Source organism: Strix uralensis, chromosome 2 (genome assembly GCF_047716275.1).
Source record: "Strix uralensis isolate ZFMK-TIS-50842 chromosome 2, bStrUra1, whole genome shotgun sequence".
Classification (NCBI taxonomy): Eukaryota; Metazoa; Chordata; class Aves; order Strigiformes; family Strigidae; genus Strix; species Strix uralensis.
Window position 1 is genome coordinate 135,251,615 of NC_133973.1, and position 144,179 is coordinate 135,395,793.

General features: G+C 43.3%; 2 protein-coding genes and 1 long non-coding RNA gene across 6 annotated transcripts; 1 reads left to right on the forward strand and 2 right to left on the reverse strand.

Moving 5' to 3' along the window:
- Positions 1 to 571: 571 nt before the first annotated feature.
- On the reverse strand, positions 572 to 59,504 carry ACER3 (alkaline ceramidase 3). 2 transcript variants are annotated; one of them, XM_074860463.1, is made up of 11 exons: positions 59,369 to 59,504; positions 39,345 to 39,455; positions 31,388 to 31,440; positions 27,185 to 27,237; positions 24,911 to 24,992; positions 23,726 to 23,761; positions 15,741 to 15,799; positions 12,335 to 12,436; positions 9,520 to 9,624; positions 7,772 to 7,817; positions 572 to 7,543 (listed from the first exon to the last, which is right to left on the reverse strand). In XM_074860463.1, exons 1-11 carry the CDS (start codon positions 59,469 to 59,471, stop codon positions 7,490 to 7,492), a joined length of 804 nt encoding a protein of 267 aa, XP_074716564.1. In that variant the 5' UTR covers positions 59,472 to 59,504; the 3' UTR covers positions 572 to 7,489. The 2 variants fall into 2 exon arrangements, with proteins under 2 accessions (XP_074716564.1, XP_074716565.1); XM_074860464.1 differs by lacking the exon at positions 59,369 to 59,504 and adding an exon at positions 45,005 to 45,877.
- Positions 59,505 to 59,643: 139 nt separating this feature from the next.
- LOC141940290 (uncharacterized) lies at positions 59,644 to 61,115 on the forward strand. The gene is made up of 3 exons (XR_012627940.1): positions 59,644 to 59,737; positions 59,952 to 60,015; positions 60,734 to 61,115. It is a non-coding gene; the product is annotated as an uncharacterized LOC141940290 (long non-coding RNA).
- Positions 61,116 to 108,558: 47,443 nt separating this feature from the next.
- TSKU (tsukushi, small leucine rich proteoglycan) lies at positions 108,559 to 125,547 on the reverse strand. 3 transcript variants are annotated; one of them, XM_074861078.1, is made up of 3 exons: positions 125,418 to 125,547; positions 122,826 to 122,907; positions 108,559 to 109,624 (listed from the first exon to the last, which is right to left on the reverse strand). In XM_074861078.1, the coding sequence occupies exon 3, from the start codon at positions 109,615 to 109,617 to the stop codon at positions 108,559 to 108,561; it is 1,059 nt and encodes a 352-aa protein (XP_074717179.1). In that variant the 5' UTR covers positions 109,618 to 109,624; positions 122,826 to 122,907; positions 125,418 to 125,547. The 3 variants fall into 3 exon arrangements, with proteins under 3 accessions (XP_074717179.1, XP_074717180.1, XP_074717178.1); XM_074861079.1 differs by lacking the exon at positions 125,418 to 125,547 and adding an exon at positions 124,603 to 124,654; XM_074861077.1 differs by lacking the exon at positions 125,418 to 125,547 and adding an exon at positions 123,544 to 124,334.
- Positions 125,548 to 144,179: the final 18,632 nt, after the last annotated feature.

Below are 144,179 nucleotides of genomic sequence, written 5' to 3' on the forward strand. Positions count from 1 at the left end.
CTGCCCTGCAGCGATTATCCTTCTCTCTCACTGAAAGAAACTGGAAGAGGATGAGGCAAAGGATGTGCAAACTGCATGCTCCAAGCTGACGGCACGTTCACTCGACTCCTGCCTTTTCCTCTCCCACCCGTGTCAAGCACCTGAATTCCCTTCTAACTGGTGTGTACTGGGAAAGGCCTCTGAAGGTGAGAAGATCCTGCACTATACCTCCAAGCAAGGTCCAGTGCTCAAAGGGCCCAAGCACAAAGCAGTAAAGACTGGGGAACCCCAGAGCCTTGCACTGGAGATCAAAATGAATGCAATCACATCTCCCTTCATTTTAAAACGTTTGTGTGTTTGCTGGATGGCTGCAGGCGAGAAGCCAAGATGACCAAGCTCTGTGCTCCTACCACGGGGGCTCAGACTGTCATAGCTGTGGGCAGGCAGCTTCCCCACCAGTGCAGGTCACACAAATCCTGCTGTTCTACATGTGCACCCACCAGCCAAGACTTACAACCCCAACTACTCAATAGCATCAAGACGAACTGGCCAGCCCTGCGCAACACAAAAGCCAAGAAACACCTGGGAAAAGTTGTATTTAAAACAAAATTCTTTAATAATTTGAACTATAAAGACACAAATTAGTGCTTGAATGCAGCATGAATAACAAATGAAATACATTAAATATTTCAAAGCTACTGTGCTTTTCAAAACAAGGTATGCTGATACATATAAGCCTAATGTTAGTTACCAGCTGGTTTGGTACAAAGAATCAGTTCAGTATATCAAAATTGTCAATAAACATTGCTCAATGCAGCTGAATTTTACAAGTCAACTGCTATTCTTCTGTCACAGTGTCATTATCTACCTGCAACAATATACTGAATTTCAGGAAAAAAAGCCCACGTTAGAACTAATAGTGTCAATGTCAGAAAGTTTGGTCACGTAACACGCGGGGTATTTCATGTCCATTACAGGTGGACAGATGTTATCTGCTAAGACAGTAAACATCATCAGTGCATTAAGCTGAGTTCAACAGTCAACATCAAAGAGTCAACATCAATTTGGAAGATCAAGAGAAAAATCGGTTCGTGTTCAGCCTAAGGAGTAACTACTGCTTATGCTGCTTGAAACTCTTCTAAAATCCAGCGAGCAATAGGATACACAACCAAAATTCTTCTGCAACAAATGACCAAGGCTTCAATTTAGAAAACATTTTGGTACAGGACTTGCTATGAGCATGTGTGAAAGCTCACTCTATTCAACATTGGCTTTGGAGAAACATACATATGTTCCAGAGCTCTGGGGGTAGAAAGGTGAATCTGAGATTGTGCTTACAGCTATTCCTGTGGACAAATAATCAAAAGACCCTTTATCTTTGCATTTTTAAAATCTCAACAATCTGCTCTACCATCAGGCAGATGCAACTTGTGCGAAGTATGTGCAAAAAAAAGTCTCAGGCACTGGTTTAGGGTCTTTCATTATCTGGATTCTGAACTTGGTGGTTCTTAAATCTGCAATTAGATGCTTAATCAAATCTAAACACTTTCAAAAGTAATAAGGGAGAGTCCTGAAGTAAAGTAAGAGGTTCAGGCATCAACCCTGACCCCAAAATTGTACATATGAATCCCCATATCCCCAGTCTTGTTTGGAACATCTGTCTGGGAGCTCCAGTAACGGGGCTCTGCATAAATTGCTTGCTTGACTGCTGCGCCCTCACACTGCCTGGCACTGAACTACACACACTCAAATAAACAGCTGTGGGGCGAAATCCCTCAACCAGCTTTCAAAATCTGAAAAGATGCAACAGCATCAAGGACGTGGGGTAGTCAGGCTCAAGTATGAGCCACGCAGAGGCAGCCACATACTGGATAATTATATTTCTGGAAAGTGACTAAAAAGAGTGCTGTGACTTCTGCAGTAGGAGGATTTTTAACAAAAAACAAACTGATGCCCCCCATCTACCAAGGACCTTGCCTTACAGACCCCAGTAGAAAACACAGCCTCAGCTTTCAGAAAAGACTTGTGACAGAGAGATCAGGCACTTGGCAGTCATAGGCAGTCGTGAGCGAGAAACGTCAAAGAAATCCAAACCCAATCTTAACAGTTATACAGCATGTTCTCTGTAGTTACATTATGGACTCTCAAACAAAGCTGGCAGAGGACGTTCCAGATGGGTAAGAAATGTGTTCATTCATGTACAAAACAATCTGTGTCACGTTCCATCCTCATAAAAAACCAGCTGAACAATCTACAATGAACTGAATGTAACAGAGTCTACGCCACTTCTATGGCAAAGAGTGAAGAGTCAGCAGGGAAAGTTAAATGTATAAATAGCAAAACATTCAAGCTTGTTACATAAGTATCTAAAGTGCAGTTATCAGGAGGGTGGTTGACCTAATACTATGGGATTCTGTGCTTAGTCTTTTGTTATTCTCTTTCCATGTAATATTTCTTAATCTCCTTCTGGCCTTCACTTCTCACGGGTAATAAAGACTCCATCATTTATCCCTCTTCATACTAAAGTCTCACAGTTAAACAGTACTTTGCAGTTACAGCCTCCCACCACCTACTTACACAGCTGTACTGGGTCTGGCTGATCCGGAATTAGTTTTCCCCTCTCTCAGCCCTCATGGTGCTGTGTTTCATGTTGGGCGCTGGCAGGGTGTTGATAGCACACTGGTGGTGTGGCTACTGCTGAGTGGTGCTTACACAGCACCAAGGATCTTTCTGACATTTTTCCCCCCACAGTGGGACGGGGTGGCCAAGATCTTGGGAGGGGACACAACCAGGACAGCTGACCCCAACTGACCAAAGGGATATTCCAGACCATCTGACATCTGCTCAGTATAAAGCTGGGAGAAAGGAGGAAGGGGGTGGGGTCACCCTTGGTCCTCCGAGGCAACCACTACGTGTATGGGAGCCCTGCTTCCTGAGAAGGCCCGACATCGCCTGTTCATGGGAAGTAGAGAATAAATCCGTTTTCTTTTTTTTGCTTCTGTGCGCAGACCTTTGCTTATATTAAAACTGCTTTTGTTTTACCCACAAGGGTTGGGGTTTTTTTCCCTATCTTATCTTCTTTCCCCTCTTTGCCTTGTTGAGAAAAAAAAGGGAAAGGGGGGGAAGTGATAGAGCGACTTGGTGGGTACCTGGCATTTAGCCAAGGTCAAACCACACAACAGTGTAAATGGGATTTCTTTAAAGTAAACCAACTGTTTTACCTGAATATGTTAATTTAAATTATGGGGCACACATTCTGCCAAAATTAAGGTGTGTTCCTGGATTCTGAGGTCTACTGAAGAAAACAGCAGTGCTGCTTTGTTAGACCTTGTCTTCCACTGAGAAGTAGTATATTGAATTGTTTCACCACCTGCTATCAAATGCCAAAAATATATCCACAGAAACAGGTTTTTTTTTTTTAAAAAAAACAGTATTTGCAAGCTAAACAAGGTGGTAATGACTGTGAGAAACAGTCTGATACAGGGAGGATTTTCTGTTGCTAAGAGTTTCACATGGAGGAGTTAGCTGAAAACCTCATTCTGTTGTTCTAAATCAGGTGTTGGAAACAAATGCACTACAGCCACAAGAATCAACTGCATTTCAAATCATACAACTTCCCTTCAGCCAAACAAGACAGCACATTATTTGATGAAAAGAGAATTAGAACTAATTATAAAACTATTTTCCATCCCATCTCTTCCAAAATCATGTAAAACAAGCTATACTGTTTGCAACTTAGCTTTAAATGTAATTTAACTGCCAAAAAGGTTTCACTTCAGCTGTCTGAATTTAAGTCCTATCTCTTTCTAAAGCAGCTGGACTTCTGCACGCAGATGAACACCAGACTGAGCACAACCTAAAAGTGACAGAGACCAAACAAGTCAGGATGTTTACAGACAGTGAACAGAGTCAGCCACGGATCAGTACAATACTGTTGCCAACCTCAGGGGCTGCACGGTCCAGGTGAGGCTGCTCTACCTTCTGCACATTCAGGCAGGTATAATTAAGGGCACAGGTATTGTACATGACAGAGGTAGATAGGCAAGTGATAGACTGCATATTCCAATTGTGACTACGGGGTAGTCTTCCAAACACTTGCAAGTAGCACACCTTTCCTGTGCTAAAAGAAAAAAGCAGTAGAATAAAGTCCGGAGATGACTAATACTGCTAGCCAACAACACTGCCTTCAAAACATGGGTGAGATTCCTCCAGATGGCAGATTTGTTTATCATGTCCTGTCTTCATTTCTGGATAATGCATGTCTTGAGCTGTATCCAGAAAATCTAGATTCCTGGCATAAGGTATGGTGTTGGTCCATACTGGGAGAGTAATATTGAGGTTTTTCTCTTATTTCCAAGGAAGAATTTTTCAACTCAGTCTGCAGAACTACTTGCTGCTGATCTGCGTCAAGCCGATGGCTGCAAGGTGGCAGATTCCCCGGTTCTTCATGGATGTTAAAGAATAATAGTTCATTGCTATCGAGTCATCCAACACATCCTGTAGGATTCATATTAAATGACACACCTGCTACTTCCATAATTCCCTTTAAAGTAGCTGCTGTCTGAATCCTGCTTGAAAAATAGGATCAAAGATGATCCACCTTGTAAGATGTAGTGCAAGAAAAGTTTGGGATACGCTGCTCTAAGGTTTGTAGAAAAAAAAAAAAATCAGCATGTTACACAAGTGATATAAATAAAAAGCAATTTAACAGACATTTAACACATTACAGGAATACGTATGTATGTCTTTCCAGGCACTGGAAAAGGCAGTCTGAATTTCAGTGGCATGCAGTTAAAACTGGCTTGCCATTTGCAATATCACTCACAAGACAAGGCAGTCAAACCAAAGCACCCACAATTTCAGATTATTTATGCTTAGAAGGATATACACTTAAATTACATTCTTCAGGGTCTAACATAACCTGAAAGGCTGCTGTAAGGGTGGTAGAGGTGTGCATGTTTTGGTCACCCCTGGACTAAAGGAAGAAGCCAATTTGTATAATTTTTTTTAAGATAAAAACATCAGTGACAAATGATATATGAATGAAAAGCTAACAGCAGCATAACATTAAAACAAGAGCTTTTCCAACTTTGCTTTTTAAATCCTGACAGTTTAATTCAACAAGATCTGAAAAAAAAAATATTTACTAGCTGCAAATGTGTAGAAGAATCCACAAATTTCTTTAGAATATACCATTGTAGAGATGCCTTATCAATAAAAAAAGCGGCTTTTCAGCACATTCTGGTTCCTGCAATTACAGGGAAACCAAACAGAGCCCCCAGATCCTCCAGTAACAAAATGAAGGCCACTAAAATAAAGGTTTTGTTCATCATCTTAAAAATAATACCATACCTAGCAGATGGCACAGGTGACTGCTGACATGTCTCGTTGCTGCACTGCTCCTATTAAGGGACTCTCTTCCTAACTTATGAAAACACGTAAACATACTAAATAAGAAAATCAGACACAGTGTGCAGAAGCATGCTTGAGAGAGCCTGGAGGTGAATAGGCAGGCACTTATTTTTAAGCTACATTTTTAAAACAGTTCTGAAATCTCTTTACAAAAAAATATGCCTTCTGGATAAAGACACTTGATACAAGACTGCATTTTCCTACCTCTATGCTAGTTATTCAAATCTCTTTCAGCCTGAAGATCACACGAATTTCCCAACATAGATGCTGACCTTGTCTATGGAACTGGAATCTACTGACAACAAATTTGTTCTGAAATTACCATTCAGGAGTCTTTACAGTCGTTTACAGGTTGAAATGCACTGCTGTCAGCACGTGCTTAAACCTCACTGAAGTCACTCAAGGTTAAGTATCTTTTTCTAGCCCCAAGTTTGGGTCTATTTTATCCCAAGAGTGAGTCAGTCAGTCACATAACTAAAGCCACGAATTTATTTGGAGATTCACATCAGTAGGAGTGCTACTGATGGACACAAGATGCAGCTAAGCTTCAAACAGGGAAAAAAGACATTAAAGGGAGGAGACCGTTTTAGTCAGTGCTGATTATACAATAGCCAGGACTTTGTGATCTGGGAGACAGCTTTATAGCTATGCTACGGTGCCTTGCTGCTGTGGACATGTTTCAAATCAATACAGAACAGGATTTCCAACCAGCCTGAACATTCTCCTTTTTTCCTTCATGGCAAGAAGGACAAGTCCCTCAGAGCATCAAAAGCAGACAAAAATTGCATAGCATGGCAGCTAGGAGGCCCAGAGACAGACTCCGTTAGTTGCCCCAAGATCTGAAGAGTCAAAACCACAGCCTCCAATATGAGGTATATTTTGAAAAACTGTTAGTTCGATGTTTGCTTTATGATTACTTATTAACTTTCATCAGCTGGGTAGATAAAGATTGCAGAAACCAGAGGGCTTTTCCCCCTCATTAATCCCAAAGTTTGGTTTTGAAAAAGTAGTCAACTTCCCAGAGTAACCGTGTGATGGACAGATTAAGAGCAATCAAAGTGCTGCCAATTATATTTTGGGGTATCCTCAACATCAATCTTGTTCTTTGCTCTTTCTTCAATATTTCTGAATAGCAAGATGCTTCCGAAAGTCAGACCAATATTTAAGACTTGTAAAATAAGGGTAAGAGATTAATTCAAAGCTGAACTAGCACACATCTAAGGTGTCTGTCAATCTGTAGTATGAATGGGACATGGGGAGAAAAAAGTAGGGATAGAAAAGGGAGGCATATAAATAATGATTATAAAAAATAAAAAAGTGTTTCTTGTGTTTACGCAGTCACCCTGCAGTCTCCCGATGGATCCTGGCCAAACAAAGTAGGAATTCAGTTTCCACACACAAACAAGAACCCCTGTCTTCACCATCTTAAGTGTCTTCTGCCGCTCACACCCTGGAACATCCTCCATGATGTACCTCAGTTGGACTAAAGAGAAAATGGAAGCTCGGCACAAAATGAACTAAATGGCACAGGTATCCCAACCGTTTTGCTTAAAATATAAATTGCAAAGGAGGCTGTGGAAAAGCAAGATAGAATAAAGTCCTAAATAAATCATTACGTACTTCACTACTTGTATAAAAGTGCAAGATGAAAGTAGTTCAGGTTAAGCATTCAGTTCACTATAGGCCACACAAATGCTTAGCTCGGCCATCAATGGCCTCTTTTTGTCATTCAGTTACTAATATTAAACCACAGAAAGAACAACAACTGAATGAAAAACGTATGCAATCCACTTCAAAAATGGTTAGTTTTCTGTGACCAGCACGAAATATTAGCTCAGTATCATCAGCTATACAATATATACATAAAAATATTGTGTCTTAATCTTTATTTTAACAACTTAGAATAAACTGTACTAAACATTTCCCTAGCGTGCCAACTCTTTGCTCTGTTCTGGCCGGTTGGCATAGTAACACAGAGAAGTCCTTTTATAGCAATGGTACTTGAACTGATCATAGTTTTGACACTTCAGCCATAGTAACTGTTGAATCGCTTTATTCAAACAGGCTAGGTGATCGCATGGGACTGCCTAGGTCTCAGTCAAAGTTTCTTGGGCGGCTCCACAAGAAGAACAGGCCATATTCCAAAAACAAACTGTCAAAAGAAAAACAGGAAGAGGGGAAAGATTTCCTGGAATATTATGTTTCTTGGAACAGAAACCAAACACTGTTAAGCATCATTTCAACTGCGTTTCTTGGTTGTAAATACAAATCAAAAGATAGTACCCTAACAGGCCTAACCAGTGAGCCCCAATGCAAGTTCAAAGCGCGAGATATCCGAATGCTGCAGTGCATTAACGGACACAAAATATTGCTGGCTTACCTTCACCTTTGGCCTGTGTTTCAAGAAAAGTGTCCTTGTATATAAACTGAAGAAAAGGAAAAAATTGTGCTTAGAATTTCACGTATAATACAGCATATAAAATAATAATGATGTACTAATCCCAGTTTTATTTTCCAACTAGAAAAGAATTGCTTCTGTGATTCTAGAATTACTCATTCTGCCTAGATTTACACAAAATAGGAGACACTAACCTACAGTAAATCTGTCCTAGACTATGATTAGCAAACTAATCTGATCCTATCACTTATGTGGGGAGAAAGAGAGAAACCCAAAGAAGCAAATTCTCTCTCCACTGTGGAAAAGACTAAACAGGGACTAAAGCCTGTAATTTTGGAAGGATGAAATTAAATTAGTGTACCACAAAATACAGCAGATGTTAAGGGGGGGTAGGGAAGCAGCATAGCTTGATTCTGTATCTCATTTTTGTTCTTATACACACTTTCCCCTCAGTAGATGTTTTCCTGTGTATGATCCCACTTTTTTAAACAGACATAGGTGGTGCCACTTCGTGGCTGAGAAACACTAGGGAAACCACTGCAGGGAAAGCATGTAGTTCATTGGGGTAGGACAGACAAATTAGTCATCTGCACATTCCCCAAGGGCTAGAGGATGAAAACCCAAATTATTTTCTCTGTGCAGCATGCTGGAAAAACCTTGCCTATGCTATCCAAAATGTCTGCATCAGCTTGCTTTCTGTAAAGAATTTTCTTCAAAAGATTATCTCAAGCTGTTTAGGGCAGCAGATAACCTGTCAGCCAAAATGGAGCAGCTGTTTTCCACACACCCTGACATATATTATATGTATGCATATATCTACATGTAGATACATATCCAAATATACATGAATATCTGTACATATATACATAAATCTATATATAAAAAAGTTATCGGAATAGATACTGGAAATGTACTTATTTTCCTTGCATTTTCCTTTTACTAGCTATTTTAACATCTGCCAAAAGGAGAATACTGCATTAGATGTACAAAAACTGATATGTAATCAAGTTTTCTCAACTACATAGAATCTATCTGTTAAACGTTCTCTTATGGTTAAGTGCTAAGACTTTATTTCATTACATAATGAACAAACTACAGAAATTCTTCAGATTCCAGCTTAAATTCTGTTTTTGTTTCTGGTTCCACTAGATGGTGGTATAGAGCAAAAACAGAGACAAAAATCTGCTGGCTGCAGACTTGCTAACTTAGGCTCTCATTTAAGTCTCCTTCTAAAACTAACACCCTGCATATCTTAGAACAGCTCTGCTCCAACCACTTCAGCCATCACCCCTCTGCTCCGTAGCATGATGCCTGTTAGTTTTCAGGAGTGACAGTGCCTATCGAAAAGATTAGTTATGCTTCTAAAATTAAACATGTTTAAGTACTTCAGGATTGCTGGTTAAGAACAGAAAGGTATTAAGAGTTTACGTTTTGAATTAATATACTGTCAAATAGTTTTGCAGTTTAACTGCTACGGGGTTCCCATTTCTGATTTCCATTTTCCTGAAGAACCACAACTATTTAAAGATTAACAATTACATTTTGCAGAACAAAAATTACTTTTAGATAGTTTTTAGACCAGTCACAAAGAGGAAAGAAAAACTCCCACCAGTTTAGTAAGAAGTAATTTTCCTGCTCTTCTGGACAATTCAACATTTTTAAGTAAATCTGAACATGGGAAAACTCCTAAGACTGCTTTATGAACGTCCAGTTTAGAAAACATTTCCTACCTTAGCAGGATATGAAGGTAAGAGCCCAGGCCTGTGAGGATATGCCACCATGCATGAAACTGTGTCACAGCTCCCACAACAGGAGGCATTTTCTCTCGTAGTGCTCTGTAAGAAAGAAACACCATGCAATGGTTTGGGGTTTTTTTTTTTTCAAGCTAAGCAATCTCAAATGGCAGTGCTTGATTGTCAGATCACACATTACTGTTTCCGTATCTCAGGCATGTCCTTCACGAGTGAAGCTTTATGTAGTCAGGCTTTCAGCAGGTGAGGAACAGCAGTTATACCTTATACTGGCAGCACAGAAAGATATTTAACAAACTTTCTTACACACTTAAAGAAAGCACACACTTCTTCAGTGATCACTTCTTGAGTGATCCAGTTTCAAATTTTACTTCTGGATTCAAATTTCAGGGAATACATTTATGGCATCCCACAGTCCCAAATGAGTTCTACCATTCTGCTCCCTAAAACCCTGTGAACTACTGTCCAGCGGATGAAATGCTGAGTTTAAGGTCTGAGAGAGGAAATGGGATCCATCAGATATTACCACTTTATATTTGGCAATGACTCCACCTATTCTCCAGCTCCATGGAAGCTTAGCTTGCCTTTCTCTGTTGTACTCCAAAACAGGGACAAAATGGCTGTTTAGTGAGGAAGCAATGAAAACAGAAGGTGTGAAAATACTCCATGAAAATGCTTTGTATTTTGCATGGTCATGGGGTGAGAGTTACTTGGGAAGAGGCTAAGGGATGGAGATAGAGAAAGAAAGGGAAGGAACTACGTTGGCCCCATTTCCCCTGCTCACTAGGCCTCTGCAGATAACGCTTATTTTGGTTGATGGTGGAACAAATGTTTGCATCTGCCTGTCTTCTTTTTTGACTTTCCTTTCACATTCAGTCAAAACAAAAAAGGGAAACAATGACTGAAGGTATTAAGGAAGAAAAATTGCACCTTCTCTAATACTGATTTACTCCTTGATGTTATACTGATCAGTCCCCCTGACTAAATGCTAATCCCTGAGCTACTGCTTAGTTTCCAGAGCTCTTCAGTCACAAATATGAACACAGAACTTTGATTCAGTCAGCCTGGGCATGACATAGTAAGAACACACATACGGACTGTCACCCCAGCACAGCCTCTGAGCCTTTGGATGGCAGGAAATCTCAAAGCTCAAGTTTGAAAGTGCATGGATCCAACCAGGGAAGTTGAATGCTATAGATTATTTTTTTTTAAATAAACTCCAGATTGAATGAAATACGGAAAAGCAAAACCTGAAGCAAAATCCAATTCTGAACATTAAAACCAAAAAGAGCTGGTAGGTGGATGATTCACAAGTTAGATCTTTAGAGAACAAAAAATTACAAGGAACTGGAATGTATTTTCTCCAAAGGTTCAAGTTATAATACCACCTAGAGAAATGTAAGGCTCTGCAGACATCTGGTTAAAGCTAATAAACAAGCGTATTTATTTTTTTCCAGCACCATAACCAAACAAGTATTACAGGAAACATGGTAAGGTCTTTTTCCTCTTATAAAATGAGGATGGAAAAAAACACTTCAGCAGCTGGTGTAATCTTTGTCTAGGAACAAGTTCAAAAGCCCCACGGACCTGCAGCAGCTCAGCAGGCTTGGTGAATTGTGGGTTATGATCTCACCAGTGATGTGATGCAGCTGCAAAAAATCAACCCTGATGCCAATATTTGCAAAGTCACTGTATACCCAACCCACTTGTGTTGGCAAATAACTTTTCTATCCCATCTGTATCAAGTGTTTCTAGGGACAAGGCACCATGTATTATATTCAGTACACCTATATTTTTTTTAAAAAGTTTCAAGAGAACTAGTGCAGGGACTAGAGAGCCAAAAGAGACAGATGGAAACCACCAGACTTTTTTTTACAGGACACTGATCTGACCCTGACAAAGCAACCCACTAGGGCAATTCTGTACACACCACAAATTCAGCGGCATAACAGTGTATCAGATAGTCCAGAACGGATTTTCTGGGTGCTGGCATCAACCTTTCCATCTTCTCCAGCTTGTGGTGAAACACAAGCATCACGACAAAGTGAAAGAAAGGTGCCATGATGCAGCTGTCCAGTTCCAGAGGAACACACGTCAAGAGAACAACGTGTTGGACAGGTTTTCTTGCAGACAGGATATCTAGCCACACGACAAGATGGTGGGCTCCTACAAGCTTTGTCTAGAGGCCTTTTTTACCCCATTTGGCAATATGCTACACAGAGAGGAAGTCATTCCTGGCCTCCTCTGCAAGTGCTAAGCCAGAAGACCTCAGACTAATAATGACAGCCAAGCACGACATATTGGCTCACTTCTTTCTGAGACACTCAAACAGCTATTGTTTATTGGTGACAGATATCTTGCAATAGATATTTCTTTAACCTGCAGAACTACTGTTTTTGATATTTTCCTGGGAAACAGCAAGAGCAGAAACCAAAAAAAAATAGCAGGATAAAAAACTCATTCAGATGAAATCAACTGTGAATAGCAGGCTTTAGTCAGCCACAGATCCTCAAAATTACTTCAGTGACATTAGTTTCTCTCAATTTAAATTGAAGTTAAAGAGGAATATCAATTATTTAAAAAAATAAATCTATTCATGGAAAAAAAAGTTAAAATAAAACCTGTTGACTGCTGAATCTATAGTCATGACCAAACTGGATAATACCCTCAAGAATGTTCTGTAGGCAGCGTACTGCACATACCATGAGATGGACTTGAATATACACCACAGAAAATACAAAGCTTTATGCTAAAAGACTATTAAGAGCTATCTGGACAAAGTGAAAAAACTCACCTCAATTTATCACAGAAAATGTTGTCCACATTCCAGAGAAAAAATCCCATTAAAAATACAGTTAAAGATGTATAGCCTAGACCTCTGAGCCATGGGTATACCCTAGAGAGAGAGAGAAATAATGCAAAATTTAGTTCAAGATGCTTTAACGGCAGCTTGTAACATACATAAATACTATTACATAGAAATAAACTGCCGCCTTTTTCCCAAAAGGAAAAATATCAACTTCAAGTCTCACCTATTTAAGTATTGCATTTTACCTCCCTGCCCCCCTCCCTGAATTCACATTCTCCAAGACCAGTCTTTTAAATGTTTTACTTCTATATTTCTAATTGTTCCCCTAAATACTGCTCTCTCCTAATGCGACAAGTGGGAAAACTGAAGTTGGCTAAAAGGTACTAATTCTTCAGTCCCATATATAATCTTTCAGTTAAAAAATAGCCACATTACAAATTAGGACTCTCCCAAAAGAAAAGGCTCTTTTCCAATACATAACAACCCTATACTAGGGCACTTGTTTAAATAAGGTCTTTCAAAATGACTGTAGTCTTCTGTGAACATAGACCACCATGACCAACAACTAACCAAATGAGTGGTTTTAGAAAACAGTAATTTCATGTTGTATTTTATCTTTGAGTGCTACTGGGGATGGAAAAACATCAATTTTGAGAGAAAAACAAGTCCTCTTTCCAGTATGGGAAACACAATGAAGAATCAGATGCAAGAAAGGGCATCATTAATAAATGTACCCTCACCATCTGCATTCAGGTTGGCCCACAGAATTGTAAACTTCTTACATGGAAGTTGGTAGCGTTTGCTCCTTTCCCACTAATAAGACAAGTCCAAAAGCAAACCTAATTCCAACCCTAAAAGGCTGCCATGAAATACTGCTCCAGTTATTTTTAAGCAGTATGAATGCACAGTTTAGATTCTCGGTTAAAACGCATTCCTGAGCTGCTGCTTCTCCACTGCGTTACACACAGCGCGTGTTTCAGAGCTGTGAGCACTGGCAACCAAAATGTGCAAAACACAACATGTAGAGCTTCTGCCACGGGGCAAGCTAACCAGATACAAGTTGTACGTGTTCACAAGTGTACTGCCAATATAAATGAGCAAAATTATTATTTGTTTAGTCTAATAAATGCATGGAGCACCATGTGGTACATGGCAGAGTCTACACTGTAATATTCCCAACTCAGTGCTCTAGAGACATAAGCAAGCCCAGGACATGAAAGAGCGCTAAATGGTATGTTATACATGCTGGTAATTAGGTAATTATAGCTAGAATTGTTCAGGGAATAAATGGTGGTGTTTTGTGAAGGAAAGAGAGAGAGGCTGGCATCACTTATTAATGGGGAACATGCTTTGTGAACAGAGAACAACATTTGCCAAGTTGTAATCTTGGGAAGGAAGCAGACCCAAGAAAGAGATTAGAAGTGTGAGGTAAACAGGCAGGAACAGCAACAAATGATGAGGACAGGAGGAGGCAGCAGCCTGGAAGGCATAACATGCTGTTCTTTGAGATTTTTACTCTAAGCTCAGAGTCACTTCAAGCCCTGAACCAAGAAATATGAATGATAGGAAGCTAATATATATTTAAAAAGTAAGAAACAAAACAAGCAGAAATTGGGGTCGATACGTAAGTTGAAGCACGCTTGGACAAGTGTTAGAACTATCAATGGAAAGACAGGAATACGTTTTAGCAACGCAGAGAAAGTAAATCCAAAAGTTGTACTTGCGGATGACTTTTAGAGAAAAGAAAGGGTACCTTCAGGTTGGCACAGCTTCTCTAGCAGAACTAATTTAAAATTAGTAGCAGTTTAGTTAAAATTTAGAAATAGTTTAAACCTACTTCTCTCCCCATCCCAACTTTCAAACCGGTTTGCATAATATAACCAAAGGGAGAAGGAAGCAAGTCTTTGGAGGGCCATGTTGCAATGAAGCAATCTAGCTAATTAGGAAAATACACTCCAAACCTCTAAAACTGATGCAAAAAGGTAGGTGGAACTTCAGAGACAGACTTTGCTGGAGGAAAACAATGAATGATTCCCTGGGAGGGAGGATAGTGGTGTTATTGATAATGACAGAAGACAGTGAAATGCTTCAGAAATCATGAGAATGCACAAGTGTGTGGAAACTGCAGAACTGGAAAGATAGAAGGCCCAAGGGTTTGTCTACACAGAGAGAAAGAAATTTAATTTAAGTGACTAGAACTGTGCTAAATCCTTGTATAAGAATAAAACTAGAATGGCTTGAGCTTGATTCAACTTAGTTTCCCTTGAAAGTGAATTAAGGTAATAGCACTACAGAGCTCTAGGTTAGGATTAAAATTTCCATGTTCATGCATTTGAAGAATGCCTTTAAACTGATGATTGTTTCTAAAGCTGCAAGCAACACGCTATCAGTTTTAAGTTATTCTTGCTTAATAAAAGTCTCTGAATATTTACACTTGGTCTGTGGGGATTTCTTGGGGAAAGTCAAACCGAATTAATTGAAATTGCAACTGGAAGGCGATTCAGTGAATCTACTTTAAATTCACACCTTTTGCTAAATTCTTCTTTGTGTTCCTAAACAGATACGTGTGTAACTCAAAACAAAGTTTAACAAAAAGCACATTTAGAATGAAGACAGTAGAGAGAAATCAGTAATTTTCAGGGGCAATCCCCAAACACCGAGAACACCAATTATTCATAGGGGAGAGATGGGAAGCAGCAGCCAAGCCCCTGAGAGCTAAAGGTATGTGTTTACTCCCATACTGATTCAATTCCTTTTTCTTCACTTTTACCCATCAAGTCTGTGCTCTGGTGATTCTAATGCTTCTCAGTGTCTCCTAACACTTCTAATACCCTTTTGTTTGGTTTAGTTTATATTTCAATTTCCATAATGTATACCTAACTTTACCCAGACAAAACTGTAAGGAAAACTATCATTTAGCCTTCTGTGTCATTATCTTTTACATTTGAATTTTAGACACTTGAGCATGGAAGAGGAAAGGAAAATATTAACCGATGGTTCAGCTCTGCAGTCTTACTCTCACCTCTCTCCAGGTATCAGCACCAGAATTTGGACACTGGCAACAGATTTCACATGTCACCCAGCAATATGAAGACAGAAACTCCGTTCCACTTGAAGTCCCAGGCTAACAACTGAAGCCACTAGCAGAACACCTGGCAGTGAAAACTGATCATAGGTGTAGAAATCTCCATTTTGTTTAATGTTATCCCAGCGGCTTCAAAAAAATGCAAGGAGATGAGCCATTCCTTTTCAGCCAAGCAGAGCAGAGCAGCTAGCATTAGGCACCTAGTTAAACAAATCTTGCCATTGCCAATTTCCCACATTAAGCCTACCAAAAATAGATGCAAATGCCAAGTTATATCTTATAATGCTGAACTAAATGGTTACTTACCATAATACTATATAAACAGATCGTAGAACTATAATGGAAACTAGTGTTCCATACATGACCTGGAAATAAAACCAGATAAAATTCAGCAGTTGGATTCAAAATACTTTATAAAACACAACAGGAGTGAAAGATGTTTGAAGCCTCTGTTGATTTTTATTTTTCATCTCAGGAAAATAGTATCCACTCTAACTTTCTCTCCGGGAAGTCTTCTATAAAAATTTCAAATAAAAATATGATTATAAATCATGCCCTTTATGCAATTACAGGAAAAGTCAGTTGTGCAAAACCGGTTTCACTTTTTTGAATTAGAAAGCAAACACTAGATGGCACTCAGCATCCTAAAATCAAAATGGTAACTAACTCCTATCTCTTCTGTATCTGTGCATTTTAGGCCAGGATTGTGTAAGCATCTGCTAAAAACATTTTGGAAAGTTATACTTCCTTCACTGATATTTGATTAATATTTTTACCTGAAAGCAAACACCTGCACTGTGCTCACACGGAGCACCAGTATGGAAGAAGCTTTCCAGGAAGCATTTAAAACCAGCTGTTACACCTTGTTGGGATTCAATCTAATTATACAGTGGGAAGGCTACACGCTCTGAAAAGATCCATGAGCAAAATCTGGCTCACTGTAGGCTTGATGAATTTGAATGTAATCGCCTGACTTATATAAAAAGTCAAAGTAATCATTTATTTTCTGCCTCGTGATCTTTAAATCACTCCCTTTTTTTATTCACAAGCTTAGGATCCACACAACACCATCTCCAAGACGTACAGACTAAAGAGGAGAAGAAATGTGGTCAGTCATGCCTGAAAAGTGATGCAGAAGCCACTGCAGCAGGGAGGCTTTTCAAACACTGGTAATGTTAAATTGCTCTCCATGCTTTTTATTCTGAACACTGTTCTCCTCCTGCCAAAAGGCAGTTTGTTCCAAGCAGTTGTGCCTTGCACTTTGCCTCTCTCCAGTGGCCTACAAGCCCCTTGCTATTCTTCTCTTCCTTGTTCACCGACTTTCCTTTCTCATTTTGCTTTTAGTTAACTCCAGTCTAACGCTGCCTTGTTTTACATGAAACAGCAAAATGATAAACCTTTGCTGCCTATTTTTAAAAGCCACTAAACTCAGAGGTGTGTTTACAAACCCATGTCCTTACCATGCTCCACTGACCTCCTCATACCTTTCCTTCTTTTAGACTACATTGTCGAGGCAAAGACTACCTCTTACTCTGCTGTAACCAGGGCATTCAGCTATTACTAACCTGCAAGCATATGCATGTGTCTACTCATCTGACATAAAATAGACTGCTATAATGCAAAGTGAAACCTACCTTTCAAAAGTCCATAAAGGCAAATTTTCAAACTCCTTTTACCTTTAGTATGAGGTTAATAGCACACACCATATTATCAGTGCATATATACAGAACAAGACAGACAACAGAGCCCTTATGTTTGACAACAGGTAAAACTAAGCTCCAATATTGACTATGCAAAGTCATTCAGCAGAGCAGCTCTTTATTTGCATTCAGAGTGAGATCAAATAACTTCAGTAACTGAACTACGACTGCTGTGTTTTCTGCTCTGTAGAGCTAAACAAAGCAAAACTATTTGAAAGGCTAATTGGTTCTGGCTTGTACTTTATACAAAACCCTTGCTCGGGTACAGCACATAAACCGTGGAAAAAAAAACCCAAAACAACAAAACCTGCTAGACAGAGCCCAAATATCAAGTGCTTGTCAGTCCCAAGGTAAAGGTAGAAAGGGAAAAGAGAAAGGTGCTACATGCTGGTACAATCCTTCATCGCTGACATTTGGCCAAAAAATACCCCATCATATAACAAATACAGACTAAATTTAAAAGTTAAATGCCATTTTACTTCATCAGTCTCATTTAAAACAGCCTATTTAGTTTTCCTAATCAAATTCAATAATTTATTCTAAGAGAGGGATGGCACAGAGGAAGAAACTCATAGAAAGGCTCTTCTGGAATCCAAATCACAGTTTGATACCCTTTCCTTACTGATCTCCTTCCTACAATTTCCATTGCTAAAATGCTCTTCTGCAGCACAGACACAGGAAAAACCTACCCATGAAGAGAAATTTCCATTATACTTGTTAAGGGTGTGACCACCTTCATGCTTTTATCTAATTTGTTCTTGGGTTCTTTGTAGAAGGAGATAAATAGTGTCAGACTATGCCTAGAGAAACATGGCTTAATAGGCAGCCCAACGTCCAGGTAAAACACAGGCTAAAAGTGCTATTTTTTGCAGCAGCTGCTAAAAGCTGGAAAGACCAAAAACTAAGAAAAGCTTTCTTTCTAGAGCCTCCGGCTTAGTATCTCCTAGTGAGTTGCTTAATGGCTTGCAGAAGAGGACAGTCTTAATGGAGGTAAAAAGGAAAAAAATAAAAAGAACCTTGCAGTGACTGAAGAAAAATATGCCCACAGTTGACACTTCAATTTCTTGCCTTTTCCGCTCCCCCACACAAACAGGTTGTTAGCAGTAAAACACATTCGTGTTTAAAAGCCTGTGAAAGATTGGCACAACAAACTGTTCTGCCTTGCACGCTCCAGTCCTCCTCTCCACACGGAAGGCAAGCACCGAGGAGGTGTTGCTGTGATATGCAGAGACTGTAGCTGCACGTCTCGCTACAGCTGTTTCTTACTAGAGGCCTATAAACCAAGCTACACAACTTAGTTTATACTTCAGGGAGCAATGCTTACTTTTACTCCTTTACCACCCATGGATTTACTATTTGCACCATGCCAAAAATTTGTTAGGGATTATCCGTCCACCCAAAGGAGGATAAAGTACAAAATAAACCAAAAAAAAAAAAAAAAAATATACCTTATTCAAGTTGACTCAAGTTTTTCAGTTCCTGTAGCTCCCTTTGTTCTTCTTTAACACATTGTTCAAGTGACAGATGAAAACCCAAGCAAGTTTTGTGCTATTTTGTCTCACAGTGCCTTTGAATCGTAAGCCAAAGAACACCCTTGCCTTACAATTGAAACAAAAGGAAACAGCAGAATCTCATCATCTTTTGTTATCACTAGACAGTTCCCTCTTTGCTGTTTAAGATGCAAATAAAGCTCCATGTTTCAGCTTTGAAGCCTGTATCATTGCAATGGGGGAAAAACCTGAACTCTTATTAATACACAGTGGATTACCTGATAAGAAGGCCAAATATGAAGAACATCCTTCTAATTCACAAATGGGAATAGGCATTTCAGGGCTGTGTTTGGCAGCATTTTTGATGTGGAGGCAATTAAGCACATCATATAGATTCACTTCCTATGCAAGTCAGAGGCAAGGCTGGTACTCCACTCTGGGGGGAGCATACAAAACTGATTCTTCACCTACCCTTCTAGTACAGAAAGCAGCAATAGCCTGTTATTTCCACTTCTCCATTTCCTCTGCTCCTGGCCTTCTGCCCATCCTTGGTTAATAAAAGTCAATTTATCAGCCTCAAATATTAGTGTACACATTGGGAACCGCACGGAGAGATTTTGGGTTCTTGGCAACCACTGCTTATCTATTAATATACCAACCAGCTATCAGAAGATAGTTAGCCTAAGTACTTGAAGCTGGAAACTGTATTTGCAATTTACAACAGAGAAAACCAACTTCTACATGTTCTTGGATTTCTGGAAAAGAAATCTGAGCAGAGAGAAAAAGGAAGGACAATCCGCATGATGACACTGAAACACAGAGTAACTCAGCATAGCTATGGCTGTTTAGTACTACATGCTGCCTTGACAGCTCCTGAAAGAACTAATTCAGATTCAGTTGGTTTGGTCCTGTTTAGATGCACGTATGTGATGGCAAAGTGACACAAAAGTCACTGCTGCGGCCTGGCACTGAGCAGCAATCCAGAGCTTCTGGGATACTGCAGCAGTAAACTGAGCTTCCCCTTCAATGACCCACAGAGCTGATCCTTTGGAGAGTCTGAACGTCCTTCCACATTCCGTAAGCTATTGTGCAGGTAGAAGTACTACCCAGAATGAAAGCTGTACTCGCTTTCTGGAAGACATCCCCAAACAAGCTGTGTACCGGAGTGAAATGTCACTCAAATTAGTTTTATATGTGGTCTTCAGCAGGACAATGCCCAAGGAGAAAAAGCTCTGTGGTGAAGAGATCCCCTGAAAAGGTCATTTTTAACAGACTGCTTGGCAACCTGAGCATGTAGAAAGCGAGAACACGTTCCACTAAAAGGCACAATATACTAAGCCTACAAGTAACTGTTGCCTTAGCAGCAGGAGGGACCCTGGAGAGGTGTAGGACACCAAGTGGGTCCACACAGATTCCCCAGAATGGGGAGTCCTGTAAGTTTGAACAGATTGTGTCCTGACATAACATATTCTTCATGCAGTTTCAGGCTCCCATATGTACTTCTACATACACATTTCATCGTGATTTCACTTCCTTTGCATTTGTATATTTAAAACACCTGTGGAGAACAATTTTATTAATTTTTTCATTGAGGTAAATGAAACACCTTTTTCTGCCACACTCACATTCTCCCTCTTACCCAAAGTCACCTTAATTGGTAAATCTAATACTTATGTTTTACTTGTATCACTGTTGCAGAAAATTCATGGGTCATATCATTACGCTGTGATCAGCGAACACAACCATGCACTCCCTCCTTCCCTCCGGTGACCTACGCACAGTTTAGAACAAGAATAGTTGGTATTTGCCCATTACTGCATGATCTTCCATTCTGAATCATTTGTCATGCTACTCCTCAAGGTCTCCCACTTATCTCTTCACCTCCTCCTCTGTACTCAGCAATACCTCTGAACATCACAAATATCATCAGTACATGACTCTGTTTTTCCTGCTACAGGTCGTTAAATAAAACCAGTCCCACTACTGATCTTGAGAAAGTCCAGACTGAGACTGCCTTTCATCATCTCCTTTAGTCATTTTCCACCAGTCACTCACTCCCTTATCCTATTTGCAATTCTCATATTGATCTACTTCTCCAGCTTGCTTAGTTTCTCATGGGACACCGTAACAACACTTCTGGAATGTCTATACACAAGACATTTTTTAAATCACATTTTCTAACGTAGAAGAAACAGCTATTTAATCTAGTTTTCTATTTACCTTTTAATTATTTGTTTGCTCAAAATTTGCTTCAAACTCTTGCAGCAGATGACTATGCAAATAAAACAGGTTTTTAGATCATTATTCACATAACTTGGCCCACTAGCTGAATGAGGTTTTTGATCACTACAACTATATAGCCAGCATGTGGTATGTATCAGGTAAACAAATTAGGATGGAATAGAATGCTTTGTAGGTGCCAGCTTTCCAGGCCATATAATATTAGAAAGAAGACTACTTGTAAGTCTTAAGTCTAAAAGTTTAACTGTCAGGGTAATTTCTTCTGCTTTCAGGGCTGTCTTATATTTGTGGGTCTGTGGATCACTCCACACCAGCAGCTAGTCTTCCCCCACTCCTCTCCTTCTATAAGCACAAATACACATGTGGTAAAGAGGGATGAGCATCTAATCTGATCTAAAGCTAATTCTAAGTAGAGTTTTAACCTGTTGCATTCCCCAGTCAAATTCACATCAGAGAGTAAATTTGTGTGCCAGCTGGAAAAGAGGGGAGAGCCACATCTGTTTTCTTTGACAATGATGCTGGCTTAAAAACAACTAGGAAACTGGGATACAGGGTTGTTTAGCACCACAGAAATTAGGTAATAATAGTGCTGTAGCCTGAGAGATTTTGACATAAACAAGACAATACATGCTTGTAAAGGCCACCACTATCTTTCATTTAATTGATGAGGTGGCAAAAAATACCAGATCAGTTGTCAGGCAGGGAAGTGGTTTCTTCCTCCCAATGATGTGCAGCCTCCAACTACCAAAACGTGCATCTCATCCCTCCTACGGTTAAAGCACCAAGACCCTTAAAGATCTGCAATATGTGGATGGAGAAAAGTAAGTTGGTCTCTGTTGCCACTGTGCCATGAATAACAAACTGAAATCCCCTTTATGCCCTGCTGGCAGTGAGCAATTTATGAGCCTAAGTTGGGAAGGAAAAGTTGAAAGTAATTCACTGAAAAATGAGGCTTGGATCCTGGCTACTAAATAGAATAGGATCCTTTTCCATTCTTATTGCTCTCTTTTCAGGGAAAAAAAACCACACTGAAACAATGAACCATATAAAGCTGTCCATGTAGTTATTCTCCTTTTTGCAAGGCTGACAAATGATGATGATCACAGACAAATACCTAGAGGAATCAAACGCTGCTTTATGTCCTTGACGCTGCTTTCCAATACAGTTAAGGGACTGAGACTGTGATTTAAACTATGATTGCATGAGCATATTTAACTTTACTTCAAGTCTATGAGACCCATTCAGTTGGAAAATACTTACTGAAACTATATTGAGATATTTTTTTTTTTTGTGCACTCTAAAATAAAGGACAAGTATTATGAAAATAACCTTGCTTAGCTGTGCAGTCAGAGAAATGTTTCCTCTGGATTTACAACATATTTGGCAAAGATTGTGAAAAAATGAGTGCAGTACTTGAACATTTGGAATTTGGCCATAACTGTATGTTCTCCATAAAAATCAATTTGGAAAGAGTTGTTGTAAAAAGTCCAGCACTTTTATGGGCCTAAATCTTTCCTACATTGATTCCTCATGTATAAATTATAACAGGGAATTCATATTCTGAACCTAAAAGAAACCAGATGCAAAAAATTAAAGGTCTGGGGTGACGGTTTAAAATTTCCCTATTTCCCTGTTTTGCAATAAGTCATAATATCTTTCATCTTACTTAGCATTTGTGACATGAGACAATACCTATGGCAATGCATCTAACTGGAATATAGTGAAGGTGTAATGTATTTATTGCAATAAATGTAGATTGAGTAGATCATTGATTAAAGAAATAAAAGTCCAGTATCAGTAGTAAATCCTGCCACTGTTGTTAACTAAATTACTTTGTCACTTCATTCAAAACCAGTTATAACCGGCTCAGTAAAAGCATCCGCAATTTCTGCTTTCACCCTAGCCAGCATCTTCCTGCTAGAAAGGTAAGTAGGGGAAAAAAAGAAAGGATTTAATTAAGATTATCGAAAAAAACCCCTGCAAGTTTCTCTTTTTATCTACAGGTAGAGTAACAATTCATGTTTCTAGGAGAGATTATCTGGAGCAGCTGGGAATTTATTTTATTCATCAGCGCTTCACTAATCCACCAACAGGAATCACGTATCATTTTTACAACTGCTGATGCAGCAGGCGCATTTTGACAAGCGATGGCACTACCAATTTCAGAAATTAAGGCTTTAAAGCCCCATCCTGCAAAGCGTTCAGTGCTTTTGCTTGGCAATTTTTCAGCTGTTATCCCTAATCAGAAAATCCTAAATGAGGGAAAACTCCTCATGGCATACATAAACGAGCATGATTTGTAACCTCCTAAGGAACCTGTACCAGATATGCCACTAAGCCTGTAAGACCATAACAACCAGTCTGCTACATAACTCTAGAAGACATTCTGTGTTTAAATTCAGCTTGAACTTGCACAAAGTAAAACTGAGTAGTTAAAAAAACCCAAACTAATATGTTAAAGTGGAGAGAAGAACATAGTGCTAAGTCACCCAAGCCACGTTACGATGTCAGGTCACAGTTTCACAGCAGCTGCTAATGGAAAGAAGCAGACAAGGACTCATTAAACCACATACACACACACCTTAGCCCACAGCCAATGTCACCTTGTTACACTTGCCACTGACGAAAACCACGTGAAATATTAGATCAAATGCTAAAACACAACATGCATTAAACCATTCTAGTTTTTCAAGTCACCAAGTAAGAGGCTGGCAACGTGACATGCAGCAACACTGCTTAAAGAAAAAGGCAAATTGTGCTTGCCTTCCATCTTCCTTTCAGCTATAAAATCCTGTAAAACACTCCACTAAAACAGCATACTTTAAAACAAGATTAGCTTCTCCAACAGAGCAAGATTTACCTGATGGAACACAGGCTCTTTCAAATTTAAGTAAACCTGGAAAGATAAAAAAAAAAAAAAAGAGATAATTTGCAACAGAGAACAATTATAACATTATTCATCTAAATATTGCCAAGACTTGTTCTGTTAGAATCAAGACACAGGTGCCTATCCACGCACCATTAAAATTGATTAAACACCTGAAGTTTCCTCTGGCAAAACCTGAGGTTTTTAACTGTGGAATTATTTTAAATTAAGAAGCACGAATAGAGACTTTAACATCTAAAATATCCCCATTTAACGGAGTTGCAACACATACAAAACCAATTAAGATGCAGAAATTACCAGACACATTCTCAATAAGCATTGCAAGAAGAAAATGTACTCTGATTTGCTATTATTAATGTTTTTGACAATGCATTAACATTTCAATTCATTTTACAAAAAAATAGTAGTTCTTCCTATTGTTAATGCAGTTCATTTAATTTCTGCTTTTGAAGAGAGAAGGGCACTAGACCTCAGACATAACATGCCACAAGTGTAAAAAATTTTAGGAAGTACAGAAGAGAACAGGCAAGTATTTTGAAGGTAGACAACAACCTATAATACTTTTTTTTTTTTTTAAGAAATGGTTATCAATACAAACAATCAAGGAGATTCCATCTGTGGTTGACAGCCAGCACAAAACTAATTTTATTCATAAAGGGGGCACACTGCACTGAGAAAGGGAATCCAGTTAGCCAAGACACAGTTAAAATTCTTCTGATTTTTTTAACAGCAAAGTTCCGTTCTTATTCTGGCTGTTGCTTTACAATACCAGTAAATATCCTGGACTGTGTATAACGGTTCACTTTTTGCAGTCTATTGAACAGGCTTATTCTCATTTCTGTAGATGAATTAAAGTGAGGGAAGATGAGGAATGCAGCTTGTCCAAGGTCTCATAACAAGTCAACAGTGACTGTTTTTCTCACATTCCTACTCCAGCAACTGGATTACTGCTTTTCTTCTTCATTTATTCTATACAGTTGTTTAGATATAAAGGTTTCAGGGTTCTCTGGTCAGGACATAATTTTCCCAACAAAAGAGTAATTTGTCCTTCCTGACTGGAAGTGAGAGAGATTCAGTACTGCCTGTGTAACGTTCCTTTATTGGCAGGAAAACTGTCAACTTACAAGTGAAAATGCCGTATTAGAAAAAGGTACTTACTATGCTGACTACGAAGCTGTATGTTATTAACAGGAAAAGCAGTGGATAATTGACTGTGTTCTTGTACTTGAAACATTCATACCTGGAACAGAACATAAAGGAGAGCAATAACATTCATCACTTACCATATAAAGGATGCATTTTTCAAGGTATATTATCACAAAATTTGTGAGAAAATAGATTCAAATGAGTTTCAGGCCCTTCAAGAAATTGTAGCTGCTCCAATAAAGATGTGTCATTTTATTGGTAAAAGTGTGAATTTTTATATTAAATGGTTTTTTTAAAAAATCTAGTACAAAAAAGCCCCCTAAGCTCATGCATACACAAAAGATAACCCAACCAGTGGAAAGAGTTTGGGAAGCAGAAGCACTTTCAGAAGGTGCTTAAGGGGTGATAATGGATGGCAAATAAGAAATGAGTTTAAAATTCAATACAGCTGCCAAAAAATATTACATCTGTGAGCTAAACACAGCATGGGAAACGGACTGCCTTACAAAACAGTGAACTCTAGAGATCTGTTAAAATGCAGATTGTTTATGGCTTTACAACAGTCACAGTGCAGTAAATTTGCTAGACTGGGTACTGGTAGAAGTGGAAGGTAAAAACAGCTAATTGCTCCCAGTATGTAAAGCAACTAATTAAAATCAGTTTCACAATCTCTACACTACACTTCAGTCACAGTTGTGATGGAATTACACACACACATCCCAGACCGTATCTCTAGCAGAAAAAAAGGACCAAAAAAACCCCAAAAAAATGAACTTTAACAAGCACAAAATCATCAGGGCTAGAGGAAGTTGTCTATATAACTCCAAGTTACATCTGCCTAGTTTATTTGTTTATAAACTTTTGGAAACAGACACCATTATGGATGAATAAAAGGAAATGAAGAAAAACCAGGTAGGAATATCTGGGAAAAAAAACCCCAAAACCTACAAGACAGCACGATGTGCTACATTGCAAAATGGCTTGCCAAAGTAATTACACAGAGTCAGTAGGGCTGACTGATGCATAAGGGAATGTCCTGTGCAGAACCACCCCACCACCTACCTTCAAGAAAACCAAAACGATTATTAAAGGCCTCCTAAACTAAACATTAGCTCATTCTTCAGAACATTTTAATTACCACCAAACATACACACAAAGAATCTTATTAGAGCTATAAATGCAGTAACAGACTTCAGTGCTTTTGAAGATAATTGAGTAACCATTGCACAAAATAAGCATGATTATTTGTTCAAACAGATTTTTTACAGCCACTTCTCATCTTTTTCCCCAATCACATTCAGATCAGACAAAATAAATGCAAAGGCAATTTCAAGGAGATAGGGAGCTACAATGGAAATATTTCCACTAACAGAGGCATTATGATTCTGCTCCTGAGTTTGCACAAATCGTTCTACTGTATGAATCACAAACTGATGGTTATTTCCACAGATGGGGGTTTAGCCCCATAGCATCCCATCTCCATTGCAAGTTACCAGTAATCTTCACCAAACATTATTCCAATTTTCAACAGCTGAATATTTGATATGTTCAGAACTAAAAAGACATTTTTTTTGTCTTTTTCTCTACAACAAGTTGATTTATCATTTGGATTTTCCGAGTGACAGAACAAATCATGTTAAATCCAGGCCTTGCAGCAACAGGCAAGAAAAAGCCAACTTACGGTATCTTTACAGTCACCAAGTGCTACATTGCTCCTGAAATTAAACGGGAGAAAACATCCTGGCATGGCATTAAGCTGTCATGCATCTTCCAAGACACTCTCCACAAAATGTGCTCTCAACTCTTCATAAAACCTTTTCTTTAATTTTCCAGATGAGTGGAAAAGCAGGTTTAACCAGAAATCTGAAATTTGCATTTGGAGTCAGACTACATCATAGAAATACAGCTCAAATAAATTACAATGTTGATAATTTGTAGGAATTACTGAAGTTGATTTTATTATGTCTGCTGTTTACATACCAAGTAACACTGAGCTCTGGTTGCATACTACACAAAGTCTTTGACAAGGTGGTTTTTTTTTTTTTTCCTGTTAAAAAAACCACTGGTAAAACGTCTCTAAATTAGCAAAAACTAGGACTAAAGCCAGCCTGGTGCTCTGATGGCCAAGTCATAATGTTGTACTGCTGGCAAAACTGAGATCTCACTGAAATCATTAGAAGCTTCAGCATCAGCCTCACTATACAGTAGATTGGGCTTCACAGAGTCTACATTTCCAAAGTTAATATTTCATAAATATTCAGAAAAAAACATTTAACAAATACTTACAGGCAGTAGACAAACACACAACAACTGTATATCATTGGCAGTTCATCCAACAGCTACAAAAAGCAGAGACATCAAAACATGAAAACTACTTTTAACTCACACACTTGTCTAAGTTAATTAAGGAGAGATAAATCTTAAGAAAACAGGAGTTTTTAAGTCATTTGGATATCCACCTTCTTGACTGTACTTTACTCAGCAGTGTCAAATCCTATTAAACTACTGAAAGCTTGCTGTGTTAATAAGCTTATTGCTCTGAATCTTTTGACTATTACGTTTCATAAAAAGCCCACGCCTTCAAAGAATCATGCCATTTTCACTGTTCATACCTCTTTGAACATTTGTAAGAATTATTTTTTAAACTCAGATTGAGTAAGACCACCCCGTCTATGGACTGCTCAATACAGTCTGTACAAACTTCACAGAAAACCTGAAATAAATTTTTTCCATAACATAAAATAGAACTTTAGCCCATTGGAAGTACCTTGCAATGTGCTTGCATGTTTACCTCTTAATTTTGAAAATTTCTTACATTGTTTTAATTCAGAGACAGGTCTTTTTGGTTTGTGTGTTGGGTTCTTGTTTGTTTTTTTTTCCCAAATTATGACTGCCATATAATGTTTTATTGTCTTAAGTCATTTTTATACTTTGGGAGAAGACTGGCGTATTACAACTAAAACAGTTACTTCTCCAGGAACCTGCCACCTTAGTGGAGATGGAATTAAAATAGTAATCACATGAGAGGTGATTTCTCAAGAACAGGTACGCTCAAAATTGCCATTTATTTATCATTAGAGGGGTAAAAAAAAATAAATCATAGCATCATTTTCTTCTAAAACTTTTCTCAAAGAACATTAAGAAATTCCTGCTCATAAATATATAGTTAAACTTACCTCCTCTTATGAAGGACTGAAAATCACGAAAATGCAAAAGCATACAAATGGATCAATGAAGATCCACTAACTCTGATTTCTAATATGTTAAGCAAACATTAATAGTTGGGCATCTTAGAATTGTTACACCAGGTTTGACTCCTTCCTAGGAAAAACAAGAACTGGATGCAAACAAGATTTTCATCTTTTTTACGTCATCACTCTGAAAGTTGTTGATGGCCTTGCCTGGACAGAGATTACCTTCCTACTACTGATACAGGATACTTAACAAGTTCACAACCATGTTTTTCTGAATAATGAGACACATTAAGAGCAATATCAGTTTACACAAACCCTTTTATAAAGCCAGCTTGATTCTGCTTGGTTTGGGAGATTTTTTTTAACTGCGTGGGCAAAAACTTTCTTTTATTTTTGAAATTTCATGTCGGAAAAAAACAGTGATCTAGTTTTTTACAGAAGGAGAGATGTATTATCCTGAGTGTGAACTATTTAGCTTTTCGTCACAGAAACTTCAGGAAATGTTTTGCAATATTGCTAAACAGATCTACGGAGTAGCTGCCACTGACAAGGCAGGTCTTGCTTCTTCACCCACACTCCCACCAATTCTCCCAAGTCAGGCAGTCATGCTCGTCTGGACCACAGTGTGCCAGTACCAAAAGCTGACTCAGCACACAACTAACCCTGCAGAAAAAAGTTTAAATCCCTGAATCCATGCATTATAGAGTCAGGGACCACAACAGGTAGCACACAGAAAGTATCAGGAACATAGATGGCAGCTGGAGGTAACAGCTGTGTTAGGTGGCACCTGGCCACCACATTAGTTTATCTTTGCTGTGATGCCTTAGAGAGGAAAAAACCAGAAGCAATAGCTGAATTCAGTTTTATACTAATAGTTATTATAAATTCAGTGATATGCTTTACCAAGTGTGATAGGAATTAGCTGCAGGATTAATTCATGCAGCTCTAAGAGTGTGAGTCATTTAAGGCCTCATAAAAGAAAAAGGGGGGAAAAAGAATAAGAAATATAATACAGCAAATTTTTTCAGATTTGGACAGCTGATTACACTCTGTGCTGGCAGCATTTCAGGAACACAGTGGTAACATCCAAGAGCCTCTCAAAAGATCCAAGTTAGAATTTGATTGCAGAAGACAACGGCATGTGTATCCAAAGGAATTAACGCTTCCAGAAATACTGTCAAGAGCATGTCTGAACATGCCTGAACAATGAAGAAACATGGATAGAAGGAAACTTGGTGAGCTGATTTTGCTGGTTAAATAAGCATTTTGGATTCTTGAGGAATGCACACAAGCAGATTCCCATAAAAATAAGAGGGGAAAAAAAGAGGTGATTGCTTCAGAAGTATTCTGACTAACTGCCTTCAGGAACAGAAGCTTTCATATTTCTCCTAATTAAGCAATTTGAATTGACCATCTATAGTATTAAGATTGTGAAACAAATGTAAAAAAAAAAAAAAAAATAAATCTCTTCCAACAGCTATCAATGCTTACTTTTAATCCTAACAACAGACAAAGTGAATGAGGAAAGATTATTTACTGGTTTCCTCTATGGTGATTCGTGAGCTAGCAATCAAGAGTAATTATGGGCCACTTGTGGATTTCACTTGGCTGCCAAAATAATAAGCGTACTTTCTCTGCCTCACACGAAGCCCTTTACACCAGTTGGAAAGATGATGCAAGACATTCCTGCTCCCCTCTCATCTGCTTCCGCCCACCCTTTACTTACCACAGTTCACAGGCCCCTTAGTTGTTCTGATGCAACACCAGAACTACAGGGTAAGTAGCAACAAAGTGACTTGGATTAAAATAGCCTCTACACACGCAAAAAAAAAAAACAAACCAAACCAAAAAACCCCCACCACACATAAGAATGTTTTAACCCTGGATCCCTTTAATGATCTGGGTTTCAGAGTGGCCTTGCTAACCTCTGCATCCATGTAAGAAAGAACTGGCAGGGTTAGGAACAAGCAGCTGAGGGAAGAGAGATGAAAAGGTGGAAATTCAAGGCAGTTTCACCACTTAAGAGAATATAGATAAATCATACCTCAGTCTGGGAGTGGTGAAATGGATCTAGAAACTGCCTTTTTCATGCCAAGAAAAGCACCAGATATATTTACGTGGTGGCAACAGTATGCTCCATACAGGCTGACAGTCTCCAGCACATGCCAGAGATATAAACCAGAGCATTACAGAGACAAATATCACTACAGATGGTAATTCAGTTCCAGTTTAAGACACGTAACTTTGGGTGTCCACATATGCAGTGCCTCAGGTCCCATTATGATCAGCATTAATCCAGGATTCAATTCAGTTGCCACCACATAGGCACCTAATGCCATCTGAGACACTCTGTCATCTCCAATACACCCACCTAAGTCTGGCAGATGTGACAGGGGGTCTAAGAGACCTGCACCTTTGTGGGATGACAGCTGGAGGCCAGACAGAACACTCACAGGGTCTAAGATGACACTAAACACCTATATTTAGACAAACGAATATTATTCAAGTTAAGACTGCCACTGGAGTCTGCAGAATGATTCAGCCCAGCTCTAAACTCCACTGACGTAACTGTATTTCCGTTGACTACGGTGGGAGCAGACTGCCAGCACGTACTTTTAAACACAGGTTTTTTAAGCTGAACTGAATCTCACTTCACCCTGACTTAGATTCAAAGATTAATTTCCTTAATCTTCTCAGACCTAAAACAGGACAACAGGACAAGACTCCTTGTGTCCCTTTAGAAAACAGGAAACATCAGGACCAAATCCTTAGGCCCAGTGATCTATTACAGAATGCCTTCTACTTGAGAATAAGAGAGAAGAAGACTCAATTATTGCTACTCAGAAGATAATGACTTCAGCATTAATGCTACAAGTACATCTAGATAAATAGAAATCGTAATAGAAAACCTTAAGATAAAAAAAGGATACGATAAATAACAGTAACTCTAGCCTATACTGCTTGCTATTAATCCAAAGCTGTACAAATTTCAGAATAGCAACTCAGGTAAAAAGATAGCATGATTTCCCAAAGGATAGAGTGTCTTCCACCAACATCAGCAATTGATTATAGCTCTTAGTTTAGATGCAAGTGTATATTCCTGTATATCTATCAGTGGAAAATATCTAAAGAAACAAGACCTGCGCTCCTCTCTTGTTGAGAGCATGAGTCACGTACAATGATACCGAAGGCAGATTAACTCACGTTATATGTTTCATCTAGTCAAGAAATAGCAATATGACTGTATAGTGAGATACACACATAAAATGATTCACAGCTGCTTATCAATACTCACCTGCATTTCATACTTCAGGGTCATGTGGAAGCACCAAGATCCCAATCCCACAGCTGAAAACAAATCAAAACTATGGTTAGCATAGAAGTCTACAAGCAAAACTTTCAGGTATATTATCTTAAATGCATGAACTTTACTGGGAAAAAAAATTAGAACATCAGCATCCCATTTCAGGGACAAAACCCCAATTTTCCACAGCCACCTACTTAAAACTTTAGTCACCAGTGATGTCCTTGAATTTGTGTTTTTTTTTTGGGGTGGGTGTCCTCTTTCTCTCCTCTCAATACTGTCTCCTATGAACTGCTGTAATCTTAATGAGATGAGGAGCAGAGGGAACCCAAAATGAATGGAACATTATCATTCTATTTCTCTTTTTAAGTACATTAACTACATCCGTCTCAATCCTTTAATGCAAAGCATCATTCAACTGCTAGTACTCCTGAAAGCCTGAGATATTTCTGCTTATTGTCCAGTTTTAAAAGGTAAATTTTACGAGGAGCTTTTTGTCAGCTCTAGAAGCAGAAACGAATTGCTACTAGAACTCAGAACTAGAAATTCAGGGTAAACAAAATGCAGCAGTATGGATTTGTTCTGTGAAACGAGATCACCATTTCCAAGTCTTCTTCTTGGAAGCTCATCCTTCTATGTAACGATTTTTATTTATTTGAAATATTTTATTTTTAAACTCTGAATTTACTTCTGAAATTAATTTGAGATACATACTTTGCCTACACACAGCTTTTTCAGTCAGACAAGGACAATGTTTCTTGGAAGTTAGATTTCACTGTTTAGAGCAAAACTGGTGGAGTATTTAACGTATCACTCGTTACTTTGAAATGTTATCAGTTAAACACTCTCATTAAGCACCAGCTCATTTTTATTTTGCAAGAACTAGAACATTAATGCGATGTCTTGTCTTCCTTCAAGAAATTACGCTTAACATCAGACTCTAGTTTCAGAGAAAGCAAAGTGATTTGAAGTCAAGCCTTGATCACTGGGTAGTGCTGCTGTGCTTTGCAGCAAGAGCATAATGTTCCCTACATCATCTAGATTTCACTGATGGATAAACAGACCCCTATCTAACAAACTGTGCATTTCGTAAAGGATTCCCAAGACAATTGACAGACATATCTGGAGATGTTTCTTTAGATGCTATTAGACTAAAATTGTGATTATGTACATTCAATGAAATGAAATACCTAACTTTACTGAAACATAAAACTGTAATACAGCTACATTTAAAAACTTATTGCTGAATACTTTAATGTCATTAATTCTCTGGAAAAATTTAGCATGGCTGTCTACCAGAATATAAACAACCATATGCACTTCTGAAAGTTCCGATTAAATTGGTTTGCTTCTGAAAAATCTTTCCAAACAATAAGCAACAACTGTTTTTCACCTTCATTGAGATTTTAATGAGAAATTCTCATAGCCATTTTTCGATATATACAGAATATATTACAACTACTGTTCACTCTGAAGAAAAAAAACCCATTAAAATCATCATTAAAACAGCACCATCTATTATCCTGGCTGTCACAGTGACTTCAGTATCTTCATGACACAAAGTCTTAAAATTTGTAACAAGTATAATTTTCAAATATGGGTAAAAACATTGCGTAAGAAATTCCAACCTATTTTAAATTAACAAAATATGTTGTTGTTGGGGTTTTTTGTTAAAGTTATTGGTGTCAATAAATCTCAACAATCATCTACTGAACTCCTCCCCTTCCTCCTGTGTAATTAGAAGCAGTTATTTCTAGATTATTTTTCCTTTCCAGTCTTTGAAAAAATCAAGAATGCTGCAGATATTAGTGTTTCAGGTCATTAATCCCAGAGCTACAATGCACTTCCAAAAATAATTTAAAAACCCTCTTGCTTCTGTGTAATGATCACACTTGAAGATTCTATGATTATGAGATTTTACTATGTGTTGGAGAATGATGCTTTACCTATATTGCGTAGCAATAAAATACTTATCTGAAACAAGAAAAGTTTACAAATCAAAACCTCTACTAGAAATGGCTGTAATACTGCTTGCTGCAATCTTGACAGAGCTCACGAACATGGTCAAGTCTGCCTGGTACTTAAGTGCATTCAGCAGATAACCCAGAATGTTACATGAGTAGAAATTATATGACTAGATTATTCATCAGATGACACTCCCTCTCCTCTCAAGACTGCACAAACATTTCCTCAAACACTATTACAGCAACTATGCACAATAGCAACTTTCTGAAGAGAGGGTTTAGGTGAAGACTAAAGAATGAAACAGAATTCTTTACATAACCCATTTATACCTGTTCATTGCAGAGGCATAACTTAAAAAGGTATGTTTTACATTGCAGCAGGATAACTTAAAAACGTTTTACATCTAGACATGGAATGAGCCAAGAACCAAGTTTCTCATTTGCTACCTCTGGCATACGTTATAGTTTAACGCAGAATTGTGCAAAAAGCTTCATGAATCTCTTCAAAAAGAAGGATGGAAAGTGCACTAAAAGATGATGAAGTGAACTGCAGAAGCTGAAGCGTGTGTCATTCTGCTTCACTAACATCACCGTATAACGGGTAAACTTCAGCAGAAGGGAATAAATACCTAATACTGCCCTCAGTGAGTCAAGAACTGTGCTAGTCAGAGTTGCTGTCTTGTGGCCTAATGCTGGGTTAAGTGTTTGGTGCTGAGAACATTGCAGAGTAAAAAGAGGAAACACCTATCACATGCCAAGGACTACAAGGAAATCTTTATTTCCTCTGTCATGCCCAGAGCACATTACCTTTTTGTCACACAAAGTCTAACTTGTAAATTTACAAGGGGCTTGACATGTGTTTGTCTCCAGTAAATAGTGGTTTAATACTTAAGCTCAAATGTCTTCACATGTAGCTTCTACCTGTGGTTCTACATGAATGCAGGTATCTTTAGGTATACTCCTCATCACATAACTTCAGGATCAAGACATTTCTAAGGAATATTTACTTCACAAAAATCATCACTGCAATGAGATGTTCCATCAGCTTTGTACTTTTCAAAACACGAGTGAACACAATCACTGCAATTACACTGATCTTCAATAGAAGCAACTTTCCCATACAGCCATTGACAAACTGAGCAATAGATTTGCTCCTTATCTTGTAAGCAGGGGTTACAGTTTTCATTTTAGGCCTTTCCTTTGGCAAAGGACCTTAACTCACTAAAAGCTGTGTATTGGTTGGGAAGTTTTAACACCATCTGAAGCAATACCATTTCTTCTCTAACTACTGTAACTCACTTTTCATAGTACAAGTCACTCAGCATTTTTACACCAACAAACCTCTCAAGTTACAAGGGATATACATAAATTATGTATTAAGCACAGAATACACATTAAGTCTCAATATTATAGGATCAGAATAGCACTTAAAAAGACTGGAAATGCAAAGTCAGGTTAGCTGCTATATATAGAGTAACACAGTCTTTTTTGTCCTGCAGCAAACACAATGTATGGTAACAGCTAGTTGATAAAATAGCTGTGTTAGTGATGACCTAAAAGCAATGCATCTGCAAACTTTACTTCATACACAGTTATTTCACTGTGCTTCAACACCATCAAAGACTTCAGGGTAATATCCATGCTAGAAATAATCTGACATTACACATGAGATCCAGCTCCATATATGAACCATATAAACTCTCAGGATTTGAACCCCAAGGGGACACAAATACTCCCCATGCATCTTTCAATAGTTTTAGGAAGAATCAGAAGTATTCCATAATCAGTAATCATTCATTTTGATACAAGACTATCCAACAGCATTCAAAAGTCTTATGATAAGCCTAAAGCCTTTATAGAAAAAGCAGTTTATTAGGATTTCATAGATGTGGTTTGAATTTAAATTATACAGGCACTGTATGAAAACACTCTCCAGATGCAAACACCTTTATTTAGGTATCTACACATGAACTAGGTGTCAGAGCTTCCACAAAAGAGAATGGCATTATAACGAGTAATTCAGCTGGCCAAATAAGGGGATATTTTAGGATGAGCCAAATGATTCTTTACTGACTGCAGTGAAAGGCAGACCCCTCTGCACAGGTAGACACATATGTTTAGGTGTTTGAATCTGGAGCTGAATTCCAGCTATGGTTTCTTACAATGATAGACCTGAACCAAACAACAACGTACGAGAAGACAGTAAACAGTCCAAGGATGAAACAAGATGAAAAAGGGGAATTAAATGAACAATTTTTATTGAATTATTTTGTTTTGTAATGGTTTCCCTCTACAGCATAAGAGACAGGAGAGACCTTGGTGACTCCAAGGGTACCGCTCTACAAGTAACCTCGAGCATGGCTGGAACTGTTCCCAGACGTTGTAATGAACCGTCTGCGCTAGTGAATAGTTAGAACAGTCTGCGGCGTGAACCTGTCCTGCTCCAACCAGCACCTTCCCTGAGCAGCTCCCAGGCACAGCCCAGCAGCCAGAAGAGTCCAGGGCCCATGCCCAGCTGGGAATCTGTATGTGGTCACCTTGTTTTGGAGGCTAAAATGAACAGACATGGGCTGTTCCACGCTACTTGGCTTCAGCACTCAGGAATGTTCCTGAGCATATTTGATTTACTAACGTCGACACGGCCTAAGCACCTTCTCTATGGCTGTTAGGTAAGAATAAGGGAATTAACTTTGACTGAAGGGCTTCTAACAACTATTTTCACAGATACAGAGTTTCACTGGAAATGAAGTTTAGTTAAGTTGTTTATGAGGTCCTATGGCTATGTCTTAGAACTCTTTGCACCCTTTTCTTCCTCCGCTTTGGCACAGCTTGAATGACTGAGCCCTATTAAACAGTCCAGAGAAATAAAAAACAGAATAATCCTTCCAAATTTCAAGTAAAGCATCTAATAAGTCTAATAAATCTAATAACATCCATTGAGTGCTTTTTCTCATCTTCTTGGGTCCAAAAGACTTACACTCTCTTTTTTTATTTTTTTTAAAATCAAGAGCCTTCTAGAATATGAACCATTTGGGAATCACAGTTTCCCAGGATGCATAAGGAAATGACATATGGTAGAACCTGCTACATTACCACAGCATCATAAAGAGCCATCCAAAACCATCTGCTTATTCTTTCAGATAGCGAGAGTCTGATGATTTGTTCCACCTAATTCATGAGATGCAACATGTTAAGTAACTGCTTAAGATTATTCTTCATAATTTATAGGTTGATTAAATAGCTCTCTAAAGCTTAAAAATTGTATCCGGTTCCTACTAAGTTCATTGACAACGTGCCCTTTGAGCTGAAAGGCAGCAGAATAAGAGCTGAGAACAGTGTGCTGTATCTCAAAGAACTTGCTGAAAAGTGCAACTCAGTCTCAGCACCAGAATGAACAAGAAATTTATTTGAACAGTTATTTAGAAATCCCCCTTCTTGTCCTGCCAACTTTGGATCTTAGCAGGTATGTGAAATGAACAGTGCTTCCCTAATTCAAAATGCATTTGGTTCAAAGAGGAAATAAATGTCAGCAAAAGAAATTGTGGGGTATAAAGTGAAGCACTGAACACAGCATGGTAAAACACAAAGGAACTGACAATCACCTAAATGTCTGGAAGCACCCAAAAGAAACAGCTGATTTGGACCAAAAAACGTCTAGAAACAACACTGCTTATGTTCTCAAATGCTAAGAGATTTAATTTTAATGTCCGCTTTGACAGCTGTCTTTTAACTTCTTGTAAAATCTCAGTAATGATTCAAAGTTGTTAAAACCTAACTAAAATGCCCTCCCTTCCACCCCCAACTTCATAGCAGAATTGGTAAAGAATTTCTACCTTAACAAAACAACCCTTAGATACGACCAGCTAGTTAGAAGCTCTGCTATATGGTCTTTAATGAAGTATGGTGCCTGAAGCGAAATCAGAAGTTTGTGTTAAATTTGCTATTCCTTTACAGACTAAATCTATACTTGTTTGTTACAAATTAAGTACGCAGAGTGAAATCTGTCAATAAATAAAATTACTGTAAGGGAAAGAGTTCTCTCTGGTACTTTCTTACAAAAAGAAATTTCAATCCACTTACTCTATCTCCACTTCATTATGCTTCTCATGCAGTCACATGCACAGAAAGAGTGCCAACGTTCCTGGCACGTTTCAACTATATTTAAAACTTTGTTTATCTTCTCATTTGCTGCGTTTATTGTGTAGCAGAATAAATGTTAAGACGTTTGTGATTCCAAACCACCCTGTTCCTGTTTTTCACTGAGGAGCTATAAAGCCACCTATACTCCTTCACATCTTTCAACTGCTGTAAAACAGTTCAGCGTTATGAATACTGAAGCAGAAACAAAACAGAAGAGAAATGTTTTTGGGAGTGACCTTTAATGTTAGGTTCCAACGTAAGAGATAAAAATCAAGCCATGCAAGAATTTATCACTTCAGACAGGAGTCAAAGGCATCCCAGTCACAGATGAGCAGAGCCCAGCTGGAACTCAGGACTGCCCTCCAGCATTGGCGGCAAACACCCAGGCTGAGCTCTCCTTCACGAACAGCAAGAACAGTCTAAAACTGCAGTCCATGGTATTTATTGTGATCAAAGGCAGTTTGGGGTTTTTTTGGTTAAACGTTGTATATGAGAAATGCCCACTCAGGGCAGTCTTGGTGTGACAGCCTGACGTTCTGGTCAGATAGTGGCACACTTTGTCCATCATGAAGCGTCACTGACAGAGGTAGCCACAAGTTATGGTGAACATAACAAGTTACGGAGTCTCAAACATGGAGTTTTACTTTTTTTTTAGTTTAGAAAAAAATGGCAGTATAGGATATTTTGATCCAAGAACATGCAAAGAGTCAGCTTCAGGAAACACACACTCTTTCTTTCCCTTTTTAAAAGGAAACCCTGACCTTCAGGAATTCCTTCCGCCAAACTATTTTATACTGAGACAAAAACGAAACTTAAAACCACAAAAAGCCTATAAATGCCTATTTGGGAAGTGTTCAGACAACATTCAAAGCTGTACCTTGTTGCTGCTTATCTTTCACACATATCAGCAAAGCTGACATAACTGAAATACCACGAAGTTGTACTTAATGTATATTACGGTTTAATTGGATTCAAGAATACGTTTAGCATATGGACATGTGGTTTTCAACAATGTTTGTCCAAATACTTAAGTTTGCCAATCTTAAAAGTAACATCTACAGTAAACCAATCTCATACCCTGAGATGACTGGGATAGATAGCCTCCACAGAGAGAGGAGCTATAGCAAACATAGAAATCTTGTGAAACACAAATTCTGCGAAATCTACTGCCCAACTGCAGACCCAACTGCCAAAACTGAACCATCCTCAAATATCATCTTTTCTCATAAGGAACACGACTTCTAGTTGCATAATTCAGGTTTTAAAGGAAGTTGGTTCTTTGCTGGATTTTGCTGTTTTAGAAAAAACAGATGGCCCTTCAGTTCACCTATGTATGAATATTCCATTGTTCTTCCACCCTTGCAGAACTTCCAGATACAATGGCAGTTAGGTTGTTGGGTGGTATATGCCAAAGACGAACTGAAAACAAATTCAAACTCATGAAAGAATGCTTTTCCAGTTCCTTCAAGATCTTGGCCATTTCTTGTATTACTGTTTCATACAAATGTCACAAAAATATTAATATAGTGTGAAACTGTTTGAAAGTAGGACACGTAACACATTTTCTGTAAATCATCCAAGAAGGACACAATATGCACTGAGCAGGACTTAAAGCCAGAAAAAGATCACTTTAAAAATCTCATAAAGTTATTTAGTGAATTCTAACTTCATGTGCATCCAACAAATACCAGTTTTCTGTAAATACTAACAAGTATAGCAAATTGAGGTTTATGTTTCACACACACAGTATTTGGATTTAAGTACTTAGTTTATTAATATCTGGATATTCATTGCACATCTGACCTCTCTTTATAATGAAAGAGCAAATTAAGTTTTACACATACCTGCAAGACAAAAATATGCAGCTAAATACCGTTTTTCAAGGCCATCTTTATAGGTCTGAATCGCACCATAGATTGGAGGTAGAATGAAAATCAGGTTACTCACTGTGTTCCCTGTGGGACAGAAACAAAAAGCAGAGATTTAGAATTGGGTACTATGCACTTTAAATAAATAAAGCTCCGTTCATGCATTAAAGACAGGTTCAGTAGTTTTCATTCTGAAAGCTACACCCTTTTGGAAGTTGTCTTCTGCTTTTACACATAATACAAAGGTAAATTTTGGTACAAAGCAGTTAACTACTTGAAGGCTAAGAACATTTTAACTCTTGTCTTTTCCACATATGTGGATAGTAATATAATACTAATTTAACTAAAAGGTTTGACTTAGATAGTGCTTACTTTCTTGGCAGTAGGCAGAAAAACAGGGTTACCCTGACTGCACAGCTCATGAATTAAAACCCGATTCCTTAAGCAGATACAAGCCCCAAATAGTTCAAGCCTGATATTTTAAGAGAGGTGTTTGGTTTTTTCTTTTCTTAAACCTATTCTTGGAACTCTCTCCTCTGCACTCCCTTCAGATACTTTAAGGTGACTCGTTCCCAAATGAAACCAGTTCGACCTTTGCTACTAGTGTGCTACTCACTGCGCACACACAGACCAAGCCGGATGGGATGCTACATCACAGATCACGGCGTAAAACCAAAGACTGTAAGAGGGTACGATAAGGAATAGCAAAAAGTCAGAAGCCACTACTGATCGGCGTGATAGGCAACTGTCAAAGCTTATCAAGAGCCTGAACTTCAGCAAGACACCACTGCTCTCCATCCCCTGCTGCGGTTGGGATGCAACGCAAAGAAATGACACGTGTTGCAGAGATCGGAGAAAGCAAGAACAAGCCAAGAGCCCAGCTCTGATACCAGAGGCCATGACAACTCTTCCAGCACTGGGGAAGATGGAGGAACCTATTTTTTTTTTTTTTATTAAGACTACTCTCCCAGTCTGATTTAGATGTTTTTTTCAAACTGTCCTGGCCTATGCAAAAGTACAATGAAATACTGAGAAGTTTAAAGGGAAAGTACCATAAGGAAATGGTACATTTCTCAGCAGAAGGGACGCAGATTCAGCTTTTTAGCCTAACCACAAATCATAATTTTGAGAATAAAGATTATGTAATGGGAATAAAATGACACACAATTTGGGAAAAAGAGCAAATCTATTAAAAAAGGCAGAATGTTGCTTACATAAATTAAACCACACACTTTCACACACCATCAGTTAGTTAAATGTATATAAAATTGAAAGTCCAATTTCCAAATATCTCAATGAAAAATACAATGTATGAGGCTATGGAGCGGCCAAAATCACTCTAGTTCTAGCTTTTTTATTCAGCAGAAAAATCTCAGAAGAGTTTCACTTTCTAAAACAATGAACAAGAGCGAGCAGGATATGTCTGAATCACTCCCCTAATTCAAGCACCTATTTTTCAGGAGTTTTACTTCCCAAGATCCATCCCAAAGAAAAGTAAAAACTACCAAACTATGATCATACAACCCCAAAGTATTACAGCACCTCTGGGAACAGAAATCCATATTTATAGGTTTACAGAAAGTTCAAACCCGAATGGAAGAAAGGTTATTTCAGAACGCATGAAGCACAAGTATACCTAGTTATCTTTAAGAAGTTAACTTAACCTACTAACAAAGTAGATTCAAATCTCAGTTTCAGACATTCTTCTCAACCAGATAAAAACTGCATCTGATTTGAGACCTTCTTTAAATCACTTATTGATTTAACATCATCTGCACAACCACGAATTTCACCAAGTTATAACAAGCAAAACAGAGATGTGCCAGAGATCTTACTCCTGTAGTCAGCTCTGTAGTAAGTTCCTCCACGTAAAAGCTTAGCTGAAATCAAAACAGCTCTGCAGAGACATACAAATTCATACCAATATAAAAGGCCTTTTTCATGCTTAAATTCTTTGGGGAATCATTAACCTTTTACCGCATTCCCTCAGCATTGCAACAGGCAGTGATTCACTTTCAGTGGAGACCAGGTTTGGAAGAAATCCACTAAAACTCAGTATTGTGTGGTACACTGACCACGTCCTCCCACAAATCATGCAAAGATGTCATCCAGCCTCAAAAAGTAGAGTAAAGGCTATGTAGTCTGGATAGTGAATCTTCTGCTTTCTAAAGCAGTTCTTAATGATGCCCAGTTTCAAGAGAAGTTATTAGGCATTATATAAATATCACTGTTCAAGGTCATGTCGTTATGAAACTGTCAAAAATCTGGCAAAAATTCAAATATGAAAATGCTGAACAAAAGAGATACCATGATGTTTATCCGCAACTGGGAAGGCACGTGACTTCAGAAGAGAGTTGCAGTAGGGTAAGAGACTTCAGATGGATGTAAGAATGTAGAAAACAGATTCTTCTGTAGGAAAGAGAAGGTTTCAACGCTTCCTGTAAAGCTATAATTATGTTAAATTATGGAAAATTTACGAGTGTTTAATCTAGGACCATCTTGCTGAGAGAGGAAATACCGTAGACCTAATCTAGCTGTAAATTCCTGCCACTCCTTCTCTGCACTTTTTGGCCCATATTATTCAGAACATTTATAGCATGGATTAAGCAAGCCTATTTGCAAAACATACTTATTGAAAGTTGTGCAGATTTTTTAAAAAGGGAAATGGGGGTGGGGAAACAATGAAGTCCTCTGGTGTTCTGCTAGCAAAATTACTTCTTTCAAGAACAAAAACTACAAGGCCTCTTTCAAACCCAAGGTCCCTAGGAGTGCGTATTTCATAAAAGTCTAGCCAGTCTTTACAGGATTATCCTCACATAGAACAGCTTATAAATTCATTAAAAGGGATTTTTACTAATTCCATCAAAAAACGGCAGTGGGATATGCACAGAGATTAGCAAACAATACCGAGAAAGAAGGAAAAGGTGACACAACTACAGACCCATAACTCTAAAGTTAATTAACTTTTTTCCTATTTTCAACTTCACTATCTATTTCCTTCAAAACTTGTTTCACTTCCTTTTTTGTTAAACTGTCAGGAAACCTAATATTTTTCTTTTTCACTATTTTTTTTTTAAAAAAAAAAGGAAAAAAATGCAGCAGATCTCCTTGGGACAAAACAGGGATTGGAGAACTTGCAACTAAGGCATGAGGCAGAAGGTATGCAAAATAATTAAAGAAGAGATTATTGGTTATGCCTGTAAGAAATACAGCATATCAGAAATTAGATGAATGCACATGGATGGACGTGGATTTAACTCTGTACAGTATGCTTATATTTCAATACTGGATTCCTTGAATACTGGTCCACAGAATGATCTCATTTTTCCTTAGTGACCAAAGACTGCTTTCTCAGCACTTCATCATCAGAAGGTCTGTCAACAGAAAGGCAGACTAGATTATCGGAGGAGGAAATGAATGAACTCAGGGACTGAAATGACAGGAACGGGATTAAATATGATGGCCAAGAACATGCCTTTCAATGCGAATATGAATCCTTATTCTAAATGTAGGATTAATCCACCTGAAGAGGCAGATGAGTGACTGACCATAAGCCACCACTGTAGGCACCAAATTCCCTAAATTTATTTCCAGTAGAGGCAGGGAAAAACAGTAATGTCTTCATGCAAGCCAACGGTAGAACACACTGCTCTCTAGTTATCGATACAAGAAAAGAGAAAGCCCATCAGGTGCAGAGAAGCATCACTTGGGAGCGATGAACAGGAGCTTACATCAGAAGGGACGAAAACTGCTTAGCTCACTTAGCCTAACAGAACAACAGCTGGATGGAATAAAACTGCGCTCTGTAAATATACCATGGGTAAATGCCAAGGACGAAAGGGAGCGATGTGAACTAAAGGATAATACTGACCCTTAATAAATGCGGGCTAGAATTAACAGGAAAGCTTCCCACTGAAGAGGAGATATTTACAGCTGCTTCCCAACAGGAATGGGCAGCACGATGAACCCACCTGCTTTCAGGGTGAAGCTCAGTAAACTCAAGAACCAGATTACACAATGTGGTGGCCTACCACAGTAGTAAAACAGGTTATGTCCACAAAGATTAAAAAGATACTAGGTAAAGTGCTAAATTAATGTCTGATCATGATAAATGTAGACTGTGTGACTGACCTTACAAATTTTCATAGAAGTCTTCAAGCCTGTTTAAATGCAAACCATTGTTTCAAAATACTGTTTTATTCATTGAGAGAATGCCATATGGGTACCAGAACAAAATCAAATTTATGCAAAACATCATTTCAACAGGCCTCTGTCTACAGGAAGGACAGCTGTATGAGTGTTAAACCACATCTGCACCCTGTTCTACAAATACAACAGCAAAACCAACAAGTCTTTTTTACGATGCATGTGCAGAGTCATCTTCAAGTCCTAAAAAAATATGCGTATTATCATAAATGCACAAAGATCTGTACAATGGCTGACAACCTCAAAGACAAAAACTCAAAGAGTATTGAAATAGTATTTACAGGCAAACATGGGCACAATATACTGCTTGCTGTTACACAGACAGCGTGGTACAGTTACAGAGTACACAAATTTGAAGGGCCTTACTTTCATAAAGTTTCCATTTCCCCAAATATATAGTTGTTCGCTGATAGTTGTGCATTATTAGAGGGTTTACCAAATTTAAAGAAATTGTGAAGCAATGCAAGTCAGGCACATTTGAAAGCATGGCCATCTACCATTAGGTACCCTCTCTTTTAAAGAAAGATTTTTCTCTTGGAAGGATCTCTAGGGATATGAAATGAAAGATGAACATACACAGAGAATAACAGCAAAAAAAAGTCATAAAAAGAGTAGTCCTGTAGCCCAGCAGCACCAGATAAGGTGAAACAATGAAAGACAAAAAGGTGTTTGGAAATTAGATTTGAACTGGAGTAGTACATAGCCTAACGGCTTAAAGACTGAAGAAGAATCTAGAGTACTTCCTTATAAGAAAATTATTCAGACCTAATACAGGAGTCCTTGCTAAGATACAAGTACTTCATAGCTCACCTATCACAGCATTGTAAGTATCAACAGAGGAATTAATTTGAATAAAATCCAACAAGTTTCCATATAGTATATGCTATATATTATCAGTTGATAATAACTAAGCTGGAACCCAGAGGAGGTTTGTATCGCTGACGTTTCAAAATACAGGCATTTCATGATTGTTCAGAAGACCCAACTACACAGAATCAGCTGTTTTGGCCACTAACTTCAATCTTGTGCTGTTTTCGCTTACAGCTTATCACCAGGAGGGCAGTATAGCAATTAGATTTTCACTTCCACCAGCCATTTTTAATATCTTCCACTTCAAAGTCTACAATAACTGTGCTTCAGAATGTCAGGAAATGAAAACTTCTGTCTCCATTTGATATTTCAGAAGGACCTCAAGGGGAGAAAACAGAGTCATCCCGACGGGAATTTTGCCAATATGTAATTACTAAACTCCTTACTTGCTAATGTGCATGAAGGATCAATATAAACTTCCTGTTATTCAGTGAAACAACAACACAGTATTACTCCAAGCTGGAGCACAGGACCAACGCTGACTTAAAAAATAAAAATAAAAAATGGTGGCAGGCGGTGTTGAAAGTGTTTATTTTTAAGCAACAAGATCCATTTCTTACCTCCTGTAATTCTCCTTTCCAGATACCAAGCAAGCCTTGATTTTGTTTACCTGGACATTAACTGAAGTTGCAACTTCAGCAATTCAGCTACAACTCGTATTAGCCACTACATTTCTAATAAAAAAAAAAAAAGGGAAAAATACTGAAGGAAACAAACAGTGAAGCAATTACTGAACTGTATAAGCTACATTATGAAAGCTTCCTGAAGAACTATAAAAATGGGTAGATAAATAACACTTCAAGCTAATGGGTTATTAGAGGGACTATTAGATCTCCCTAGGTATTTAAAATAAAATCAGAAATCTAAAGAGCAGGTTCATATAGACCATAGCAATGATAAAATTAAAAAGGTAGATAAAACACCGTAGAAAAATGTGCTAAAGTGAGTACATTACAAAGGAATGCTGCATTAATCTAGCTCTGTATAGATGTTGGCATACTATTATGAGAAAAACTAAGGGACAAATGAGAGAGAGGGGTCAGATATAGCAACCAGGAGTACTAAAAAGGAAAAGAAAGATCTTAAAAAAAAAAAACAAAAAAAAACACAACAAAAAAAACCAGCTACCTAAATCTTAGCCAGGCAGCAGCTACAAGAAAACAACATGCAATCCAACAGATTTACATGGGGGAAGGACTGAAAAAAAATATTTGTATTACTAAAGAAGAGCATTCTGATTAGCACTAACAGACTGAAAGAAGGAAAAGGGAAGTTTAGGTAGAACATCTAGAAGTCAAGTTTATTTGGCAGCAGCAACATCTCCCAAAAGAAGCCACAAATCCTGGAACAATTTCAAAGAAGAGACAACAGGCTGCAAGATATATGAAGAAAACAATCCACCACGGGCAAAGAAAGGAAGCAAAGGAGCCAGGAAGAGAGCCTCCCCCTCAACACAGATGCATACCACTAGTGTGAGCACACTGCGCTTCACTCACACGCGTCTCAGCCCCGGCCACAACAGAGCGCAGCTCCCAGTAAGGCAAAGTGCTGGGACAAGGCCAAAAAAACTAAAGGCAGCATTGCTGCTGCAGAGCTGGTGGCCACCTGGGAGGTTTGAGTATTTAAAGTCAGCGTGCTGGGTAGTGCTTCTACATCTTATAGGCTGCTTCTCCCATGCCGGGCCTTCATTTTTCCAGGATATGGAAATGTACGCTGGTACCATTCTAAAGAGGTAAACCATTTCAGTGATTTACTGGATTGGGGAGGGGTAATGAGGTAATTTTAGAAAAAAATAAATTAATTATTAACGATACAATTTTATTTTTATTCCCAGTGCTCATTTATGAGCAGTTCCAACATGCTATGTCAAGTCATACGTTCCGATTTATGGCCCTACACGCTTCATATTCCAGCTGCAGAATTCATTCCCTTGGCATTCATCATACTAGTTCAGCTAATATTTTTGTAGATGTTTTTACTCCGATTACAGTATTTCATGTTACATTTGTGTTCTTCAAAACAATCAAAAGGTAATTAGAGTAAAGCTCTTGACACTCCTAACAAAGTGCACACACAAGAAAGCTCAGTTCAAACCTGTAAAGTGTGGGTGTATTTTCTAATGCACAAGCCTCTCTTTGGTATGCACGTCTTACAAAAGCACTTATTAAACTGCTTCTGAATTGCCCTAGGTTACAATTAAGCTATCCTTTCTTTACCCTCACCTCTCTGCAAAGTGCTTTGCTACTGTGTAGTAAAGACACTAGAAAATTAGAACCTAACAGGGGACTGTACTAACACTGACCTTACTTCTTAAGTATATAATACTAAAAATAAATGAGTGAAAGCTAATACTACACAAGTCCAAATTTTAAAGTTCCACGTGTTTCTTCGTAAGAAACTGATAGCCTTGCGATCCCAGAAATCCAACAATTGTGTTCATAATGCAGATTTAAACTTAGATGGTGAAACATTCATTGCTGGACTAAGAAGTTTTTGCTCATCCCCCTCAAATCTAGAACATATTTGTTACCTATTTAGTCTCCATTACTGCAGTGTCTGAGCAACCCCAGTCTTCTGTGTACTTATCCTCAATATCCCTGCAAGAGGAGTACAGGCTAGACGAGGGTGCCTGAGCCACAAAGAAACCTGCATAAAACTGAAGCCAGGACTTTCAAACACCAAACTTCCTCTAGACACTAGACCATCCTTACCTGCCACAATAAAAATGAACAACTTCACCAGAACACCTCTCCTAAACAAAGCTTCAAAGTAGAAAGTACATCAGAGTAAGAACTCAGTACTTTCCAGAAACAATGTTTCTGTTACCAGTACTTAAGTTTAGCTTAATGGAGTTGTCGTCCTCCTCCTCCTGGAATTCTTAAAGGCTATCACAAATTAAGAAAAAATGTCTAAAGATCCAGAACTTGGATTGATGGTTTTTTTTGAGGAAGGATGACTGATTTTTTTTTTTTTTTTTTTTTTTTTTTAGAGGGATCTGTCTTGAAGTCTTTCATGAGTGAAGTCTGAGATCTACATGAGATGCTGTTCCTCAGAAGAGGGCTAATAGGGCAGATTACAAAATGTGGAGGACCAACTATGCAGTTTAACAGATAATTATGAAAGCAATTGCAAGGAAAAATATTCTGAAGTGACAGGCCAGAATAAAGGTAGCTACATCAACAGCTAAATCAAACAGACATATTCTTCACTTTTGAAGCCAGTTTTGCTAATTATCTTACTGTGGTTCTAACTATGCCTATCACACCTATGCCTGTCACAAGTGCAGGGCATTCTGAAGCATTAATAAATGGTCTTGGGGTTTTGAAGGGACCATTACACAAAAAATAACAGTATTAAAGGATGTAACAAAAGTGTTAGAATCTATCCTTGGCCATTTCTTGAGATTGCAGGAAACAGCGTGGACAAATATGACGATACACAGCTCCTTTACAGAAATTTATTCCTAATCCAAGATACCCGCAACTAACTGGACTATAAGGAATAAACTTTCATTACAATTAGCTGATACACCATCCTGTCATATTTTAATGTTGCTTTCCAAGAGTTTGGGAAGCCTCATGGAAAAGAAAGCATCAATTCCCTGATAAATGTGCACCTAAGATGATAGCAAGCAGACCAATTACTTTGAAGTACACCTGGAAGGATTTTGCAAGTAAATTTCAAGCGAAAACAGTTGACACAGGCAGATCATTTGAAATACCAATCTAGAAAGCTCACTAAAAGCAAGTGCTTACAGCTGGAAAATGCAATCAAAGTCTAAAGAGATTAGGATGAGATGATGTAAAGTTAGAATATTACATGCAATAAACTTGTTGCTGAAGGGCAGATTTGCTTCTGTTGTAGCCTTTACTGGAAAACAAAATAAAACATATTTTAAATGTTATTTTAAACAGGTTGATGATGTCAGACTGGAAGAAACAACTGAGATGGGAAGCTTACTTGTCAGCTACTGCTAAAACTAAGCAGTGACCAATAGAATGTCAGAGTGATCAGCCATTTAATTTTCATCATACTTAACTCCTTTCAACCTTTCTTCTTCTAGATTCGTGTCAGCACCCTGGCCAACTCCTTGAAGCTTAAGGGTCTGTCCAGAGCAGAAAGCACAGCTTTTGGCAGCTGCCAGTTTTGAGCTACCAGAGTATACCCAGCCCAGCATCTGCCACTCCTCACCACAAATAAAGATATCAACTTGAGGCACAGTAAGCTGTGGGTATTACCTCAGAGCTCTGGTAGAACCCTCCCAGGCACTGTGCTGTGAGACAGGAGAGCTGTGCATTAGGAGAGCCCAACATGCTCACTGGATGGCAGCTGGCAGAGAATAATGCACACCAGTGCTCTTTTCCAGATATTTGCAGTGTTAGTTTGAAGTAGCCTTTCTTCAAAATTCAAATCCTCTTGTTTTCCTCCCTTTCTTGCTATCAGTGTGGATTTCCCTGGGTGTCCAGCACGACTGAAGTCTCTCCTACTAATGACTCATGCCATTCTTTCCCATTTTGCCCTACTTGGATGGCAGGAAATTAAAAGTGAGATGCTATGTGACAAATGTAAAACAGAACATGTGGGACTAATGAAACTAGTCAGCAGCCACAGCCTGATTCAGATACACGGCAACCATTCAAATACTAATTGGTGACATTCCCTCCCTTATCAGCAGTACTAATAGAAAATCCCATCTGTTACTATCTTTTTTGCAGGACTGCTTTACAGGAAAAATTCTAAGGCTACCTGGAACACGTGATAAAAGAAAGGCACCTGATCTCAGAAGTGACTCAGACTCTTCTTCTTCACTCCTAAATACCCCACTTTATCTCTTTTATGTAGGCACTTCTTTGCTCTAAAGTCTTCATAACTTTTTCCAGTTAATATGACAACCTCCATCAAGAACTTTCAGCAGTGCCCAATTAATTCACTAACCCAAGACTCAAAGGTTGTCACTCCTGGTCCAAAATTTCTAACTCCAACTCTATTCTTTAGTCACTGTCCAATTGTCATTTCAAGATAACTTTCTTGTTCTTGCTTGAAAAAGGAAAAGAAAAAAAAAAAGGTAGTTGCTGATCCACCCACAAACCTTGGCAAAAGCTTCTTATCTAGAGGGAAAATGAAGCTTCTTCTCCACAAAGACAGTAAGATCAAAGTCCAGATCTTATATATCTCACAATCTAAACCAAATACAGGAAGAGATATACAACACATTGAAGGTTCGAGCTTTAAATGCTGTCTTTTTGTTATGTATGTAACTTAATATAGTATCTACACAGTAACAGTTAATAAGGTGGGTGGCAAGCATTCAGGCAGAAGTTAGTTTTACTGAATAATGATATGAAAGAGTTGAAAACCGTACAAAAAATCAACCAGGTTCCCAGCACAAATGGTGGCCCAAAGACTGGCAGAGGAAACTTTCAGAGGACAAATTTGAGACAAGTGTGGAAAAAGTACCATAAAGCAGAAAAAAAAGTTAATAAAAAAGCCATGTGGAAATCAGCATGGAAGAGTTTAAAGGCGGGGGGGGGGGGGGCGGGAATCTAAGAGCTTGGAAGGGAATGTGTTTAAGAAAAGGAAATGTCTTTAAAATATTTCTCTGTAGCCTATACAACAGAGAAAGAAGGAAAGGACAAGAAAAATGAAATTCTGATGGACTCAAGAGTTTTAACATTTGAGTACTGTGCTGAAGACTATATTCTGAAGGGCCTCACAGGAAGATAAAACTTGGGCCTCGAAAGATTTAGCAGCCAGCAAACCCCAAACCTCCAAGTGAAAAGCAACTGTGATATCACAGATCACAAAGCCATAGCAGTTTGTTTAAGTGAACGAAAACAACATCTGCTGTATGATTTCACTACCATGTTGCACTTCTCTGCTGCTTCCCAAGGCATCTACACAATTCAATTGAGCTGATTCTTATTAGAGGCTGCACTCACCAGCTCAAAATAGGCTCAAGCCATACAAACTGGCAACGCTCAACTGGTTTTCACTCTGTTACTTGTAAAGAAAGCCATGAACTTCCACACTACTGCTGCTAGCTGGAGCTCTATGGAGATGGCATTAATCTGTAGCCATTTGCAGAAGCTAGACCTGCAGATACAGGGCGCTAAGTGCATTGCCAATCTTCTTTCTAAATTTATTTTTTCAATTTAGTACCAGAAAGAAAAATGTTTTGCTTCTTCAGTTTTCCAGGCTGTTTACTCATGCACTGATCAGCACGTTGCACACAGTTAGTTCTCTCTGCTTATATAGGTCATTTCCACAATTGTGAAAAGGACTTGAAAAAATAAGAAAAACCTGAAGGAAGACAAAAACATAAAGGCATCAGTTTTCATTCATGAGCAAAATATCACCTGGAGCACCTCTGAGTTTATATACTTTGTATTTTTTTTTCGTTAAGTCTACAAGACTTGAAACCTGAAAAAAAAAAATCTGTATCCTGTGGGAGGAACGAAGGGAATCTCTGTAGAAATACCCCTGTAGCTCTCCTGCTGCTGCTGTCTGGGGCCAGTGCTAGACCTGGCAGTCTCTGGCAGGAGGACAGCACTGGAAACTCCCTCCAAGAGCAATCAAGTCTATAACAAGAGTCACACAAACATACCATTTCTTAGACAGCAAACTGTGAGTACTTGTAGAGGAAAAATACACCCATTTTACCTAGAAGAAATGTGCAATTCCACTCTGTGACAATAAAATCAGTTCTCTGGGTCATTTTAGCTCTCTGTTATTGGTGACTCATTTGATTTCAGAGAAAGCCAGATATGCAGACCCTATTTCTCAAAGACATGTAAGTAATTTTTCAGGTATCCCTGAGTTTCCTCATTGTAAGGTAAAAACACCCATTAGAAGCAATCACAGTAGCTGCTTTCCAGTTGGAAGGCAGGTCTCTGCCTGAACAAATGGTGCTGACCAGGGAAGATGAAGAAAACCTGATGAACAAATGACAGAAATACTTTGTCCCAAGATTGTCAGTGTCCAGACTATTTTTAATGTTCAACTATGCTACGCAGCTCTACCAGACTTCTCTGATCTAATACTGCATCTGATTCCTAGATGCTGGATCTTGTCCAAATGAAAATCCTTATCCAATTGGAATTAGCAATTACTAAAAATCCAGCCTACGGGGTAGTAGCATCTTGAGCTTCCGCTCCAAATAATGAGCTCATTAAAACACTGTATAAATCAGAGACCTTCCAGGGTCATGTTTTATGACGATACAGTTGAAATCCTACTAGTTGGAATTCATACAAAACATACTCTGGTGTCCTGTGCCATACACCCATGACTCACAGAAAAGCAGATGTGAAGGAAGAAACTGAGGGAGAGGCACAGCTAGTATGAGTTATGTACACTGTCCTGGCTTCGCTCACATCGTGCTGTTAGGTAGAGGCAGATGTTCAGCTCACCTCCAATACGACGTCTTTTTCTAATTCTGCTTGTCTGCTTTCCTGCCTAAAGACCACCAAGCCTTGCCTTCTCCTCAAACCTAAAAGTCAAGTCTCAAACTAACATCCTGAACCTTTCTCCAGCTGAACCAGCCCACACTACTGTCCCCTTCTCCAGCTCCTCTGGTTAGAGAGGAGTATCAGGACAACAATGGCTGGACTAGGCTGCAAGGGAAAATACCCTCTTGCTCACAAAGCTAGCTGGAGATCCTTTAAGAGACACACACTCTGCACACATCATTGCAGGGTTACTCCAAGGACACTGGATTTGGAAAACAAGTCCAAAGGAACCAAGGAATAATGCAAAACCAAATAAAATAAAGCCCCAGGACACAGCTGGGAAACAGATATGTTGCTGGACACTAATCTCAATTTTGAAATAAAGTTTGGAATTTCCCTCAGGAAAGCCCTGCAACGTGGAGGGCAGGTTGAGTCACCAGTTGCTGGAAAGGCAGAGAACTGGAGAGGAACCTCGTGAGGCTGGGAGGGGGCACAAAGGGTGCATTGCCCTGCCGGGATTGACAGAGAGGGCTACTTCTGCCTCCCAAACCCCACACATACTGAACTATGTATCCTATCAGAGGTCACTGCACCTTACTGTAAGGGAAATAATGACCCTGCATATCCTGACTGCACCGATTGCTCAGAAAATGTCTGTTTTTCTGTCACTGATCACAGTGCATACGCAGCGTATTTCTTCAAGGAAATTCATTTGTAAAAACAGATAGAAAAAAAATATCCTGGTCAGACAGTTCAGGTTTTTGAGTTAGCACAAAAACCTCAAGTATTTTACAGCTGTATTTTCAAGTGCACAAAAGGGTCTGTGCCTGAAACCTTAAATGTAAACAGTGCCCAGCAAAATCACTGAGACTCTACCCAGAGTTTGCCTATATGGGAATATTCAGATCAATTAACAGTAAAAGACTGACAGTAAAGCAGTGCTGCTCTGTTTTTTTTTTTTTTTTTTTGAGTTGTAACATTCTCTAGAAACTTCTCTCTTCCTGACACCCTCCTTCCTTCTTTGTAGTACTTCCACAACCACAGAATAACCAAGAACCTTTAATTCATGCAGCAGCTCACCTTCTCTGCTAATGACTAAAAAATGGCTGTAATTAATGAGGCTTGTGTAAAGAGCCCCATGCCTAGAAAACTCCAATCAAAGGTAGGTATCTTCTCCCTAATAACCACTTATAAGTGGGTTCCCTTCTAGCATTATAAATTTCATTTTTTGATACATATTTTGAAATAAAAGAATTCTGTGCATTTTCTTAATCTTTTAAGATCCATGAACATTTCTGTGTTCCTCTTTAAGCTTTTGAGATAGTCAGAGAAACAGTCAAGTGTGTTAGCACTTGCATGTTGCAAGATAAAACGACCATATACTGCTGAGCTGTTGGGACTGGAGACAACTCCCAGAGTTCCTTTGAACATTTTTGCAGTGATTATTAAATCTTTCTTTTGTTTAAAAAACATCTTCCCCACTGATCTGTGAAAGGCTCCAGCAAATATGGGAAATGCATTACACAGATAGCAGTTACACACACAGACAAAAAGACACAAGCCCCCAACTAAAGACATTTTTCTCTTTCAATTATGACAACAGCTTTTTTATCTGTGACTAAAGGCTCATTTAAAGGCATTTAAATGTCAGCAGTGTTTCTTTACCATAATTTATTTTACATTAATCTTTGTATTTCTAGCTACAAGTATGTATTCTGCAAACTCATATCATGCAGTTCATAAACCTGTCTGCCCTAGTTTGCACATAAGCAAAATTAAATCGTACAAATGCCATTGCTCTGTTACCATTTGGAGTGGCAGATGTCCAATTGCCAGCTGTACAAGTACTGAATATGAAGCAGTAATTATAGAGTAATAAAATGCTTTGTTAAACCATATTTAAGAATTTTATTGTCACTTAATAACTACACAAGTATTAGTAGATAAACACACATGTGGTCCGTTACCACAGCGTCCATCAAGTTTTAAGCATATCCATAAAGTGAGCGATAAATGAGAACTGTTGGTTGGACAAATGTAGAGTTTCCAAAAGTCTTTGAGCCTCTCTTTCAATGAAAGCTCTTGGGAAAAATGGAAAATTAAGCTGTGATGAGATGAAAGGTAGAGTTGCACCATGGATTCGAAAGTGGCAGAGACACAAACAAAAAAAAAGGAAGAATTAAAGTAAGTTATTAATTGTGGCAAAAGGCATTAAAACAGTGCTGCAAGATTATCTTCAGGCTTAAGTCAAGTATATATATTTACAAACTGGGAAGGGAAATAAATTAATGCTACAGTATGTGCCACTGACTCAAAATCACTCACAATCATTAAAGAAGTAAGAAAGCATGAAAGCAGAGACCATCCGTTTGGCTTATGAGTCTACCTCCACTATATTATTCTTTGAAGGAAGGAACCCCTCTTTCAACTTCTTTTTGTTTGCAGCCCAGAAAGGGAGCTAGAAGTGTTTTCTTAAAAAGCATCCCGCAGCTGAGCACTGTTCTGTACACTCCACTTGACTTTGTAGCCACCATCAATAAGTTTAATATTCCCTTTACCTTTCCATGGTATTGCCCCCCTAACTTGACGGAGCTCCCTCAAGGAGCCTGATAAATTTGAAGAGGAAACTTGTGATGTGGCTTCCTGCAATTAGGTCATTAAAGTTACACACTCAAATCCCTTTCAGTCTTAAAGTCTGTGACATCCTCTTCTCTCAAATCACACTTGAGAACTGATCTGTGTCATGATGTCTTTAAATGATTCAGCTGCAGCCAGGCAGTTGGGCTGATCACACCCAGTTAATCCTGATGATTTTTCTTTCACCTGCCACTTTATTATTGAAAGAACAGAGTTCTTGAAGCCAGACAGAGTTGGCTTTATTTTATAATAAACTCACATGGGTAGCGCCTAGCCCAACAGTCTCTGGCTGCTTTCCAAAGCCTCTGGCAAAAGAGGCAAAATACAGCAGGATGCCCAAGAGGAACAGGTGACTACGTATGTGGCAGTTGAAAGTCAATATTAATGACATTATTCTAACTTTAAGTAAATTTTGCAAGTTGTTAAGTTCTAAAGTAATGATCCCAATGCAAAGCAGAGATCTGTGTATCTTTGACAGCTGTCTTCTTTAAGCAAAGCTTAAAAAAAATCCCAGTATTTTTGTGTCACTGTTCACAACGCAGAGAATGCTCGGATGGCAGTCTACATGTTAATGAGATCTCTCACATCTAACATCACAGGTAACAGTCATCTCAATCTCTAATCTCTCGTCTGAAGCAAAAATAGGAAAGATTTAAAGAGCAGCAGAAGTGGCTAGAAACATGGGCAGATTCTCATGATCAGCTGGTTTATTTTCTCACGAAGGCTCCCATAAGGAAAGCAGTTACAAATATTTGTTTACCAGTTCTCCAATGAAAACAAAAAGCAATGGATTTAACTCTGATAATAATAAAAAAATATAATCTTTTCTTATCTGAAGATAGTAGAACGTACTGAGACAGGACCAGAAGCCAAGAAAGAAACGATTTCACCAGTTCCTTGAGAAGCCCAAAGCTATATTCCAGATGCTTGCTGCTGTAAATGCCAACATAAGGATATACTATCTCAAAAGCAGTCATGTGGTAAATGATGCATATTACTCATGGACAATGATAGCTCAAGGCAATATTTCATATACCTGGAAACATCACTTTAGATTGATCCAAACTCAAACACAGCACTGAGTTGATAACAACAACAAATTTGCCCCCACAGTTCTCCTGACTGAGAATTATAAGCCTTTGGGTACCACACAGGGCTCCTTTGAATTTAAAAGATTTGTTTAAATTGATACTACTCTCCGTATTTTCAATGAAGGAGATTTATGCAGATTAGTTATATTCACTCCTCATATTCCACAAGACAAACCCTTCGCACAGGGATGACAGGGAACGCAAGGCGGGCAAGGCATTTGTCATAGAGACATTCACATCAAAACAGACCCCCAAAACTAAACACTATGTGGGCTAAACTGGCCTGAAACATCAACCCTGCTAAAATAAGGAGTAAACTGTAAAATTTAAGCACTTAGTGTTAAAGAACAGCACTTACATTTGACCTTGTTCTGTTTGCTTGGGTGGGAGAATGCTGGTTTTTTCCTTCTTTATTATTATTTTGCTTAAGTTGGTGTACAAAGGCTTGGGTAATTCAGCACACAAGCACTGGGAGCTGGGAAAGATTAGTTAAAAAAAAAAAAAATAGCATCTCTACTGCTTGCTCTCTAGCACACAGGAGTCAGTCCAAAACTCCTGAGAAACCCTGAAGAAGGAATTACTACGCCATACAATAGATTTGATCAGAGAGGGATCTAAGAGTCATTTTAAGGCTTAACATAGTTAAGCTGGAAAAATAATTCTTTACAACTGGTTTTCCATTTCAATTGGTTTAATATTCTACAGAAGGATGTAGAGCAGTTAGTCATCCACCTCCACAAGGGAGGAAAACTGACTAGGTACAGACTCAGAAAGGCAAGAAAAAGCATTTTTCATTATTAAAAAAATGAATCTTTGAATACAGGTCATTGTGTTTGGGGTACATCAAGAGTATGCAAATATGAAGTGCTACAGAAACACCTTACCTCACCTTCACTTCTCTGAATACATACAACTGATTAGCTGCCATCATTTACACCAGTTCTTTAAGAAGTGAATGGCAAAGAACTGCATGTAGGCTTCTGGAACACAATGCAGCAAGTTGTACTAAAATTAGCATATTAAAAACAAATTGCTAAACGGCACAAAGCCGTAATTTGCACAACAAGCTTTCAGGTTGGCTTTTCAGCCCACAACCGAAGGAAAACATAGTATTTGATTTGGACCTGCAGTATCCTTCAAGCTTCAGGCCTCCAATAGTTTCTTATAAATGATTTATAACAAACATTTAATGGAAATTTTTTAAATACCATCAGCTTAACTGCATGGTACCAAGACAGTGAGACATCAGAAACTGATTTTCACTGTTCTTGTAAGGTAAAAAAGTAATAAAGGCTGGGCATGAGTTTTAAAAACAGCATCAAGCAACATCAAAAATGACCACAATGAGAACTCAGAGAGATGAGAAAAAAATTTTTGTACTTTCTGGTCCATTTGCTCTCTGAATTTGAATTTTTGATAGAGTAAGAAGGCCATAAAGGCACAGCAACTGCCAGAAGACCACTGGGCCACACAGACCCCGAATATACCCTCAGCTCTTCTGCTAAAGCAACTAGATTTCACGGTACCGTTTCTCTGACCTTCCAAAGTAATTTGCTTCACATTAAGTATTTTAGAGAAAGTTGGGAAAGACCCCTTAGTTGTTTTATGAAAGATACACTGCCAACCAACTTTTGCTGGCTAAGATTTAAATGCAGTGGGTTCATATCATTAAAAAAAAAAAAAATATTTCCTCTGACCCTGAAAGTGCAGTTAGAGAATTATTGCTAAAGAAAATCTAAACCATCGTGAAATCTCTACTGAAATTATCTACTGTTAAACTAACCCTAAAATAAAGTGGACTTATTTATTGTTTTGCTTTTTAAAGCTGGACCATTTAAATGCTTTAATTTACAGCACAGGCCTTATACACATTTTTTTCAGTGCAACTGACAAACTGTGGTCCCAAACACCAAAACTGGAAGGAGGGACCAGACCTTCTATAATTAGCAGCTTTTTCTTCAGCACACACCCCTTTCCATCCCACCATTAATCTCATCCTCATCTTCCTTCTCCTGCATAATCTAGAAGCAGATGACAAGCATCAGTTCACAAGGCCAACAATGCGGGGATTATTTCAAAAATTTACATGCTAGTCAAATTTATTTTTACATTGGTGAAGTAACAGAGCTTCCTCTTCCCTATGAGGATTATCTCACTAATTACTTTTCACCATGAGGAAAACACAAAAATACATACTCTGAAAAAGTCTCATTCTATTTAAAAACTAAGTTTGCCTCGTTTTAACAGTATTTAATTTTCTTTCCTCTTCAGCCGGCCTGCCTCTTCTCAGCCATAAATCCACACACCAACTTCCTTTTTCCTCTGAGTTTCTATGCCACCGATGCTACTGTTATTCAGACCCTGTACTCCTTCCCATTCCCACACTCTGAAAACTCTTTCACAACTATTCATTTTGGTCCTTCGCTCATGTCAGTGTTTGTAATCAAGAGTCACAGTCTGGCATGGACACCCAGAACCTTCCACCTCCTGCATGCCAAGCTCTTCCAAAGAGCTGCTGAAGCATCCCAGCTATGTGAAAGGCCTCCTCAGATTGCTCACTTCGAGCACTTCAGGGTAGGTGAGCCTGTTCACTTTAGTAATACTTTCCTAGGGTCTTAACACTTCAAAAGCAGCCACCTACCTTATGTGTGAAAGCTTTCTATAGGACAGGGCATCTGTCAGGTAGCAGCACATAACTGCAACTACTACACCCTTTAAAGTGACTGCCTAGGATACAAAAATATTTCATTTTTCAGCAAAACATTGGTGACAGAGGGCTTGATCCTTTACCAGCTACCCAAATATACTCCTTTCTCAAGCACCCGCTGGATGACTCTGGAGTCAAAGCACCTTCTTCTTTCCCTAAAATGTGCTTGAATATATCCAAATTCCCAACTGCCTCTGAAAAACAGAGTTTTGAGGTCAAAACAACAGCCTGTTCTCTTACCATTGCTCTGAGCTATCCTAAAAGACCACCACCTGCAACAGAGCAACTCTTCAAACAGAACTAACTCCCACCACCTGCAACAGAGCAAGCTGATGACGGTCAAGACCCACCAAAAACCAGCTGGGCAAAGGTGTCTCTCCTGGATGAAGACGTCTCTTCCGTACAATACCTTCTCCCTCCCTGCTTTCCCTGAACAGTTCTGCTTGGTTTGACCGGCTGTGGCTGGGCAGATGCTCCCCATCTCCTTTGACAGGGAGCAGAGCTGCAGACCTGTGCAGCTTTCCAGCATAGCACCCCGAACACGATTTCAGTGAAAACTCTCCTCTTCAGTCACCCACGTAGAGCCACACAACCACCCCTGCCCCAGTTCCAAGCCCCCTGAGACCCACCACATCCCATCACCCCCTCGATGCCTCCTCAGGCCCCCGGACACCCTCCTCCTGCCCTACCATCACTTCGGACACAGGCCGAAGGGACAAACTTGGGATGGCCCGGGGCCAAACAACACGCTGGGGCACGGGGAGAGAGGGGGCTACACCACCCCCTCCTCAAGACAGGATCCGGGCGGGAAGGGGACAGGAAAACACCCATTTCCACCCGCCGGCGCTGGCTGAGGGGCAGCTGCCCCGTTACGTCGCCATTTGCCCCCCCTCAGGAAAGAGGGGCTATGGAGCAGGGGGGGATTTCCCTGCCGTGGGGCCTAGTCAGTGGGGTGAGGGCACGAAAGGCTGGGGCGGGGGTGACTGAGGCGGCGGCGGCGGCGGCTGGGACGCGGCCCCCGGGGCCGGAGCGGCCACTCACAGAACTCGGCGATGTAGTAGGAGACGGCGTAGTTCTCCTCGCACCACTCCAAGGTGGAGGTCGGCAGGCCCCAGTAACCCTCCCGGTCAGCGGCCGGAGCCATCGCGGCGCCCGCTTCACGCCAGAACGGAGCAAGGGGAAGGAGGCGGAGGGAGAAGGAAGAACGCCGAGCGCGGTGGCAGCAGGCGGGGAGCGGTGCTGGGCCCGCCCGGCCTGGGGAGGAGCCGCCGCGGAGGGAGCGGGGCCGGAGGGGGGGGAGGCCGCCGGTTGCTATGGCGACGGGCTGCGGCCTGCGGGCGCGGGAAGGCCGCATCGGGCGGCTTCGCGCTCGTCTGAGGGGGGAAACTTGAAGGGGAGAAAAATGTTGAGGTGAAAAAGGCGGATTTAGGGAAAATCCGTGGGGACAGGCCGGCTGGGAGAACAAAGGGCCGGCGCGACGCCCCTGCGGAGGGGAGGCAGGGCGGGCACCCTCACGGCCTCGCTGCGGCCGCTCTCTTCTCACCCGCTTTTCGGGTAAAATAACGCTGCTCCAGGTCGGTTTGGGAGCACTGAGGTGGTTTCCCCTCTCTGTTTTTCCTTGTAGGCTGAGGGGAGGTTTTGTAACGCGAGCGAAGCAGCGCACTGGCTTCATGTTTTTAAATGAAGAGGCAAGTATTTCTCGTACTCGTGGGCTGGGAGGAGGAAGGAGGTTTTTTTATAGCACTGCCTACTACACGGGGGTTTTCTCTCATCTGATGCCTTATTTAGTTTCCTCTGTGCTTACTACGCGTACTATACTTACACCCATAATATGCAAAGTGCTTTTCAAGCGGAGTTAGTATCCAAAGGCAAGTAGAGTCTAAAAATGGAAGGACTTGAAACACATGGGAAAAGAATAAAATGCACAAGTAAAGGCCTAAAAATATCGTGTGGTTTTTATATTTCAGAAAAAGGTCCAAAGACTTACGAGAAGCTTTGGGCAGACCTTGAGGGCTGTACACAGTGGTTATACACTGCTGGTCAGCAGAATGGATTATACCTGCATATAAACACACAAACTTCTTTTTCCCCATCTTGTTTCTCCTCACCTCCCCTTCTGTAAGCTAAAAAACTACGATCTAAACACGGACCTTTCCTAGTGTAAATGCTTATGTTTCATAATGTATACATCTGTCGTGAAGAATAACCTGCCTTCTGTAGTTCAGCTTGTATATAATGGCTTTCAGCATCAGGTAGAGATGTATTCAGTGTTTTTCATAATGACATAAAGCCTTCAAAGCAAAATTGATTTTAGTGATGGCCATGATAAAATATTTAGATTGTCAAAACATCGTCAAATTCACTGGGCATTTTTTTATGAGGACCTGTCTTTTTGGTTTTTTTCAGATACAGATTATTCTTCCCAGATTTGGATTTTCAAGATTGAGGTCTGGAAGAGTACCAAACTGATGTGGAAGCACAAAACTGGTTGTAAACAATGAGGAGGATTCTAGCCTGCTTGAGGCACTTTAGCTTTTTGGAGTTTTGAAGGTTCAGGTTATATAGTAGGGAAGTTTGTAGGGCTCTGATCTATCTTTGTTATGGTTAACCATTTTAAGATTAAAAGTTCTTAACAAATAATTCAAAGTTTGAAATTGCAGTAGCTCAGAAAATAAAGAAATAACTGTCCCATTTGCACACCAGGAGCACAAAATGGGAACAATATGAAGAAACAAGGAATTTGTGTAATATTCAATTACATTTGGCTTTAAATAAACGATTAAAAATATTGATGCTTGTTTCTATTCTCATCACAGGCATGCTGGATGTGAGAATATTTGTAACCATAATAGAAACAGAAGTCAGACATGAAGCTGGCTTTAAAGTTGGGAAAAATAAGTGAATGAAAGATTGTATGGGGTAGATAATAACAACAATGTGGGTTGTTACTCATTCTGGGTTTTTTCTAGATAGAAAGACAAGCAGAAATGTATAGCTAGCCCTTAATTTGAATCATTGAGGAATTTTTATTTATTTGGCACGTTTCTGTAGTATTCTCCATCACAATATGCATTTATTTCTGACTTATTCTGTGGTTTGGTTCTCTGCTTTTGAACTCTGGCAAACCTTTCAGTCATTGCAGCAGGATTGTATTGAAGAGCCAGCCACAAACCATTATAATACACACTTTTTTTTCCTAAAACTGTTTTGTTAAAGGTAAATTCATCTTCCACAAAACCAACTTTGACCATTTCCGTGGTTACAATAACGCAGGTTAAAAGCAGTACTTTTCCTCTCTAACCTTGAGCTATGCTTTGTAGTGTACATTACTGCACTGGGTATAATGTGACAGCCTGGAGTTATTTGCATCTGAATGTGGTCGATCTGACTAGACAGTCAAACCTACCTATGTTCAGGTGTTGGATTTTCTTTGATCTGTACAACCTACGACCTATGGAGGGAATGTCTTGTTTCTGAAATAACAAGTAAAGGAACAAACATAAGAGCTCCTGAAATGCTTATTTTCAGTATTACTAAAAATGTACTTGACATGCAAAGGGCGTAATGGAGTCCTGTGGCCTATGGTTGCCTGTGGCAAAGGATCTTCTTTCCAGACAGTTTTGTGTTGCCCTGAAACCTCACGGCTTAACTGATCAGTTCAGTCAATTGAGTCACGTCAGTTAACAGCACTAGAGGGATATGTGCTGTAAATTTAGGATGTGGATCCAATAGTTTTTCGCTTGGGAAATGGGAAAGGGCTGCTTTTCAAAAATAGCATGCGTTCAGCTGTTTCTCTTTGTGATCTGTAAAATTCAGGGAATGAGACCTGAAGAAAAACATTTTTCTATATCCCTGCTCTGTGCAAACACTTTATGGCGCCTTGTGCTGCTCATTGTTTAATTTCTGCATAAAATGAGACCTAACAAACAGATTGATTAGAACTTATTATGGCTATGTTGGAGAAGATTGTACATATTCCCTCTCATTGGTATATGCATGACAAGCAGGAGATAAAATTGGAAAATCTTGAAGATGTTTTCACTACTTGGTCCTATTAATGTTAAAATAAAGGTATCAGTCACATAAATAAAGCTGAATTTTGTGCTACAAATGGCCTGTTCAAATTTTAGGTTAATTATGAACCTGTGCTCTTCTAGGATCTTATTTTATTGGGTCATAGTGTATCCAGCATCTTAGGTGTGGAATCCTGAGTCAGGGTTCTCAGCTCGAGAGTCTCACATCTCATGGTAACGTCGGTTTCCAAATAGTGCAGCTCAAAATGTCATTATTGGCAGCTTTCTGCTAATTGTCTAGTCTGTACTGGTTACAGAAAAAGGTCATTAACACCTCTAGATCCTGCAAGCCTGATCCTGTGTAACATGTAATTTATCCCATTGATTTATATGCAAATAGCATGAGTAAGATGCTAAAAGCAGGATTATAAGAGCCTGAATCAGACTCTTTGTAAAGTGCCTTGAAGTTTAAGGGCTCTTTATGAGCACTGTTGTTGGGATGATGATAATTATGCCTGAAGTAGTATCACAGAAATTTATTGGCACCTGAATGCGTGAAAAAGAGAAGTTGTTTCCTATCGTGAAGAAGGATCTGATCCAAGAAACTTCAGCAGACTTTAGCAGAACTGATTTCCTATTCATAGCTAGGTAAAGCAGAAATGTCTGCGCTGAAATTAAATGGGAGTCATGCATTCATAAAGCATCATCAAAGGGACTCAAGTCCTAGAGCCATATAAATATTCATAAACTCGCCAGCGTAATGTGACTGTTCTTAGTCATATTTTCAAGGCTACTGTATGCATTTTGGCAAACGGCTGTGGTCGTGAATGACAGCATCACAGTTTTCAGCTCTCTGGATGCTGTGAGCATCCAGCACTGAAGGGCTCAGGTATGAATACAACATCCTGAACAGTGCTGTAACGGGTTGATGAAAACAAACAGGGGCTGCTGGGTGCAGGTATTTAGGAAAGGAGCACGACCTGCCGAGGAGAGGATGTTCCCTCATGCAGAGGATGGTTCAGTCCTATATCCAATCCTCAAAGCATATTTTAGGGAGGCATTTTTCTTCATCCTTTTTCTAGCACAAGCCTATCTGATCGGGTCTATCAAGATGTATCCCAAAACCTTTCAAATCAAATGCTGAGGCAGGTGATACCATCCACAGCAGGTCCCATTTTACCAAAATCAGGATGTTTGCTTTCTTGTACAGGTGGATTAAGCTGAAGCTTATCTGCACCCAGTAGTTACTACCCTGAAAGCAGACAGCATGTGTAGGTGTCTCCAAGCACTGGCAGCTTTCAACCCATTGTATTAGCATGAAATAAAATTAATGTCAGTTTGCATTAATTTGCAGGGCTGAAATTGGTACGGGAGGAGATAAACCTGCTGTTCAGCCATTCCCGAGGGAGAAGCAGTTGACACTGGGAAAAGTATAGAAGGAGAGCTTGGTTTAGTAACTTTTGCAGTCATCTGATCTTATTTCACCCTTATATGTGAATCAGAGCCCTTATCAGCTGCAAAATGTCTATGGTAGATGTTCACCAGTTTAAGTTGAAATATCAAATGAAAATCTATCATGGGAGGGAGACTTTCCAAAAGCACAAGTGGCATGTGCCTCAATCTCATCGACTTTCAAAGGAATCTGGGAATCGGTCTGCCTTTGTGCTTTGAAATTCTTCTCATGCTTTCAAAAAGCAAAAGCAAATGCTGTAACAATTCATTGTTTACACTTGTAAACAGCTTTCTCTTTAGGAAAAATATAGCAAGCTGTCTTTTTCTGCCTGCTAACTTATGTACACAGAACTCAATATGAAGAGACTTACGTGAACTTTATAGCAATATTTAAGTGTGTTAATCTCAATTTGGATCTTGCCTTAAAGGCTCAGTTCACTTCCTTAAACACTGGCATCTTGTGTCATTTGAGATTCCTCCAGAGCAGCAGCTGAAGGCCAGGCAGGATGCCTTCCCTAGATCTTCCCTAGATCCTGTGTCATACCCCATATGGCTCTCAGCTGCTCTGTGTCCAGGAGCACTAAATGTCTTATGTTTTAGCAACTGAATTGAGCTTAGGTGTCTGGCTTTTTGGGCTGGATGAAGTTGGGTGAGGTCATGAATCCCAACTCCTTACTCTCTTCTGAAAAGCACTCCACTCTGGTTTGAGGTCAGTGAAGCTCCTGTTTTCTGTACCCACAGTGTCCGTGGAAGGTACATACCTAATTGACTCTTGGACTTGCTTTGACCTCAGTTGGCTGGAATTGAGGCATTTATGGGAAGCAGCCTTGCTTCTGGATATTATACCACTCATTAGAGTCACCTATCCTTAGGACATAAGCTCCCTATATGAAATCTGGGAGAAAAGATATACCAGAGGACGAGAGCCACAAAACAGCACTTGAACAGGCAGCACTGAGTCCATTTGAGACTCAAAAAAACGGCAGTAGCCCTTTTCACATGGTGAAAATGGGAGCAGTGCTCTGCTCTTTCTGTTCCTATCCTGGCTCCCTCTGCATGAATGGAGCTGAGAAAGGGTTTGGAGGAGAGCACATCGCTGGTTCTCTCTTACAACCAGCTCCTTTTGGGGAATAGAAGGGAGGGCACTGGCAGCTTGCAGCTTAAATAAGAATCTGTACGTAGTATTATGATATTGCTGTGGCACAGAGGAAAGGCAGTTGTTGTACAACAAGCATATTTTCAGCCCCGCAGGAAATATTTTGAAGTCTCCATGTTTTGACTTGACAGTGTCCAAAGCCATTGGGTGAATTACGCAGGACTCTCCTGGTAATAGCAGCTACCTTGCACATACAGGTGGCCATAAATAGCAAGCTTTTAGGTGTCAACATCAGTCTGCTAACCTGTTCAGCTAAAGCTCCTCAAGCTGGGGCCCCCTCCCATCTGCATTCATGCTGCTAAAGTTTCTGGCACCACTGATTTCAAGTGCCAACTCTTGGTCTGTATCCATCCTTCCCACTCATACCATTTTGGGTGTATGAACAGATGGAGACTGGGCAAAGACTGATCAGTGACCACCTACAGCAGGAATGGAAGTCCCGATGATATAAGGGTGACTTAAGGCGAATTTTGAAGGCAAAATACTGTGAAGAAGCAAGAAACTGTCTGGAAGACAGGCTAATCTGAAGTCTGTGAGGGATAAGGACTGAAGCTTTTTTACCCCAAAACCCCAGTGGGAATGGATTTAGAGGAATTAGCTATTGCCAGTGTCTCACCCTTTTCTTATAACTTTCAGTTTAGGGAAGAAAGCACCCACAAACCATTCCTTCACTGTATCTTGCATAATGAATCAATTAGTGTCTGAACCTGGAAGGCAATATATCCCACTTCGTGCTCTATAAAACCCTTGCCCATCCAATTGTGCCTTGCTTGGCACTTGGTCTCATGGATAGGGAAACCAATTTCCTCATATTGCTGCTCGTGGAAACCTCTGCAACTGAAGTGCTAAGGCTTGGACAACAGGCCCAAGCCAGAGTTGACCTATAGATGAATCCTGTATATTTTATAAATGATAACCAATGTGCTAGTAGGTATTGTGCTAGGTTATAACAAACCACCTATGCTGATGTAAAAAAGTGCTCAAGTGTTGAAGTATTGAAGCCTGAACAACATGCCCCGAGCCGAAGCTGCTCACTTAGCATGTAGTCATTAACAAAGTATGTGTGCTCACAGTGAAAGATGCAGCTTAGACAGAGTATAATCAGTAGTGAGGATGAAATGCTCAGAGAATGTGTCCAACTCTCCTTGCTCAGCCTTGTTCAAGGCTGAGAACCCAAGTATTTGGCCTTGTTAGAAACTCCCGTGGTCTCCCCCCCGAGCCCTGGCCAGGCTTTGGGTGGAATCCAACAGGAGAATGAAACCAGGTATTTTCCGCTCAAAACAAAGGTGTCAGTTATTCTGACTTGCTGATTTTTAGTATATGAGGCTGGACCCGCTTGCAGCGACTTTGGAAGCCTCACCTACGGGTGGACGTACCCCGTAGGACTCCCCACTTGCCGGGAAAGGCTCTCCAAATCCTCGCTGCAACTGGGGCTCCCCAGTGTCTGCAGATCTGGATGATGGTAACGGGTGCAAGTGGTGATGTATCCTTAATCACTATTCTCTCATGTAGTAATGATTTAATGCATTACCCTGTATTTTCCTATTTGTTTGCTTTAAGTGCATTATTCTGTCTTTTCTTACTGCATGTTTTCTGTATTACTCTGTTACATTATTTAGTTATCACTAGTAAAATACGCCTGCTCTTTTCACTCTGGTGTCCAAGTTTAATTGGTATCCTTAATCAGCAAAACAGCAACGAAAGGGGAAAACCACTGGGAGAAAGCAGAAAGTCTCAGTGGTAAGCAGATACAGATATATCAAAATGTCAAATGTTAAAAGAATTTTTTAAAAATTGAACACTTGAAATATCTTCAGCTGCACTGCACCTACAGTGGGGAAGGCAGCTGCTATTCTATTCCTTGATCTCTGGGAAAATGGCATATTTACCCCAAGCATATGCAAATTTTTCTACTTAGCCTGGATATGAAGCACATTCTGCTCATGTAAGAAACCATTGTTATATTTCTCTCATTTACTGCAGGAAGGAGGAGGAGAGGAAAGAGATCAAGTCGTTATTTACTTGGCAAAAATCCTTTGTTACTTTTTCTGGATATCAGTTAATTACCAGTGAGCTAATCAACTTACACCTCAGCCAAACTCTTCTCTTTAATAAGTCATTAATAAAGGAGACTACTCAGACAGTTCAAATTGACTTTATTAGCATAGCTTGGATATTTCAGACCTATGAACTAAAAGGGGGATCAAGGGAAACACAAGGAAATACAGTAATACATTTCCACTTGAAACTTTCTTCTGGGGTGACTTGTGTCCCATGGTCATTCCCACAGTAAATGTTTGATGATCAGCCTCATTAGGAGAGCTTATTACTAGACAGGGAAAAAAAGAAGTTTTCTGGAGCTTTTGCACCACTGACCCCACTTTCTTGGTGGCATCAACTCCTGAGAAGCGAGTCACTTCAGCTTGTATTGTGGAAAGTCATTGCTTTAGCCACCTTGGTGAGGCCCTCATGCTTCATGTATTTATATGAAAGACAGTTGGCTTCTGGGCATGGAAGAGTCCAGGTGTTTGACGCACCAAACTTCATACATCTGTCATAGTGTTGTGGTTTAACCCCAGCAGCAACTAAGGACCACGCAGCTCGCTCACTCCTCCCCGCTCCCAGTGGGATGGGGAGGAGAATTGAAAGAAATGTAAAAGTCATGGGTAGAGATAAGAACGTCTTAATAACTAAACTAAAATAAAATAATAACAATAATAAAATATAATAATAGTAATTAAAAGGAATATAATTTAAAAATAAATAAATAAAACCCAAGAAAAGACAAGTGATGCACAATGCAATTGCTTATCACCCACTGACCGGTGCCCCCAGCCAACTCCCCCCAGTTTATACACTGAGCACGACGTCCTATGGTATGGAATATCCCTTTGGCTAGTTCGGGTCAGCTCTCCTGGCCATGCTCCTTCCCAGCTTCTTGTGCACCTCCTTGCTGGCAGAGCATGGGAAACTGAAAAATCTTTAACTTGGGATAAGCGCTACTTAGCAACAACTAAAACATCAGTGTGTTATCAACATTATTCTCACACTAAATGCAAAACGCAGCACTATACCAGCTACTAGGAAGAAAATTAACTCTATCCTAGCCAAAACCAGGACACATACCAAAACTGACACACTTTTCTGAAAAGTTTCATCCAGAAGTGTGACATAATTTTTTTTAATTACAATGTGAATTACCTAATTACAACATATGAAGCTAAATCATGCGCATGAATCACATTCTGAATTCTGTCTGTGTTAAGGCATTATGCCTGCAGTGGTAAGCCAATGTGATATAATACTGACTTACAGTCTCAGGCAGCTTCTCTCTGTAGCGAGTGCTAAGCATGGCAACTGTGGGCAGTCTGAATCACTCAGTGGTTTTCTGAGTTCAAATGCCATAGTAGGTGTGACCTAAAAGTTATGGAACACTAATATAAAGTTTAAACTTGACCCAATATGCTTAGCACAAACCCTAGAGCACTGTCTGTGAATGCTGCATGATTTCTGTGATCCATATTAATAGCTTTGTAGCTTTCTGGTAGAACTTGGGAGTGTGACTGTCTCAGGGAAGGGATACAGTGGCTCCCTTGTAGGCTAGACTTCAAAAACCAAGTCGAGGTTTATGAGCTGCTTTTGGCTGGGATAGAGTTCATTTTCTTCATAGTAGCTAATATGGGGCTGTGTTTTGGATTTGTGCTGAAAACAGGGATGTATTTGTTACTGCTAAACAGTGCTCACACAGAGTCAAGGCCTTTTCTGCTCCACACCCCACCCCACCCCTGAGCAGGCTGGGGTGCACAAGGAGTTGGGAGGGGACACAGCCAGGACAGCTGACCCCAACTGACCACAGGGATATCCCAGACCATATGGTGTCATGCTCAGCATATAAAACTGGGGAAGAAGAAGGAAGGCGGGGACATTCAGAGTGATGGCATTTGTCTTCCCAAGTCACTGTTATGCATGATGGAGCCCTGCTTTCCTGGAGATGGCTGAGCACCTGCCTGCCGATGGGAAGTGGTGAATGATTTCCTTGTTTTGCTTTGCTCGTGCGGCTTTGCTTTACCTATTAAACTGTCTTTATCTCAACCTATGAGTTTTCTCACTTTTACTCTTCCAATTCTTTCCCCCATCCCACCAGGGGGGAGTGAGCAAGTGGCTGTGTGGGGTTTAGTTGTGAGCTGGGGTTAAACCATGACAGTTTATCACCTGTAAAATAAGAAAAGAGTCTATAGAATAAGCGCTGCTGGTCCCAGGGCTGGTTTTCCTCTGGGACTGTCGCTGAACAAGGCTGAGGAACTATACTATCTAGGACTGAATTGTCTGCATACCCAAACCATGTGCCCTATTCATGAACAGGTATGACTGACATAGGTTAGGGGACTGCTGATGCTTGTATTCCTCATTTCTACCCACTGCTTCCATTGCCAGAGACTCTGCGCTATTCACATGACCATCTCCATTTTTGAAGCCAACGCTCTCTGAAGGTTTTGGAGGCTGGACTGCTAATCTCTTGACAAGCAAGTGTATTTCTTGACAGTGTGATTGGTGTTGGCCCATCGCCCTTAATGGCTTGGCCCTCTGACAGCTGGCAGTGATTTTCTGACGACTGGAGCCCCAGTCACATGCCCCCTGACAGCAGCAGAATAATATTCTCATGCCTGCGATAATGGCAAATGCATTTGGAAAGCTCATGAATAAAATTCCCTTCTCTGTCTCTTTTTATAACTCTGACATGCTTTTCTGTTGCCCAGTTTCTCCTCGTTCTTTTTTTTTTTACCCGCCCCCCCCCCCCCCCACCCCCCCCCCCCATTTCTCTCACTCTATTCCTTGTGTTATCGGAATGGCAGAGACAGACACTTCTAATTTCTTCCCTGCTCAAGACTCAATGCTCTTTCTTTTGGTCTTTGAGCAATATTCCCCAGATATTGTTGGCAGGAGGCTGAGTCCTGTGTGAAACTGCCATGCAGAGCCCCTCTTATTTTGCTTCTAACAATGCCAGTTCCGTCTTCCATCGCCCTTGCTTGCCAGCGTTGATATTTATTTTCAAAACATGTCTTTGACTCTTGTGTTTTCTCAGGAAAGGTTTGGGCTTGGTTCCACAAGCCTGACATACCTCCTAATTCAAAGTGCAGAGAGGAACCTTGGGTACAGGGAGGCAGGGGGAAGGGGGAGCCGCGGTGTAAAAACGGATTTTTATTTTTCCTTAGTGCATGGAAAGTATGGTTTTCCCTCGGCTGAGCAGGAGGAGGTGGCTGGGGCTTATAGCTCATGGTTGGACTCGATGATCCCAAGGGTCTTTTCCAACCTGAATGATTCTGTGATTCTGTGAAGCAGAGAATCTTAGGGGAACTTACTTATTATCCCAGAGAAACTGGTCATAGGAAGAAGGGATTGCTGCCAGCATGTGAGAAACCTCTTGTTTCAGCAATCTGGGATGAAGGTTAATGTCTAATTCTCTAGTGGTTCTGGTGAAATAGGAAGATAGATTATCTTGCTGTTTGCAACACCCCTCTCAAAAAGATAGTGCGTCACTAAATGAACAGTCCTACTTCTTTTTCAAAGGTGGGACACCACCACACAAACCAAACAGGTACTGTTGTGCATAACAACACCCCACCTCAGCCACCCCACCTATTCCATGATACCTGGTTCACGATTGCATTGGTTTAGCTGTGGTGAGGGGTGCTCGATGAGTCTGGCTCCAAGGCTCACGCTGTTCCTGAGCTGTGCTTGCTCTCTGAAAAGAGGACTCAGACTCATAAGTCTTGTAGTGTGGGCACTTTGCTGGCTCTGAGCCTGTCTCCAGCAGAAGTTCAAAACTTCCATGCCGTGTTTAGGAATAGCTGAGCTGAGAAAACCGCTCCCTTGCCAGTTCCCGTGTCCTCTGGGTAATGTGAACAAGAACTGGGACCTGCATGACTGCACCCAACGTGGGCTCTGGTCTTCCTTTCACAGCTGTGCCCCAGGCTGTGCACACATATGTGAAGAAGATGGGCATCAGCCTGGTCCTGAAAATGGGATTAAACCCAACAGTCTTTGGGTCTATTTAGGACAAGAGCAATGAATGTGGAGACAAAAACCTTGGGTATTCCTAAATCTTGTTGCAATGGAGATCCGCAGCCGGAGCATGAAACTCTTTTAGCTCACAAAATTAGGTCAGAAATAGCTGGTTTAGGTGTTAGCAGAATAGTTTGGGTGTGCAGCCACTGTAAGGGAGAGGGACACGAGGCTCCTGCATTGAATGAGCTGTTCTGGGCTCAGCTGTGATTTCTCTTCATCTTTCTGCTGCTTAGTAGGGGCACTAGTTCCTACTGCCTTGTGCTTGTGAGGGAGGAAAGTAGGACAGATTTATGTCCCATCTAAGTCTAGGTCAGCCCTGGGAGCACTTCCATGCACAGCAGGACCTCTTTTCCTGGGGTTCCCAAGAACCAGCAAGCTGCTGTAGCCTGAGCTCTCCCAAAGGCAATAATATGGTTTTTGGAAGTGTCTGGGGGAAATCCAGGAGAACAGCTTCTTTTGGAGGCAAGGAAATCGCTGCAGCTACCTGTTCAGCCAAGTGACTCCATGGAGCTCCCATCATTGTTCTCAGGAGCGTAGTTAGGATGAGCTTAATGGGCATTTGTGAAATACTCTCTTGAGCACTTACTGGTGGCCCAGGAAGGTGATCTGGCTCATCTGGGGGCCTTGGTCCACCTTGGTTTTCTGTTCTCTAATATTGGGATGCTGTAGGATGAAGCAGACCGGAGCCTGGTGCTCTCCTGGTCTCTGGGCATCGTAATGCCACTGGGGTTTCTTGTCCTCTGTAAAGATGTGCTGTGATCCAGTATTGCTGTTGGTAGTAACAGACCATCAGCTTTGTACTGAGTTTGCAAGGCCTCGGGACTGAGCCTTGCCAGGCTTTCTGTCTGAACTTTTTTTCACCTGCCTAAGCTTTGTTTCATTTGGTTTGGCTGTGACAGCAATTTCTCCGATTGACCAGGTGTCTATGGCTAGTTTGCTATACTTTTGTATAACTGTAGTGTACATGAGTAACAGTAACAAGCAGTTATTCTGTGAAGAACAACAGTTCTAACACAGTGATGTATTATAGAGAAGTACGGAGCTGGTACGATAGCAGAGACCTTGAGAAGTGGAGATACAGGATGCAGCGCTGAGGAGTGCAGACATGGTATGAGAGAAGATGGGGCATAGGTTGGTACTGGAGACCTCATGGCTGTAAACAACTCACCCATGGGTAGTAACAGAAATACAGACCTGGATCTGGACAAAACTAGTTTTAGGGGTAACAAAGAAAAAAATAATATCTAAGCTGCCTACCATAGGCATAGTAAATTCAGGTGTAACCTGGATCTGTAGACTCATGAAGAAAGAGAAACGTGTAAAAACATATTAACAACCATATAAAAATGACCCAAAGTGGGTTTTAGAGTAAGGAAGGATAAACCAGTAACAAAACCAGCATATTCTTCCCAATGAAGCGTACCAGAGGCTGATGACTTATGGTGTTACCTTCTATAGCTGTCCAAAGTTACTGATTTTAAGACCCAATGGACCAATGAAGAGTGAGTGTAACACTAGAAAAAGGGATAAAAACAAAATAATTTTATTATTACTATTATTGAATCTTTTTCTGTATAGTATTGCTGTATATGGAATTATTATTCTTTTTCTCTAATAATTAGATCGAGACTAACAATGATTCTTGAATTAGAGAGTTAAGTTTTCAAATATACTAACAATAAGTTCTTGGCTTTACCTACATATATGGTGTGCTTCCTCTTTGCCCTTGCACAACATTTGGATTGTAACACTTCAGATGTTGAATTTTTTGGATGAAATACAAATATCTACAGAGTAGGTGTTTCCATCCAGGCTGGTTACCACAGATGCCCATTATTGTCAGCAGAGACTATAATTTAATCTTAAAGTAGAAGTCTAAAAAAGGGTCAGATTAATCATGCTGTAAGACTGTCTCCTTTTTTTCTTGTTAATTATACACAGAACCCAGGCTGACTAGCTTAGACAGAATTGGTTTAAGACTTCAGATGTCTTGAAATGATGTGAATCTAGCCCAGATGTGCACACTGTTCTGACTTCACATGATTTTGTGTGCAGACCTGGGATGTCCTGGAGGCGGGTGATGCTGGAAACCTTTCCTAGAAGGATCCATTGATCATGCAGTGTTGCTGCAAGGGTATGCAGAAGCAGCTGACCAGGCAGCTGACAGTTGGGGTCAGTCCCATTTGGGAAGCTAAGATTTCCTCAAGGTTTCCTCAAGCCAACTCCAGAACATGGTCTGGTATTTAAATAAGTGCATTTGGATGTGAATGCAGGCTGCAGCTGACATCCTCGAGCAGTGTAGGCATAGCTATGCTGGCAAATGACAGCAACAGCTATGCTTGCATTCAGTTTCCTAATATCAGGCTGAATTGGTTAGCATGACTTTTCAGTGAGTTATCTAATCTGAGGCACCTAAAAACACGTGATACTCAGAAAACACGATTCCTTTCCAAGACCATTGAGACACTGATGTTACAGAGAGCTACCACATCAACAAACCAGCTTGTTTGTGCTAATGGATGCAATTCCAGGGAAGGACATGCATATGAATGTGTCTAGGCTGGAGCTGAGGCTTTGAAGATAATTTTCTACCCATCTGAAGCATCTCCCACTGATCATATCAGTCTCTCACTGTTCATTTATTGGGTGTATTTACTTTACTCGCCTTACTGGCTGGTAAGACCTGCTGCCCCGGCCCTGGTCTGATTCACACTTTACAACCCTTCTCCAGGGCCCCCGGTGGTAGGCCTTGATTTATCATAGAATCATTTAGGTTGGAAAAGACCCTTAAGATCATCAAGTCCAACCATTAACCTCACACTGCCAAGTCCACCATTAAACCATGTCCCTGAGCACCACATCCACACGTCTTCCAAATACCTCCAAGGATGATGACTCAACCCCTTTTCTGGGCAGCCTGTTCCAGAGCTTGACAACCCTTTTGGGGAAGGAATTTTTCCTGATATCCAATCTAAACCTCCCCTGGCACAACTTGAAGCTGTTTCCTCTTGTCCTATCACTTGTTACCTGGGAAAATGAGTTCCTGTTATAAGGGGCTTATCCTTCATGCTGGGACTCCAAGTGCCTTGTCAGAAGAAAGCACCGTATTTCAGGAGGTCCCTGCAGCATGCATAGATGGAGTAGAGAAAGCTCAGCTCAGAGATCAGGCTTTGAATCCTGGCATCTTCTGCATCTCAGGACATCTTCCACATCCCAAGACATCTTCCATGTCTCTGGAGCCTTCATTTCTCCATGAGGTTGTGGTTTCCATCCTGCTTTCCTCCTGCAGTTCATCGTCCCTTCTTGGTTTAGGGCTAGCATCGAGCAGGAGCTCTCAGGATGGCTCACATCTTCCATGTGCATTACCCTACGGATGGAGAATGGGTCCCAATGTGCTGCAACTGATGGCAAGGCTAGTGACCGAAAAAGACCCTGTTGAACATCTTTTACTAATGCAGTCAGGGCAGGGGGAACAAAAAAGACTGTTCCTCCAAGAGAGTTTCTTTGCGTGAAAAGGCAACTGTTCACTGAAACAGGAAAACCTACAACTTTTTCTTTGCTTTTTAATTTGAAATTGTAATTTGCAGTGTAGAGCAGCCATTTCACAGTGCAGTCTGTGTTAATCAATTGTCCCACATAGCATTTTTTAATTAAACAGACAACTGGAGTGAATTAGGGCAGGGAGAGATGCACAGGGTAGTTTGGACTGCAGATAATCGTGGGGTGATGCAGTGACCACTGGCAGTCAGGAGCTCTCGAATCTGTCACCATCTCAGCCACAAAACCTTCTGTTTGACCTTGCGCACATTTATTGTCTTGAATCTTTACATATCCCTCGCCTACACAATGTATATAGGTCTTCAGGATGGGCCCTGCCTGTAACTTTACATTGCACTTCCCCCAGGGACTGAACTGTGACTTGTGGTTGCTGCAGTGATACAGAGAGATATTGCAAAAATGCTGTAACACTGCAACTGGTAGAAATATTCTGTGTGCAGGTAGGTAGAAGGTAGTTACCTAAAAGCTCTCCCATAGGATAGTGAGGATAAAGCACCCTGAATCAGATTTGTTTGTGGTTTAAATCCATTAAGGATTAATTGATATCTATCCTACTGATTCAGAGGTGTTTATTTAGTCCATGTTTGTTTCAAACAAAAGTTCCTTTTTGCCAACTGGGGATGTATTTTTGCCTGTGTCAGGCCTAAAATTGGTTAGCAGTAAATACAGAGTTGCCAGTAGGAGCGTTTTGGCAAGAAATGCCCTGTCTTGGGACAGGACCACTTGTGAAGGAGTCATATTAATGATGTGATATTACCAGAGTGTCTGCTGATTTTTGGACATCACTCCGTGAATCCCAAAAGCTGGTATGGATTCTTGAACAGACACTTATTTGTCTAAAATTGCGTAACATTTCTTAGAACTAATTTTTGTTTGCACTGAAGACCAGCATTTGCATCTAAGCTTAGAGTCTTACTGAGCTGGTCAATGTACAGGTAGGCCCTCCTGCCAAAAGTTTGACAGACGAGCCAGAGATGAGGGGGACAGGACATCCATGGAGGCAGGGTTATCCACCCCTGCACTACACGGCAAGTCAAGTGACCAAAAGACCAGAGCTTTTGTCTCTGATGCCCAGTCTCATCCATCCAATGGCACATGTTTCCCATTCTGCTCCTTCAGATGTGGTTTTTGGGATGGCCTGTTGTTGGCCACCATATGAGCCCCAGGTCCTGGGACAGTTCTCACTCAGTACCTTAATATTAGAGGAGCTGGCACCCATGTCCCATGTTGCAGAAGAGCTATAGGAACTGGGGTTTTGTTTCCTACCATATCTCATCTCAGCAGGGGTGGCTGAAGCAGCTCACTGGTTCTCAACTCAAGCCATGGTTCCCCTTGCTAGTTATGAGATTAAAACACCAGTAAATTCTGTAGGACTTTTCTTCCTTTTTTTTTTTTTTTTTCCACCATAAGAGGTACAGCAGGTTCTTATTTTCAAATTTTTTTTTTTTTTTACAGCCAAGACAGTTAGAAATGTACTTAAAAAGAGAATCCCCTGTGTTCACACAATCCCAAGAGCTGGGACTCACCCCACTTCCAGCCCTGCCTCCTCACCTTCCACAGTGTAGGATGCACAGTAGCACAGAGGAAGGTGAAAACAGTGAAAGGCTCAATAGTTGATGATTTGGTGACTCATATTTGATAAATGCCTCACAACCAGCTTTACATGGGACTGCAGTGGTTTAACTGCTTCAGCCTACTTTGAGTCTAAGGCAGAGAACTACGGTCCCATCTTCTGCTTTGTGACAGCAATGCTTCCAGTGCCAAATGCTGTGCTTTGTTAATCCAAGTGTATCAAGAGACAACTGCCTTTTGCTATTTGCAGCACGTAAAAATCAATATGCCACTTACATATCCTCTCTGACTGTCATCCCAGACAGTTCTGCTCTGCTATTATGTGCAGAAAGTTTACCTCCTTCAAGCAGAACGCTGTCTATTTTCTGCATGAATGCGAGAAGTGCTCCGGCATTACGGCCCCATCTAAATTATAGGTGCGAGAAAAGGATTTGTGAAGGATATTACAGGATGGGTGGCTTGTGAAAACAGAGTACTGGTCCCTGTGGGAGAGAATCAAGTCGACATCGGCCTGTCAGCTCTGCGCAGCCCCTGGATGAGCAGTGAGGCTTTGATGAAAAGCAAGCCTTGGGAGTAAGATAAGAAACTGCCGAGTTGTGCCGATGTGGTAAGAAAAAACAACGGACGGCTGCAACACTGAACTGTGGAAAAGTACTGAATTGTGGAAAGTTACCGCCGCGTGAATAGTGCGAGAAGAAGTTCATTGGTCTGCACAGTGCATGTTAGAGTAGTCTTATGCTGATAGGAGAAAAAGTAGATAGCTGTTTAATTGCTGATTTGCTAATTATGAAATAAGAGCTTTAACCATAGTATAAATATATATTGTTGTAATAATAAAGGTCTTTCCTTTTGCAATTCATGGAGAGTCTGTGCTTCAATACACCACAGGTCCCCATGGACAAGGGTATCCTTTCTATTTCCACAGACCTAAGCTTTTACTTAAAAACAAATTTTGACCGTATACCTCAACTGTAAGGTGTTCCTAGACCTCTGTCTTGGAGATGTGGTGGAACAGGAGAGGACAAGTTGAGATCCAGCAGCCAAGAATTCCTTATATCAACCTGTGCTATCTGATCTGCCCCACAGTAGACTATTTTGGGGCTGAAGAGCCAAGATGTTGTTGAAAACCACTATGGCCTGTGGGATTGTGGTCTTAAAAATAGGATAGAAGGAAGAGATGCATGGAAAGGGAGCAAAGGAGAGAAAAAATGGTTGAGGAAATGACTGAGAATGCCCTAAGGAGAAGGAGCTGCTTTGAAGCACCTAATGGCCAAACCAGCACATGTTGACACCTATTTTAGATATCTAAATCTTGGAACAGGAAAATCTTGGAAGAGGAAAGCCAACACAGATGCTAAGGGACACAGAAGAAGACTCAGGTGCCAGGTCCCCTTGGCAGAGTGGGAAACCCAGGTCCTCGCGCAGTGGGAGGGCAAGGAGTCAGTAAAATACGGGAACCACAGAGCGAGGCAGCAAGCAGCACATTGCACAGGGTAAAATCCTCTGATCTCTAGGACAGATGTGCCACGCTGAGGTCTCCCTCACACAGCACATAGAGCCTGGGTCCTCTCCCAAAGTGGAACAGACAGGGAGGTGGTTGCTTTCTTTCCACCCTCTATCTATTGCCCCTGAAGCCAGAAACACCTCAGAAAGGCAGAGGTTCAATTTCTTCCCATTCCAGCAAGGATTTCTATCCAGACATGGAAGATTTGCCAACGAACAGCTTGCTGGTTCCCAGGATGGGGTGGAAGCAGTCTACCCTTCGCCCAGTGATACCCAGCAAGCCAACAGCAAAGTAGCTGTATTGAAACGATCCAAAATCCTTGCTGGGATAGTGGGCTCACCCAGGCAAGCCTGGTCTGTCCCTTCCTGCTGTGCGGCAGGAGACATCATCCCCTCTTCTCCATCCCTTGCCCTCGCTGCTGGGTGGGTGACACCCACCCCACCTCAGTGCTTGTTCCAATTGCAGCAAAAGGAGTGAGTTTTGACTGTTTTCCCTTGCTCCATTCCCCCATGAAGGCTCAAAGGAGACCTTGGGATTTCTCTAGCACCCTTTCTCTGCTCTCAGCAATGCCTCCTCCGCAGTCCTGGTCATGGTGAAGTCTGGCTCCCAGCCCACCCCGGCTCCTTCTGGGGGAAGGTGCCAGCAGATGGTGCTCTAAGACCCCAAATTCAGCTTTCCTGCCCCCCATCCCAGGGCAGGGGCACCTTCGCACAAGCACCCCACAGCACCCTCTTTGCTCAGACCTTTCCCACCCTGGCCACTGCACCTTGAAGCTTCTGTAGGGCCAAATGCTCAAGACAAAGTTTCAAAGTTATGTGTGTTATAACATCTTCTATCTCCATCCATCCCCCAGGGCCTTTTGCATCAGCAGCATTTTTCCTTGGCAGGGGGGATTTTCAAGCTAAGATGAAAATTCTATTAACTTCTTTCATCAGAGTTGATCAGTTCTGGAGAAGTTCAACTAATTCTTTCCTCTAACTTGCTCATAAAAAACTGGCCCACATCTTATCAGCATATCCTTGTACCGCACTGACTTGAGGACAGTGCTTTGATGAGACTGTTCTAGCTCAGAGATGTACCCAGCAATCCTCAGGGATGGACAAAGCCATCTTCTGATAAAAAAGACAAATTTCAAGGCAAAAAAAGGAGTTCAGCTGATGTTAATATACCCCGGACCCCAGCAAAAAAAAAAAAAAAGGCAGTGCTGGGATGAGTGAGTTATAGCTGTGCTTTGTAGTTTATGGGAGAAGTAAGGTCTGTGTTTACAAAGTAAGAAAGTTCTTTTAATCTGTCAGCTATTTACATCCCTTGCTTGTTTAATTATGGATTAAATATATCGGGGGTAGAGACCAGAGCATGTAAGTACCTGATGTGTTGGCACAAAAGCAGTGTAGAAACTTTCAGTTTGTGCTGCACTACTGTTTGCTTTATGGTAGTGATTTGTGGGCAAGTGATAGCAAGAGATGAAGTTTTGCCTGCATTACCTGGGGCATGGTTGCTTGTGTATTTGGGCTGGGAGGTCAGACAGTAAGTTTTTGTGGCTTTGCAGCTTCTGAGTCCTTCTGTTCAATAGCTGCTATGAATACATTTATTATTTTGTGGGGCATCCCCCAAGCTCCCATTTCAGTAACAGCTCCTCCTTGCTGAAAACCAAGCTGCTGATGCTCACCCAAGAAAAGCCAACACTGTGGTGTTTGCTCCAAAACTCTCAACTTGTTTTCATGGCCAAATCTACAGAAATCACTTTTCCCCACCAAAATGCAGCTGTCTCTGAGATAAACCACAGCAGGGGTTTAACGCTGTGCAACTGCTTAGCAAGAAGACTCATGCATCCTGCTGAAACTGTAAGGGGAAATTTGGGTTAGCAGGATATAATTACCAAAGCTGGAGTTTGGCTGTGTGACTAGAGCTAACATTCTTTCTCTCTGGAAAAATGCTGTGAAGGATTTCAGGCGAACATGAGTCTCATTCCTGAGTCTCATCCTGGAGAGGGCAGCTCCCGTGGTGGCTGTGGCATCCATCATGGGAGGAAGAAGATGATGGAAATTCTGCTCAGGAAGCCCTACAATCCTCTTGCACCTTTGCTTTTGGGAGGAGGCTGGGGGAAGAAACAAGCAATTTGATAGAAAACGGAGAAATAAGCCAGTAATGCGATAGCTGTCAACACTCCCTGTGGATAACCTCATGGCAGCAGAATTATTTATAGCCAGAAGTGTCTGAGAACTTTTTTTTTTTGACACTGTGACCGTGTCAGAGTAATGGATAGCTCTACAGGACAGGTTTTCAAAATCACTCAATTAGGAGCAATGAAGTGCAAAATTACATGTGCAAAGAGATGGAAATGTAGATGTTTGAGATGAAAAGGACCTTGCTGGCCTGCCAGCACCACCCAGTTCCCAAAGGAAAAGAAAGAGAGCTTTTTTCTAAGCACCCCAAGTTAAAATTGCTCTTTTTAATGGATATTTTTGAACACATGACTATGATATGTGGAGCCTGAAAACTAGAGGTTGGGTTGTCATTTGCTGCTCTGGGTGCCTGTGTTGTGTATAAATCCTTGTCTACACAGGGAGATTGGTTTCCTTCTCTTGAGAGGAAGAAAGTTAGAAAGAGCTCGTTTTAAAGTGGAGTTCCCATTTTGATTCATTCCTTGGGATAAGAGAAAGAGTAGCTTTTTTCAAGAGGGCATATCCATCTGAGGAGGTCGTCAGACAGAGAGCTGATCAGAAACTGCTCAATTAGAAGTGCAGCCAGCAAACTCTCCTTATTTTTATTCTTCCTTGCCATTGCTCACAACACAAAATAAAAAAGTATCACTAGCCTGAAAATTAGTGGTCTTCTCCTTGGGTAAAGAAACATTTTGCTCAGGGATGGACAGGGAGATTTTATTTTACTGCTAGAAACTTCTTCGTTGGACTGGACTGGCATTTACCGACCTTTGGGATTTTGAGGGATCCAGGCTTTCAGATCACACTCAGTCCCTGAGAAAAATGTCCCTCTGGTTCTACTTTTCCTGATTATGGATGAACCTTGGTCCTGAGTGGAGAGTGCAGCTCACTGCTTATTTCAGCTGTTCTCAAAGCTACTGCTGGTCTTTATCCAGGATGTCTTTTGCTGAATTAAGTTCAGGAGAAAGCAGGGAGGAAAACTTATACCCAGTAAACCGCTTGCAGTAGGATATTTCCCTTGCTGTCCTGCAACAGAAGGTGAGTGACATTATTTCATAGGATAAAGGGGCAATCACCCATTAAGGTTCATAAAGATGCCCTGGTTGTTATTAACTCTGAATCGCAGCTGCAATGATTTGAATGGCAAAGGGCTCCAGATTCAACCAGTTGGCTCACTGGGTCACCGTGAGCATGGTCTGCAGGCTGCATCGCTCCTTTCTTCTTTTCTGCTTTGCCCTCTGCTTTCTTGATACAATCTCCATCTTCTTCCATGATGTATGCATACAATACAAGAGTCTATTATCATTCCTATTTGCAGTCATCATTACCTCACTAGGGGTTAATCAGCAGGGCAAAATCCAGCCAGCAAGTGCCAGCAGACCTACGCACAGGCATTTGATCATGTTTTGAAGCCTCAGCATTAGGAGTCAGCTGTGGTCTAGCAAGGAGGGAGGAGAGGTCTGAGTGCTATCTTGTACTCTTTTGGGAGCATTTCTGAGCTCTTGGACAGACGGGGTAAGCAGCAGCTCTGCAGTTTGAGCACTGACTGTGTTTTGTGTGGTTAGTCTCCTTTTCCTGACCCTACTCAGCATCCTTGTGTTGTCATACACAAGCCATGTCCATCACAGGGTGGGATTAACTTGATTTTCCTTCACACATCTAAATGCAAATGTGTCCATTTGATTAAGTCACCCTCAGCTCCCATTTTTAGTCACAGAAGAGAAATGACCAGTGCTAAAGCAATTCCACAACCCATTTTAGGTGTCTGCCTTAGGATGTCAGATGATGTATCGTGCCTCTAAAATAAAATGAGACAACTTGTCACTGACTTGGGTTGCCTATGACAATTGTAAAGGATTGAGATACAGCCCTACTAAAACTTCACAGAGCCTCATGTGCCTAATCAGCAAAAGGATTTTTCATCAAGTATTTAAGAATGTAGATAAAGATCAGTTTAACACAACTATTAACCTGGACGTATTGAGCAGTGCTTTGGTTTTCTCTGAAGGTCACACTCCATGCAGTGCACCAGGAGAACAGTTCAGTCCTCTGGTCTGCAGATGCTTGTGAATCCACGAGACCTCCTGAAAGGGCTGATGGAAAGTATAAACAATGGGCTTAGCCATCTCAGTTGCTGTACAAGAGTCTGTAGCTCCATGGGGGAATTTGTCCAGTCCAGGTTGAAAACCACTGTGAGAGGACATGTCCTCTTCTGGGCTGTCCTGACATCTGCATTAAAGTCACTTGATGATGGCAAACCCTTTCCTCCATCATGATTCAGACTCAGGGATGTTGGTTCTCGCTGTCATCGCAGGTATATATCCAGGGCACGCTGATTTGTCCATCTGGGAGAAGCATGTGTGGGGTGGTGGTGTGTCCTCCCCTGTGTGACCTACCCCTGATGCTGAAAGGTGCCATGGAACATGTGCCATCCCTGAGCCATGGGCCAGGACTCACAGAGTGATCAGAGACTCCTGGCCCAGGGAAAATTTGTATCTGAGGCCAGCGGTAATAAAAGGGCAGCCAAGACCTCACTGGAGACAATTCCCAATTTTAATCCCCAAATTTTCCCTTTCCTTAATTTTCTGCTCTTGTCCCCTCTCCAGGGCAGACCCCAGGGTGGGGGGCTGTGAGTTGGAAGAGCCATCCCCTCAGGGATGCCCCAAGCTCCAACCTTTGGGCTCCTACACAGGAACTGGATGGCACCACCGTGCTGGTCCATGTGTGGGCTGCCTGCCTGTGGCCCTGCCTCCTCTCCGCACCGTTGCTCCCATGAAACGAGCTGTGTTCAGCCATTATGGATGCGGAGCGTGTTGGCGTGGAGCAGGCGCCATTCATCAAGGGGCTCCAGTCTCTACTCATTATGTGCCGGCGACAGTGAATCAACATTAATGAGGCAATTTTTGGTCATTTCCACTTTGTATGCACAATAATTTTCCACCCTTACAAAATAGTCCCTAATTAAACTGATGGATTTCAGCAAGGTCTTGTGAGACTAAACCCTGTGCCTCTTTTATAGGGGCAGCGTGGCCTGTGAAATCCATTGCGACCGAGCTCTGCAAGGCACAACAGAGTTTTCAAATGCCTCCCTTGGCTGGATTTTAATAAGCTGAACAAATGGAAACCTTTGGTGAAATCAAAGATAAAGAATGAGGTGACACGTCTCTTTCTCATGGAGAAAAAAAACCAGCAACCACCCAACCTAATTCCTTTTACATGCCCTAGGACAATGTGATATCAAATGTGCAGGAGAACAAGATGAAACTCATTAATTCGCTTGAGTCAGGAATGCCTGCTCATGAAAATGCAGGCAGGAAACTGCTGTCTTTTTACGGTGTGAATTAAACAAGGGGTGACGTTTCCATGTATTGCCCCCTGCTCTGTAAACATCCCCGCTGCAAAGGGACTGTCTGAATGCAGCATCGCCAAGACGTTGTGCCGCACTGGAGTCCTATTTCTTCTCAGCAATGGCTGTTGAACCAAATGGAGGTCAAGAGCCTATTACTACCAGCCTTAAAGACAGCAGTGCTCTTCGAGGAGCCTGAAGGAGCCTGTGCTTTAAAGCTAAATGGTCTCACTGTCAAACTGTAACTGCTGCCCTTGGAGCAAAGCTGTTACAACAGCTTTGGAAATGGTTGGTGCTTGTTGCATGAGCAGATTACAACAAATCAGCTGAGCCACAGCAATTTCTTGGGTGTAAACTTGTCGCCAGGCAAAAGCACTGTTATTGGTCTGAGCTTAGCTCATGAGCGGAGAGAATGAGCCTAAACTAGATTACCTTTTGTTATCTGCAGGCTGGAAAGCACATGCAGGCAGATGATGAGCAGTATCCCAAGACAGAGTAATGTGACCTTGTGCTCATGTCTTCAGGCATTAGGGACATGACATCTATGGCTGCTTGTTTATTTGGGCTTGAAAGCAAAAGCAAAGGAGGATTCTCATGTAGAGGCTCTGAGCCCATGTGCTCTGAGCCCAATAACCACTTTTCGGGGAACCTTCATGGAAGACAGATGCAAGCCCAAAGCCAGCAGCAAATTGGGGGTGCCCCCCCGCTCCCCCCCCTCCACGAAGGAGCTCATCCCTTTATGCCCTGGAGTGTCCTTCTGTTCCTAGGGGAAATATAATTCGTGCAAGCACTGAAAAGACAGAGGAACTCAAAGCTGAAATGCACAGGGCTCAATCAATGGCATCAATAATTATATAAAAAGTCTGTTCACCCCAAGGGCAGAGTCGTGGCAGGTTGAGACTTTAAACACTGAGACAGGACTGGGATAAAGGGTAAGTGCAGCGACTGTGAAATTCTCACACTTGCAAACCAGAGCCTGTTGCAGACCATTGCTGCCCCTCCCTCAGTCCACCTCCGGGGACCATGCCCTGTACCCTTCCTTCTCTACATCTCAGCATCTTACAGGCCACCTTTCAGCCTGATTTGCTTTTCTCCCCTTTTTATTTGATGTGCAACCACCAAAGAAAAGATGAAACAGAGAAAGATGACCGAGACCTTAAGAGACATCCTGGCAAAATTGTGCTCAGAGCAGAAGTACATCAGTTTGGATATGGAGCATTGATTTGTTTTTATCGCCCTGCTTATTAACTACACAGGATTTGCTCTCAACAAAAAATAAATCAAAATGAGCCTAGAGGAACTGTGAGAGATAAGGGAAAGGATGTTTGCTAAAGTTATTTCTCATCATGAAGTGCTTTTCACTCCAGATCTTAGGTAGAGAGCCAGTTCTCCATCTTCCTTTTCAGTAATTAAAAGAAAAAAAAGAAAAGCTGGCAGTTTACCAGACATTCTTTACACATAGAATTAATATCTTTTTATCTTCCAGAGATAATACATGGAGCTGGAGGAGTCAGATCAGAACATGAATGTCTTTGTTGTAATTCCAACTCTAAGCAACATTTCTGCTGTAATAAAACCTAACAGTATTAAGTGGCCTTGATTTTCCATTGCAATATTCTGGCTTGGTGAATGAGTGGCATCATATGGATGGATCTTCAGATGGGGTAAGCTGGTTGGTTTACCAGTAAGGGAAAAGCTAAAGCTATTGATTTAACTGGAACTCTACTGCTGTGATTGAACAAAGAATCTAGCCCATTGCTTTTGGTAGTTACCTTGAGGTGATGCATCAGATATCAGTGTTAGAATCAAGTTGCCTGGCACTAGGGACACTGGACATGGTGAGACAATAAGTGCAATAAACAATGCAAAGGTACTGGAAAGAAAAAGTAACCCAACAAAAAAAGAAGCAAATTCCTCAGGTGTGGAGATTTTGGGAGACAAACAGAAAGTCAGTGTGTTTACCAGAAAAGGTGGTGTGGAACGGAGAGAGTCCTTACACTAAAAATGTAGCAACCCTGAATCTCCTGCCTGAGACCAATTCCTAGTGAGCAACTTGAAGGAGACAAAGCAACCCCCTTCCTCCCTCCCAAATTCTTTCCTTTGAGTGTTCACCTATTTTCATATCAAAGACTCGACTTGGGTGTCTTCCATCCTGGCTATCACCATCACCAAGGAATGAGCTTCAAATCAACCTTGGAAGCTGGCTTCTCAGGAAAGCTTCTTCAATAACAGGTTTTACATGTCTTCTTAAAATTCTTTTCAGAAGCATCAAAGTACCCACTAATTGCTATGCCTTGCTTCACAAATACCTGGATGTGAATGGATGCATAGGATCCTCTCAGATTGGTTGACTTTAAAATACTTCATTATTTCACTCTCAGGTAGACAATCAGGAGTCAGAAAAATGTTGCTATAGTCAAATGACTTTGACTGAGCTAAGCAAATGAGCATTGCTCCACACCTTGCGGTCTTCATGTTTTTCCAAGTTCTTCATGTCGTTCATGTTGTTCCAGTCTTCATGTCATTCCTGAGAGATTCCTGAAGTTCTCATCTTCCTGTACCAGCTTAAATGAGCTCAGGTAATCACCCACTCACATCCTAGATGGAGGAGACACCACAGTTTGATGGTTGCATCCTAATGAGATCAGTTGTTGCTTCACCAGATGGAACCTGGATTCCAAGACAAGATCACTCTGAGTGTCTACTCAAAACAAAAGGAGAAGGCCCCAAAATTATCTCCATGGATTCTGGATTCCAAGACTAGATCATCTGTAATGTCCCCATATGCATTAACATCAGACTGTCTGCTTCCATCAGCAATGAGAACAGAGATGGACACAGAGAGGAAACTACCAGATTTAATCAAGTTTCAGTTGCAGTTTCTCATACTGAAGGCTCTGCTATGAAATCCCAGACCATGGGTGTCAAAAAAAAATCTGAGAGCCCACCTGGCAGGATGGCTTGGAGATAAAACTCTTGCCTGCACACAGCATGTGAGCCAGGAGAGCAGCTCGTGGTCTAGGTGCTGAGCCCCTTCACAAATGGGACCTACAGTTACAGGCTGAGAGGAAGTAGAGCAGGTGAAGCGTTTGCCGTGCAACAGACACCTGTTAAATTAATTGCAGGGAGATGAGTGCTAATTAACTGATCATACTAATGAGAATGTTGAATTTTGGCAATGCAGTTATTTTTTTTATTGGAGACAATTGTGGATGCTGGTGTGGAGGATGAGACAACGTGATCCTGAGAGATTTATGGAGGCTCCACATTCCGTCTCCAAGAAAATTATTTTAAAAGCTTTTATATTAAAAAGGCAATTACATTCTAACAAGAGAATAACAAGCTGAGACCTTGTGTTGTCAGGTGCTCCCCGAGGTTTTCAGTTCTGGTCTTGCTGCCACATAGAGTAATGCTTTTTTTTCTGTTCCCTGTTATTTACCTGGGAATTTGCAACAGTTTTAAGTCCATCACACTTATTCAACCTCAGATGCACTACAGATCTATCAAAGTCCCAGAGGTCACCTAGGCCTGTGTTTGACATCAGCTGCACAACAGTTTCCTGGTCCTTTGTTATTCCTAAGGGGTATATGTGCCTTCAGAGAGATTATTTAAATTCTACTAGTAAGTGACATTGGTTAACGAGATTCCTCTCTTGTTCCTGCAAGTCTCATTCCTTCAGGGATCTTATGAAGGACAATTTGATCAAAAATCTGCTCCAATTTTTCAGGATTAATCAATTAATTAGTGCCAGGGCATGCTCTGGGGCCTGGAGCATTCATTCAATTATCTCTTGCTATGTTGCCAGACTGGTCGGTGGCTTGGCTCCGACCTCTGCTGAATTTCTGAGCAGGTTTCAAGGGATAACGTGGGCAGGAACTGTTCCCAATAGGCAGCTGAGGTCAGTAATGTTCATCCCCCCATCTGCTGAGCCTCAGGGAGCATACGAAGAGAGGCAGGGGCTGTATCACGGTGTCACAGACATTTATATCTCTGCCACGCTGGACAGCTTCTCTTAGACCATCCTTATGCTAGTTCCCCTGGTGCTCCAAGCTGTCTGGGGCCACCACGACATGGTTAGCTCAGTTCTGAGCCCTGGCACAACTTTGTGCAGGGACAGGCACAGGAACACAGCCACACTGCGTGCAGCCCTGGAGCATGGGTGGAGAGGAGACATCTGCCTCAAAATCCTTTGCAGAGATTGGTAGGGAGAGAGAGAGACTTCTGCACAGTGATTATTAGCAAAGCGTAGGCCATAAATTTATATTTTGTTCCATATCTAAGTAGATTTATCATTTAAAAATAACAGCCTCCTTTCTGAAAGGCTGCACTAGTGGAGTTGAATAACAGTGGGGGGTGGTCCCATGATTCTAGAAGAGGGTTGATGATGCTTTTGCGTAGAGGAGACCCAGTTTTTCTGCTGTTTCTGCCTGCTCTGCTCTGCCAGCCTGCTGTCTCACCAACTGACACACACAGCAGCAGGCAGCATCTTTGGCCTGTTGGGGCAAGAGACCCCGAGACCCATCCATGTGCACAACTGAGGTTTCCAGGTCGCCTTTGTCTCCTGCACTTTCAGAGCTGTGGCTGCTGTGTCCGTCTCTTGGTGGGTGTCAAGTCCCATGTCGGGATTTGGCCCTGATGCAACGATCGTTGTCAGATAAAATTAACAGAGGTCATCTCATTCATGTGGAGGCTGGTCAGCTGAGCAGAACTGCGTGACAAGCTTTAATTAGATCCACAATGATTGTCCTCCCTGGGAGACTTGTTTGGTGGCTTGCTCAACACATGCAACGTTAAGTGGCTGGTTGCCACCACGTCTGGAGGGCAGCTCCCAAGTGCTCCCTTCTGACAAGAGTGGGGAGAAATTTGTTTGAAACAAATTGGGATGGGGTTTTGCGATTACTTTCCTTCAAACACAGACTTTTGTGCTGTTCCCTCCTGCAATCATGTGTTTACTCTCACTTTTTGCTCCCACATATGCACAATTGCACCTTTGCACACCCTATTTCTGTTGGTCTCTTTCCCTTACAACCACATGAACTTTGGTATTTCTCTGTTCTGTTTAAGCTCTTTTGTCTCTCTCAGGATGAAATCTGATGGCAGAAACACTTGCAGACAAGTGGGTTTGTGGGGAAAATTCCCCTCGTGCAAAGCTCTGCTGGAGGAGACCAATGTGGAGGCGGGCTGGTGTGACCACCTGGGTGCAGCAGTAGGTAAACAGAGAAGATGGGTGCAGAGAGAGACATAGGACCTTCAGGGGAGACCGAGAAATGCCTTCTGCCATCAGCTGCAATTATGTTAACAGTCAATTAAGTTACTTTGGACTATGGCCCAGATTCAGCGAGACCATTCTTTAGAGAACATCCAACCCAAAGCAGGAAGGAAACCATACAATATGAATGAGCTGGTCGTAGGCTTACAGTTCTCTCTGCTCCAGGCTCCTACACTTTAGCTAATCACACTTCTTCTGCCCCCACTTTCTTCCCCAGACCTGGCAGAGATCATATTTTGGACAAAGCTTTGGGCATGGTCTTACTGGGTCTTCACTGATCAGTTCAGTATTTGACATCTGGCAGCAGGAGTCTTCCCTGAGCAAGACCTACGAGCTTTGGTGGTGTGAATGAAGGGAAGGAGAAAACTGGCATGCTCATGTTCCCACCGGGCCAAGTCCTCTCCTCCACCCACGCTGCAGAACAGCAGTTCCTTATCCCATCAAACCCACAATCTACTTCACAAGCTTCAGATGGCTTAGTTTTGTTTAACCTTCCCTTTCCAGTTCTTAACAAACTTCCTTCGGGCTTTATTTAGAGCCAGCAGTGGTTCCCACTGGGATGTTGCCAGGCAAGGAATTAATTTGTTTGGATGGAGATATGAGGGGTCAGCGTGGCAAATTTAGACAAAGCTCAAATGTTGCACTGGGCGGTCATAGCATCTAACTGTAGCGGCTGGACTGGATTATTCTTTGGAAAGTGTCTGTGGCATAAATGGGGCAACCTGGGGGAAAATAAATGGCAGAATAGCAAGGATCTACCTGTTCTCACACACCTTTAACAGAAGAGTTTCTTATATCTCAAGTGTATCTGGCATTCAAGCTTGTACGTGACCCTGCCCTATCTTCTTGTAGCAGATGCTGCTTCTATCAGAGCCTCAGCCTTTTACTGTGCCACCTTACTGCTGCCCAGCTATTATAACTCATTTTTCTGCGTGATATTTTAATGAACAGAGGTGACAGATGATGCTGAAGTCTGTCTTCTTTTCCAGGTGATATGTAAAAGAGCAAAACTTCGATGTGGCAAGCTGTCAAATGGCTCTTCTGGAGGAGAATTTCAGTCCTAACCTTTAAGACATGTGGCTGACAGTGTCTGCCCAAAGCATCAGCCTCTGAAAGAGGCAATCATACAGTGAGACTCCTCACAGCTTCCCTTCAGTTCCTAAATTGTTCTTTCTCTGGCCTCACACCTTTGGTGGCTATTGGCAAAATGAGAAATGAAGAAGAGATTGGATTGGCTGATAGCTTTATTTACATTCCCATCTTTGCCTGCACCTTTGTTCCACTGGGCAAAACCAGGTAGAACTGTGAAATGTCCAGAAATTAACTGGAATCAGAAGGAAAATGAGAGTAATTTCTTCTTGTGCTTGCTCTGAAATTTTAAGTGCTGGGGTCAGAGATAGAAGAAACTGTTTCTCTGAACAGCCCCACGGTGGGACTTGTTTCACCTCTTTGGATTATCATGGAGCTGGTCACCATGGGTTTCCATAATAGTCAACAGAGGGAAATAGATGCTTCTGTGGTATGATTGATCTGCCCTGCTTCAGATCTGATTCATACACAGCAGTGCCTGTTCCCCTACGTTGTATCTGGGCTGCTAGCTTGAGTGGAGATGTCTACAGGTGATAAAACAAATACCCACCTTCTGTCCCTCAGTCTTGTCCTGGTTCCTAGGTCATCGCTATTTTTGACCCAATGTGCTCAGCTGTTTCATGGTATAGAGACCCTCCGTAGTCACAGTGGGGTGGCTTCTCAAAGAAGTCAGAGTTTCATAGTAAAGGACTAGTCCTTTGGTGGCTCTAAATCAGAAAGACCCCTGCTCAGTGTAACACAGGACTGGGATTACATGATGACACTGGATCAGCTCAGAGGTGAACCTTGAGGACTTCTCTGCTCCATTGGGAACGTGATGGTTTTCTCCCTTTTTTGGAGTGGTGGAAGGCTGCTTTCTAGGAGCAGCTTGGTTTGGGGGCATAATTTCTGTTTCTCTGGGTTGTGCAGGTCTCACTGAGGCTTCCGGATAAAATTCTGGATGCAAAGACAGCTCAGAACGCAACCACCAAGCCATTGCATTTGCCTCCACAAGAAGGAATGAGTAATCAAACCCGAGGGCCCTAACCTATCAAAAAAAAAAAAAAAAAAAAAGACAAGGAAAACCAGGCACAAGAACAAACACTTAGGAGGTAGATGAGACAACATAGCAAATGCTCTGTTTCTTGGTTAGCCATTGACTGTGTCAGTCTTCTGTAACATCACCCCTTGCTTAGCTAGCACTAGGCAATCCTTCATCATTTCTCTTCTCTGGCCCAAGGAGAATAATGCGATCTCCAAGGTCAACGTAATTACCTGCTCCTTCTCATTAAAGGAATTGCCGAAGTATCCATTTAAAATCATTAGCCTCCCCGCCCCTTTCATTGCAAATGATTTATGAGGAGGTTATTTATTCTCTCCTCTTTTCTCCTGAAGACCTTTCTAATGAGGAGCAGCACATTGAGATCCCCTGTTCTCCAGGGTGGAATCCTATTTATTGCGAAAGGGGGAGCATGGAAAGCTGGAAAATAAAGCAGACAGCTGTTTGTTTTAAAGGAATAAAATCCAACTCATGGATGATACTAGAAAAACAGCTCCAGCCCCAAGTCCTCTGCTTATAGACTGTGGGAGAGAGCAAAAATCAGCTGTATAGAGAAGGGTTTAATAGATGCTGGTTCAACTCTTGGCCATGCTGGCAAGAGGACGATGGAGTGGGTTCCTTAATCTCTTAGTTTCCCACCCACCAAAAAGTCAATAATTTTGGCCCATTTAAACTGCTTGGATCTGTGTGACTGTCTTTCTACTTGTAAGGTTGCATGTCTTCCTAGCAATGCAAAACAGCAAATCACACTTGGACGCTGGCTATTTCGAGCCAGCAGAACAGTCACGCTTGGCCAGGCTATGGAACACACTCCATAGATCCCCATTAAATGGGAGAATTTGAAAATTTCAGCCCTGTGTGATGGTGCTGGAAGCTGCCAGAAGTGACAATAGTCTTTTGTTGCAAGTGTTTGGAAACTACAGTGCTAATGTCGTGATAGTGCAATTAGCTGTAATTTTTTCAACCAGTTTTAATGCTCTTTCCTAAGACCACGGCAGTATGCCATCTGAGTTCTGCCAGCACTCAGCAGACCCTGTAGCTGACAATGTTGTTCATTTAAACCTAACACAGTGTGCATCTTGTTACTGCAAGCCCACAGTTAACCAGCTGTAGGAACCAACTCATTCCTTTTCTGGGTATCCCAGGAAAATCCTTGTGGGAAGAGGAATGAAGAAGCAGCTTCTGGGTCCTGTGGATTTTGTCTGGTGTTGTGATCACGGTGTGAGGATCTCAAGAGCTGCACATGCAGCTAAGCAGCGTAATTTGTACAATTTCCCTGCCAAGCTGTTAACAAATGCGTCCAGGTGATGGAAGAATGAGTGGGGAGCTTTGTGATTTAGGGGACGGTGCCCACACATTGCTGCCACCCCCCAGGTCATCACAAACACACGCAGGATAAATGTCAAACACACGCAGGATAAATGCAACTGTGATAAAGAAGAGGAGCATAAAGGGACTGGACAGAAATTCAGGATAGAAGTGGTCAAGTTCTGGTCTCACATCCGTTTTGAGCTCCTGTTCCATGGGTGTAAAAGGAGCAATTTCTAAAAGCTCCCTGACTGTGGTTAGGCAGAAGCTCTTGGTGTAAGTATAGCTATTAGCATGCAATCTTTTAAAATTAAAAGAGTTAATTAAAATTAAAAGAGTTGTGTCTCTCTTCTTGGTCTCAGCAGCCTGACTGAGAAACCCAAGACCTGCCACTTCCTTCAAGTGTCTTTTTTCTGCCTGTAAATGAAGCCTGCCTTAATTTACTCTCCTCCAACATCTTTCCATTACTGGCCCTTATAATTACAGGATTGGTCTTGCAGGGTGTCCGTTGGGAATGAACAGGCAGGAACTTATTCCTGCTGCTGCCTTGTGTTGTGGGAGGTGTTATGGGTAAATTATGATCCTTGTTCTCTGCTTTTGGCCTCAGTTTCCCCATCAGTAAAAGGAAATGACACTGGCTTTGGAGAACATGGGGAGTCACATGTTCCAGGCTTCACATGTCTGGGGCTTTCTCCCAGTCCTCCCAACCCCTTTGTCCTTTCTCCACCTGGTCGCTGGAGAAGGTTGGATGTCTTAGAGCTGGTTCTCCCATGTCTCAAGCACGGAAATACCTCCCTACTTCATCCCCAATTCACTGTGAATCGTCAATAACTGATGTCTTTTGGAGGGGGGGGGGGGGGGGAGGAAATTTATCTCTCCCTGGGGAGAAAGGGCTGTGCCTTGTAAGACAAAGGACATGAAACCCCATGATGGGGTGATCTTCCCTCCATCACAACCTGGTCTTTTGGGGTGGGGGATGTCTCCCTTGATAGGTTTGTGCAGTTCTCCTGGAGGATCAGCGGTGGTCTTCCAGCCATGGACCCATCTGAAGGACCATCCCCGACCAAATGTCCTTGCTGGGGCACATGCCCTGGCCTGGCTTGGCACCACAGGCAGGGACCAGACACCCAGGTCTGTGCCCTCCATGCCTGGTTTGCACCTGGCAGGCCCGAGCAGTTTGGGTCTGAGCTCTCTGGCGCCATGAGGAATGTTTTGATGCACAGACAGGCTTGTTTGACACTGCCTCAGCTCTGTGCTAATTAAATCCAAAGGGTAATCATTATTTCATTGAGTTTTCTCCAGCGCTGTAATTCCATCTCTGCTGTGGCAGAAAGCCCTGGATGGAGAGGGAGTTACAGGGGCAGTGCTTTAGGCTAGGTTTTTCCTTTCTTTTCTTTTCTTTTCTTTTCTTTTCTTTTCTTTTCTTTTCTTTTCTTTTCTTTTCTTTTCTCTTTTCTTTTCTTTTCTTTTCTTTTCTTTTCTTTTCTTTTCTTTTCTTTTCTTTTCTTTTCTTTTCTTTTCTTTTCTTTTCTTTTCTTTTCTTTTCTTTTCTTTTCTTTTCTTTTCTTTTCTTTTCTTTTCTTTTCTCTGCTCTTTCTCTCTGCTCTTCTTTCTCTTCATGATTTCCTTCTTCCACTCTGTCTCTCTCTCTGTAATAAAAAGGTGGTTCTTCATGAGTAATTCCTTGCTGCAGAGCTATGGCAATGTGAGAAAGTCGCACAGGTTCTAACGGATAGCAGTCAGGCTCATGAAGAGAAATCCATTGAGGGCTACTAGAAACCAGCCCCAGCTTAGGGGCTTCTTGAGGATCCAGGGATGTGGCTGGAGCTGAGGAAATCACTCTGTGAAGCAGCACTTGTGCTCACCCTCTTCTCAGGCATTTACTGGGATATTGAGGGAAGCTTTTGATCTGGCCAATAGATGTTTTTGTTTCTCCCTCCCACCAGGCCCATCCCCAGCAATGTGGCATGGTCACCCCTCAACATTTGCAGGATCCTTTTTGCCCCGTCACTGCCGAGCTGGATCAGGCCCCGTAGACAGCAGGGTCACCTTGCAGTAGGTGCAGCCCATGGGAGACAGGATCCATTCAGCATCACACAGGAGAGGGTTAAAAAGGTCCTGTTCCCATTGGGAGCAGGGACCTGAGACTGCAGAGGGAGAGATGGAACCCCACATGCCCTGATCCTTGCAGACACAGTCCTGCAGTGGGTAAGTGTGTGTGCTCAGTAAGACTGCTCCACCTTCTCTCTGCTCCCGCCCGCGCAGGGATGCCTCTGTATCACCAGTACCCAGGGCTCTCTGAGGGACTTGAGCTGAAATTGGATTTTGTGGTTCAGTGACCAAAATAAAGAAGATAAAAAAAAAAATAAATCAGTCCTGTTTGAAGCAAAAGGGGTCTTCCAAGGGGGTTTCAGTGAAATGATTAAAAAACCCCAACAAATAATAAAAAACACCTAATGTGACTTCATTTTGGCTTAATGCTCAGTGTTCCCTTTCTGTCCATAATGAAACATTTTGGTTTTATTCTGAATTATTTAGCATGCCTTAGCTTTACCTTTTTTCCTTTTTTCTTTTTTTTTTTTTTTTTCCCTTCTTAGAGATATATCATTAAAGAGAAAAAAAAGGTAAAACACCAGTCTGGACTTTTGGTTACCACATTTCATTTCTGACACTGCTGGAATGGGATTTTTGAGCATCCTCCCTAGCCAGCTAGTGTAGGAAGCTGCACAGCAACCTGGTTTCACAGGCAGTTTCAGTCCCTCTGAATTTCCCTTTTCTCATTAGATGAGTTGTAGATTATTTTAGACAGATTATACTGAAAGTTCTTTTTCACAGCTGAGAAACTGAGTCAGAAGGGAGCCTTTTGTCTGCTGTGACCACTTCAGTCTGGGCCTCCTCTGTCTCTTTGCAGTTCATCTCACCTGACTTCCGATGTCTCAAGTGTTAATGTCTTCATCTGGGCCAATCACCCCTGGTTCCCTTTAATGTCAGCGGGGAGAAACAGGCACTTTCAAGAGTTACTCCATCTGGCATATTTTGGCACTTCCCCATGTGGCTGGATGACTCCCAGCCCTTATTCTTGGTGGTTCTTGGCCATTCTCTTCCCTGGAGATGACACCATCCAGAAGTTTGCCTTGTTTGGATAGATCCTGGCTTTGGTCACATCCCGCTGGGGTTTGCACCCCCTTCTTCCTCACAACCACTCTATTTATCTGCTCCTCCAAGGTTTGCCTGCTTTTCTTCCTGCTGTTTCTGGCATGGAGGGATGGTTACATAATCCAATTGAGTTGTTGGAGGACTGTGTCTGCAGGCTGCCACTTCTGATGGCAGGTAGGTCCTTTCTTGCTTGCTTTGTGTCTTCACCAAGATTTTAAACCTTGTTGGGGCAGAGGACACCTTTCCATCCCCTATCAATTTAGTGCAGTCAGACTGCATCGCTTTATTTCTGTTGCAATATCAATACCAGGCAAAACCAAAAACCTCTAAGTAGTTCTGTGATTCATATGAGGTTTAAAGAAATGTGGAGGCTTATCTATCTTCCAGTAGGCTAATGGGATAAGAGCCAGGAATTTCTGAGCTCTCTTCCCAGCATTGGCCGCATGCTCTTGAGCTGGGATCTCAGCCTGTATTATGCATTTCCCCTTGATTTGCCTGATACGTCATGTACCAGATGAAGATGGATCCCTACAGCAGGGAGTTTATGCTTCCTAAATTCACAGACTGCACAGTCAAAAGGCACCATGAGGATCATCTTATCTGACCTTCTGTATACAGAAAATGGATTTTTCCCAGAAATTGGATTAGAGCATCTCTTTTCATAGATACCTAATCTTTATTTCAGCATAAGAAGCACTGGTGACTTGGCAACCTCCCTGATAAGCTGTTCCAATATTTAATTACCTTCATAGCAGTGAGTTGGTGTCCACTTCAAAGGTTAAATTAATCTAGTGCTATCTTCCACCCATCATGTCTTCTTATTCCCCTTATCAGCACGGCTTCTCATGGCCCTTCTCTGCCCCGCTATCAGACATCTTTTCCCTATGTAAACTCCCATATGTAATAATCCCTCTCAGCCTTCTCTTTGATGACTAAGGTTACGTTCCTAAATCTTTATGTTAACACATTGTTCATCTAATCCCTGGCCCTCTGCTGTTTCCCCAGGCTCTGATGTGTGGCCAGCAGAACTGACCCGTCACGTCCTAGCAGCCCTAGCCTACTGTCTACTAAAGCAAGAAGGTGTCTTTTCTTTACTGTCTACTAAAGCAAGAAGGACCTTTTCCATTTTGGATGCCCAAGATATTTGTGGGCCTCTTCTGGCACATCAGCTTGGCTGGCTCTCACCCATCCCCAACTCACTGCTGTTCAAGGCAGTCTCTCACCCTTTAGGGGTGAAATACCCTCTGATGGGGTGTTTGCCCTCCACGTTGACACCCCTTTGACTCTTTCTCCATCCGTGGATGCACCTGTGTATCAGCCCAGTACGTTTCCCATCTCACAAACCTTTGAACTGCTCCCACAAACCCCATCCCCTTCTCAGTCCCCTTAGAGTCCTTCTGCACCTCTTTCCAGTGCCTCCTCTCCATCCCATATGGCCTCCTAAGCCTGCCTCTGGTTTTTGAGTCCTTTAATCCGCCATGCCTGGACCTGCTTCCATCTGCTTCTCCACTGCTGTCCACATTAAGCCATCTCTGGTAAGAAAAGGGTTATAACCCCTTACAGCCACATTTCAAGATCTGTCAGGGGCCCAGTTATGACACCACTTAACGCATGTTTTGTTAATCTCATCTAATGCAGTTTAGAAGGAAAAAAAGCAGAATGCCTTGGAGGAACTGCGATGTATTAAACCACCACAGCTGCCTTTATCAGCAGAGGCTCAGAGGCTGAAACGTGATGAATGCTGATGAAGGTTTTCTGCTCTGCCATCTGACTGTGTTTATAGACATATGTGAATTTGTCCAGATTGCAAGCTTGTTGATGAAATCCCAAATTAACTGCTCTATTGTTTTGCTAAGAACTGATGGTGCTCACCCTTCTGGTTGTCCCCTTCTCCTCTGCCCATGTTGCCATGACCCAGGCCCTGTGCCAGCCCATTGCTCTTCCCTGAGGTTCCCCAAGACTTGTTAGATTTAATGTTAACGGCTTTTCGGGTCATTTCTTGATGGCTCCTGTCAGTGAGTTATCCAGGCCTATTGATTTGAAAGATGTCATTACAGCAGATAATTCTCCCTCGCTGCAGATGGTTAGCTTTCTGCTTCATCCACCTCATCATGGTGCCTTCTTCGAAACAGGGACTAGAGAGGTCTATCAGGGATTTCTGAGTCACTGTCTGATACTGCTGAGCGCATCCAGTGACCGACCAGCATAGTCCTGACCTTGTGCTCTTTTTGTGTGTATGAAATTTTTAAAGACATGCCTCTGAACCTTGGGCCTGGAGTTTTCAGACCCTGAGCCAGACTGTCATGCCCCATCAAAGATCTATCACAGCCATGCTCACCTAAAGTTTTCTGCCAGAAAGAGATTAATCTGAGACAAGGGCTGAATCTTAATTGCAACCCATTCTCTGTTCCCAGCAAAATCAGTCCTCCTGGACAAGACACATCAGGAGGAAAGGGCTTTTCCTGTCTCAGGGCAGAAAGAGTGTGGGTGCTCCCCTTCATTTCCCAGTGCCATTGCCTTTAGCTGTGATGGATGCGTTCTTCTCTGGTAAAGTGCCATTTCTTTGCATGGATGAATTTGATGGCTGTGCTACTTCTCTGGTGATCTAGCAGACTCATGTCAATACAGGTGTCACAGGAAAACTGCAGGCACTGCCTGACAAAGTGATCTGCAGACACATACACTAGATCTCCAGGCTTTTGCTTCGGGGAAGCCCAGAGACTTGCTGTGCTTTGTATTTTGTGATGACTTGCACCCCTGATGATGCTAACGCTGGACCCTCCTCCTGGCAGCAGAGTTGGTACCCACCACCACGAGAAGATGCAGTGGCATGTCTTCCAGACAAAGTTATCTCAAAGCCAGAAGAGGTATCAATATTTACAGAAAGAAGTGGTATCTAATCACTTCTTTTCCCCCATGAATGCATGCAACTTCGTAACAGACAGCGATAACCCATGTCACCCTGACATCCCCCTTGGCAGTTCGGTGTCTTGGCAGCACTGCTTTGCTTGCAGTGGCTGTGAAGGGGATCGATCTGCAGGCTGCCACCCTAACTGGACACCAAGTCCCTTCTGAGCCTCCATTCTGCCTGTCCCAGTCCAAAGAGATCCTGAGCAGGGCTAGCAGAAGCTCTGCCTCTTGCCATCACTCTTTATCTAGTGATGGGGCAAATTCTGTCCAAGGTCACCATCACGGGGCAATTTCTATCCTTATCTCCTCTCAACAGCGCATCCCCTTTGTGTTCTGTGCATGCTGTCTGCTCCCTGTTTAACCTGCAGCGCATAGCAGGTGCCTGGGAGAAGAGCAGGTCCTGCAGTTAATGTCTTGCAAAGCTGATAAAAATGCTATCTGCTGCGTCCCAGGCTGTGCCTGGGGCTAGAAGGTGGTTAATGACGGATCCAGCCTTCAGCAGGGGCTCAGCAGTTCAAACATAGCTGATATGCAGCGTCATTGCCTGTCAGTCATTAATTTCATGACCTCATAACCACATTTGTGGGGTAAGGACAAAGAGTCACCTGCTCAGGATGCAGCTAGGGAAGATTCAGGTTAGAGGCTGGGGAGTAAATTTAGATTAAACATAAAGAAGCAATTTTTTATGATAAGGGTGTCAAGGCACTGGCACAGGTTGCCCAGAAAAGTTGTGGCTGCCCCCTCCCTGGAAGGGTTCAAGGCCAGGTTGGACGGGGCTTTGGGCAACCTGGGCTAGTGGAAGGTGTCCCTGCCTGTGGCAGGGGGGTTGGACTAGATGATCTTTAAAGGTCTCTTAGTCCCTTCAAACTCTGACTATTCTATGATTCTATGGTGAAAAGGTCAAAATAAAGGCTGAAATTTTCTTCTTTAGAGAGGATACGGCATCTCTGTTGCTGCAGGTCTGCAAGAGCGATGGAGACACGCTCCTGTCAGAAAGTGTAAATCTGGCTGATGCCAAGCTGATGCCAATGATGAGGGGCCTGGTTCTAGGACTTGAGCCAAGATGCTGGGCTTTATCTATAACAGAGCAATGCGGATGCAGCAAACAGCTCAGGGTACCCTGAACCCTTCACATCCCTGCTTCCCAGAGCTCCCACGCTGAAAACAAATGTTCCCATGCATGGGAACGTTTCTATGGCCTTCACATGTTGTATGCACTGAATAGAAATGAGGGTGTGAGGGGTAGGGGATACTCTCAGTGTCTTTGCTGTATGGTGGAACTAACTTGGAATGAGTGTCTGCCCAGCCAGGTGCTGTCTCTGATGGGGACAACAGGGCACAGTGACAGGGACAGCAGTGTGATACCCTTGGGCTCCTAGAGCACAGACAAACCTTTCTGCCACCCTGAGGGTACTTCTGCCCAGGACTACTCTGGTAGAAGAGGCCAGGAGAGAAGAGAGGTGGGTGTGCAGGAGGACTGCCCTTGGTGCAGGCTGTCTTCCTCTCTCCCTAGCAACCTGCTTGTGCCCAGCTGCCCAGCACCACCTTCATCAGACCGAAGGGAAATCTTTGTTCTTGGACAGCCAAGTACTTTGCAAGGAAGTGTTTGAATTTCAGGGATCTTTGGATATACGAAGAGGTTTGGAGTCTGAACCGTCCCTCTAACTCCCAAGTCTGTAGCTATCCCTATGGCTCAGCTGAGCAAGCACACAAGCTTGCTCTGTCCATGCTGAACCAAGAGGGTAGGGAAGTGTGATGAGGAGAGACCCAAGATGGTGGGACAGAAGCCAGGCAGGTCCAGCTGCAGCCAAAATGCCTTGGCCAGGTGTCAGCGGAGCTCTGTGCCAAAGCTAATAATCCTGCCAGGAGCCAGGACTTCCTTGCTTGGATGAAAAACTAGGCTAATGGTGCTCGGCTGGCTCCAGAGCTCTGCTGGAAACTGCATAGCTCTGCTCTGCCATGTGAAACTGCTGCTTCAGATGGGGCAACCAGCTTCTCTTCTGCAGCAGATAACGCAGGGATCTGTGGCACTGAAATGGGGGCATGTCCTGACACAAGGGTTGTCCTGGGGCTCTTTTCTTCTGCTGTGTCTTGAAGAGAGAAAGCAAAGGAATTACCACCTCATTTCCATCAGGCTGCTGGGGCTGTTACCATAATTTTGATATCCACTTTGTGACTCTAGGATGGGGTCCCTGCCAGCTGTGGTGCTTCCACTCTGCTTTGGGATGCTGGCACAACACACATTTTAGCTTCAGGAAGGGGGAAGCTGAAGCAATTCCAGACAGAGCTTCTGCCTGCCTAAATTGGTTGCCCGTGGACTGCAGGCTGTGACTGGGGGATGTTCTCCATGCATAAAGGACCTGCCACTGCTTTCCTGGGGTTGCTGAAACCCAGCAAACATTATTTGCAGAGCCACCACACAAAAGCACTGTTTTTCCCCGAGACCAATGAAACCCAAACCCATTGTGAGCCTGGTAGTGCTCTTTCCCAGAACAGCACCTCTTTCACTGGCATCACCAAGTCTCTACACTCCTCCTGTGGAGCAGAGACTGGCCTGTCTGTGTGTGAGCGTAGAAATAGCTGATGAGCAAAAGTAGAGACAAGACTATTCTTATGGAGTATATTTTTGGGTGAAAATGTGTCTCACTGTTGAATTCAAACCCAGCTGTGAAATAGCCTCCAAAGGGAGAAGCCCGTTGGATTGTCAAAAGGTGTCACACACCATTAGGACAATCTTATGGAAGCAGATATGGACTAGATGGAGCCAATGTGGATTCCTAAAGCAACCAAGGAAAAGATACAGCTTTGTGATGAGGCTTCAGGAAAACTGACTGAAACACAGTCCTAATCTTCCCATGTTTCTATGATAACGTCCTCTTTGGAGGTCTTCTCTGGTTGAAAGATCTCTGGGCAGGATCCTTCCCAATTTTGCCATGGAGGAGCATTGGCCTTGTGAGGTTGAGGATGCTGCCACAGGACATTTAAGAAACAGTGGTAAAAATAGCATTATGGCACAATCGCCACCATGGATTACCCAGGCATTTCCCAGGGGATCTCACAGGGATATGTTCTGTGCCCTTCTCCTTTCCTGTTTATTCAAGGGGATTTTCACCTCTGCGGTCTCTAGGATGCAGGTCCCAGATGGCACTATGACAAAGAGACAGCTGTTGGGATGTTGTGGTTTTTTGTTTTGTTTTGTTTTGTTTTGTTTTGTTTTTTTAAGACAAGCAATCACTTTACAAAAAAATTAAATGATAAAAATTCTATGAATAAGTAATTCTGGAGAAAATGGAGATTTTTTTTTTTACGTTGGTGATTAGGATTAGCAGCAAAATAGGGAAAAATCTTGCCCCTTGTCTTCCTGCAAAAGAGACTGTAGGTAAGGACCAAACATGAATGTGTTCCTCAGGAAAAGCTACTGTCTTCAGGAGTTTCTTACCTTAGACAGAAACAGCAGATTAGCAGGTCTGAGAATTACCTCCAGAGATGTCCAGTTCTTCCAGCAAATAAATCTATCCATTATTTCAGGTTTTGTAATCACTGAAGCGATAAATGGAACCATGGCAGTGAGTACGGGTAAAGCAAAGAAAGGCTGTAGAATATTGTTCTTCAGAAGTATCCTAAGGTTATAGAGCAGCACAGATTGATTTATGTTTTAATATGAGTTCTTAGATGTTTGATCAACACAATGAGGTTTTATGAATGCTGGCTGACCTGTGGTAACTATATGCACTTAGTTCATTGCAACCATGAGGTAGAACATATTAGCATAAAAGTTTGACTGAAGTTTATACTGATGTGCTCTCCCTCACAATAGCTGAAGCTGAGAGCTTAGATTTTTAAAGTGAGCAGAGCTTAGTGGAAATCTAGGGATTTTCTAAGCTGTGATAATTATTGTATAGATGACTCCTACAAAAAGGTAAGGACAGTCATTGGCAGAAGGGCACTTAACAGCCTGCTGTGGTTGAATTACGGACAGTAGTAGAGCCATGAGGACATGGAAGTCTTGCCGTCCAAATTCAAGAGCAGCTGAAATGAAGTCAAAATGACATGAAAACCAGCACTGGCTGGAAAGGACTTCAGGCCTTACAGCTCTCATCAGAGCCGTAGAGCTGTGTGCCCCATGAAGGACCCCAAATTCAGTTTTGGAGCCATGTCAGAGCTCTGCTCCATCCCTGACTTTCTTCCTTCCCATCACACCTGGTCCCATCCCAGGTGGTGAAAAAAACGTGTGGAGATAGTTCCTCTTAGAGACTTAGTGAACAAGATGGGTATTGAACATACTCCAGCCCCTCAGAGATGCATGTTAGAGCATCTACCATGGGGGCAAAGGGGATAGCTAATGTGAGCTGAGAAAGTGCCATTAACAATGCAAGGATTTTAGAACTATAGGGCCAAGGATGACCCTGGTTGGCCATGGAGACCTAACAATGCAGGTGTCAGCTCTGGTGATGCAAAGCTTGTCTTGCAGGACATTGTCTAAGCTAATAGTTCAATGCCTCACAGTCCTATGTACTGTGTATCTTCACAGCAGCCCAACCAGGGCCAAGTTATAGGTTATAAGCAGACAAGATGCTCAGAAGTACTTGGGAGCATCTAGTCCCCTGTTTTGAACCTAAAGTGGATGCAGACATTGCTCATAGAGTCCAGATACTGTTGTGAGGAGGGACTCACAGTGCTCATTTTGCAGGGCACTATGCTCTTCTTGCTGCTTATTTCTGCTAGCGGCTCTGTGGCCACCTGAGGGGTTGGTTCAGCTGACTGATCTGCCTGAAATATGGTCTTCTTTTTCTTTTTTGATACCGTGAAGGGCTGTGCAAATGCTAGCTTTGATGTAATGGCAAGGAAGGTCAGGACAACCTCTCTCTGCTGCCCTGCAGTCACAGGGTGACTTAAACCACCCGTGGAAATACACCTCGGAAAAGTTGTCATTCATGTGCCCAAGCCCACCCAGAAAGTCCAGCATGGTAGAGGGGCTTGAACCTAGTTTCTGGGTGACTGACCCATAACCTGTGGCCGTTCCTTGGTCCTCTGTCAGCTGAGAGCCCCTCCACATGCTGCCAGGACGGCAGTGTCACGTGCCCCTGACAGTCCCTTGGCCATCTCTGGACCATTCCTTTACCTCCAATCCCCTCCAAAATCAAGGGGCAGCTTGATCCCACCAAAATGCATCATCACACACCGCTTAGCAGCACACCGCCACCACCACCATCATCGCTGGTAAAAAATCACTGTCTCTAATGTGCCAGGCTCCTATCAAAAGGGGCTCTGGGAGGAAGAAGCTGTGTGTTTCCTTTAACCTACAATAGAGTGAAGCAGTTCAAAGAGAAGGAAAAGGAGGTTAACAGTCTCTTTGAAATGTAGGTTCAAATTCCCAGCACGGCCCCAGTCAATTACCAGCAAGCACCGTGACACACATCCCCTGCTAACGAGGAAGAGGAGGGGAGCACATGGTGCAGAGGTCCAGACGGGCAGTGGTGGGGGTTAAAGGACATCACCACGGTGGTGGGAAAGTTTCCAGGGGGCAAAACTTTGGTTTCTTTCGGGCTGATTCATCCCCCTGGGGTGTACCTGGAGTGGGGGCTGGCCCACTGGAGGGGATGGAGCTGGGCAGGGTGGCAGCACATCCCCCTGCCCAAACCCCCTTGCAGCTGGCAGGGGTTTTTTTTGAAGGATGCACAGCGCCTGGCACAGCAGGCTGATGCTTTCTCCAGGGTGCTCCTCCGTGGCAGAATGAAACACTTTTATTTTAATACCATTAATGAAAGGCAGTGCCGGGGTGGGGATGGGGCAGGAGGGGGGCGGGTTTGTTCTGGCGCTGAGGAACGGGTGCACACAGGCATACAAATGCTAAGAGACAAAGACTGTGATTAAGGGCCGGTGCTCTGACTCTCGCTTATTACAGGAAAGGATTTATCTGATGGCCTAGTTTCAGCTCCAATTTTTCACCTTTTAGTCAGGTTCCCAGGTCTGCTTGTCCACTCAAAAAGGGAAATAAGGGGATGTCTCAGGGACGATGGGGCAGGAATAATGCTACTGTGCTGCCACTAGAAATGTGCATGGGGCGGAGGGTTTCGTTGCCCTAAAGCTTTCCCAGGAGGCAGATCCGAGGGCAGCCAGAAGGATTATGCCCAACCACGCAGCATTATTTTCTGGCATGGCAAGAGTACATCTGCGCTTTCCAGCCTGACCAAGCCAGGGTGTGTGGAACAAACGTGCTGGAAATAAAAACCTCCTGCAAAATGGAAAATGTACAGAGGAGCAGCTATTTTTAAAAGGGACGGCACCTACTGCTGCTGTAAAGTCAGTCACATAATCAGTCAGTGAAGGACTTCTGTATGCTGACAGCTGACAGCCAGGAGAAACAGCTCCAGCAGACTGGCTTATGGGTACCAAGAGGTGCATGTTTTCAAATAAGGAGAAGGTTGTCCTATGCTTCCTTGAGCACAAGGCAGATGAGTGGAATCGACCCTCAATGTCTTTCCCAACATGCTGGAAAGCGGGGTGAGATGCTGATAACCCTCCAGGAGACAGAGTGCTGCAAGCAAATGCCAGCTCAGCCACTTCTTTCCCCTCTCTAACCCAGCCTATCTTTATTGCCCAGCCTCCACTGAGGTTTTCCTGCTTCTAAAAATAGTTAGCCTCTAATTAAAACGCCCATCTTTCTTGCCAGGGCAAATGTATCCGGCCGCAGAGCTGAGCTGGTCCTGGAGACAGACCGAGCTTGCAGCTTACCAGCCTGGCTGGCTTTCCTGGCATGGGCAGCTGCAATGGTGGCTGACATCAGGGTTTAGTCCATCACACCGTGTTATCAAGCTGACAGCAGTCTCAGGAAGCTGGCATGAGGACCTCCTCAACTTTTCCAAGCCTCTTCCTCCTCTGTGGGGACATTAGTGCTGTGTGTCAGGTGTCCACATCCTGTGGGAGAGGGACACCATGCATGGGCGATGTGGGGGCTCATGCTGCTGGTGGAGATTTGCATCCTTCTTGCCATCCAGAGGGCTTTGGAAAGGCTATTTAAATACTAAAAATCACTAACAAAGTAATAAGATGTTAAGGCAAGGGTGCAAAGGAGTACTGGGAGGGACAAGGTGCAGCACAGTGCTGGAGCATCATACAAGTGGGGCATTCACAAGGAAGTGGGAGAATCCAGCTTCAGACCCATTGCTCCTGGGACAGTGTCCTCCCCCAGGACAGCAGGACACTTTCCACTGCTCCGACTGAGCCCACATCCCAGGGCAGGAGGGATCCCAACCAGAAGGAGCATGGTGGTGTAGCCTAATGGTCACAGCCTAATGGTGGCCACCAGAGGAGCAGTCATCTCTAAGGGCTGGTGATGGCTTATCCCCTATAGTCCATAATTCTGCTGGGAGCAAGATCTGGCCTCTCCTGGAGATGTCAGCCCCCAGGTTATGGTCTGACTGTACCTCGCATGCCATCCTGCAGGACAGGGCAGTTTTGGGAGGCAGATGGAGAACCAACAGCCTCTTCCAGGCATCCTGCAGCTCTGCCTGCCTGGATGGAAGATGCAGTTGTTCCTTCAGGCTTGGGAGGACCGGGAACACTGCCCGGAGGCGGTTTCCTCACTGGGGTTCTGCTTGCGCCATTTTTATACACAGCACCGAGAAGTGCTTAAAATTAAATTTGCTATTTAAGAGCAGGCAAAGCCCTCCTGAGAGGTTTCTATTTATTCTTTATTTGCAATGGCTCTGCATGCTCTTAGCCCTCCATGAAGCAGCCCCCGCTCCTCGGAGAGAGGTGCTGAGAAGACCACGTGTATCTCACCACCTAAAGCTCTGCAGTCTGGCAGCGTGCAGCTTTCCGTGCCGTGGCATTGCTTCTGCACTCATTCACTTCCTCCCACCTCCATGGTCTTGTGAAACAGCTCGTGGGCTCTCCCCATATCACCCACTCTGCAAATCCAGCCTTTCAACCCTAGCAGACTGTGTCCCAGATTGTCCAAATCCATGAAGAGATCCCCACCATCTCTGACAAGGTTTGAAGCAGATCCTGTAGGCAGAAAATTTGCTCCAGATACTATTGTGCTGCTTCACTGCCACATGTCCATAATTTCCTCTGAGTCAGCCAGTGAAGCTCTCAAGCCTTTCTGCCAGTGAGGAGCCTGGCGAGCCAAACACAGCAGGACAAATCCTGCCCCCAGTTTGGAGATGCAACACCCACGAGGCTGGTGGAGCTGAGCAGAGCAAGGAGAGAAGCCGTGTTGCACTTCGGACCCAGTGACAGCTGTCACCCTCCCAGCACGAAGGCAATAAATCCAGGGGATCTGGGTTTATTCTCCTCCAAATCACTTTATTATATTGTGAGTAATCACAAAGCCTTACAATGCTGCAGAGGTTCTTTAAAAAAACAAACTAACACAGCGACGGTATTTGCCAGCTTTTGCTAAGACTTGTTTAGCTAGCAGCTAGCATGAGATTACACAAGGAAATCTTGCAGTCTTCAATTGGATTGTCACATTGGGTTTTAAACTTACCACAGTGGCGCAAAGACAGTAACTCTGACAGTATGTGATTCCCGAAACATTTCATCTACATACAGACTTATAAAATTAAACAACTTTTTAAAAAATTACATTTTCTGCCAGCAGAAAAGAATTCTCTTAAAAAGGCAAGATCCACTAAAAAACACCTCCCTCCCAAACTGCCCCCATCTTGCACTGCAGTTGGTTGCTCTTCCCCTCCAGATCCCTGCCTGTAGGCAGTCCCATTGCCTTTTTAAGAAAAATCAATATTTCTTGTGACTGTGAAGGCTGGTTGAACATTGCAAAGGCTCAGTAGAGGGGGAAAACCCCCAGCACTGAAGGAAAGGGCTAAAATCCCACCCTAAGATCAGTGATTGAAAAGGAGATGGGTGAAAATGTGAGAGAGTGATTTCAGTATCCAAAGTGAGGTGGCTTTGGGCTTTTATGGGCTCAGTGGGTTTCAACCATCCCTGGAGACAGCTGCTTTGGGCAATAGGGTTTCCATTTGCAAAGACCTGTTGGGGTGTGAGGACAAAGCCTGAGCTCCTCCCAACACTCCCGAGGAGGGTTGTGGGATAGTTTTATATCTGCATCACCTTTGCATGGACCTCCCTAAACCAGCTTCAGACCTTGAAGGTTGCCTTGATGCCAGGCTGGGTTTAGAGACCAAGCTGCAGCCCAACCCTAGTAGGACCCCATCCACATCCCTTCCCATCCCCAGGACAGAGTGTGCCAGATGCGGACCAGACCTCAGCAGACACCTCCATTGCAGGAGCTCCTATAAGCAAGTTGAAGGCTTCACCCACAGCGTTGAGCTTACTGTGCTGCCTTCCCCCACTTTCTCCTAGCCTGGAGAAGAAGAGGGATGAGAGGGGCTCCCCTTTGCTTTGCCAGCATTTCAGCAATGGAGGAAAAAATGAGTAAATCTCTGAGGACCAGGCTTTTTATCAGATTTCAGTTGGCAGCCAAGGAGCTGTGTGAAAGAAAGAAAAGCCACAACTCTGGAAAAAAAACCCCAAGATCTTTCCCCTGATAAGCAAAGCACTCCAGGGTTGCAGGCGTCAGTGTTAATTCTTCCCCTGGCACGTTCTTGAGAATGTTTCGGCACTGGAAATTGCCTCACACAAGCCCAGCTGAGTCACAGATGTTGTGTTCAGATGGGGGACGTCAGCATGGGAGCGGCTTACTCTCACGTCCTCTGGGTCTGCGTCTTGGTTTGATAAGGTCATCAAGATGAGAATCCCTGTCCAGGTTTTCTTCCAAGCTTCCCCGGAAAGGGAGGGGGGATTTTTTTATATTTTTTTTTTTTTAGCTAGGCTACATGATCTCTTCACTTTGCAGCTCAGATAATTTGCTTCATTGAAGGCTGGTTCCTGGATGAGATGCGGCTGTTGGCAGACCTCTCTGCTTCCCTTGCTCTGCTGCACATCATCTCTGAGCAATAGCTCGCTAAGGTTAGAAAGACAGGTTGGACCTGAAGTAATTTGATGTGAAAAGGATCAAGATGGGAAACTAGGGAGAAAATTGTGGGAAAAGTTCTTGACTTACTCAATGTTCATTGCACACCTATGCAAATAACATGTAAAAAGCAGCACATTAGGAGCACCCTGTATTCAGGTTTGTCTGGAAATGTTTCTTCAAGACTGAAAGTGCATGACAGGGAACAGGGCGCTGCTAATGAAGGCAACATCCAGAAGGCACTTCTTGGGGAGTAATTAAAAAAAGGATGATGCATGGGTTTGGAAGCAAGCAGCTACAGAGTCGGTGTGTTTTGGTGTGTGCTCTGGAGAAGAGACGTAGCTTTGCTCCTACAAACGTGTCTGGGGCATGAAGGTTTGCTCCAGACCAGCTGTTCTGCCCTGGAACCTGCAGAACAGCTTGGTCCCCGCTGTCTAGCATCACTGCTCTTGAGCTAACGGGCTGCATGCAGGACCTCAATGCACTGGGCAAAATCTGGAGCCTGCAGGCGATTTGGGCCAGGATTTGAGAGTTTATAAAATCCACAAACAATCAAGTATTGGCATATACAAATATATAAATTATTGACAGTTTTACAAAAGGCACACTGCAAGCCATCTCAGTCCGACACCTGTACAAATCCCCGGCCCCCCTCCCTCCCTTCCCCACCCCTTCTCCCCAACTTTCATCACGAAACATAAGGCGCTGCTGCTACGGACCCATGACTGTCGTGGCAACTGAGGACCTCTTTTTTGGTCAGCCCAATTTGTCGGTGGTACTGTCCTTCTTTGATGGTCTTAAGACATTGTATGTTCTTCCCCAAGGTGATGCTTTTGATGGAAGGTAGGTACTTCAGCACAGTCTTTGGCAAGGATGACATGCCGGTCCCAGAGAGGTTGAGCTCTTGTAGGGAGTCCAGACCAAAGATAACTTCAGCAGTCAGTGACTTCAGGTTGGGATTGCTGGATAAATCCAGGACTTGGAGGGCTGGTAGTTCCTTGAAGCTGTAAGGAGATAACTCTCCAAAGCCACGCAGGCCACTGAGGGATAAATGAATCAAATCTTTCATCCCTGTGAAGTCTCCTTTCTTAATCTTGACTAGAGGATTCCCATCAAGGTTTAAGTATCGGAGAGGAATCCCTTGAAGGTTTGGCACAGATGTGAGCCTGTTTCCAGAAAGATTTAAGTTCTGAATGTTGGGGATGCTCTTTTCACGGTGCCTTGTAATTGTGCTGAGCATATTATTGGATAGATCCACATTCAGGGGTTTTCCTTGACCTTTTGAAGCAAAAATGTCCACTGCTATATCCAAAAGCTTGTTATTGCTCAAATCTATGTCACCCAGAGGAGAACTGGAGAAACAGTCCTCTGGAAGGACTTCCAGAGAGTTATGACTCAGATCCAAGGACTCCAGGTACCGCAGCCTGGAGAAGGTTGTGGAGGAAATCTTGGCAATTTTATTGTAGCTCAGGTCGAGGCTCACCAAGGTGGTGTATCCAGGGCCAGTAAGCATTGATTCATTGATTGTTTCCAGTTTGTTTGATGACAGATCCAAGTAGGAGGTATCCAGAGGGATTGGGACAGGAACAATGTGTGAGCCTATTCCACTGCAGTCCACCTTGGTCAAGCTAAAGCTGTCAAAGAGACCAAAGCTTTCCACTTCACAGTGGCAGCCGGGGAAGCAGGTTTTGGTGGTACCAAAACAGGGAAGGAGAAGCAGCAAACTGAACCAGGCTAGGAACTGCATTGTTGACCTGGAAAACAAGACGATAAGAAAATAGATTTGATTGCTGTAGAAATTACTTTACTGAAGATGCGTAACAGTTTAAGTCATGTGGTCTTCTCCTCTGTCTTTCCAAAGGAATAGATTAACTATACCCTTAAATAGCATGGATGTCCCAAACACTTTGTCTCTCATGTTGTGAACCCCACTGGGAAATTAATGAATAAAAAAAAAAAAAAGGGTTAAGAGTCTTTGAAGATATAACCAAGTTAAGGCACATCTGGAAATTAGGTGTAAGAACAGCAGGCTGCCTTAAAGTGAGATCTATGCGACATACACCCTTTTGATGGGACCATGCATGAGGCTAAATAACAGCTCAAATACTGAGGTGTTTTACACACTGAGGCATTTTACACACTGAGGCATTTTACACGCAGAGGTCTTCATGTCAGGGTATCCGTGTGAGATTTGGAAGTGCTGGGTTCAAGACTGCACTGCCGGGTTGGAGAAATCATTTAGGTTGTGTGCCCAGTGGGACCCTTAGGTGTCCCAAACCCTTATCAGGGAAGGAAAAAACAAAGATTTGTTCAAATTTCCTGTAAGTGACAGAAATAGCAGCATCATCAGAACATCCTCCACGATGAACAGTTTGAAGGGCCAGCTGCCTACTGCCCAAGTATACAGCATGCCTTCCCTTGCTTAGACTTCAGATGCAAACTTAGATGTGTTTAGACCTACCTAAAAAGGATCATTGCTTTATGGCTAAAACCAACCCTCCTCAGGCTAGTGGCAGGCAGGACAGACAACGGCCACTTAGCTCCTTGTCTGTTGGAGCAGAGGAACCAAGAACTGTTCAGTCTAACCCAGACTGCTGTGGTTGGCCCAGCCTCCTCCACAGGCATTTAGTACAGAGAGCCAATTTGTTTCATATAGAGCCTCTGGGGAGTCTTTGCTAATTACATTAAGTATTATCTCTGATTAACAATACCAGCAAGGAAGGAGCTCTCTCCACCCCTCTGGTTTTGACCCTCCTCCAGCTGAGACATTTCTGTCCCTTCATTGTTGCAGCCAAGGGAGGAGGAGAGCTGATCTGCACCTCACTGCCTTTGCTGGACCTGTTTAGATTGCATCCTAACAGCTCCTCCGCACAACTGCGCGCAACAGCAGCTGCGTGATTTCAAGAGCCAGACAAAAAAGCTTTAGCTCTGCATCTCCGGAGAGGGTAAACTGGAGCGTGACAGCATTCTGCAGGTCAGCAGAGACAGCAAGGGCTGTCCTCGTTGGTTCCCACTGCAGTCATGGGTGATGGCTCCTTGTGTCTTACAAAGTCTCTGGGAGGCCGGCAACAAAAGCTCTCACCAAACCAGGCAAGCAGATTGATCAGCACTGCTCTTTGGCTGTGCTGCTGGCAATAAACAGAGGCTCATGTGCCGAGCACTCATTTAGTGGGGGGGAAAAAAAAAAATCCCCCTTAAATGTGTGTTCCCATCCCCACCTCGGCCCCCCTGGTCTCTATTCTTACCTTTCCCACTGCTGTTTAAAAGCACTTTATTGACTTCCTTGCAGTATCATCTTTCCCACACACCCTTTGATCTGGCTGAGGCGCCTTCCCCACAGCCCTTGCACCTTCCCAGGACCATTTCCTAGAAGTTCATGCTTCCTTTCATCTTCCCTCACCCACCCCTTGGCAGCAGTTTCTCTCCCTTTCCAGCATGGTCTTCCTGGCCCTGTGCTTTTTCCCAGGATCAGGGACTACTTGCCAATGTGCAAAAGAAGTGCAAAGGGGAAAAAGCATTGCAAAAATATTGTCCTGATCACTGATACGACTTGTCTGGCGGTAACTCCCAGACCTCCTGCAAATAAAGAGCAGAGATTGGGACTCTGGCCAAAGTGCCTGCAACCAAAGCATTGCTAAAGGCCAACACGCAATCCTCTGGGGTCCATTATTCTATAGAAACAACAGAAAATCAGTAAGATGAGCCCTAGTCCCAGCCCATCTCAACTGTTTCTTGAGAAAACACATGTGTGCAGAAGGGATGTAGGGGGTAGAGCTCCTTTCTGCAGATACATTTCCAGATATCCCTTTCTTAATGACATAAGGCTGATCCCCTCTGGGTTTGTGCAGACAGACCATAGCTTGCTCACTTCTGCAGTCCCCCCTAAACTAAATACTACTTTTTTTTTTTTTCATGAAGCTGCATTTGGAACGCACTGAAATGTTTTATTACCAGGGGAAATTACAGCAGTGGGGAGCTCTTCGGAAACTAAAAAAGCAAAAACTCAAATGTTAAATGTCTCATGTACAGGAAAGTACCTGCATTAATGTCAGCTCAGTCTACTGGTATTTATTCTCCCAAATCCCACCCAGTGGCTATTCCCACTTGATGTCTCAACAGGGAAGGCACCTCCTAACTTCTCCTTCAAAAGCCAATCTCAGTTCCTCATGTAATTCTGTTGGCTCCAGTGGGAGCTGGATCAGAACCCAGCAGGTCGAAAGACACATCAGTGTGAGACTTGGCTTTCTGAGCACTGCCAAGACCTTCATGGGCCACCTGAAGAACAGCAAGAGGGCAATCTCCAAAGTCCTAGTTGAAGTGGGAACGGACTTTTTAATAGGGACTGTAGCAATAGGACAAGGAGCAATGATTTTAATCTAAAAGAGGGTAGACTCGGACTAGATATAAGGAAGACATTTTTTACAATGAGGTGGTGAACCACTGGCACAGGTTGCCCAGAGAGGTGGTAGATGCCCTATCCATGGAAACATTCAAGGTCAGGCTGGATGGGGCTCTGAGCAACCTGATCTGGTTGAAGATGTCCCTGCTCATTGCAGGGGTGCTGGACTAGATGGCCTTTAAACATCCCTTCCAACCCAAACTGTTCTGTGATTCTACGATTCTACGAACTGAGAGGAGAATCAAAGCCAGCGCTGGGCTTCAATATGTGACTGCCCAAACCCCTTTTGAGATGAGAATTCCCTTCCCAATCAGCCCCAAAAATTATGACCAGAAGTGGGCAGGTACAATGACTCCCACTGCAACATCCATGGCTCCAGAGAGCAGCAACAGGAAAACATCACACAGCTGAAATGCAGTATGCAAAGCTCAGCTTAGGGATTTGCACAGCATCTATTGCCTCTTCCCTCCTCGCAGCACTGCCTCAAATTCTCCCTTACAGGCTCTGCAATTGCTTTGCAGATGAGATGCAATCCATTATCACTGGTTAAAAACTCCCTTATGGAGCAGCACAAAGCATTCATAGGCTAACAAGCCACTTGGCCAATAGCTATGATAAAGGATAGGAGAAATAAAGGTACTGGTCATCTTCCAGTCCAAGAAAGAGACTCCTGCGTTGCCAGATAATCAGCAAAGAGCTTAGTCAGGTACAGGCATGCTTCATCATGGCATGGAGCAATCAATAGCATTCTTTGAAATGGGGTAAGAAACATGCCACAGGCATTTACAGTTCATCTGTATACAGCGTGCATTTGAAACCGCATCAAATTGCCTTTGGATTGCTGCCTACGAGCTGCTCTGTTGATAAAGGCAGGAAGCCAAGGTATCCCCTCGTAAAAGGAAGATGAGTTTTCCTCCTGCTTCACTGGGGAGATTCACCTGGAGGAAACACCATGGGCCAGAAACCACCAGCCCCATCACCTGGCATGGTGAGGGGAAAGCCACCAGGAGAAAACAGTCTGCTTTCAGGCTGGTTCAGCCATGACCTCTTCATTTCTATGGCTGTTGTGGTGTGGGGAGATCCCAGGGATAAATTTTTGGCCATCTGACAGCTCTTGTCTGGGGGGTTTGTTACACCCACCGATTTCAACAGGAGCTGCTGAGGGTGCAGCATCGTCCCCCACGTTTCAGGTGACCGGAGTGGCTTCAGGGCTCTGGTCTTTGCATCTTGCTCGTTCTTTCTGCACAGCAAATATCCTGAGACAACCCCAGGGAGACCCAGTGGTGGGTAATGGAGCCCGGGTTGGACCAAGCTCCCATCAGGGTGCCCGCCTTCCTTCCCAAATCCCACATCTCTCCCTGAGCCCACAGATGCCCAGACCCCTCCACCCTGCTGTGCTCATCTCCGGGACCATCACGTGGCAGGACCTGGGTGGAAACGTCACACTGAGATTTCCTTGCCAAAAAACCTGTTAAAAATCTGATTTTAAAAGCAGACTGCAGAGGAAATTTAGGTGTCAGCTGATGGTTGGGGAGGTAGGAGAGAGGAAAGACCTGCTATGGTGTGGCTGCAAATTCACTCTTCTCATTGCACTCGATTTCCTCCCTCTCCACTTCCTTAAAGACTTTTCTCACTAGTGTTCCTCGATCCATGGCTGAGACTTTGCCACCTTGTTCCTACCCAAGGGAGATGTGCTAACACATCCCACCCTGGATGGCAGCCCATTGCTCAGGGACTGGTCCCCACCTCGTGGGAATGTGGAGATGAAGAGGATGCTACCTAGACTACCTCCAGTTGCCCTGGCAACCACCAAGCCAGAAATCCCTATAGCCAAAAATCAAGGACTAATTAAAAAAATAATACAAATATTTGAAAGTTAATTGTTTGATGATCAGGAAATGGCCCCCCTGTTCATGCTGCACCCCTCGGCTTCCCCGAATGTGGAATTTGGAAAAGCACCAGCTGAAATGAAGCTGGAATCGGGGCTGAAGACCCAAAGTCACACAGTGAAGCTTAAAGTAGATAAGAAAGAAGTGCAGAAACCCCAGGTTTTCTCTACAGTGGTGTGACGAGAAAGAAATTACTCCAGAAGGGGATGAAACCCACCTAAGACCAGACCCATTCTTGGAGATGCCTCGTCTCTCCCTTGACCATGGTGGAGCGGGATGCCCGCTCTCCTTGGGCTGCTGCTTCCCACCCCATCCCTGGCTGCATCCTCCCAACTCGAGTCCCACCCAGCAACCCAGTGCACGCAGGATGAATCAATCCAGTTCACTCATCCAACAAAAAACCCCCTAATCCTCCTTTCTCCCCTTTGGTGGGTCAGTTTTCAAGCAAATTGGGCTGCCCAGCCACAGGGTTACCAGCTCTGACACAGGAATGGGGAAAACAGGACCCATCTTTTCAAGAGCAGCCACCATTACAGCAGATCAGGTACATCACGAATCCCCGTGGGTCTGAGACGCAGCGGACTGATCCTGGTAATTTCCAGGTTTCTTGCCAATGTGATGCTGGATTAATTCTGGATTAATAATAAATATCGCAACCTTTAAAGGAAAGAGGCAAAAAGGGAGGTCTGGAGGCCTCCTATCCTAAATGGATTTGCTGTTCTAGCAAAGGATGGAGGAGTTGGATTAGCAACAATATTTCATCAAGAAGAAAATTTGGGGATTGTCTTCTGTTTCTTGCATCAGCCAAGTGAAAAAAAGTAAAGTCTTTATAGCAAGGCCCACAAGGCCCACTTGGCTGCATTCACTAATTGGGGGCAGGGGAAAGGGAACGCTATTGGAAAGTGAAACAAGCTGCATAGGTTATGATAGAGGCCATAAATCCTCCAGACTGAAAAAAAAAAAAAAAAAAAAAAAAAAAGATAGTTGGCTCTTTCTCTCTTTAAATAGGAGGCTCTGAGAGGCAGCTGGGATGGCAGCTCCAGAGCACCAGGATGCTCCTGAGTTGCTTCTCCAACAACAAAATTGCTTCAGAGACCTTTCCCCTCCTCTGCTCCCATTAATTATTCTGTAAAATAAGAATAATTATCAAGTAAAATGCAGCACTAGCAACAGCTACACTTTTCCAGTGCAGACTCTCCCGGGCTGAGTCCAAGTGACGCCACAGATGCAATCGCAGCCCGGTCTCCAGATCCCATGTGCCAATGTGAGCAGACAGCAAAGCTGGTTCAAACCAGCCTACAACCAGAGACTGTTAATCCCTTAACTCACAGGCACACACCCCTCACATGATAAAGAAACTGCTGCTGACAAAGTTACTCTTTTTTTTTTTTGGTGTGAATCCATTGAAAGTAAAGGTCATCCAGGCTTTTGCTCTGCCTGCTTCAGACCGGTTCTTCCCTGCAGAAGGGGTCCCCACATGCATGCAGCAAAGGGCTGTGTTTACCCCCTCAATAAAGCTTATTAAACCAATTAGTGCTTCCTCACAAAGGAGTTTTGGTGTAAATGGGAACAGGGCTTTCTGACCCACGTGTTATTTTTTGTTGCTTGCTGGTTTGGGGTACGCTTTGCAAATACCAGTCCTGGTTTTATACTCAGTGTTTGTGACTTCTTGGATTTAGGGAGAGGAGAGCTAATGAGAATCCAAGAAGTATTTAGGTTGGATCCTGCATTTGCTTAGATGGGTTTGGGGGGAGTTCGGTGGAGTTACTCTAGATGTCAGTGACAGCGGATGAGAATTAGTCCCTTGGCTCTTCCAAATTTAGCTTGATTTCATGGAGCCCTCCATCAGAAGCCATTGCACAAGTCACTTTTGGGTGGTAAGTTATTATCACCCTTCACTTCACACTGATGGTTTTATCAGTGGGAAGTGCAAAGCTGCTTAGACAGCAGAGTGATCCCTAATTACCCATCAAGATATAAAGAAGGGGATGTGCAACTCTTCTCCTCACCCTATTTCCCCCACCAGTGCATGTAAGCATTGGGATGGGGGGAAACTCAGCAACTGGGTTGGTGGCTTCAGCCCTTATGGCTCAATGTAAAGAGACACCAAGGGCCTGAACAGGAGCTCAAATCATCCTGCAGGTACCTGAACACTTTTTGCTCCATCCTCCTGCTCACTGAGGAAAATCAGAATGAGGAAAATGAGCACAGGAATGAGAAAACAAAGAAAAAAATAGAAGATTTCTCTATGAATTCCTTTTTGCTTTAATGACTTCTAATACTGGATGTAAAAGCACCTCCTTTGCATTCAGTCAAGAGCCCCACCACCAAAGGGGGTGTTGTTAGTATTAACCCAGTGGTATCAGGAATCTACATTACCAGGCTATGGAAGAATAAAATACAAAAGGCACCAAACTGGGGATGGAAAGAAAAAGTCGTCTCTCCTCCCTCAGTGCAGAGATGTGGTTGTATTTAAGGCAGACTAGGGTGGGCTGCATGATGGGGACGGGTGGTCTCAGGATGGGATTTATCCTCTCTAAGCTGTGGGTCCCCAGGCATTACAGGAGGAAGTCAAGCCAAGCAGACCTTGAGCCAATGGTTTATTTGCTCTGTGGGGTGCTTTGTCCCCATTCCAGTGATTTCAAGAGGGGACAAAAATGCCATAAACAGAGACCAGATGCTGCTCCCAGATCTGGACAAGAACCCCATTGCTCTGCATCAAGTCTGTCTTTGCAAGACTTGAATCTTACCAAAAAACATGGAATTTGGGTTGTGGACAGTTTTCTAGGCAAGAAAGGGAAAAAACAAGACACCGTTCCTCATTTTCCCCAGATCTCAGTTATCTCCATTCACTTTTCTTGACTCTGGACAGAGAAACTGCTGAGCCAAAACCACAGTGATGAACCAGCATCCCACCCATGCTCTCCATCCTTCGAGGAGATTTTCGTAGATATTACAGGGGATGGGATAGATAAGATTAGCAAGCACAAAGCCAAATTCTTAAGCATCAGAAGCCTTTCACAACCCCAAAGCCAAAACCAAGCAGCCCCTCAACCTACCACATGGACTGCAGAAAAAACATATGGGATTGATCTGGAGGAAACCCAGTACCTCCAAACCCTACTGCTCCACACCATGGGTTTGTTTTCAAACATGTGACATCCCTTGCTCAGCTGAAACAGTTTCTGCTCTATTTTTTTCTTTAAAGTAAAAACCCAATAAATATAATTCTTTAGAAAAGAAAGAGAGATCTATTAAAACAATCTTTGCTCCAACTGTTAATGTCACAAATCCCATCTGCTTTGCAAGAAGCCACAGCTAATTTATCATCCTAGTGTTTAAACAGCTAATAGTTTATTCCACTTGTGCAATCTCCCCCCTCCAGCATCCCTCATCACCTCCAAGGAGGAAATCAAGGCGCAGTGCGGTGTATTTTGGGCTCTGACAAAAGGAAACCTGTGCAGGCAGGTCTGCCAGCCCATACAGTGAGTTCCAGCTGATTTACATCCGTGGCTGAAATATGGACAATTTCTGACGCCCCGAGAGCTGCACACCTAAAAAAGCCACATCTTAGAAGCAAACAGCAGCCCAGCTCCTGGGAATTTTGCCTTGAGTGGGAAAAAGTCGGTGCTACCTCCAGCATGGGCAAATTAGGAATTAAATCACCGTGGCACCAGGGTTTTGCACAAAAATCCCCCTTCCCCACTCAGCCCAGGAAGCTTTCAGGTTAATAGCAGTTTTATTGGGGTGGGAGAAATAGTCTCCTGTGGATTTTGAAAGCAATTTTTATCGCCAGCCTCACCCCGAGCTGTGCTTGTGCCCGGAGGAGGCATTCCTGAAAGGAAATGAAGTTTGCCAAGCCTCTGGAGCTGCCGTGGCCAGGGGAAGGCAAGGAGCAGGGTGGCACCTCCCAGCAGCACCGGGGTGGGGGGGGGATTCAAGGGGCTTGCTGGGAGCAGATGGGACACGAGCATCCCGACCCCGCTATTCCCTCCTGGCTATGCCAGCATCAGGACCGCTCAAACTGGGAGCATCAGCAGCCGCACACTGGTTTCCAGCAGCTCCAGGATGCACAGGATCAAACAAGGTGCCCGCAAGGGATGCAGGAGCTCAGGGCTTTCTTCTGCTCCAGCATCACCCTGGGGGTGACCACCCCAAATCCTTTTACCCCCAACGACCCCTGCTTCCCATCCTCCCCGCTCTGCTTTTTAACCGTGAGCACTTCCAGGAACAAGACGTCTCGCTATCCTGGCACTTGCTGAGCACAAGAGACCTCATCTCAGCCGGGAACACAAATATTTTCTTAACCGCCTCAAACTCAGCCCGAATAGGATCTTTATCATAAACCCAGCCACACTCCCGGAACGGGAGGTCTCTGTTGCAGAGGAGTTATTTTGGCACAAACGGGAGGACAGACCAGCCTGTCAGGATGGCACTTCACAGCAAAAGGAGAGGTGTACACTGAGTTTTACACCAGCCCTAATGCATTTTGCTGTAGAGGGACCTGTTGAAGCTACCAACAGGTCCCCCTGCCCCGTCATCTCCAATGCCCAGGGGCTCACTGTGGTGGAGGGAGTGAGGCTGTGAGTACCTAGGTTTTATCCAAATCACAGCAGTAACATTGTGAGGATTAAACCTTCCTTCTTTGGGGCTGCATCCCCCTTTGCAAAAGATCAATTTAAAAATGATGGGTCACAGCTTCATCTGCAACGTCAGGGTTGCACATGCTTCCCTCTCCTCTTTGACCATTCCTGGTGTCAGAATAAGAAAGTCAACAAGCTGATGTGATTTTTTAAAGTATAAAACAACTGAGGCAGGGCCTCATTTCTTAGCTGGTCAGTTATTGAAAGCTAAAACAATCCTAGCAAGCTGCTTCTATAGCCTCAGCCCTTGGCTGTGCCCTCCCACACCTGACCCCCAACCCCAGCTGGTTCCTGTGCCAGCTCCTGCTATGACCATACTTTTTTGTAGCCCTCTGGCTCCCAGAGACGTGATATAATTCAAGAGGAATGCACTCAGGGACGAACACCACACACCAGGCCAGCAAGAAACATTAAGAGGTGCAGCACAGGGCAAGGAAACCTCCTACCCACGATGGATGCTTCTTGGTTTTAACTGTTAATAGAGCTGCTTGGCCATATCATCGTGCCCAGCTGGGAAATGCCACGTGCTGTGCATGTCCCTGGGATGGCACACACCACATCCCACCCCAGGAGAGGGCAGGATGCCAGGACCCACCGGTGGCTGTCTGGTCCATGAGGGAAAAGCACAATGTCTGTGGATGTACCCCACATTCCCAATGTAGTTTGTTTTCAACCGCCCCGGTAGGCTGGCCTGAGCTGCAGAAGGACTGTGCTGCATGGATGGACACGGATGGGTTCCCCTGGAGTGGATGAGCTGGGCAGGGGGAAGGAAGGGAGAGCAGGGATGGTGCTGGGGGAAGGCGATACATCCCAGGGTGATGCTTCTGCCCTTCCAGGTGAGACATGGCCCACCGGGAGCAAACAGCTCATAGTAGCCCCATCATCCTGCATCTCTAAGGGCTTTCCAGGTCTTTCTCCTTGAAGCAGAGGTGACTGCAAATCAGCTGTCCAAACGCTGCCTCTGACAGCGTGTCTCGGTCGCGGTGCTCTGCCCAGCTCCAGCAAGCAGAGGCAGCTGGCACCAGCTGAAATCATGCAAAAAGCAGAGGGAAAAGAAATTTGCCCCAGTGGGACTCTGGCTGGGCAACGCCTCCAGCCCTGGCAGAAGGATTTTAAGAGGACCCCATGCGGGTTTAGCTCTCTGAAAGGCAGCAGCTCCCAACGTCCCCTTCTCCTAAGAGCCCTGTGGAGCTGCTGGCTTCAATAACAGAGGGCAAAGAGAGGAGGCAACATTAGGCTGGGTGCCCCTCAGCACTGCCCCAGCTGGCCCAGGGCTTCTTTGTGGGCTTTTTATTTATTTTTGTGGTTGGGTATTATTTTTTCATGCACAATAATCTCCAGGCCTCTTTGCCGCCTGTGGCTCTCAGCGTGCAGCTGCAGACCCTCCACCGAGGAGATAATAAATACAATCCTGGCCGTTATTGTTGCAAACAGCACAGCTGGAGGCTCCCGTCTCGTTCCCCTCTCAGCTTTTCTTCCTCCCCCCCCAATAACTCTTGCAACGTGACGCTGTGAACAATGAACGCCAGCGAAACTGCTCGGTAGAGCATCAGCTGGGACTTCAGGAGCTGCCCCCACTCCGGCGAAGCACGCCAGACATTCGCTACGCCCAGCGGGTCTCCTACAAGATTTGGGAAGGGAGGATTTGGGGAGGGGGTCTGGGTAAAGCTGACAAAGGGTTTAGCAGCAGGGCATTGTCCTCACCACGGTTCCCAGCCCAGATGATGCTTCACTGCCCCAGTGATGTGGTGTTGTGGTGTCTCCTTAGCTCTTTGCCTCCCCTCCCTGGCCCAGAATCCTCCAGTCCCTCTTGGCTGGTGCAGGGTCTTGGAGAGAAGAGTCATCTAAAGTAGGTTGGGAGAGCCACGTCCCCAGCAAGATCCACTTCTCTGCCCTGATTTTACCACGAGTTGCCATTCATGTGCCTCAGTTTCCCTCCTGATGTCTTAAGGTTGATTAACCCCAGGGCTGAGAGATGTTCATCCCTGAGTGGGGATGGCGGTACCACCCTCAGGTTCAAATCCCACCAGTTTAACTGGGAACGGAGCACAAGCCAAGACACCCCAGTCTCACCCCATGGAGAAGCCCCCTGCCAACACCACCACTGCCACAACCAGTCCAGGCAAATGCCAACACTGTCCTCATGTCCAGCTCTTGCCTTGCCTGGACACTCTAGGGTCACCAGCCCTGCTTTGCCCTCTGCAAAATGAGCAGCCAGGCTGGGGGACAGGGAAGGGGACATGTGGGGAGGTGGTTGTGGTGGAGAAGTAGCTAAGTGCCTCTCAAATCAGCATTTGTGGACTCTGAAGTGTGGCTGCAGTCTCGGTGGCTGCCAACAACAGGCCTGCCTGCCCAGGGACCTCTTCCCACCCATGCTGCTCACCTCCCCTGGCTCCATCCTGTCCCCATCCCTGTCCCCTTGTTTTTGGCACAGCTCTGTGGCACTTCTGTCATGCCATGGAGATGTCGCGAGTCATCCAGGACGCACGCAACCATCCTCCTTTACCATTTAACCCTGTCTTAAACCACCTCCTAACTCTAATTTGATCTGATTTCACTGACCAGCAGACTAAGACTTCCCAAGTTACAGCATTCTCATGTGTGTCCTCTGTACGAGCTATATGGTGCTGGCCCCTTGCACCCTGTTCCTTCCCCCAAAGCCAGGGGAGGTCACCCTGCACCATGTTGTGAACACAGGAGATAGGGACATCACTATGGGACATTTGGGGGCAGTTCAGAAGAGCAATGCTCCCCCCACCAGTGCATGATACTGGCCAGGTTCAATTACCCTATGACCTTGTAATCCTTTGAGTTGGAGATCTCTTGCAAGAGGTCCTGGGTAGATACAAGAGCTGCATGTTGGGTGGGAACAGAGCCTCCAGGATTAAAGGGCTTTGGAGGAAGGGTCTCCTCCATCCTCCTGTGTGAAAGAGCCTCGCCATGCCCCCTGCTACAGACATCTCATTCTCTAGGATGGGAGAAAAATGGGTGATTTTGGGGTCAGGGACTTGGGATTTGTCCTGCCCTACTTGGAGAGCTCTGCGCACATTTGTCACTTCAGACACAACGGGGGTGAGGAATCACATCTGGTTTGACCCATCTGCCACAGCAGGGCTTTGCCTTTAAGTCTCAATTTTTCTTGATGAGGGTTATCTTATTCAAAGTAAAAAAAAAAAAAAAAAAAAGTCCTTATTTCTCTCCCCACCCTGGATTTGAGCTGCTGGGCACGAACCAGGGGAAAGGAGAGGAGTCAGCATCACAGACACATGGACAGCAAAAAAGAAGCAGGAGGGGGGAAAGGGGAAGGGAAAGAAAACCCACAGATGCCAGCACTCAGATATTACACACAGCACATGGCCCTCTGCTCAGCTACAGCAAAGATAAAGTGCTTTTTTCCAGTTTGCCACTGCTCCAACAGGCAGATTTCCAGCCTGGTTAATGCAACTCAGGAATGTCCCGTGCTAAGGCAGCCAGGTTGGTTTAATCTCTTGCAGCGTCTGCAAGCCAGTGGGGAGGCCAGGGTGATTCTCAGAGCACGTATTTCCTTCCCCTCCCTGCTCCACATCTTATATATTCCACGGGAGAATAATGGAAACTCCCAGGCAATTAAAAAAAAAAAAATTGCAATACAAATGAAAATTTCAAGGCTTCCTTGTAATGAATGACTGAGCCGATCATACATTCCCCTTGATAGGTCCAGGTGCCAAGTTTTAAGACAAGAAACAGCTTGCTCAAGCCAGCCTTTATCTCTCCCCAGCCCTCAACATCATCACGGCATTCGGAAGTTTCTTTTGATAGCCTGCCAGGCGGCCAGCACTGCGGCTACCGCGCACGGCCCGGGGTGCTGGGGGTCAGGAGGGCTGCCGGACAAGGATGCCTTGTCTTATCCCACCCTCCAGCCTCTGCTTCTCCCCGACAACCAGCTGACAAGTGAGGAGGAGGAGGGAGAAGAGACCAAAAGAGCAGAAAAAAAGCAGTTAGGGATGGAGGGAAAACTCTAAACCTCCGGAAGACGGTGGCTCACCTTTTTTTCCCAGCTCTGTCTCGCACCGGGGTGGCACACGCTGCTGTTCGCTGGGGGCTGGGGGAGCACAAGATGCTTTTTTCTGTATCAAAAAAAAAAAAAAGGCAAACCAACTTTTTCATGTTTTTTGTTTTACGGCTCTCCCAATTTTCTCCCACCCATTCAATGCTGGTTTATTCCTTGCACTCAATCTTAAAGAATAGGGGTGCAGGAGACCCTCACCCCGACCCTGCAGCCTTCCTTGCCAGTCCGTCTCGCTGTCAAAAATTAATGTCCCCTGGGATGTCCGTCACGTCCTCGTTCCCTCTGAGTGTTTTGTAATTGCTCCCCACTGCCTCTGCCAGCAGCTGCTCAAATTCATTCACAAACCAGCAGCGTCTCCCCGCAGCACACCCGCTCCAGGATGCTGCAAGGGAAAACCCATCCGGGCGCTGCCACCCAACCTCCTGCCTACCCCGGTCCAGAGCATCGCTCACCCACCGCCTCCGGAGAGGAGACGGGTCAGGGCCTCGCCGGGCCATTTATAGCCCACATGTGAGCAAGCACCTCCCGTGTCCTCTCCGGGACGGGGACTGGCTCCTGTGGGTTGTGAAGGGACACGAGCCGTGCTCCGTGCCAGCACGACGGCAGACACTAACCCACTTTGCCTGTGCAGCGCCTGGCCGCCGGCGGCGAGCAGCCAGCCAAGTTTAGACTGCAAATTCTCCCAGGGACATACCAGGCTCCCTCCGGTCCTTTCAGCATCTAAGACATCCAGTGTGCTCCTTATTCCTGGAGAGATCGACGAGGCGTTGGTCTAACCCTGCCTTTCCACAGCGCCTCTTCTCCCGGTCTCCGCTCTGCTCTCTACCGCTGCAATAAAGCCCCGCGCGCTGCCAGGCGAGCTTTGGAGCGGTGATCAATGCAATATTTCAGCGCAACGCCAGCGATCAGCACCGGCTGCTCTCTGCAGAGCAATGGCACAGTGTCCACCCAGACAAGTTTCCTACTGTAACTTCAGTGAATGCGGTTATTCAGGCTAACGGCAGCTGATTTATCATGGCAGATTTCGACTCGGGAGACTGGAGGCTCCTTGCCCGGCTGCCGCGATGAACGCCGTGAGCTCGGCACGGCTCGCCGTGCTCTCGTCGTTACACCCCTGCTCGAATGCCTTCGTTGCCACCGAATTACGTTAGCTAACCGCGATGGAGAGCGTCGGTTAACGGAGGCGATGCCACTTCCCTACGACACAAGCCACCAGCTCCATCCTCCCCGCTCCCCTCCCAGCCTTCCCAAATCCCAAGCAGAGGAGTAAAGTTGACGGACCCTTTTGTTTCCAGAGAGCTGGCACGTGTTGTGGTTTACTGGGCTAATAAATCTGCCGTGGTCTGCGCCTTTTAATGACTGCAGCATTAATAACAAGTTTCCATGGAGCTGCTTAAAAGTTTACAGGGTGTGTGCGTTATCAGGGGAACCCCGTGCTTTCTGACCTCCTGCTTCAAAAGTCACAACCAGCAGCTTTTTTTTTTTTTTTTTCAATAAGAGAACAAATAAATCCTAGCCTGCTTCCTCTCCCTTCCCCACCCCCCCACCCCCCCCCTCCCCAAACACACCTTCCCCTCCAGCTTAATCCACTTACAGGCATGGGAAATTCCCAGGCAGGGAGCTTTGCCCTGCCTTTATCTCTGAAACCCGGGGGAGGGGACCCCCCCTCTGCACCTTCCAGCCTCTTCACCCCATCCAGTCGACCCCTTCTAAGCTTTACACCCCCCACCCCCCTTCTCCTTCCTCCCCTTACCTTGGGTGAGCTGCGAGCTTCCCAGCACCAAAACCCGACCAAAAAGCCTCTTTTTTTTTTTTTTCCTCCCCGACTGCCGTGCTGGGAGGGGAGGGCTGGGGAAAGGGGGGGGGGGGGGGGGGGGGGGGGGGGAGGAGGGGAGACAGGGAGCCCTGTGTGAAATCAAAGCCCCGAAACCGGGCAGGGGAGGCGGTGCGGAGCCTCCAGCTGCTGCTCGGATTACTTTGCAGCCGTGGCAATCCCAAGCACTCCACAAACCACCATTGCACCGGGGGAAGGAGAAGGGAAGAGATCCTGGCTGGAGACTCTTCATGCCCCCCCCCCCCCACCTCGGCTGGAGCCCTCCGGGGCGAGGAAGCCGGGCTGGGGGCTCCTACGCACCCGCTACACCCCAAAATGTCCCCCTTTGGGAAAGGCAGAGGTGGGGGAAAAGTAGTTTACCTCCACCCCAGACCTCCGTCTTTTCACCCCCCTCCCCACCCGGGGTGTTTTGCAGCCGATACCTCCCCCCTCACCCCGCACCGCCGGCCGCTGAGCCCCCACGCGAGGCAAATTCATCACACCAAAAAAGTTTCCCCACTCGGAGGTTGCGGGGGGGGGGGGGGGTGTCTCCCCAGCAGACACCCCCAGGGCATCTCCAGCTCCCCGGGGAGGCGGCAGGGAGGGCTCAGCCCACCCCTATACACCGAGCACTGCCCCCCCCCCCCAAAAAAAAATTAAAGAGAATTGGGGGTGATGGGGGGGGGGGGTGTGCAATACCTCGGCGGGTGCCTGCGAGCCCGGGGAGGGGATGGGGGCGGCTGGGGGGGACTCACCGGGGCCGGGGTCGGTTCCCACGGCGGGGAGCAGGGAGCCGGCAGCAGCAAGGCTTGGGGCCGGGTGTCCCCTTCTTCCCTCCTCCTTCTCCCTCCTCCTCCTCCTCCTTCTCCTCCTTCTCGTCCAAGGCGTGCAGCTGGCTGGGCAAACGGGCTGCCCCCTTCCTCGCAGGAGGAGGGAGCTCAACAGATGGCTGCACACAAGGGAACATCTGGGAGGAGGAGGAGGAGGAGAAGGAGGAGGAGGAAGGAGGCAGGACTTGTGCTCGGCTGTGCCACTCCTGAGCTGGCAGACCCCCCCCTTATGGGGAAAAAAGGGAGGGGGGTGTCAAGCCGGCTTTGCACACACACCACACACCCCCCCTCCCTGCTGCTCTGTATCCCCCCTGGGTAAAATCCCTCGTTATCCCTTTGCTTTCTTGGGGGTCACTCCAGAGTCCCCCTCCCAGCACAGCCTTGGTTCCAGCCCAGACCTCTGCAGGGCTGTATTCGCAGGAGTGAGTCCTATTCCTGATCATCACCTGCACCCAATTTTCCAGGCGTATAGGGCCAAGGTCAGTCCCAGCACCTCAGGGTGCAGGGTAGAACAAGGCAGCACCAAGGTCTGAGCAGGCAGATGGGAGGCTGGGGCGTATAAATTGTATGGTGCAACCCCTGAAATAGGAGAAAGCAAAAAAAAAAAAAAAAATCAGATAGTAATCCACAGTTTGGGGAACAGAGGCTGGACCCCATCACTGTAGGATTGGCAGTCCCTGGGACCTCTCCAAGGAGGCTGTGAAAGAGCAGCCCCGCACCAGAATTGCTTGTGTAATGGCCTGGCCGTGGCTCCAGTCGTGATGATGGTACTGGAAAAAGAACCAGGAGCCTACCCAGTGTGGTGGTGGTGTGACACCAGGCAAGGCAAAACGGACCCCAAGGGTCCATGAGTCACAGGGACTCATCCTGCCACTGGCTGCAGCTTCCCACACTGCACCCCTCGTGTGCTAGCCATGATTAGTGTTCTGTTTCTTAAAAAGTTTGGGTTGAGAAGGTAAAAATGCACTCCCTTTGTTTACTTTTAGTAGCACTGGTGCTTTAAAATACACCACATACCCCATACCAATGATCAAAGTTTGCTCAGACCATGACCCTCAAGCAAGCGTGTTGCTGAGATTTGCATTTAGCATCTCTTCGTGATGAAAAGGCGGCAAAAAGGCAGTTTTTTGCTTTGCTCAGCTGCTTTCTCCGAGCCCATCAGTCCATGACCTGCCTGAAGGTTTTCGGGATAACCCCCCCCCCCAAATGAACACATCTCTGATCAGAGGGGCTGGGGCTCAAGGCAAGAGATACCACGGGCCTCTGGAGAGATCACAGTGGTTATTCTCCACCTTCTGAACTTCTGAGTGTGGCTTATCTGGGTTATGTGCTCGCTCTGCACCCACGTCTCAGGAGCTGCTTTTTGGGAATCACCATCAGACTCTGAGAGCTCTGCCAAGGAGGGATGAGCAGCCCTGGGGAGCCAGACAGAGGAAATCTGTGCTCAGGACTCAGCTGAGCCAAGTGCTTTTTGGGGAAAACCCTGGGAAAACCCCTTAATCTGGGCTGTGATTTTCCATGTAATGGTGGTGGTGATATCTCCAGACATGAACAGTTTGCTGTAAGGATCCATTTACTCAGGTCTTTGCGCTGTTCATTTTTATAGCTCTGGGTAGGGGAAGTTGCTAAGCTGGAAGCTTTTGTTTAATTTTCCATTTTGTTCATTTTTCCGTGCCTCATGCTAGGCCTTCGCCATGTCAAAGTTGGCTTCAGTAAAGCAAAACGCCAATTTGAAGCTGGAGAAATTGGGAATTAAACTCTCTAGCTGAGATAAAGTCCAGCAGTCAGCACTGCCAGGTCTGGTGATTTGAAATGAAGAACTGGAAAACATGAACCTGGCTTAAAACCTCTAAATTTTGCTGAAGATCTTTAATTTGTTTTTGTTTTTTTTTTTCTTTATTTGAAGCCTTTGCAATAGCTGCTGGTAGATGGACGTGGGAAAATTGTGTACTCAGAAATATTGTTGCTCAGATGAAAAAATAATCAACTGAGAGGTGTTCTGGCTTGAACTTCTAATGCTAAGAGAGATTTTAATAAAATTTCCCCAGTTTAATGGAGTTGGCCAAAATTATGCCGGGGAGAGGACTGACAATTTAAATCTGGGTTATTTGGGGATAGGGATTAGCCCTGGTGTGGTGTTAACACAAAATTAGCCCTGGTGTGTGTCCATCTCTGCTTCTTAGCTCCTTCAACTGTCTTCCACTGAAATCTGCACTTCTCCTGAAAGTGGGGTGTCCTCCTGGTGCTCAGTCCATGCCCTGCAGAGATGGATGGCTAAGTGATGCCTCATGCTGCCATGGTCCACATCTCTGCCATGAAACCCCCCACTGCACAGTGCCTTGGCTGGACAGTCCATAGATGGATGCTCCCTCCAGCAGATCAAACCCAGTTAATTATCGTGATAACTCCAAGGTCATTTTTAGAGGACATTTAGTCTTAAGGTCATGTTTCCCACCATTACTATTTCTATTTCTTTCCCACATGGGAGCACGTATTCTTAAAGATAAACCAGGGTCTTCTTAAAAATAGAACAGGGTTTTCCTAGAGCTCTGTGGTCCCGTGGGCTGAACCTTCACATGCAAAGGCAGCCACATTGTGTTTGGGCAAATTTCCCCACCTGTCCACAATACACCAGGGTAGGATGAAAGATGGAAATAGAAAGGGATTTGCTTGAGGCCATGCAGCACCAAATGATGGTAGGACCTCACCTGGGGTTTTAGGCACTGCTGTAGCCATGGGTTACCCTCCTTTTTCACTTTAGAAAAGTAGATGAGGGCAGTTCTGCTATATTTGCTCTATTTCACCCTGATTTTAAGGTCTAGACATAATAGAATTTTGCCAGCACCATGCTGAAACATCAGAAAGCTGAGAGGCAGGTACCTATGCTGTCCCTCAGCCCAGCATTTTTCCTCTCTTGCTGTATCCAAGTGTGAGGATTTGGTCTGTGTTTATGGCCTGTTTCTCCAGCTCAGCTCTGCACCAGCACAGATGGACCTTCAGTTTTCTCTCTGTCCCTGAACAGCATCACTCCAAATAGCCCTCATATTCTGCTGCTGCAGAGACCCTAACATATCTGGGGACCGTAAAACATCTTCCAGCTCAGGGCCATGCTGAGCTTTCCTCTGACCTTCTGTTCCCAGAAGACACCAGCTCAGTTCCTTGTTTCTCAACATCTGATAACATCATGCCTGCTTTGGCTTGTTAAACTCCAGACAACTCTTAAACTGAAGGAAAGATATCCGAGTCACTCTTGAGTTTCTCCTGTAAATTCTAATAGACACATATCAGGCAAAAGGGGTTAAAGAGTGAATGAGGCTGACATAAACTGGATTAGTAAGAAAAGCTAATGTTGGAGTTTTGCCCCATGATGTTTGAGTCCCTCCCTGAGATCTCATTTCCCTTTCTCTTCTTATGCAATCCCAGGAAAGGAAGTTTCTCATGCACCAAACTGTTGGAAAAAGCCACAAAGCAAGATGAGTGCCTTGCAATCCCCAACTCTGATCTTCTCCCCTATGTGTCTCCCTCCCTGGGTATTCCTGTGGAGGAAGGAGCCTTCCCTTTCTGCTGTGCAAGGGATTGATCATGAACTCTCTCCCTTGTGGTTGAGCTAGAGCAGATGTCTTAGGAAGTTCTCCAAGCTCGATTGCATTTGATGGGATTTCTCAGAAGGAAGCACCCACAGCAGCAGCCAGCATGATTACTTGTGGAAGAGTTTAGTTATTGCAAGAAGTTAAGAGAAAAAGCTGCCCACAATAATAGCAAACAACTGCCACCAATTCCCACTGGGAAAATGTGAAAGAGGTAGGTCTGTTTGTCTGCTCTGGGAATGATTCCCATCCTTGTGAGAGTCCTGTGATAAGTCAGAACTAGAAGTAGAGATTTTTTTTTAACTCCTGTAACAAGCAAGACTTAAAAAAAACCACCTGCATCTGTGCCTCTGGCATTCAGGGGAGCTTAGCAATCTTGGAAACACATTGCACTCTATATGGGTTGTTCTGTAGGTCCATCGTCACCCTTTGTCACTAGACCATGTGTTATGGATGGAAGTCCACTCATCAGTGATTGTCTGCAGTCATCTCACTTGGTCTGTGTTGACCAATGGACTTGTATGGAAAACTGTGTCACCTCTTTGCTAACTGTGTTAATTGTCTCTTTCTTGATTGAGGGCCAGTAGGAAAAATACACAAAGAATATTTGGGAAAGGAGGCAGAACCCAGCTCCTCCTGGTGGAAGCCCCATGGCTGTTGGCATGGGTCAAGGTTCCTCTTGCTCATTCTTCCTGCCTGGCCAGATGAATTTTGCTCTCCTTAGTGCCTGGTGACCCAGCTTGAGCAAGAGGGACAGAAAAGAGCCCCTTCCTCACTGTTTATTCCCCGTCCCTGCTGTCCCCTCACCCCAGTTGCTCTATAGTCAGTTGGATTTGACACTGTTTTGGCTGGCAGGATCTGTGGATTTCAGCTCCGTTGGGCTAGGAAGGCCGTCTTTTCTGCACTTTGACCAAAATTCAGCTGCAGGAAGGGAGGGAAGCTCCCTCCCCTTGCTATTCAGTAGCCTGGCTCACTGAATATCATGCAGGAGCACTGAGTTTCCTATGGGATCAACCCGATCCCATCCACTGAGGGAGGAAAGAAGGGGCTTGTACAGGTCTAGTGAATCATCCCTAGATCCCTTCTCTCCACAGACAGTGGAGGAGGCTTGGGCACTTATGATAGTTTTATTACCACACTGGAGACAAACATCTACTTTTCAGGTACCGTGGAGCCTAAATAGCCTGTCCAAGGGAAGTGTGGGCTTTTGTCCATCTGGCTGTAGTAGCTGCTCCAGCAAGTGGGTGGTTGTTTCTCAGCAAGCTGCTCACTGGCCTGTTTGTTTCCTTTCTATATATGTTGAGTCTCTCATTGCGGATATTGACTTCCCTTTGACATCAGTCAATATTTAGCTCTTGAGTTAATAAATATGCAGATTTACTTAGACTAAATCAATGTGTTCTAAGCTCTTTCTGCTATCATTCATGGTTAAGTCCTGGAGCCAATGGGTGGGAAAACCCTGTCATGCTTTCAAGACCTGTTTTTGCAATGGTATTTGTAGATTGAATTCATTCCACTCATGAAAGGTCACATCCTCAGCTGTGTTGAATGTTACCTGGAGTCGTTATGGTTCATAAGATCACACAAGGAAGGAAGTAAAACACAGGAATTTTTTTTTTTCTCTGTTTTGTTTGAACAGCTTCATGTTGGCATTAGCAGATCAATCTGTAGATTGAAGGGGTGTTGGCATCTTTCTAATGTCATGTTGGGGTTTCTATGTCTTTGGATCCTCCAGTTCTCTGAATCCTCCAGAGTTTTCTTCATGTCTCTTTCCCATATAAACGAGATGGAATCAGAATCCGTTTGAGAAGGTGGAAATCTTTGAAAATCAAAGTCAGACTGTGTGGCCCCTATTTACCCCATCAATCCATACTGAGAAAGTCTGTGTGGTGTATTCAGGGAGCCAGCACCCTACTTGGATGCTGCAAGCTACTTTGGACATCTCATCTCCCAAAACGGATGTTGAAGCATGGGTTGAGGCCCTTTACCCAGACAATCAAAGACTTGAAAATCCTCTTGGAGGACAGTCTGGAAAACAAGACTAATTTGCATTGACAAGGTGAGAACTAAGGAGGAATAATGTGAGAGCTGTGTACCATGCATACAGACCACAGAGACAGCTCTCAAGATGGAAACTCAAAGAATAATTTAGACTGGAAGGGACTTCTGGAGGTCTTTGGTCCAAAACTCCAAACTTATGTCCAACTTTCATCACAGAAAGCTCTTAAACACTCACTTAACATTTTGTATTTGCTAAAGCTCCACTGACTTAACTTTTACTGAGGACTGTGAGTTTCACTAAACACCTGTGGCCTTTGTTAAATGTGGCTGCAAGTACGTTGCTGAAACAAGCCCTGCAGCAACATATGTTGTGGAAAAAAAGGAAACAATGGACGATATTTAGATATTTTTTAAATGCTGCTGTTGGAGAAAGCTGTTGACACACTTTTCTTGCTCCCTAAGCAATGAAACCTGGTGTCCTAATCCCCATGCACATTTGCATCCTGCCGTACTCCCAGTTCCTCCCAGTGTCCCCCCTCCATTTTGGTCAGGAAAGGGCAACCCACATGATTGCTGGTAGGGCCCTGAGGTACCAGCTGGTGAACCTTGTAGGTGTTTGCTGACTGATCATTTGGCTGCTGCCTTGCAGGATGAGTAAGGAATTGCCTTTCCGTTAGTGGGCCCATTAACATAGATTAATTTGCATTTAATTCACCTTTAATTTGCCTTTAATTCTCCTTTCCCTGGTTGCTGATATTAATGAAACTTGTAGGAACTTCATACCCGCACAGAGCAGCAAAGACCCTTTTCTGAAAGTGGGGTGATACTGGCCAACAGGCTTAAAAGTGAGGATGCTTAATGGCTAGGCAAAAGACCACACAGCCATAATTTTGTTCAGGAACCAGACTAGGAGAGCAAAATAACTCCAGTCCAGTAAAAGACAGCATTTTTTTCATTCTGCTTTTCTTAGTCTAAGATAAAATGGTTATGAAAGTTTTTTCCTTCTTTTGATTTGAAAGATATAATTCACCTATGCATCGAAGCTTTGGAAGCAAGTTTTTAGCCCAAAGCACAAAATCATTACTCGATGAAGTTAGCCTTTGAGCAGCCAAATTTCAAAAGAAAACATTGGCTTGGGGTGCTTTTGCTTGTCACTTGAGAAGATTAAGCACCATATAGTGGGAAATAAAGACAACAGGAGGCCAAATACTGGGAAAATCTTTTATCTGGTGGAATCGCCTGCTGAGGGAAGAAAGGGATGCCCTTGTTGCTAATACTTTTAAAGTTAGACTAAGACAAGAATGAAAACACCTACTGCCTAATATCTAGATCCTGTTACTTGTAATCTTAATGAAAATACTCTTGACTACAGAGGGTACAGCACAGCCTTCTCCCTTATCTGTCTGCTAATCACTCTCTCCCTCCTCTGAAGCTACCTATAATGTCCATCACTATGGTAACCGAGCATGGTATGTATCACAGACAAGATGACATATGCATCTTTTCCTGCCTTAATAGCTCCTCTGTTTAGGCTGCAGTCTTCCCTCATTGCCGAGTTCCCCAAAGGACGTCCGTACGCTGACTTCATGGGTTTGCATCTCCTTGAGGGCAACTGCCACGCTCACCCGCTGAACCGCTGGCGCCGCGAAGCCTGGTGGGTTGTCATTCAAACCAGCTTCACACGGACCATACGTTTGTGACGCATTCCTCTGAGGTTTAATTACATGTATTCTTAACTGAGTGGCAAGAAAATATTTTAAAAGAAACAATGTTCATTGAGCTTAAAGTGTAATTACCCAACAGCTAAACATGCCTAGAGAAATGGGAGTTATTGCATTCTTGGCTTTGTCAGGCAGGTCAGTCATTAAAGTTTAACAAATGAAGCCGATATTTTATCTCAGCAAGTTTGCACCAGCGAACATTGATCCGCTGGCTGTTTGTTCATGCTCCCAAATACATACCCATCAATGCCCAGAAGCCTTGTGAACCCAAGGACGGGGTCATAATGAAACAAGCAGACAGTTGTCACCAATGCTTAGAAGATTTACATCATCTTACAAAGAGTTACCTGCAGAGAAAGCTCGAGGTTTAATGGTAAAGGCAGAAGTTGGTCTTCTCCATCACAGAAGGATGTGTGGAGTGGTATTAGCTGCTAACACAGCTTGTCTCCACCCTTGGAGTCCCTCAGCAACAAGTAGACTTTATTTCTGCTGCAAGAGATAAGATCACCGAAAGCCTTCACTGAGACAGTAGCTGGATTAGTAAGAGATGATGACTTCTGCAAAGAGCTTACATGTCAGCAGGGACAGGCACACACAGCTTTAGATGGGAAGAGGACACAGAGAAGGAAAGGGACTTGCTGAAGTCCCTGATATCAACCAGACTTCACACCAACCTTGGCCAGGGTGATCTGAAGAAGTCCAGCAATAAGATGCTGGTTCCATAGTGCTGCGCAGCAAACAAAGGTCCTCTCGTTTCCCCTCCTGAGCACTGAGCTTGCTGTGTTGCCTTCCTTTTTTTTTATCTTCTTCCCCTCAAGAAGTAAACATGAAGGTTGAAGGAGTGACCCTTGCTTGGCCTTGCCTTGCCAAACAGAAGCTGAATGCACATACAGTTGCTCTACCTAAATGCACAGGGATGTAAACACTGGGAATGGAAAAGAGCTAGTTAAGCTGAAAACTGCCTCTGGAACATGAACAACTGGATATGATGGGGCAGAAATGTATTATAGCTGGAAATGCAGTGTTTTCTGTCTCAAGTTGTGAGATAGAGCTAGCAAGGCATAGTTATAATGTCTCAGAAGGTTTTGCTAATTCTTTGAGGAATATCATATTTTGTATCTGTGGGCAAAAGCATATTTGGTGGGTTTCATCCCCCTCCTTTACCCCCTTTTACTCTTACTCTGCCATCCTGCCTGCAGCAAAGCTCCCCAGGAGCTCACTTCCCACCCAAATCCCAAATCCCAAATCCCAAACCTTGAGTCCTGCGGTTTCCTCTGAAGTGCACTGATGACTCAGAGTGTGCCAGAGAGCTGCGCAGCAAAGAGTGGGCTCCACAGGAGAGAAAAGCTGCATTTTTCTTATGGAGTAATGAAGGTGCCCGAGTTATCCTGAGACAAAAAGGCGAGGAAGATAAGGCAGCTCTATTTTACTGGGAGGCACGTTTGCAGGAATTGCCACTGTGCTTCAGTGTATAAACACCTGGGCTGGCGGGGGTTGTGCATGTTATTCCTGCTAAGGTAAAAACACACGTTTGTGTGTGCCAGCTGTAATGAAGCTGCATTTCCCACAGAGCTGGCTCTCTTGGCAGATTATCCTTTCCCCTGAATGATATAAAGATTTTCTGCTATGTCTGCCTATAACCTCCTCCCACTGAGTGTTTTGGTGAGGCCGCTGGACCCTATTGTCCAAATTGTTTATGGTTTTAGACATTGTTGTGGGTGAATGAGTGAATACCTGAAACCTGGGCTTCCCAGGAGAAGCCTGCTCCTTCCAAGCCCAAGGAAATGTAATTACCCCTGAGCCCTTCTGTTGGCCAACAGCACATGGAGGGCAGAAGCGGAGAGGAGAAGGGATGCAAAAACCTAGTTTCATAGAAAAACAGGCTAAACACATGGATTTCTTAGGAGCAAGGAGAAGCTCTGGCTTACATGGTGAGACCATCTCAGTAGGAGAGGTGTCCCTAGTAGTTTCATGGTTTCTCTGTTCTTTTTGTCTTTTGAACAGTGTGATGAGGTTGACAGGCCTCAGATAGACTGCAACTTCTGATCCTTCCCTGATTGTAAATTGATTTTTTTCTCATTTTAAATGGAGATAGCCCATGCTATCACAGGAGGCAGCTCCCAAGTCTGGTGGCAAAGGGTTCTGTTCCATTCTTCCTCCCAGTGTGGGTAAGCCATGGCTGGGACAGCCTGGGGTTTCTTCCCATCCATGTGTCATTTTTTGGTGTCACTAATGAGAAAAAATGGCTCTTTTCAAGATTTAAGTGATAGTTGCAGCCTTGGTGCTGCAGCTCCTAGGAGGGTGTGAATATGGGTTATCTCCTTAGGGTTCACACAAGTAGGGTCCAATCAGATTGGTGCATGAAAAATAATTTTTTAAACTCAGTCAGGTGGATTTTCTTGAATGCCTGGAAAAATGTTAATGTTGCCCGTGTAGGCAACACAAGTAAACAAGAGCCAAAGGATGGGTGGAGCAGACAGAGACTTCTGTGGGTCTTTATATATGCTGGGGTTTAATCCCCTCTCTCTGTCCACTCCCACCCAGTAACCCAGGTCACTCATAGGAGCTGGAGTGCATAATTGCTCATGGTTGATAACCTCTTGACTAAGGCACGCTTATCAGGCTTGAGTGTATTTCTTTGGTCTTCTGCCACCTCTCTGCTTTCTGTCTTACCTTCACTATCTTTCAACAGTTCGTTTGCTCCTTGATTCTCCTCTTCTCTTGACCTGAGTCCTCTCCTCTTTCTTCTTTGTTAATCTTAAAATTGCTTTGCTTTGCATCTGCTTTGGCCCAAAGACATCCATGGTTCCTTCTGTTTGACGTCTACTCCACTGAAGGCAGGTGATCCAGTTGCCCATACTATAGGTATCTTAGACTGATACATCTCCATGAAGACACCCTTAGTCTCTGAGGCTGTGACTTTCTATGCAACAGCATTACTGAAGGAAGATGTCTTTAGAAACTCCTTCTGGAGAAAGTCCTCAGGTATGCTTACGCTGTCTGAGAAATACAAATTAATCTTTTTGTTCTCTTCCTGCATTTTTCTCTCTCCAAGTGCTGTCCCTACTCCTGCACCAGCCACTTCAGTGTTTATTGGAAGCTTGTTTGTGTTAACAAAAGTATTTTTACTATGTGTGAAGATCATCATCACCAATTCTCATATGTCTGCCAGTTGCTTGGTGTCATTTGCATAAGATAAGGATCTTAATGGTATAACACCAGTTGTCATGAGATTCATCTCAGCTTGGGTTGTTACTACACTGTACGGGAAGATGATGAAACGTTAACAGTTACTCTGTGCAGCCCTCTGACTTGAAGCATTACTTAACTTTCTCCTTGCCCCTACTGCTCCACAGAGCAATTGTAGTTACAATGCTTTCAGCTGAAAATGTCTGTTTCTGTTACTTTCTATGGTGCTTCTCTCAAAATAAAATAAAATAAATCCTCAAAAACACCTTTAATCGCCATCCTCACTCTTTTTCTACTCATAGCCAGAGCACAAGCAGTTGATCGAACCTGTTCACACACTTTAGCATTTTCCACCCGTTGCTTCCTATGTAATTTACTTTAATCAGTCAACAATTACTTCCATTGTGATTTTTCCCACTGCCCTATAATGTATGTCTTCATAGTTTCACTGGTGGCAATAACGTGTGTATTATTTTTGACCAATCGTTTGATACCTTCTCTTTTCCTTAGGTGTGGGGTGATCTCTAACAGTTCAGGAACATACGCTGCTAAAGGGATGGAAAGGACTGTTGCTGCTATATAGCCCTTTCCATTTCATCATCTGACATTGGCTCAGAGTTGACGGCTTTTTTGTTTTGCTCTTGACCTCGGTCTGGCATGATTGTATCCAGGTAGATGCGAGTGTTCAGCCAAATACTCTTTCCATAGCCCCACCTTCTCATTCACATTTGCTCTCAGGCCACCCAGACTCCTCTTGGTGCTCCTAGCACCGGCACACTGTTTTTGCTATCGAACACAATCTTTTTCCATCTCAATTTCACACCCTGTTTTCCTGGTGCTTCTCTATACCCTGAAAAGGTTTACTTGCCTTTGGAAATTTTCCTCTGCTTTGTTTTGTGCTTTTATTTCCATTCTCCCATAATCCTTGGCTCTGTTTGCATTTTCCCTCTAATGCTCTTGTTTTGATGTTTGTCCAGCTCCTCCTTGTTTGCTTAGGCCTCCCAATAAGTTCCCTACTGTGTTCTCTATTGCTTCCTTAAATATTTCCCATCTGGTCTCTACTGAGATTTCTTTATCATTCCAGATTAATGTCCTGAAACACTCTCCGAGCATTACCTTCTCTGTCTCTCTCAAAGACTTGCCTTTTAACTTTGCAGGATCAAATTTAACTCCAGTGTCACCCATCTTTCCCTTGGGCTTGAATGTGTTCGTCATCTTTCCAATAAGTAATTCATGATCTCTGCTGCCCTTCAGCATCGCTATAGACTTTCACATCCAGCAGTGACTCTGTTGTGCCTTTTGCAGATAATCATGTGGTCCATCTGTTTTTGTGTGTGACCAGCTGGTGACCCCTTGTAAATCCATGAGGGAGCCAAATGCCACCAGTGATCAGACTATGCACCTCACAGCAACTACTCAACTTCTCACCAGTTCAACTCCTCCCAGTCCCACGTGGACCAGCATATTATTTTCCTTGTTATTTCTGCTTTCATCCTCTATGTTCCCAAATTTCACTTTCACAACTGCCTCATAAGCTGGGGCCTCGTTTCAGATGCCATATTGATAAAATTTATATTTTCCCTTCTCTGCAACTTGTTTTGGTGCATAACAGCAAATCACAGCTAGGCAGAGATTACTGCAGGCTGCAGTAAATATTGCTGTGATGATCCTCTCAGGCATTGGTTTCCTGTTGTTCAAAGAAGTCCTTATTCCTTTTGCACATGGAGGCAGTATTACTCATCTGGGGGAAAAAAAGAAGCATAATATCCAGATTACCTGTGCCTCTAGGGTATCTCCAGTTTGGCAGCTGTGGATGCATATCTCAGCTGTGTTGCTCACTGGTCTGGGGTGAGAGGGAGGTCCAGGAGCCCATCTCAGAAGCTGTGTGGCATGTTCAGCCATTCTCCAACCTCCATGACCATTTCCATATGTTTGGGTCATCAGTCAGATTAAATTGCAAAATTTTTTCTGCAACAAGTTCTGGATATAATGACCAGCTGTGCCCATCTGGTTTATGTGAAAGCCTTGCCATCCTTTGCAGGACTTGTTAGCATGGGTATCAGTGCTACCTTCATATCTTGCCTTTCACAACTGAAGTTTGTACTGCTTTGACTCAAAATCTGAGTTTTTCTCTGCCTACATATCTTGCCCAGACAAGGTGAAGTGACCTTCTTTAGCAGAAGATGCGACTTTTTTTTTTTTTTTTTTGTGGTGGTTTGACCTTGGCTAAATGCCAGGTACCCACCAAGTCGCTCTATCACTTTCCCCCCCTTTCCCCTTTTTTTCTCAATAGGGCAAAGAAGGGAAAGAAAATAAGATAGGAAAACAAAACAACCCTTGTGGGTAAAACAACAGCAGTTTTAATATAAGCAAAGCGAAGCAAAGGTCCGCGCGCGGAAGCAAAAAAAAGAAAACAGATTTATTCTCTACTTCCCATTAACAGGCGATGTCGGGCCTTCTCAGGAAGCAGGGCTCCAATACGCGTAGTGGTTGCCTCGGAGGACCAAGGGTGACCCCACCCCCTTCCTCCTTTCTCCCAGCTTTATACTGAGCAGACGTCAGATGGTCTGGAATATCCCTTTGGTCAGTTCGGGTCAGCTGTCCTGGTTGTGTCCCCTCCCAAGATCTTGCCCACCCCGTCCCACTGTGGGGGGGGAAATGTCAGAAAGAGCCTTGGTGCTGTGTAAGCACTACTCAGCAGTAGCCACAACACCAGTGTGCTATCAACACCCTGCCAGCTCCCAGCATAAAACACAGCACCATGAGGGCTGCTACAGGGGAAAACCAGTTCTGGCTCAGCCAGACCCGATACATTTTTCCTTAGAAAAATTCATGACATTCTATTCAACAATGTTTGATGTGACATTTCCGGGTCATTCCCATCCATCACCTAAATATGGAGTTGCAAATAGTCTATATCCCGGCATAGAAACAATATGTCTTCCTTTAATTTTTAGACTACGTGATAAGATGTTTATTAAAATATTCTGAAGTATCATAGAATCCCAGAATTGGGAGTTGGAAGGGACCTTAAAGATCATCTAGTCCCACCCCCCTGCCATGGGCAGGGACACCTTCCACTAGCCCAGGTTTCCCAAAGCCCCGTCCAACCTGGCCTTGAACCCTTCCAGGGAGGGGGCAGCCACAACCTCTCTGGGCAACCCATTCCATCACCCTCACTGTGAAGAATTTCTTCCTTATATCTAATCTAAATCTACCCTCTTTCAGTTTAAAGCCATTACCCCTTGTTCTATCACTACACTCACTTTTAAAAGTAGAAAACACAGGGAACAGAGAGGACATAAAATGATGGGATTCAGTTTGAAATTAAAATACCTACATTTAGGCATCTGCATTAGGTGACTGCATGTGAGATATGCATCTAAGCTCCCACAGAAGTGAACAGAAATGCAGTTGCTGCCTGAGTACAACCATGCAGTGCTATGTGAGATGTTGGCTGGGCTTTCCTGCTGGCCTATGGCTGTCAGTCCCTTAGGGCACAGGAGTGAACAGGTCGTGTCATATCACCCGACACCATGTGGACGTGTCAGACACCCGATGCCACCTCAAAAGGCAGTTGGTGTTTTCATTTGCACTAGCTGAGCTTCTAGTCAACACCGTCGCTGTAGTCCGGTTCAGCTAAGCAAACACAGGTGTTGGGTTTTAGAGGCAACTGAAGCCATTTGCAGCCCCATCAACTGTGCTGACCAAATCTCTACCAATTGTGGTGCAGGCTCAGATACTCACGGAGACATTTACGCTTATGTGCCTCACCAGGGTGCAACAAGGAAGTCAGCTACCTCAAGGAATGATGTCATCAGCTTCAATTAACCCTCTTCTGTTATCACCTCAAAACACCCAGAGTTTGGATTAACAGGAGACACTCAATGTAGTTTTTTTAGTAGTTTGTTGTAGAATCCTCCCAGAAACAGCCAAGCCCAAATCACCATTGCATTGCTCTCAGTTTTGTCACTTAAACTGCTGCAAAATAGCACGAGATATGGCCTGACGGTGGTCTTTGATACTCATTTTGTGAATAAGTCCAGGGCAAGTCCCAGAATTTCACTGGGAATTTCCTACTAGCCACAACTAGTATCACACAGACCGACACTCCTTGAGATCCCAGAGTGTAGGGTTCAAAATGCACAGCAAACTAGGAACAGTAGTGATCCCTAATGGCATTTCTGAACAACTGGAGCAGACCTGAAAACACTGTATGGAGGAAAGAGCTGAAATGTGATGAGCAGAGGAGCTTGGCCCATGTTTTGTCACGTTCAATGTAGAAAAAGCAACGTGCAATGCTTCAAGAGAAATATATCTAAGGCAGGTGATATAAATGTAGATCAGCTGTGATGTTTCTGTGATCATGGAGCTCATTCCCTTCTGTGAATCGTTTATGCCAATGTGTATTTTCATTGCATATCACCTTCCCCCCTTAACAGCTAAAATATACAGTTGAGCCTAACCAGGGCTGGAATAGGACAATGAAGGACACAACCATCTATAACTGATATTTTTTCTTAACCAGCCATAGCCAAAGTCCCAACAATGATTCAGAGATCACAGGGCTGGAAGGAACCAGCATGAGCATCTAATCTGACCTGCTGCAACATTAAAGCAACAAAATTTCACTCATTATGAAGTCCACCGATATGGGACTGACTATGCCAGAGCACATCTTCTCAGGAGACCTCCACTCTTGACTCACAGCATCTTACAGGAACAGTCAATACCTTAATAGAAATATGTACTTATGAGAGAAACTGATAGACAATTCTCAAAAATACATAACTCAGAGTCTGCATTTAGGAAAATCAATGAACTGTATCAAATTACCAAAGCTGTTCTATAGGACGTAATGATCAGTAAAACCATGGTCAGACCAGAGAGCTGCCAACACATGATTTCCTCTCCTGGTGATTTTCTTGATTGTTCCTTTCTGCTTATGCCTTCAGGGGTGGGTTATGCTTCTGAGTGACCTCTTGCACAGCCAAGATATAGATGCATTCATTGACTTAGACTGCAGGGTGGTACAGACCAGACCATGGTTTGCTTAGACATGCTCTTCCCCAGGCCAAGTCTCCTCTGATGAAACCAAGCTATTCTTCCAGATGGATTCATGTCTTGTGACAGTATTTTAAGCAGAGACTTATTTTCTCCTGAGCTTCAGTTCACAGACCCTAAAACTGAACCATCCCAACAGATGCAGAAGAGAGCTGAAGGTAGTGATGGCATCGAGAGCATTGGGCCTCCCATATTCAAAGCACCGGCCCACAGACTTCAATACCCAGAGGATGCCTAATTAAATCACAGCGAGTGTTAATGAGAACCAAAGCACAGCTCAGCATTTCTTGATGCTGTGCTGTGATGGTGAGTAAAGGAAAGTTCACGGTTTCCACTGGAAAGAATTCCAGTGATACTTCCTACTTCCTTTTTCCATCAAAACACATTAAAAGTGATAAAGCTTAGCACTTACAGGACAGGTTTTCCAAGCTGTCTGTGGGCATCTGGATGTGTGTTTCCTATTGAAACAAACCTCGAAATACAAAGTCCACTTGGAAAATCCCAGCTCTTTGCAGAGATGCAAAGCAAGCAGTCTGAACTCATACAAGGAATTTCTTTCTCCTGGATTTGAGCACTTAACTCTCCTATCTCAGTCTCAGAGTCCCTAGAACTTAATTTTTATGTATTTGTCATGTGTCTCACAGCATTAAACCACTGGGCCAACTCTTGTCCCAGGGGCAAGTACATCCTATTTCGACTTGGGATCCTACTAGTTCTTAGAAGACTAAAATCATTAAATAACTGTGAAGACATGTAATGGAGATGTTCTCCCCATGCTATGCTGTTCCCGGTACGTCACCCATCTGTCCATGCAGTGCCACCACCAGTGCAACATGGGGAGAGTCTCCAGGTGGTATAAAATGAGAAGAGGAGGTTATAGCATGAAAAGTCTGAGAGACCAGAACTTGCTTTTCCATTGGATCTATTGCAGCAAGAACTGTCAATCTGCACAAACTGCAACCCCTGCTCTAGTTCCCTCCAGCCTTCGGGGTAGAGGTGGGACAAGGAAGATGGATTACAGATTTAGAAACAGGATATCAGCTTTCTTATAGTTACAGATTTTAAAACCGGAGAGGCATTAAATATCACCTTTCTTGACTTCCCCTGGGGCACAGAAGTTCCCATGCTTTGAGGGGAGCTTCTTACCAGCATCTAGGATGCTGCATTTCCGAACAAGGAGACATGGCAAATGCATTTTAGAAATACGCGTAAAATCTCAGCAGCAGCTGAACAACAATTTCCTTTGTCTCTCAACCTCCCCCCAAATGCTTATACAATTGAAAATGAAATTACACCTCTGGGCTGAGCTGCAGCCGTGCTCCTCAGAGGCCCCTTCAATCCAATTGGCAAAGGATGGGGTCTGGCAAGGCTTAGTCAGCTCGTGTTTGCAAAACACTTTGGAAATGAAAACTGCTGCGCAGCACTGAGTCATGCAGCTGTGACTATGGAAAAGTGAGGTCTATGGAGCCTAGGAATACATCTGGATCCCTTGTGGAGAGCAACTGGGATCTGTGGGTTAAGTGTAGAATTCATATTAGCAACAATAACTCAGGATCGAGCACTGGGGACCTCAGCACTACAGACTGCAAGACTAGCAAAAGTGAAGTCTCGGGTGTTTTTGCAGGCAGAGTAGCCTGTTTGGGACTCACAGGCATTTGGACATGTATGCTGCTCCCCAGTACAATGTTAGAAGTCAGGATGTGCACCATGGAGGAAAGCACTGCTGCTCTGGATTAATGCTAACCTGGCACAGAGAAGGGAATGAACCTGGTCAGCAAAACCAGGCAGTTAACCAAAGAGAAACAAGACTGAATAATGTTTCTGTGTCCAGCACAGCTCTCATTGTCAGTCCTGGGCACCTGTATCGCCTGACTGCCATAGTAACTGGTGTCCTCCCTAGCTCCTGTGCCCATTGCTGTGTTGGTGCTGACCCCCATCTGATGGGTGAAGAACTGGGGCAAAAGGACCATCTTCTGACTCCTTTTTCTGATGCCTCTGTTCAAGGAGTGAGGAGCCATTCAGCCATTCTAGGACTCGTAACAACCCATGGTACCTGGATGCTGTAGGTGCCTCTCTTGGATATCTTTTCCATTTCTTCCAAAGGACTTGACCCAAATGTGCTATAAGCCACTAGTTTTGAATCTGCCTTTTAGGGGACCTTAAGGTTCCTCTGCTGCTTTTCTTCCAGTTATGCAGTTATTCACTTATGTTTCTTTGTTTCTAGTTATCTTTTTTTTTTTTTTTTTGAGAGGAAGAAAGGCCAACTGAGAGGAAAAAAAAAAAAAAAAGTAGATGCTTCTGTTAAAAACCCCCTTGCCTTCTCTATTTTACTTTGGTATTGTGAGCAGATCCAAGTGAACCTCCATCTGCAATATCAATTTGGGTTGTTCCTTCCCTCTGTCTGCAGGGAGAGGTCTCTGTTAGCCAAACGATTATTCTTGGAATAATAAAAACTTGCAGCTGGAACCAAGAGCCTGACTGATGCAGACAATAAAACCATGGGAAGGCATACAGAAAGAAGAGATTGCTTTGGCTTGCCAGGCTCAGAAATCTCCCTGTCTGTGTGGCTGCTTGCTTTTACCCCCCTGCAGATCAAACCCTTCAAAATTAACCCAGCTGCTGACATGGAATAAAAACTGAGGGTATGGAAGGAAAACTTTACCTGAAATAGCAGAAATACCTTCAGGAAGAGGGGAAGGTGGGCAGCCTGCAGCTTACAGCCCACATGTAACATCTTGTGTAAGGAGGGAGGAATCGAAACAGAAAACAGAAAGAAAATACCACCCTGTATTACTCTGAAGGTATGGGAGTCTCCTAAGTTTTGGTGTGAATAATATTACAGCAGGTGCTGTCATAGCAGAACTGCATAAAAACAACAAACTGAGATGTCTTCAGGATGCATTTAAGCCTACAATTCTCTTAAATGTGGGCTTAAATCCATTCCCTGCTCGGGAAATCAGTATATGCAATGGGTGCAATCACCTGATTCCCAAATCTTTTTTACTCCTAAGGGTCTCAAGGGCTTTGTGATCAATAACATGGTAAAACATGACACATCAACACATATATAAAGTACATTACAACAGCTACCAGCTAAAATATGCTAATGACCTGTGATCTCATGA

Coding starts and splice junctions, on each gene's coding strand:
- TSKU (XM_074861078.1), bottom strand. CDS start 109,617: ATGCAGTTCCTAGCCTGGTTCAGTTTGCTGCTTCTCCTTCCCTGTTTT.
- ACER3 (XM_074860463.1), bottom strand. CDS start 59,471: ATGGCTCCGGCCGCTGACCGGGAGGGTTACTGGGGCCTGCCGACCTCC. Junction 7,818..9,519: donor TACCTTCATATCCTGCTAAG/GTAGGAAATGTT, acceptor CCTTTTCTTCAG/TTTATATACAAGGACACTTT. Junction 7,544..7,771: donor AACACAGGCCAAAGGTGAAG/GTAAGCCAGCAA, acceptor TTCTTTTGACAG/TTTGTTTTTGGAATATGGCC.